This window comes from Cottoperca gobio, chromosome 17 (assembly GCF_900634415.1).
Source record: "Cottoperca gobio chromosome 17, fCotGob3.1, whole genome shotgun sequence".
NCBI classification, from domain to species: domain Eukaryota; kingdom Metazoa; phylum Chordata; class Actinopteri; order Perciformes; family Bovichtidae; genus Cottoperca; species Cottoperca gobio.
Window position 1 is genome coordinate 13,374,177 of NC_041371.1, and position 121,936 is coordinate 13,496,112.

Genomic DNA, 121,936 nt, shown 5'->3' on the forward strand with positions numbered 1-121,936 from the left:
ACCAAAAACTAAGCGTGAAACGCTCGTGATAAGTGCGTCTATTTGGTCAGTGCATCCTCTCAGAGTGCCCACCCTGAAAATGGCAGTCTGGCTGTTTTTTGCCATGTGCTGGAGGCCCAAATTCCGGGAGGAAGTCAGATGCGCACAGACTGTTTCCGAGAATTCAGGATGCGCAAATCCACGCTTGTAGTCCACTTGCACTCTTCCAATTCCGGTCTGCATTTGAAAAACACGCATGCATTATGTTCACCTTTTCACGAAACATTAAATAGTTTAATTGCAGCAGTTTGTTCTTTCTATTTTGCCTATTCATTTTCTGGATACGTTACGCACGCATCCACACAGACTGATCATACCATGAGTCACGGCTTGGCGAGAGACGGGTGGCGGCTGTGAATGATCGCTGTCTGCTTTCTGCTCTTCAGGTGTCTCACTCGGATTATTAGGGGCAGAGGGCTGCTGTAATGTCGATACAATGACAGATGGTCCGCATCAAGCCGGTGCACATTGTTCAGCTGGGAAATAATAGCCACCATTAATCAGTGTTCGCTGACTCTCGGACCCGATAGACTGTCTGGTGAGTGAAATGAATCAAAAGTTAAATTGTTTGGGAGTCTTCCACAAGGATTCCTTTACAATACACTGGCTGTTCAAACATACCCTTAAAACTTTCCAAGCAGCGGAAGCAGCATTTATCTGTACACTGTGTACCATCGATGCGTCTCGCAAAGCTCTTTGAAAAGTTCACACGTGCAGAAAAAAGGTTGCTTAAATCACACGGAGTCACACGGATGTTCTTATGAAATGACCGAAAGACACGTTTTTCTATTCGCTGGCATGTTTCTCATGCGCTCGTTTTAGAGACGTGAAGCCGTCTCATTAGTACTGAGCGCCAACCCAGACCCCACCGCACATTGTCACAGTTTCACAATTATTCCATGTGCATTTTCAGCACACTTTCTTTCAATAAATTAAAATATTAGAGAAGCTTAATTTCCTTCTAACTACAGCAGCAATTAGCACAGATTTCACTGGGTTTAACAAAAAAAACCGCCTCCCTAATTTTAGGTTATGCATTTTACATGATGGCATACTTACAAAATGTCTCTTCACCGGCTGCCTGCAAAACAGCAGGATTCACTGTCCAGTCGAGGCGGACTGATGCAAATTCTTCAAGTCTACCACAGTGGGTATTTTCACTCTCATCACTTCCGTCCGAGACCAACTCTCCACCGACTGAGCGCCTGCCTCTCTGATCCACAGATTACGTCTGTTTGAGAGGCAAGAGGGAGGGCATCCGGTTTACAGGGATCACCGGGAGGACCGGGATTGGCTCAGAGGAGATAGCTTGATAAAATGCTCGTCTGCCATTGGACGGCGGGGCACGCGGGGAGAGGAGGGGGGGGGGGGGGGCTGTCGTGTATTATTCAGGAGAAACCGGGTGGGGAGTGGAAGAGGAGGATACTCCAGTCAAAGCGGCATATGCAGACAATGCCCTGTGTCTCAGAAATTCAGATTTCATTGGTGGATTTATTCACCACAGTTTATGGCTTCCAATAGTCTCATCATATGGACTAACAGGCAAATTGGAGCACTTATGTTAACCAAACTGTATATGTGGTAGCTATTAGTATCTATAATGACCTCAGACTTTCTAATAAAGGCTCTGGGATCACTGTAAAACCCATAATGGCAATTTTATATAGGAAAAAAATGATGTGAAATAGAGGAAAACCCTAAGATTCACGACATTACAGCAGTCTATTTCTCTTTTTAGTTCTTCTTTCTATGTTTGTCCTATTTAAAGATAAGAATTAAATATGCCGGACTAACATGGTGGAAGGGAACATCTATAAATAAATCAAACAACCATTATTTTGCATCAAACATTGAACCTCAACTGTGTGTGTGTGTGTGTGTGTGTGTGTGTCTGTGTGCGTGTGTGTGTGTGTGTGTGTGCGTGCGTGTGTGTGTGTGTGTGTCTGTGTGTGTGTGTGTGCGTGTGTGTGTGTGTGTGTATGTGTGCGTGTGTGTCTGCACATGTGACTTTCTGCACGTGTGTATCTGTCCATGCATGTGTGTGTGTCTGTGTAAGAGTGTGTATGTGTGTGTTTCTGCTGTATGTAGGCTACGAGACAGCTGGAACTGCAGAATTTTCCACACAGGAGTAGGGGAGGAAATGGTGCATGGATAATTCTCTCTTCAGATCCTCTGGTACTCGCTCTGAGAGTACTCAGCTGAATCAATACTGCTCAAAGCTTTCTCATGTTCCCACTCTCACATCAGTGCTACTGTTGGGAGTCCGGGGCAGTCCATTTTAGGCGTTTTCTAGAGATGATTATTTAAATTTAAAAAGCCACCACTCCTTCTGTAGAGGGATAATTGCAATGCTAAATCACCCTTGACCTACAGGCTTCCCACACACACACACAGATTTACATCCATAACTGTGAGTTGTTAACCTGCATACTGAGCCGGTGTGTGAGCAAAAATCCTAATAGCCACAGCGGGGGCTCTTCTCTGACCGGTAGCCATGGTGATTGAACACATTTCTCCACACATCAAGAAAGGCGGTCTGTCTGCGCTGCACCACACAGGCCTTTATTAGACCCAGACCCTTGGACTGGAAGGAAGGAAGCACCAAGTATAGGATCACACCCATTTCATTGTGACTCTACAATTTTACGACAGTCAAGAGGCCGTCCTCCACAAATTAGTTCTTTTTTGGGAAGACTCTCTGCTCTTGTCTCCGTTAAACCGATAAAATAGCACGCTCAAATCTCAACAAAGAGGCACATCATCTGATTATTGTGCGGATTTGAAGGGTAATTTGCATAACTGGTGGGAATGATGCTCTCAGAAGTATAGCACCTAGATTTGTTCAGTATTCAGTCTAATTTCTAACATCCAAACGAGAGCAACAGCCTTGGCTTGATTTCCTTTAAGCTTCTAATCTTTTTCCTCTTAATTTAGCTGCAGCTTCAATCACAGCTCTTTCACAAATCTAACCGTGTGGGAGTTTATGTGTGTGACTGCTATTATGTGAAAACCTTATAATTCCATATTCGGTGAAATTCATATTTTAATTTTAATTGAACGGTCATGTAGTTCTCTATGGGTTTTAAGATTTTGGCACCACTTACTGATAAGGCAACCCTAATAACAGATCTATAAGTTCTAACTTTTATTTCAGTTATAAGCCATCAGTAAGAGCTGGTGTTTATTCTTCAATGGGCTTTCTTTTAATAATACATACAGTGGGATCCATTTATTAACCACTTATGAAACTTGATAACTTGAGACTTACTGTATTCTCAGAACCCATTGGCTATTATCTGACGATGATTAAGCTTTTTATTATCTTAAAATTAGCTGGTAAACTAGTTCCTTCTGAAACAATCCAGTCGTAGACGTCGTCTCTCCAACTCTCACACATCAAGCTGCTATCAGACTGTAAAGACTGAACAGCGCACTGAAGAGAAATATTTGCCTGAATATCTACTGGCTTCAACGGAAACTAAAAATATTGCCCCTTTCCCCAGAGGCTTATCGTCGTCAGATCAATAGAAGGAGATGGGTTCCAAGATTGATGGATTACTAACATTTATGATACATTATGAACAAACACCAGAGAACAGTTTTCACAACCTAGAAATACAAAAGTTGTTCAGGTTGTGGTTTATAACTGATCCAAAGCATTACAACAAGACTATATAACGTGTCACCCATTCAATACACTCTTACCAGACGCTAATGGTGGCTAACGTTAGCTACTGTAATGTTAGCAATCTTTAGAGCTTGTTGTGTAAGTGATATTGCTGAGTCATCTTGCTGACTTTATGACTCCTCTCTACTTGAGCAACTGTAAACACTTTTAGAATGTCGCAGATAAACATTTCAATAGTTTTACATACGTCATACAAGACTTTTGAGTTTCTACCCTTTTGCTCCCGTTTCACTCGCTCTCACTCATTTATTTTGACTCTGGTGATGATAGCTTTCAAGCATTTGAGTCAAAAGTAGGCCACCATCCTGTAATTGCCGCTTTTTTGCCAATTGCCAAATCTTCTTATAAACTTCTTGTTTTCCCCAATCTGAAAGCTCATAAAAAGTTGATATCTTACATAAGGCCTTTGTCCAGCAGTGCCTGTCTAAGCTGGACTGATGTGCGTATTTACTCTTATGTCCATATGTGTGTGTGATCCAGACACAAGCCAGCCCTGGACTCAACACAAATAGAAAGTGTCCGATGTGCTACTGTTGATTACCATGGCAACGTATTAAGGTGAGGCTTAAAACCATGGCTGTCCCATACTGAGTGACATCTCCAACTGCTTCAGTAATGAGCTGTCTAACATGCTGTCATCCTCTACAGATGGAGCACATACTGTACAGTAGGCCGCTCAACATTTATGAGAATTATCCAGACGTTTTTAAGGGATATTTTGACATTTTAGGAAATATGTTTATTACCTTTCTTGTCGAGAGTTAGACAAGAAGACTGAAACAACTCTTACGTAGGAGAGTGGTATCCATTTTCTCCTCTAAAGGCCTAACAGCCATTAAAGCCACTTCGGAACAAGTTAGATTTTTTGCGTTCTTTCCACCACCTGGTCTGAAAAAGTGATGGTAATGTTGAAGAGCTTTAAACCTGTATTCTCTGTAATGTTCAGCAGGGGGCGACTCCACTGGTTGTCTGGTTGTATAGAAGACTATGAGAAAATGTCCAGACTTCTCGCTTGATTTATTACTTCACTTAACATTTTCCTAACTGGTTTATGGTTTCATTCACTAGTTTCACATCTTCTCCAAAACAGCATGATGTTCATGTTGCAAATAATCATCTCATTTACAGTAAAATGGACGATAAAGCAGTGCAGTGCAGGGAGGGGCTACTTTGTGATACACAGGTCGCTGCCATGTTGTTGTCCGGTCTCCGTGTTATCTAAAAATGTATTTTTCAATGTTCGGTTGTACCCTCTGGTGTCACTTCTGGTGAAAACAGAGAAAACCAAGATGGCGACGGGCAAAATGTCAAACTCAAGGCTTCAAAACCGCATTCACCAAACCAATGGGTGACGACCCGATGACTACCTCCACTTCTTATATATAGTCTATAGTTTGTTTCTAATCTGTCCAAAACCTTTAGAGAGTTGTTTGACACACCATGAGCCTCCGCGCATGCAAACGTCATCCTCCAAAATGGCATCTGATTCACTTCGTCTCCCAGCACAAGCACTTTACAACCAACAAAGTAAAGAATACAGAGACGCAGAATTGTAAAATAGATTAGGGCAGGTGATTGCAGAGGAGATTGGTAAAGATCGCAAAACAAAGGATGTACGAAAGATTAGAAAGTAGTGATTGTTCTCTCGGCAACTGAACTATAGCTTAATGTCATTCATTCATTAGCCTCGTTTGGGACTAGTGCTATTCATTGCAATTGTAATTAATTAAATTTGTCACAACAAATAAAATAAAATAAATGCATTGAAATTAGTGTAACGATTTTTATGGGATGACAGACTTGGTATGCAAAGGCCTTAACTCTCAGCAAGAATGTGAAAAAAACATATTTCCCAAAATGTCAAACTATTCCTTTAAAGTTTCAGCAGCCTTAATCTACAAGTTATGTGCACATGTGCACCGTACAAGGCTTTTGTGCTTTGAGTAATTTGGGAATCCAGATATCAAGTGTTTTTCCTGAAAGAGAACAGGGGATATTATCAATACCGATCACCACCAATAGCTTTTTTTTTGCCTCCAAACGTAAGTAGCTATAAAATCAGTGTTGTCATTAGACACACACAGGTTTTGTTTACTTGATTGGTCAGAAAGTCTTCATATAGCTGTTGTCTGGTAACTGTTCTCATACAGCTAATTGCAAAACCACAGTGTGAGTCGCCTTATCTCACATCATCAACAGTATGGCACAGTCCCCGGCAACCCCGGACCACCTCCACCAACCCTGCGTACAGCTCTGCCATCATGGATGCCTCCTGTCGGGTTTCATTCTTGCGTGATGCCAGAAGCAAATTCTCCGTCTCAATTAATCACTGAGTTTCTAATGGAATGCTTCCCTTCAGGATGAGGCCCATCACAGAGGGGGCTGCAGTCAGTTCTGTCGGTGAAGCTGCTCTGATTGCCTGAATACACTCCCAGCTTTGGAGTCACTGCAGATGTCTGCTAATTGTGGTGATTATGGCGAACGGAGGGGGGTAGGAATATGTAATGAATTTCCCATTGCTTTCATGCCTCACATCCTTTGGTTATGTGCATCTGCTATACAAGCGGAGCATCCGCAGGGTTTGGAGATGGACAAAAGTGACATGGGGGATTGGGCACTGGCTTTTGGACGGACAGCTATTCTAGCGGCAAGTGCAGCCAGATTGGGTCCATTTATTCTTTTAGTTCTGTTCATTTCTGATACAATGCTGGTTTTAATTCCTCTCCTCTTCTGCTCTCTGCTCTTGTTCTGTCACTTCTTTTCTCCTCTTCTTTACAAATCTATGAATGGGTGGACGGCTTTAAAAACCTCTAGCAACTGTTCTCGCTGCCCAAAATGTTAAATCATGTCAATTTGATCTTTATAGCCCAGAATCACAGGTTTGTATTAAAGGGCTTTAAAATGTAAACAGACTATTGATTAACAGACTAGCCTGGCTCTGTCCAAAGGTAAAAAAAAAAACTTAGCAGCACCTTTAAAGTTCACTAATCAACACGGCAGAAAACTGAAGTGTAAAGATTGAGGTTTCTTTTTTTCCGGTTCCCCTTGTTTCCAGTCTTTATGCTAAGCTACGTTAACCATTACATTTAGCACAGAGAATGGTATCAATCTTCTCATCTTATGCTCAGCAAGAAAGCAAATATATGTATATATATATTATATATGTTTCCAACAATGTCAAATTATTTCTTTATGGAAATAAATGATAAATATACCGTATTAAGTAAATACTGAACATAATACCTTGAAGAATTTCAGGCAGAATGTGAACTGGTTTGAAGATGGATAAGAAAAGATGTTGAGCATCTTCCAGGAGCCACTACACATGTATTCCATTTGTATCCATGATAAAGCACTGTACCTTCAGACTCCAAAGGCAGAAATAAACAAAATCTGTTACACAGTCCTCATGTCAGAAAGACTTTGTCAGTTTTATATTTCTACAGGAGAAATAAAACTGGTGGTTGTGCATATTTAAAAGCCATATGTAAATTGCTTGTGCAGCTTAACAACCTATTAAACTGAGAGGATTATACACGCAACCTGAATTTCTGCACATTTTTCTCTTCATGGTTATCATGCCACTCTTGGACATGCTACTCTGGACGATGAACCGGAACAAATCATATTCATACATTTAGCATATTAATGAAGTTAAATATCAGACATTCTCTCTCCTCTGTTGCAAACATGCCTGATTTATTGTGGATGTGCTTTTGCAAGGCAAGAGTTAGCTAATTCCTTTGGGGCGAGTGCCCTTCCTGTCACACTGATCAAAGACTTTCTCTTGATATGAGCATAAACTGCTCCATGCCCCATCACCGTCAATGTCTGTGCATGCGTGTGAGTTTGTGCGTGTGTGTTTATGCAAGTGTATGTCTATGTGTGTGTGAGGTGGGGGTGATGTGTGTGTGTATATCCATCCCCCATCACCAGAGGCTGTATTATGCATTGTTGTTGGCATGGCCTACATGCTCACCCAAGCATGGTGCAGTGTGGTACAGTACACACGTCTTCCCATCCCCACCGCACTCCCCTGTCCTGTCCGCAGGCCCGCTTCATTTACCTTTGCTCCTGAATTAATGCTAGTTAACTGTCACATTAACTCAGATCTGTTGGCCCGCTTTGTCAACAACATTAAACTAGCCTCAGTGTGTGATAGCCAGGGTTATTTTTGCTTTGGTACACAGCACACGCACGGACTGAGTTTGCCTCAATGTATGTAGGCTACCTAAAGCTGCAACCATCCATGACACAATCTGAATAAAAAGCACTGTTACGTAAGATTTTAAAGCTACATGCTGCTTTTTCTTTTCTCAACAAAATCGCAGAGAATGCAGGAAAATGCAAAACTTCTCTGACGAGTGCAGTCGTGGCTGTAGTGCAGGTGTTTCATTCAGTGTATCAATAGAGGCCGAACCGTGGGCGTGGACGCTCAATTGAATGAGTGCATGGCCTTGTATCTGTGTATTTCTTCACATGTACATGTGTGTCGAGCATATATTTGCCTGCCAGAAGCGAGTGTGTTAAATTCTCTTAGCATGTGTGACGAATCAAGTGGCTGGGAAAAGAGCAGCGTGTTTCATGGCCTCTCTCGGCCCCTCACAAACTAAATTCTAAAGAGACTATCGATCTGTCAAGGTCTCACTTCGATGCCCTTATATCTCACTGTCTTATCTATATGGCTTTGTATCTCTTTCTCTGCATCTTCCACTGTGTCTATCTTTCTATCTTCTTTATTTCTTGCTAATTTATTTGAATAGATATCATGCAAAAGGGAGCAGAGAGATGCAGCGTGTGAGACATAAAAAAGAGAGAGCATCCCCCACTCATACGTCTTTCATCCTAATCCGTAGTCTCTGTCCAAGAAAGGGCCTCCTTTTCACTTGTCTGCCCTAAAGCCTCTTATATGTGACCCCTCTGTGTCTCCCTCAGGGCTCTCTCCCACGGCCACAAACTACACACACAAACACACAGACACACACATCTGTGCATTTTAGTTTATGGTAATAAACCATGTAAAGTTGCAGTGTGTTTAGTTTCTGTTGAAAAAACGTAACATTGCAGCAAAAAAAAACAAGCAGTGGTCAGAATGCATTTGCTCCAAACACCATTACCGAAGCTGTCCAAAGTCACGATTTGCCAAACTGACAGAGCCTCTTATATGTTTTGCCTGAAGGTGAAGGCAAATTTACCGCCAGGCTGACTAACACAGCTGCTGGGAGAGCGTGTTTCTCGTTAACAGAACTGACCTCAATAAAGATGGACGTTTGGCAGTCCGTTATGTAACTGACTGAGGATGATCCTGAGGCTGTGTGAATGTGTGTTGTTTTTTGTGCGCCAGTGCTTTCATGTTAGGGACAGATTATGTGTGCATCTGCTTGCACGTGTGTATGTGTCAAGGACGTATATCTCGGCATATATGGTGTGCGAGTGTTTATAAGTAAATTCATGTGCATATTATTGCGACCGTACGAAGGTTACTGGGGTGAAGTCTGAATCATAGGTTTCACTTTTAAAACATATATGTGTTTTCTTTGGACCCTTTCCTTAACTTAAAAAACTGCAACACCGTTCTCCCCAATATCTAATAAACAATACTGAACAGTATTGAATTGGTGCAACTTGTTTAATCGTGTACCCCAATTAAAACAGTCTTTATAACATAGCCAAAGCACCGATTACAATATTCCAGATAATGTCAAATAAAAGGAATACATGCTAATAATGTATACATTACATACTACTTACCTTGCACATAAGCTATAACAAAATATGTTATAGCTTATGTGTAAGGTAAGTAGTATGTCTGATTGAATATAGGAATGGGGTGTGAAAGCCGACTCCATTTTGGATCCACGTTTCAAGTAAAATAGATCCATTAAGCTCTCTAGCCAACGAATCCTTTATCAAATCTTTTCTTCACGGTCTCTCTTAGATAGGCTTTTTTGTCTCTTTTGTCTCTTTCTGACGCTACAGGCATCTGCAAAAACTGCCGACGTATACAAACATGTGTTAACTCAGCAACACAGTTGTTAACAAGACTAACGGGCTACATGGCACACCACCTTAAATAAAACATGTGGATACACTTCATCAAAGTCAAGAAAACAACTGCTAAATGCAATATTAGCTGTAAGGCACTTACAACAGAACAGGGGGGACAAAACCCTTCCTCAAATATATTTCTCCTGTCCATCACGTTAGTAATAGATTGTTGCATTTTTATAACCTGAGAATAACAAGTGCTGGTCGTATTCTGTGACCCATCAGATCATGTGACCTGTGGCAGAGCAACAACTACCTTCAGGTAACGTGAAGTGCATTTAGCAAAATCAGTGATTTATTTAGTTGATATTTGCTGAAAGATAAAGTAGCATTAATATAAATTCCACTGTGTTGTTTTTACTTTTGCTTCGAAGGCTTCTGCACAGCCCACCAGTGAGACGCAAACGCTGTATTCCCTCCTAGCAAAAGGAAACATGAGTCAGGACAGGGTTAGTGAATGTCACAGAGCAGTGAAAAAATATGTTATGAACGCTCCTCGCCCTTTCAGCACGGCAGAATCTCCTTGGTCGGGGTATGTATTCATTCCCCACCAGAAAAACTACCTAAAAATATTTGAGAAGGGATTCAAATTGGATTTGAATTTTATAAGCAGATTCAGAACTGGATTCAGATTCAATAAAATGCTATTGAACCACATCCCTGGTCATATAACCAATACAGTTTCAAACCCCAGTAACTATACCCCTTGTTATAAAAATGCCAATCCTCTGCTCTCCTAGAAAACTACTGTCCTTCTATCCAAACCTCTTTCTGACCCCTAATAAGTTTCATACAGTCCCTTAGTTTTTATACTGTTGGCTATAGAGTTATCTTTAAAACAACACAGCTGTGGTCAAGGTGGCATGTGCTATATAGCTCAACTAAATGCTGATACTTTAATCTTTAAAGATGCATACATAAATACAAATGCCACAATAAACATAGAAACCACGCTTCCTATGGAGTTACTGTAATCTCTCAGAAGTGGTCATACAGTAAACACATCACTCAGCCCTAACAGAGAGGCTCTCTGTCTGCACTGTATTGAGGGATTTGATGCTGGCTTGCACTCTGCCTGGTGTGACCCCACCCCTGGTAAATACAGGGTTGGAGGTTTCCTCCGTGGATAAAAATACTCTTTCCTCTCAGCAGAGAGGGGGAGAAAAGCCAGAGTTCTTTTCTCTTCTGCGCCCATTGTGCACGAAGAGCTAAAGACTTCTACACTCATAACTAGTGAGTCTTTTTGTTTTCCAATATTGTGATAAATCTAAGTATAGAACAAGTTGAGTGTCACAAAGTACATGTTATAGAAGTGAACAATTCTGGTGAATGTTTGCATTAGCGTCTTTTAAGGATGGCAAAACTTATTTGGTTTTATTTTGAGAACTATGTTTTTCCCTCTTCCTGCCTTTGCCTTTTGTCCTTCATGGGGTTCCCTACTTCACAACTTGTGACATCATCATTATGTAAAACTGTTGCAAGCTAGCAGAGGCCTACAACAGACGGTACGGCCACTGATTAACTTGTTAACAAAAGTTTGGCAAGACTCAACTGCAGTGTTCTGCGGTCGATCTCAAATGTGCAGTAAGGATTTCCTGTTTGGAGAAAATAGTTTTCTACTGGTGGGACTGAACTGGAAAAGAGACTGTGAGTGACTTCCTTATTTGAACTAGAAACACAGACTCAATTCAATTTTGTTGCTCTTGCCAGCGAGTATTGTCATCAAGTTCATGATTGTTTCAGTGTCAGTTTGATCTTCGTGGATCAAGTTTGATCTATTAAATATCATTTAGGCGCCTTATACAAACAAATGAACTACTTTTTCATTGAAAAAATGGATTAACATGCAGTCAGAACAACAAGCCCAACATGTTGTGAATATAAAAGTTGACTTCTGACGTTTGTTGATTTGATCTCTTTACAGAAACAAGAATGTCCATGAAACTGTGCACCCCTTTCTTCGACATATCAAGTTCTTGCAAAATCCCATGTGCTCCTGTCAGCTTCTGCCATAGGTTGGAGGTTAAGTAGCACGAAAAACTGAAAATGAGTCACGCAGGACAAGAAAATCAAGGGACGGGACTGAGAGACATCTTCGACATAGTAGTTAAAGCACCTCCGGATCGACTGCTAAGTCTGACATTCCAGCTGGGTGAGACTCCTGAAGATAATATCATACACGCCCTATGTCTGATCGTTCTCCAGAAAGAGGCGCGAGCCCTGAACAAACTCCAGATGCTGAAAGATAACTACCTCGCTCAACATCTAGCTGAAAAGTGGCAAATGAGTGAAAGCAAATTAGAAGATTTTGCCATTCTTTGTGGTCATTTTCAGGAGTTTACAGCAGAATCTTTGACACTGTTGGCCCGTATTTTCAAGGTTTTGTCAGAACAGAGGCTGTGTGAGCCATGTCTGAGAAATCTGGCGTATAAGAGAGCCCTTTCCAGTGGCAATCAAAAAACAAGCAATTGTGAGGATCTGGAGAATGATCATCTCAGAGAGGAAGCTAAAGTTGTCTGTGGGCCTCAGGTTTCAGAGTGGATGTACTCTTCCAAGGATCTCAAGTCAGGGTCTTACTGTGATCCTCTTAGCAGCCTGGATGAAGAAAGCCCAACTTTAAAAGTTACCCTGTCTCAGGATCAGGCAGAGAGAGCTCACAGTCTGCCCAGTCCGCTGCAGGCGACCTCTTCAATGCCCTCATATCCTACTCATCTAGAGATAAGTATAGCTACAACAGCATTATTTCAAGACGACATAGTAACTCCAGAAACATCAGATGCAGCCAAACTAAACATCCCCGTCCTCCTTGTTAGTGAATGTGAAGCAAAAGATGCACTAGGGCAATCTCACAAATCTCAGGCTCAGTCTAAATCCAGTGAACCTCCGATGTTTGGTGCAACGAAACACTCGAAGATAGAAGAAACATTAGCTACCAAGCCAACCACTAAACCAAACTTTGCACTACCCACTGCAACCAACGTTGTGCTACCCAAGATGCCTGCTCCAAAGGAAATGCATGAAAGTATAGATACAGATGTGGAGGAAGAGGAAATATTTTATGCATTTGTTATCTTCCACGCACCTGAGGATGCAGATACGGCCGAGAGCATGAGGGAAAAACTGGAAAAGGTCATTAGTAGTGAAGGTGCAACTTTTTCTGGGGACTTTACCATCCCTGGAAGGAGCACTCTGATGAGTGTAGAGGATGCTATCAACAACTCGGCTTACACTGTTCTGCTGCTTACTCGCAACTTCGACACACGCATGCAGGAGATGGAGACAGACTCTGCCCTTATCAACTCCATAAAGAAGAAACACAAGGACGGCACAGTTATCCCTCTGCTGCCACGGGAGAACCCCATGCCCAAAGAGATGCTCCCTATGGTTTTGCAGACAATAAATCCACTGGAGGAGAACAAGAGCTTTGAGAGGAAACTACAAAGGGCATTGTCTCCAGCGAAGATTAAAAAACAGAAAGAAATCTGGACTGCAGAGCAGAAAGTGAAATTGCAGAAAAAGAGACAGGAGACACTAAAGAATTTAAAACAGCACCAAAAGCAGTTGATGAGAGAGTCTGCAAGAGCCAAGCTGCTGGAGGAAGAGAACCTGATGCTAATGGCACAAAGACTTAAACTCGTCCACATTGTGCCACAAGCACCGGATGGTGGCGACGACAGGGTTCGACCACAAAATATTCACATTGAAAATGCTCAGTACATTATGATTGGTAACGACTCTCAAATGACCGTGAGTTCTGGTGGAGGTGCAGATAAAGATGATTCAATTTACAGAGAGGAGGAACAATAACCTTTAAAGATGTAGGTTTAAAAAAAGAAAAATTACATTTTCTGGAGTCAATGTATTTTTATAAAATGAAGGAAATAATCATGTTTTTTGTCTAAACACTAAAATATCAACCACTGAGAGGCGTTCACTGCAGATGGTTTCATTGTATTTAAACTTGAAAGACATTTCAATAAAGTGCCATCCTAATAATTTCAGAAGAGCCGAAATGAGAGTCTGTTTAGCAGAACAAGCGCTTCAGATGAATATTTAGCAGAGGACTGCCATCTACTGACCGATATGTGATGTACATTTCCTGATGTCAGCAGCTGTATGAGCCCACTGCGGACCCTAGGGGGCGATGTTGTTACATGCTCCTTATTGCCCTTTACTGGATCTTTGTGCAGTGTCATCCTAAAGCGCCACTGTTCTGGTATCAGCTAAAACAGATTGAATAAAATCTTAATTAAAATATTTTCCATTTTACTTCGTGTGTGTGTGTGTGTGTGTGCTGATTTTGAATCATTGTGTACAGTTTCGTTTAAGAGAAGCTGTGAAACGTTTTGGTGATCAGATCAAGTTTTAAGCACTTTTACATCACATTACAGGTCATTTAGCAGATGCTCTTATCCAGAGCCCGTTACAGTGAACTAACTACACAGGACAGTCTCCCTGGAGCAACTCAGGGTGAAGTGCCTTGCTCAGGGGCACAATGGTGGCAGCCCTGGTATTGCACTCACAACTTTCTGGTGTTTTAATTGTAAGACTAACAACTAGACCACTAGACCACCACCGTCCACAACATTGTTATCCTTGTCTGAATGTGACTTTTATATCATCTCATCTTCCTGTCTGCGATAACTCTCGTCCATGTCCGTAGTTACCGAGGACGACAGCAGAAAGCTTGTTAAGGTTGTTAACAAAATGTTGGAGACATGAACATCACTGGTTGGCAATAAATAATAAATTGAATATTAAGACATTAATGATTAGCTCAGGTTCAGTCTTAAGGGCCTTCCCACATATCTCTGACATTGTGTCTTATAAGTCAAGCTGCACCTTAACTTCCCCAGACAGGCTGCTTTTATAGTTCTGAAATTGAATACACTTAATTTTCTATATCTGATGAATTTTGCAAATATTTATGAAACCATACTATTAAAGCAGAATTCAAAGGGGAAATGTCGCTTCACACTGCTATACATCCACAGGCCATTGCAAAATGGGTGATCAGGTGTTGTTCTTTGTATTAAGCGCTATATAAATTCAATTTATTATTATTATTATTATTATTATTATTACTTGTTTATTTTTGATAGTTTCACCTTTATTTGACAGAGGACAGTGTAGAAATGGGGAGAGAGAGAGAGAGAGAGAGAGAGAGAGAGGGGTGTGACATGCAACAAAGTGGGATGTTGCCGTTATAGCATGCACTGTAACCACTCGTCAGTACAACAGTATATTTATGGAAAACTACTAAAAACTATGAATTGGCCACAAAAGAGTTAAGTTCACGTCCATCAAGTGTGAAATAGCTCCATCACACTGGGCTGTGAGGAGAGGAGGACACTGCACAGCATCTACGTATGTTATTTTATATTATGTTCTGTATGTATCTGCAGCCACTGTGAGCCGCTGTCAATCCAGAATTCTTTATGATGTAACACATTCTGTGTCGTGTTCTATAATTCTACAGGAGTACAAATACATGCAGCAGCTCCATGAAGTCTTCATTTGAGACAAAGACTTATTACAGTGTGTACGACTGTGTAAGCTATTAGTAGAGACAAGCATCTTCAGTCACAGAACTGACAATATCAGAAAATGGAGAACTTCAAGAGCCACAAGCTCAAAGTGGACACCTTCGAGTTGTGTGAGAACGACTTCAGGTTCCTTTGCAACGAGAATGATTCCCTCCTGCTGGAGAATGTGGCAATAAAGCTGCACTACACAAACAAGCTTGCAGCAGAGAGGAAGAAGAAAGCAGACCTGGGTCAAGAAATTGACCAAATGAAGAAAAAGCTTCAGAGACTTAACTCCATGAGATCGGACAAGGTGACCGGTGTGACGTTGGTCTCCTCCTCAGCCGTGGAGATCCCTGGTCAACACCTTGAGGTCAAGAGTCCTCCTGCCGCTGAGCTCCAAATGGAGAAATATAAGGGCGAAGTTCTCGCTCCAAAAATGACGGAGCTCAACCACCAGCTCCAGATAGAGAGAGACCTGAGGGCCGAGGCAGAGGCTAAAGCAAATGAGGCTGTTGACATTGCAGATGAACTGATGCAGAAACTGGAGGAGATGCATAAAATCTCAGACCAGCCCTCAGTTACACCCCAGATGCTCGATGCTGAGCTTAAAACAAAGATGAAAGGCTTACAGCATGAAACTCTGCAGCTGAACAGAATACTTCAGAAGGAAAAAGTATTAAGGGCACAGGCAGAGTTCGACAAATCGGAGGCATTCAAGGTTGCAGAGGCACATTGCAAAGACACAGAGGCTATGCAAAGGGTCCTTGAGGTGTCAAAGAGGAGCATTAGTAATGCCCTGCAGACGCTCAACACAATGGAGAAGAAAATTGAGGACACTGCCAATAAGTTTATGGCAGAGAAGAAGGATAAGGATGGTCCCAAGCAAGAAATTGCAGAGTTGCTCCAGAAGCAAAACGACCTGAGGGAACAGAAGGAGGCAGAAGACCTAAGGGACTTTGAGATCCTGGAAGCTCGTTGCCAAAAATGGGCAGAAAAGAGTCTCTCCTGCCACCAGGCTGCAAATGGAGGAAAAGAAGAGGTCTCTGCTGTGACATGTTGTGGCTCATTAAACAAAGGAGGAATTCAAAGTGTGCTGAAGGTCCCAAGAAAGTAAAGCAATGACCGTGTGGCAGTCCAACACAAGTGGCACCTAAACAGAGACCATGACAGAAGAAAAGGAGGGAAAAACAAACAGATTATAGGTAAGACAGACTCAGCCTCATAGACAGTCCAGGACCCAGCTTACTGCAAGAGACAGAACCAACTTAACAGCATGTTTGTATTCTGTCGCTGATTACCTGATTCAGTCGAGCTGTCTGAACCCCAGCAGGACCACGTGGTGACCACAACCCACAGCCACAGTCCGCTTCCAAGACAACGAAGTGATGACCTGCTAACTGACCAGACCTGAAAGGAGATCCCCTTCTTTTCTCTTGTGACTTCTTCAATAAAGAAATTTGAAATTGCAATATGAATACAAGTTTTGTATATACTTATATAATATAATGCAATATAAATGAACACCCAGCAAAGCAGGGGCAGCTGTTTGAGGTCAAATACAACAGTGGTGTTTGATCCAAGGTTATTTTTCTAAGTTGTTAAAGTAGGTTTGTTTTTCCTAAAACAAGACTAGTGCAGATAGTTTAATGGCCATGTTAACATTCATGTTTTTGTTAATACATAATAGTCTATACTTACGTTGGTTCCTATTCTCATTTGATCTATAAGGTTCTCTGCTTCAGCATATTTGGTTAGTAATTTATCAAATTCAGCCTGAAAACATGGAAAGAGACAAATCTTAGTCGTAGGTACTATACACAACATCCATATTTATTACTGTTCGAGGAAATACAAGCAAAAGGCAGCAAAAGGCAGCAAAAGGCAAAGGTAGGCACACTGTACATGGTGAATGTTTTCTACCTGCAGGTGATGCACCAGTGCTGGAGCAGTCTGTTTGTGCTCTTCTTTGAAGACATAGGGCTTCTCTGATGGCTGGACTGAATCCTCCAGGACTCTGTTGATCAAATCTAACATCCCCGGAGAGGACTGGGCTCTGTGCATGGTGCTGGGGCTCTGAGGAACAGGTCTGGCTGGTCCGCTTGGCCTTGGCCATACTTCATGTCGCTGAAGGACCTGGTGCGCACAAGTGGGCCTCTCTGAACCTGATCATCCTCTTCGGCCTTTTCCTGCCTCTCTACATCTACGGCACTTGTATCCCAACTGCTGTCCATTTCCCTTCCTGCTTCTTCCTCTAAACTTGAATTTGTTGATGCACTCTTCTCACCAGTCCTGTCGGAGCAGAAACTCTGATTCATCTCAGAATTACCAGCAAGGCTCTCTGAGTGGTGACTATTAATTATTGTGCTGTAGTGTGTTGGACGCCAGCTAAAAACAGTGTCATCCACGCTCTCCAGCAGGGACACCTCCGGCAGGGTCTCCGCCTCGATCAGCCGTCCTGGTCGCAGCAACTCCTCCTGGGAGAAGTGTCGCAGCAACAACTGGTTTATATCTGAAGGACAAGGGCATGGTGGAGCAGCCTCACTTGGCTTGGAAGAAGCAAAACGTTTGTGCCGTTCGGTGTTGGGATCTTCTTGCGACAAAGTTTCTTGTTGCTCAGCGTTACGCTCAACAGAAACCAAGCCTTCAATAATATCATCTCTATCCCTTGTATTACATTCAAACAAACCAGGAACATCAGGACTTGCCTGAACTGTGTCTCTTCCCTCAGAGCTCATATTGCCCTCAGAATTAGCTGTTTGGTTGAAATAGCGGCTTCCGAGGTCACCATCATAAGGTAACAAAACAAAAAACAAGACTGTTTTTGAAGTTCATGGAATGTTGACAGTTTCATATGTCCCACTGAAGTGTGGGTCTTACAAAATACAAATACTATATTATGTAATTGTGCTTAAAATCAACATTTTGTTCCTTTTATTGACATCATAATCATCTTAATCATATTCTAACAGAATCAATGTAAAATATCAAATAATATAAAAATGATCAGTCCTCTACCTTTGGCTCACATTTAATTTCAGAATATCTTAAAATAGAAAATAATTTTAAATAATAAATGACCAAGTAAATTGTCCAATTGAAAAAGTGCTGCAGTTTACCACTTTCAAGGAGTCTTCATAATAATAAAATACAATAAATACATATAAATTACTGAAATTTGGGATGAATTTTGATGAGCAATTTGTCTAGTCTGCCTTCTAGTAGCATATAATCAAATTCATCGTACATTTAGGAGTGGATCTTTCCCAATTTCAAGTGAAATAAAAACATTCAAAATACATAATGTACAGCTATTATGTGTCTGTAAATCAGTCAATCGTATTGTTAGGCTACAGAGTCATATTTTGTGAAAACTTACAATCTCCATTGAAACAACATCTGGGATGTAGTCAGAAAGCATCCTGCCAGTTAACTCCACCTTGGTTTGTGTTACATTGTGGTGACTCCTGTCAGCACTGAAAAGACTGGGTGGGTGTATCGCGCATGCGCAGTGCGCTCTATGCTCCTATCTGTGCCGCAGGAAAAGCGCAGAGAAGACGCCGCGGAGAGATAGAGGGAGAGAGGAAAACAGTTAGGAAAGAGAAAGAAGAGCAACATGGACACGAACAGCGTGTTTAGTTCATGTGTGTCCGCTGGTGTTGGACTGTAGCTCTGCTCCTCTGCCGCACAGCTGCTCCGTTATGTCGGACAACCTGAGGAGAATAATGCCAGGGAATGGAGGAAATCTTCGGAAATCTTCCTGCTGCTAAACTGCGCGGTGCTGTCAGGATTTAAGGATATTATAAAACTGAGGATGGTGCTCGTGTAACCGAGGAGCGCCCCTAACTCGTCGTGCTCTCCGACAACCAGGCCACGCTCAAAGTTTTTTTTTTCCATTTTTGTCAGCAGAAGGGGAAATTTTGCTGCATTGAATTCCTCTGGACGGGATGTCATCCGCAGTCAAGAGGAATTCCTCTGGCTGACTGATCCCCGGCTGCACTGTAGCGGGCTCCTGAGAGACAGAAGATGGGAGAAGCGGCAGACGACAGAGGGATGAGACGGACCTTCATCGTCCCTGCCATCAAGAGCTTCGATCACTACGACTTCACCAGGGCCAAGATATCATGCAGCCTGACGTGGCTGGTGGCCAAGGCTTTCGGCTCGGGTAGGTGGCGCCTCTCAATCGTTTTCATCTCTGGTTTGAATTAGTGGAAAACATGGTTAAAATGATCGTGTAATGTGTTATAATGTGGACTGATGTCGTGATGGACCAGGGGGACTATTGTGTAAACAACAGCCTGTAATCTGACACGCACTGTCAGACAAACCTAATTAAACTACTTAATGTTCCCTCCTTGTTATTATTAATAGAAACTGACATATTTCCCTTCTATCTTTCTATGCTGTGAAATAGCAGCACTTATAAACATAGAATGATATTAGTCCTATTTATCCATGTAGTGAGGAATGTCAAACTAAAGTAAACTATATAGTATTTTAGGCTTAATGGGTGCATTTCTGTATTTTTGTTCTCCATAAATCTGGAGTTCATAGGTCAAACCCGCTACTTCACTGCTCATGTCACAATGTAATTGATCTAACCTGTTGCTTGCCTCGTGCTAATTATTCCCCTCCACATAAGTGAGCATAAACCTATTATGTAACACTCTGACTAGAGATCTTTACTGCCAGCCTTTGCTGTTTGATGGCTGATCAACAGATGCAAGTGCTCGATGTCTGTGTTGTAACTTAAGTCAACGAAAATGTCAGAAAATTCAATTCAATTGAATGCATTTTGAGGCAAGCAAGTTTGCAAACACAATACAAAGTAACATCCATTCACCCCTATACAAAACAGCCTTAAAAAAAACAAAATATTATGATGTAAGAACTGACCAATGGTGTCCAGAACAACAAAGACACGTGTCAAAAAGTGCCGAAGCATTTGTCATACCCTGTAAACCAACTGTTTATAAATCTAATGGCTTCTGTAATAAACAACCATTTTCCTTCTTGTTGTTTTACTTGCAGCAAAGCTAAATGTTCTAAAATATCTAATCAATTTGTTGATTAATGCTCATCACACTCTCCTAAAGCCCAAGGCGACATCTTAACATTGCTTGTGTTGTCCAAAACCCAAAGACGTTCAGTTTACTTTCACATTAGAAGACAGAAAAGCAGCAAATCCTCACAATGAAGAAGCTAGAAAAAGAGGAATGTTTGGCATATGTTCTTGAAAAAATACTTAAATGGTTATCTTTGGCTCTATAAAATGTAAGAATATAGTCAATAATGCCCATCACACTTTCCTGAAGCCCAAGGTGGCGTCTTAAAATGTCTTGTTTTGTCGGACAAACTTCCAAAATCCAAAGATAATCAATTTACTATCACATAAAACAAAGACAAACATCAAATCCTCACACTTGATAAACTGGAATTAGGGAATTGTCTTTATTTGGGTTTGAAAAATGACTCCATTATCCTCTATCGATTGTAAAAGCGTTGATCAACTCATTGACTAATTGTTTAATCTCTGCTAAAGTTACTCGATTCTAAGCACAGTATAAGAGCTGCGTACAGCATAAAAGCTTACAGGCAGTCGACTGTTACGTCTCCTCCACAGTAATAACGGTATGGATATGTGTGTCAGTAATTATTCTTCATACGTGACTTGATGTATCCGAGCTCTGGCCTGTCTCCTGTCCTCAGTGTGGTCTGGCGGTCTGTCCTCATGAAGACTCCAGCCTGCACTCAGCCCAGAGGTTTACTCCAGCTCCTAATGAATGCTTTTAACAGCTGCTCCTCCTTGTACAGCACTGAGTCTCCGAGCGGTCGCCACACAGACATACAAACCTAGAAAGAGAGAGATGAAAAGACGGACTGAATCCCACCCATTGATCCAACAGTGAGCGCCAAATAGAGCTGCACGTGACTCACGGAGAGCATGAAATTGACACACAAAGTAGAGGACTCAACATGTCTAAGTTCAACAAGACCTGCGGCCTTCAGAATACTGCAGCTACTTTGTTTTTTTCCCATCCCTCTAGTGACACAGTTTCAGCTTCCAGTACCGCCCGGGAACTGTGGCCCAATTCATAACCGGTCTTCAGAGCTTTATTTGGCCTAGTTTGGACGGAAGTAACAACTTTCTCATCAGCTGTGATTTTAGAGACATGGATTTGCATAAGTGGTGCTGACCGCACAGTGTGTGCAGTGGAAAATATTCATATTCCAGTCTTTTCAAAAAACAAAGTGATTTACAGTAAGAAGAAGGGGGAGAAAGATTATTAAGTGTACGACCCCAAGAGTACGGGTTTGAAATAAAAAGAAAGACAAAGAAAACAGATGGCTTTTAAGATGCTTTATAAAGATGTGGACTGATAGTACTGAGTGGGAGTGTAATGAATGTCAGAGCACAGCTTTACCGTCTCCTCACTTTTGTCTTCATGTGTCTCCATGTTGTCATCAGATGAGCAAAGGACCAATAAAGGTCGCCTCACATTTTACCAACGGTGCGTAAGTGCTGGTCTAATGGATTCAAGTGTCGTTAAAGATCCGCACCAGACGTGTTTTAAGACATATAAAGCCACTCTGCTTTGAATCATTATCTGTCTGATTTTCCACAAAAAGTTTAATGAACTTATTAAACATTTGTAAGATTACATCTTCTCCCTCTCTCTAACTGAAACATTTATGAACATGCGAATATTCAGTTCAAAAGTTTAACTGCTGGACACAAGATGCCTCCCACTTCACTGAAAAGCCCATTCTCAGTTTGTGTGTGTGTGTGTGTCTAGTTTTAAGCTCTGAACATACAACAAGTGAATTAACAATAAGAGAAACACGTGTCTGAGTGGAGGAGGACTTAAAGAATCAATGCATTGACAGCATTGATTCTTCCAGAGTTCTCTTGGGACTAATGTAACTGGTGTCAACTGGTCACTTGTCTTACTTGGCATTTGTTCAATGTAACGGCACTCAACACCAATATGTGGTTATAGTGTGAATATTTAATCAAATCTGTGTGGTGAGTTTACACCAAGGGTTGTATCACATTATCAGCTGCTGCACAGACACCACAATGATTCCTGCTGGACTCGGCTGCAGTGATGTAACCGCCGTCACCACAGGTCACCAACACTCGCCTTTCATTCAGCGCGTTCAAAAGAGGCCGTTTGACTACATCAGTATCATTTTTTAAAAATGAGCATGTAGAGCTAAGAGACTATTCTCTCTTCAGCCATGCTTGAATGAATAAAGCTTTGCCTTTAAAGCTGATCAGTGAAATCAGATGATGGAGCGATTGGCTGGAATGAAAACATGCATCCTCTTTCACTGAAGTGAAGGGACCTTAAGGCTTTGATCAGCTAACAGCTGTGCTGTGACTTTCATGGCTTTGTGCTCTGTGTTTGATATGTTACGCTGCTTTCATAAGAGAAGCTAGCTCATGCTGTCCGCTAACTTACGTAGTAGTAAAATAAAGAAATATTGGATATCCAGTACATTTGCCACCTGCCATCATGATGTGGGCTCTTAAACATCAGATCTTTATCAACGAAAGCTGGATTGGTAAATGATTTAATATCAGATAATAAGATTGATTTATTTTGTCTCACTGAAACCTGGCTGAGACATGAAGAATATGTCAGTCTAAATGAATCCACTCCTCCTGGTCATATTAATACTCACATTCCTCGAGGTACTGGCCGAGGAGGTGGAGTTGCGGCCATATTTGACTCAAACCTCTTGATCAATCCTAAGCCTAAACTAAACTATAACTCTTTTGAAAGCCTTGTTCTTACGCTCTCAAACCCAACATGGAAAATATAATAAAGCCAGTTTTATTTGTTACTGTGTACCGCCCTCCTGGTCCGTATTCTGAATTTCTATCTGAATTCGCCGAATTTTTATCAAGTTTAGTCCTTAAAACAGATAAAGTAATTATTGTAGGTGACTTTAATATTCATGTGGATGTTGATAGTGACAGCCTTAATAATGCATTTAACTCAATATTAGATTCAATTGGGTTCAGTCAGAATGTACATGAACCAACTCACTGTTTAAACCACACTCTGGACCTTGTTCTGGGATATGGTGTTGAAATTGAAAGTTTATCAGTGTGTCCACATAATCCTCTTTTATCAGACCATTTTTTAATAACTTTTGAAGTCCTGTTACTGGAATACAAGCCAGTAGGCAAAATATCCTACGCTCGATGTTTATCTGATAGTGCTGTGACTAAATTTAAGGAAGTGATTCCATCAGCACTTAATTCAATACCAGGACTCAATATCAATATAATGGAGGATTCCAATGCTAACTTTAGTCCCTCCCAAATTAATCATCTTGTTGATAGCGCTGCAGCCTCACTGCGAATAACACTCGACTCTGTCGCTCCTCTAAAGAAGAAGATCATAAAACAGAAAAAGAAAGCTCCATGGCTTAATTTACAAATCCGCAAACTAAAACAAAAGTCAAGAAATCTTGACAAGTAAATGGCGTTCCACTAAATTGGAAGAATCTCGTTTAGTCTGGTTAGATCATCTTAAAACGTATAAGAAGGCTCTCCGTAATGCCAGAGCAGCTTATTACTCTTCCTTAATAGAAGAACATAAGAACAACCCCAGGTTTCTTTTCAGCACTGTAGCTGACAGAGAGCCACAGCATTAATTTGGCCTCGAGCACCACTGTAAGGAATCTTGGTGTTTAACTCCCACATAAAACTGCCTTCTTTCATCTACGTAACATTGCAAAAATAAGACACATCCTGTCTCAAAATGATGCAGAAAAACTAGTCCATGCATTTGTTACTTCAAGGCTGGATTACTGCAACTCATTGTTATCAGGTTGTCCCAAAAAGTCGCTTAAGGCTCTTCAGTTGATCCAAAATGCAGCGGCACGTGTATTAACAAGAACAAGGAAACGGGATCATATTACTCCTGTATTAGCTGCTCTACACTGGCTCCCGGTAAAATACAGAATAGAATTCAAAATCCTTCTCCTGACTTACAAAGCAATTAATGGTCAGGCTCCAGCATATCTTAAAGATCTCATAGTACCTTATAACCCAACTAGAGCATTGCGCTCCCAGACTGCAGGGTTACTTGTGGTTCCTAGAGTCTCTAAGAGTACAATGGGAGCCAGAGCCTTCAGCTATCAAGCTCCTCTCCAGTGGAACCAGCTTCCATTTTGTGTTCGGGAGGCAGACACACTCTCCACATTTAAGAGCGGGCTAAAGACTTTCCTTTTTGATAAAGCTTATAGTTAGGGCTGGCTCAGGTTTGCCCTGGATCAGCACCTAGTTATGCTGCTATAGGCTTAGACTGCCGGAGGACACCTCCCTGCTCTCTTCCTTCTCTTCCTCTCTCCTCCCCTCCCTCTCTCCTTCTCCCTCTCTATCTGTATGCATTTATGTAAATGTATGCTACTAACTCATCATCCGGGGTATCATCCCCGGAGTGTCTGTCTCTCATGTGGCAGGTTGCCACTGATAAAGTTTACGTCAGGATCAGGAATCGTGGCTGCGCCTGCTGCGCCTGCTGCGCCTGCTGCGCCTGCTGCCCTGGTCCTGCTGGACACTGGGAAGCCTTTTTGCCATTTTCCTGGATTCATCCAAACTTTCGCTTTTTTCAACACAACATCATTTCTGTCAAATGTTGTATTTGTACTATGTTGTTTATTCTGTACACACGACATCTATTGCACGTCTGTCCATCCTGGGAGAGGGATCCCTCCTCAGTTGCTCTCCCTGAGGTTTCTTCCATTTTTCCCCCTTTAATTGTGGGGTTTCTTTTAGGAAGTTTTTCCTTGTGCGATGCGAGGGTCTAAGGACAGAGGGTGTTGTATGCTGTACAGTCTGTAAACCACACTGAGACAAATGTATAATTTGTGATATTGGGCTATATAAGTAAATTTGATTTGATTTGATATAGCAAAATGCTAAGAGAGATCATTTGTAACCTACGTGGACATCCATCCTATAGCTCAGATGGCAGAAAAGGTACCAAATGACAGCTAGGCTTGGGTCGCAGCCAGCTGGTGAACATAGTGGAGCATTTAACACCTAAAGAGCTGGATATTTCCCTCAGGAGTTGGTAGAGACCAAAAAAGAATACTGAAAGATATGTTGTTGTGTAACTGCTGGATGCGTAAATTGGCAACTGTTTGCTAACAAGTTAGCCATATTAGCTTAAATATGTCAGTGTTGAGGTCACAGCTTGTTTCTGCTGCAACCAAATGGCTAAAAAGTCTGTTATTGCAGCAGGTTTAAAGTATTTATTTATTATCTTCTTTATCTTGTGATAATAATCTTTATAAAGTGGGAGATCAGCACTATTTCAAGTGAACATCGAGCCAACAACATGCACTAACAACAAATAAGACAAAGCTAATAAATGAATAATCCAATCTTTGCAAAAACTTCAGAAATCATTACCAGTTGGCAACCCACTCACTAACTGAATTAGTTTTTTTTTAACAAAGAGCTATTATCAATCAGAGATAAACACTGCTGACCATGACGTTGTGTATGCTGAGCTGTGATCCCGGGGGTCTTCAGGGGAGCAGTCTTCTCCGTTCCTGGACTTCCTGTGGCAGCTACTTCCTGTCTGTTTCCTCTTTGATGGCCAACACAAAGGAGAGGGGTTTTTACTAGACGAGGCAGTTTTTCACTGAACTCTACAAAAACTTGCTCCCTGTGCTATTGTAGCCTGCTGTTGGATTGTATTAACCTGGAAGCTTAAAGGACATCCAATTAAACACTTTAAACTGCCATTATCTGAAAAGAAAGCTTGTATCTTTCTGAATAATTTCTGAGTGATTTCCCTTCAAAGAGTCACTGTAACGAACCATTTCTAACAAAATAACCTTAATTACTTCACACTATTGTTGCTTTAGTCATCAAATTTATATTCTTAGAGGCTTCTTTAAGTACGGCTCAATTAATCAGCTTTATAGACATTTTGACAAAAGTTGGATCAATTTAATAGTTGGGACTAATCACAGGAGTGCTTGTTATAAAGTAGGTGTTGATGTGGTTTAACATCTGCCTGTTGCTTTAAATATCTCTTTCATCAAACGGCGCTGGGACATGGGAGGCCTGACCACAGCCACTGGAAAACGGCTGAGGTTTGATCACATGCTTAATGGATTGTGAGCTTTAAATGTTTCATTTTATGATGTTGTTTTGTTGAGCTATTTTGCCTCTACAGTGTTGTTATTTTTGGAGGATTAAAGAGCATAGAGCTGTAGCTTTAAGATAAATTCCTTTAGTGCCCTTTGTTTCCTTCAGTGGGATTCACAGACAGGCAGAGAGGAAATGACCCCACACACAAGAAATACAAACTCATACTGGAGTACGCAGTGCTATAAAAGTGTGTCACCACACACACACACACACACACACACACACACACACACACACACACACGCACACACACACACACACACACACACACACACACACACACATTCGTATACAAGGGTCTACTCAAACTAAAATGATGGGATAGAGGTGCATTGAATGACAGATTGATCACTAGTATAGTATAACTTTGAGTCGAACATGTGGTTAAAAACAACAAAGTAAGGTGAAGAAAGACGTAGTGTGTGTGTGTGTGTGCGTGCGTGTGTGTGTGTGTGTGTGTGTGTGTGCGTGTGTGTGTGTGTCCAGCTATTTTCTTGAAATCAGATTTACTGGTAACAGAATTAGAAGGTACTTCATGCTTTGTAACAAACACTTCCACCTACACACGTACTTGACACACAAGCCACTCGCACGCACACGCACACACATTGTGGCTTTGTGCTCACAAGATGTCCTGTGTGGATCTTCAGTGAGATAAGCATCAACACATATACACATGACGATGGTGGAAACGCTCTCTCTGCCTGGAAAATGGTTTTCACCTCTAACTGAACTAATGTCCCTCTATGTTTTTGTGAAAATATACTTTTCAGCGATGATGTTCTGGAGGTTTTGTGGTGCACACAATCTTTTCAGTGTGTGTGTGTGTTATTGTATGTGTGAACAAGCGTTGAGCTGATTGTAGCCACAAAGGCTCTGAGCTATAATGTAGAGGAGCCATAGCAACAACAACAGAGGCAGTAAAATATAGAAAGAATAGTAGCATTGCTTTTTTATTGCCTGCATGTATTCAGAGTTTGCCTCTCCGTGCATGGTGTCTCAGCAGCAATGGAGCTGGAGGACAGGAGTAGCTTATTGAAAAGATGCACAATATGGAATTGTTTCAACCGATACTAATAACCGATAATCATCTGCTTCTCATGGTCGACACAATCAAAGAACAATTCTGACTCTTTCAAATGTTCAGTTTCTTTCTGGTAAACTACATGAAAAAACGTATATTGCAAATTGCATTCGTGTTGTCTTCCTCTATCGGAGTGTGTAGCAGCTGTTCTAAGTCGTTCAAAGCAATTAAACTTTTTATTAACGGCGATAATTTATCGCATATAATTTCACTATGGGAATTATATATAATAATATGGATTTCCATTATCGGTTTATAATTTATTATTCCAGATATACATCATGCATCCCTGGCTCTAACCCCACTCTGTGTTTCTGTGTCCTTCTCGCTGCTCAGATGCTGTACCAGAGGAGCTGGTCGAGCCTTTATACAGGGACCAGTACAAGCAGGAGCACCTGAAGCCTCCCGTGGCCTGCCTGCTCCAGTCCGCAGAGCTCTACTGCCGGGCGGGAAGCCTTATCCTCCGCAGTGATGCTGTCAAACCTTTACTGGGACACAACGCTGTCATCCAAGCCCTGGCCCAGAAAGGCCTGTACGTCACTGACCAGGACCGACTGGTCACTGAGAGAGACCTGACCAGCACGCCGATACACATGGTGAGTGGAGAAGCACCAGAGTACATATGCTGGTTTTACATTTTACAGTTCATGTTTCTTTCTGTATAAATATTTTTTGTAAAGCACATCAATGTACATGTTCGCACTTGTTAGTAACCTTGGTGACATGATGTGTGAAATGAGATCACTGGATTTAGATCTCAATCGGTTAATTTCCAATTTTAAACATAAACTCACACATATTCAAGTTCATAAGAATATAAACCAGGACTACAACTGACGATTCATTTTTCATTAATTGAAATACGCTATCTCGATTTCCCAGCGTCCAGGATTAGGTCTTCAAATTGTTTGATTTGACTATCTAACGGTCCAAAAGCCGAATATAGAGACAGCAGAGAAAAGCAGCAGATCCAAGATAACTGGATGTTACTGTGTGCTTTGCTGTGTCTTCCCCTCATGGGGAATAAGTGAGTTATTTGATAGTGTGTATGTGATATTGTGTCAGCTCCGTGTGTCCGACTGTTAGACCATCCTCCAAGATCTGTCCTGTTGAGAGAAAAACAACCGCTAATGACGGGTTTCCTATAGCAACCCATTACTCACTGTTCGGTCTGTGTGTCATTACACATGCCTTAGAGTTATTCTGGTCGTATGCTGTCAATACTGTGTGAAGCACTGGATGGAAAAACAAAAGGAAATTTGAAAATTCATTATTATTTGATGAATGAAGTATAGATTAGTCTGTATAATATCAGAAAGTAGAGACAAATGACAAAGTAATGTATTAATAATGCTCATTTTATCCAACCAACAGTCCAAAACCCAAAGATCTTCAGTTCACAATGATATTAAACAGAGACAAGCATAACATTCTCATGTGAGTGTCTTTCAAAACTAATTCCAAGCTTTATGCTTGAGAAAAGACTCACACTTTTATCATAACTGTCGATAATTTCCTACGAATTGACTAATTAGCGCATTGTTACATCTTTAGAACATAGCACTTTTTTTTGGATCAAGTGTTTTTTAAATTCATACACATTTAGAAAAATACAATGTACAATCACAACAGATACAACACAAATTACAGAAAATACAGAAATAACAAACAATAAGAACAATCAGACAAGAGGAGAAAATAAATAATAATAATAATAATAATAATAATAATAATAATAATAATAATAATAATAATAATAATAATAATAATAATAATAATAATAATATTTTAGCTTTAGAACATAATACTGCCACTTTTTAATGCTCATGAGTAGAGTGGATTACATTCTGAGTCCCGTGAAGCGTTCTTATATGTTGTTTTTAGTGATGACAGAAGGGTGAGTCTTGTGGCAGCAGATCCAGACACACTGCTAGCACACGCATGGCTGGAGACCGGGCACTTCTGCTGACGCCGAAAGGTGTCTGCATTGCAGTGCACCCTCTCTCCCCTCCCTCTCCTGCTCTCCCTCTGTCTCTCTGTCTATCTTACTATTTCTGTCCCCAACCCTCCATGTGCCACCTTCCTCCTTCCTTCCTCCATCTCTTTCTTCTTCTCATGGTCGTTTTGATCTTTTCCTACCCCTACCTATGTCTCATCCAAACTCTTATCTATGTGGATTAAATGAGACATTGTTATCTCCCAAATATTTAATTGAAGCTTAATAATATTTCACAGAGCCCACCAGTGCCCACACATGTTTCTCTCTCTCTCGGGTTACAGCCGGTATTTCATTTGCTCTCTGCTTGTGCTCATTCTTTTTAACAGCTTGAGAGGATAATTCAAAGTCACTGGTGCACTTTTATGTTTACAGTTGATTGTGCTCACTACATCACTCATTGATTGACGATGTCATGAAGGTGGGAATGATGGACGCCGATTAGGAGCAGCTCTTAATGATCGCATGTCCTTTCTCACCTATAAAAGTGCACGTGTATGTCTGTACATCTCTCTTTGTCTCTGAGACTCTGTGTGCTTGGCAGGTGATTTAGTGTAGAGTTTTAATGATAGTGTTAAGTACACAAATGGAGCCTGTAGCCCATCGACTCTCTTTGACTATTGACCTTCATTTGGGTAACACACAGCCAGCCAATTTCGTTATTCTCCTCGTCCTTATTGTTGCTCTTTGCCCTTCTGAATTTATTTGATTGGTTCTGCAAGGCAGAGGACCTGCCTGTGTGTGTATTTGTGGACTCAGCAGGATAATTTCAGTCACGCTTAAAGTCGAGGCTTTTCAATTTTGGGTTATTGTATATCTGCAGAGAAAATGATGACCTCATGGTTTTCCAAATACTGTGCAACAGAAGAATAACTCATGTCAGGGAAGACGAGGAGGAGGAGGAGGAGGAGGAGGAGGAGGAGCGTGGCAGTCTGTCAGAGGGCGAATGGATATATAGAGAGAAAGGGGGAAAGATGGAGTTTAGTGGCTGCCATTTGGCTGCAATCCAGGAGGAAGCAGGAAAGTAGAGCAAGAGAAGAGAGGAAAGGGTGTATGTCGAAATATACAAGAGGACGATTGGAAAGGGAGAGATGGGGAAGAGCGAGAAGGAAAGATAGCGAGGGAGGGAAGGGAAGGTATTTCCTTTTTGCCGGGTGCAACGACATGCGTGTGCCAGAGAACGAGTGGAAAAGGCCCACTGTTAATATGGCCATCTGGAAAGAGGGGAGAGGAGGGGACAAAAGGGAGACGGCGAGGGGAGAAGAAGAGCCGAGTACATGGAGAGCAGGGAAGGTTTGAGGAGAGGAGGAAGGAGGAAGACGTGATGTGCACTACTGCAGCACTGTGGAGGGTGGAGTCTCACAGTGAGTCTAAGCACGTATGATGCACAAATGAGGCCCCCCCCTATAATACACACACATGCACACACACCTCCAAAGAGTTGTCAGACCCCCAGCAGTGAGAACAAGACCTGTGTGTCCTTGTCCAGCTCTACTTTCCTGTTCCTGTCTGACTTTTTTTCTGTCTCGCACATGCTGCCCTCTGAGTGTTAAAACGCTAAGACGAGAAAGTGACGGAGGAGAGGGAGTCGTAGCGGTAATTGAATTTTCCTGCAGAGGGGCGTGTACCCTCAACTAAAAGACTCCTGCCGAATAGCGCTGAGAGATTTGAAGGATTTTATGGACGTGTGTGTGTGTGTGTGTGTGTGTGAGAAAGATAGCAAGAGCGGTCATTATTTTCAGTGGCAGTTTGGACAAACACTACGCACTAACATCTCAATAGAGCCAGACATGTAGGTGTAAAGTTTAACAATAAAAACACTTGTGTTGCTCAGATGTCTGAGTGTGTACCTGCGCTGAACGGACACTTGTTATGTTTGTGGCAAAAGAGGTTTAACTTTGATTATCTGTTTGCTCAGCTGTGTTGTGCTTTCCTATAGATGCCTTTGATCAAGGGCGCGCACACACACACACACACACACACACACACACACACACACACACACACACACACATGCAGCCATTGAATATTGATGCTCCTGTTAGTGAGTGTGCATGAGAGCACTGCAGCTCCTTACAGCTCTTTATGACCAGTATCTGCCATTTTCACAGCCTTATAAGGCGTGTCTGTCACCATGAGTGGTTTAGACTTGCTTCTGTGCACACACAAACACACACACACTCACACTCACACACACCCCAGAGGTCTTTGTGAAGGGATACTAGACAGCACATGGCTTTTAAATCCATGCTTTATTTCTTTGGATGTGAGAACATTCTGTAGATATGTGTGTGGCTCCATATTCTGTCAGTCTCTCGTGCACACACCCATATGTACATACACACATGCACGTTAGATCTGAATACAACTATTAGAAACAGTGACACAGACTAACCTACACAACACAGTGAGGAACAATAACCTGGTAAAAAAAATAAAATAAGAGTCACTAAATCAAAATCTTTCACATGTATATGTAGCATGAAAGTTTCAGTTTAGATAATAATATAATTAATAATAATGGTAGCAATAACACATTTATTTTCACTTAGGGATTGTATGAAAATGATTGGGGACTGGAGTGGGGTTTGAACGTAATGTTTCACTTTTAGAAAGTGTTATTAAAGGAATAGTTTCACATTTTGGGAAATACATGTCTGTGCTTTAACTACGGAGCTAGCTTAGCTTAGCAAAAACAAAAAGGGGGGAACAGCTAGCCAAAGTTTAATATCTGCACATCTATGTAGAACCTTTTTAAGCTCTCTAATAACATGTATTATCTTGTTTGTTTTATCTGTGCATGAATAGAAATGTAAAAACAGCTGCAACTATTAAACAGTACTAGTCTTTTACTACGACAAAAAAATACATCAGCCTCCCCCTTTTTGACCCCTCTTTTCATACAGTCCCTTAGAAAATGTACAAAACATACATTTTTGTTAATTAAATGGTCCAACTTTTACAATCCACTATATAGGCATACAAACCAGTGATCCATGTTTTGTGCTTTAATGCAGATGTTAATTCTAATGAAACATTAATACAAAGGGATTTGTCATTACCATTTAAATTCATGCAGCTTCTTAGCCCACCACACCTTCACAAGCTTCTTAACAACATTAAAGATTTAGCGGTGGTTTATGCAAATTAATTCAGAAAAGCTTCAATCACAGAAAAAGCTCAGTGGGTTTTCATGAAAATGAAGTTTTCTGGATCTACAGCTCCAGTGTAAGCTGCTTGGCCTGTCTGTCTGTCTGTCTGTCTGTCCGTCTGTCTGTCTGCCTCTCTGTATGTCTGTCAGTCTGCCTCTCTGTATGTCTGTCAGTCTGCCTCTCTGTATGTCTGCCTCTCTGTATGTCTGTCAGTCTGCCTCTCTGTATGTCTGTCTGTCTGCCTCTGTATGTCTGTCAGTCTGCCTCTCTGTATGTCTGTCAGTCTGCCTCTCTGTATGTCTGTCAGTCTGCCTCTCTGTATGTCTGTCTGTCTGCCTCTGTATGTCTGTCAGTCTGCCTCTCTGTATGTCTGTCTGTCTGCCTCTGTATGTCTGTCAGTCTGCCTCTCTGTATGTCTGTCAGTCTGCCTCTCTGTATGTCTGTCTGTCTGCCTCTCTGTATGTCTGTCTGTATGTCTGTCAGTCTGTCTCTCTGTATGTCTGTCTGTCTGCCTCTCTGTATGTCTGTCAGTCTGCCTCTCTGTATGTCTGTCAGTCTGTCTGCCTCTGTATGTCTGTCAGTCTGTCTGCCTCTGTATGTCTGTCAGTCTGCCTCTCTGTATGTCTGTCAGTCTGCCTCTCTGTATGTCTGTCTGTCTGCCTCTGTATGTCTGTCAGTCTGCCTCTCTGTATGTCTGTCAGTCTGCCTCTCTGTATGTCTGTCTGTCTGCCTCTCTGTATGTCTGTCTGTATGTCTGTCAGTCTGTCTCTCTGTATGTCTGTCAGTCTGCCTCTCTGTATGTCTGTCAGTCTGCCTCTCTGTATGTCTGTCAGTCTGCCTCTCTGTATGTCTGTCTGTCTGCCTCTGTATGTCTGTCAGTCTGCCTCTCTGTATGTCTGTCAGTCTGCCTCTCTGTATGTCTGTCTGTCTGCCTCTCTGTATGTCTGTCTGTATGTCTGTCAGTCTGCCTCTCTGTATGTCTGTCAGTCTGCCTCTCTGTATGTCTGTCTGTCTGCCTCTGTATGTCTGTCAGTCTGCCTCTCTGTATGTCTGTCAGTCTGCCTCTCTGTATGTCTGTCAGTCTGCTTCTCTGTATGTCTGTCAGTCTGCCTCTCTGTATGTCTGTCAGTCTGCCTCTCTGTATGTCTGTCTGTATGTCTGTCAGTCTGCCTCTCTGTATGTCTGTCTGTCTGCCTCTCTGTATGTCTGTCTGTCTGCCTCTCTGTATGTCTGTCAGTCTGCCTCTCTGTATGTCTCTCAGTCTGTCTGTCAGTCTGCCTCTCTATATGTCTGTCAGTCTGCCTCTCTGTATGTCTGTCAGTCTGCCTCTCTGTATGTCTGTCAGTCTGCCTCTCTGTATGTCTGTCAGTCTGCCTCTCTGTATGTCTGTCACTCTGCCTCTCTGTATGTCTGTCAGTCTGTCTGTCTGCCTCTCTGTATGTCTGTCAGTCAGCCGCCGGGCTGGCTGACATCTGGACTGACTGACAGATGGACATTGCATGCATTCTCTCTGGCAGAGAATGCATGCAATGTCAAATATCTGGCAATATCCTGAAGATGCAGGAATACAAACCAATGTGTACAGATCGTTTCATAGACGGTATCAGGCTCCAATTCAAACAATCATGTTTACCCGTTTAATACACTGCAGCTGAAGCATTCAGTATCACATACTGTATGTCCACCAGCATCATTATACAGGTCAGCATCTGAGTCTACAAACAGCTGTTATAGCTATCCTCTCTATCAGATTCAATGATGTGCTGACACCAGTTTATTCATGTATCTCAGCACTTATTTCCATGAGGAGTTTGTTTTTCTTTCAGCCATATTTCCTCAGTACATGCTGTCTGTTTAGACTGGCAGATGTAAAGCAGCAGTTCAGGGTAGTAGTGCTGGATCAGTTGTTGGTTTCTTTGGGAAACACTTGGTAACCCTCGCTGTTACACCAGGCTCTGTGGTTATGAATAGACGCCTGTGTGGTACAGCCTGTACTGTCCCGGTGGGACGAGGTCTCACTGCTTGTTTGTGTCTGTTGGTTTGAGTCACCTGGATCATGGAGCACCTGACTTTAGGTGTTTGCTCAGTTAGGTTACACATACCCACACACTGAATGCAAATGTTTTTGAGTTGACCTGGTGGTGTGACAGGAAAGGGAAGGAGAGGTCTGTTGGTCTGACCGGCCTGGAATAGGATTAGAAAGGCCAGCAGAATGTCGAGCTTTGTGTGATGTGGCTGTTGATGGCTGGTAAAACCACATTAAGTAATGTGTGCACTATAAAAGAACTGACATTTAAGAGTGTGTTTCAGAGGGTTTGGACTACGGTGGCCCTGAGAGCTCAACACACTGCAAATGAAGAAAACACATACGACACAAGCAAATGAAGAAACATCTCCACCAATTTGGCAAGACATTCACAGCTTTTAGAAACAGTGCTACAAGAAGCAACAACAAAAACTGCCGGGACACGCAACGCTTGTAGATTATGAAGTTATTGCAGTCGGCTATCCGTCAGTCGTCCGTCAATGATAGCATGATACAGATATTATTGCATACATCAGCTGTTAATCTTGTGTTAGCCTTTTGTATTATTATTATAATATCTGAATGAATGTGATCACAGTCAATAGCAACAATATTGAAGCCATTTGTTTCACTTTGAGTGTCTCCTGGGAACACTTTCTAGCTGTGTTGTGAGCTTCTTTCAGGTTGGTTAAGATGTTTCCTTATTTGCAGTTCATTGAACTCTCAGGGCTACTGTTTTGGACAGATGGCTATCAGAAATATTCTCAAAATATAAACTTGATAGGATCCCATTTAGCAGACATCTCTGCAACTTCCTGGTGCCCACAAAACTGCCTCAGTTGACCTCAGACGACAAGAGTAGGTTTGAAGCATGATAAACTTACTTTGGGTACAGTAAATTAGGACTGCTACATAATACACTTTGAGCAAACAAGAGCGCATGTGGCATACATAGCAAACACTTGCACAGTGGCTTTTTTGAGCTCTGGCTGAAGTCAACAAATACAAATCCATACAAAGGAAACAAAGCCAGTGTGATTCTAATGAAAATCAATTGAGGATTTGTTTCTTTGTTACTGACGCCTGAGGTCGAGGGGTTGGACCCATAGGATGCTCATTCCCTGTCATTTACTGTCAATTAAAACTCAATTTAAAAATGTCCACTCCCAAAATATCACGGTATGGAAGAAATCTCTGACTATAGACACATTTGTATTGCCACATAGAATATATTTCTCAACTCTAATCCTTAACCACCAGTGCACCAGGAATTTGTTTTAACAGGAAACTATCTTCAATAATAGTTGTTCATTATTTTTCTTTTAGAAACCCTACTTGAAATGTATAATGCAGATGTCAGCGTCAAGTCACTGCATTTGAGTTGCACTAGGGACATCACCCTTTCACTCTCCTTTGCCTCGTTGCGTGGATTCCTTACACAATTTCAAGACATTTGTCAGGTTTCACACACTGCATCAAAGTGAGGGAGAGGATACGTGTTGGATTGTTGAAAGCTTTTTAGACAGAGGAGATGTAACATTTATCAAATTAGTGTTGTCAAATCATAATTGCTGTGCTGTAGATGCTGCTTCTTTTGGATCTTTATCCAAAGGGTTAATTATTGTACATATTTTCTCTTTCAAGAGAACAAAACAAAATATTTTGGAAAACTTTTTAGAAAACACAGAAGGTCACACAATGTGATGCACAGAGCAGCACAACATGCAAATATAATCTAATTAATTAGGCCTTTAATTGTCCGTTTGATGCTTTTGAAAGAAGTGGGAGAATAAAAGCTGATTCTTGCAACGCTCTTATATTTCTGCAGAGTTCCCATCTGGCGCTCATAGATACCCTGATGATGGCGTACACTGTGGAGATGGTGAGTGTGGAGAGGGTGATGTCCTGCATCAACAGGTACTCCTCCGCTGAACCCTCACACGGTGACGGACACGTTCAGGAGCTGCCTTATGACACCGAGGATGCAATCGCCACCTGGATCAACAAGGTACACATACACACAGGAGCCGGAACAGATCATGTGCACACAAAACCACAAGGGCACATGCTTTTTTCATTTCAGAGGATAACAACTGTACACATGCTTCAGCCTTTTACAATGTGACACAGTTCTTTGTTTGACTCCGGATATAGAAGACACAGGAGTTGCTGGAAAGTGTGTCAGCGATGGTTAAAAAAACTCATATGTTTGCACGAGAACTAGATTATAAACTGGCACCAATCACATGTAATCATGCCAGAGAGATTACCAAGAGATAACTGACTCAACCTAACTCCTCTGGTCTGCTAAAGCAGGATTGGGAGGTTAGAGTCAGACCTGGAGTTGGCTGTAAGCAGTAGTTAAGTCTCTGGGATTGCATCTTTAGTATCGTCATTTCAAGTTACTTTGACTGATCTTGCAGGAGGTTTTAAGGGAATTTTGTCTCAAATGATGTTGACCTCATTCTTCTTTGTTTGAAATAATCATACAAGCCCCAGCATGGCATGAATTAGTCAATTAAATGTACAATGATCTGACATTCCTTCCTGAAGAAGCTCATGTGCTTGCTGCTGTCTTTTCCAGTCAACAGATGCACATGCAGGATTCATTTAAATACACACACATTAAAAAAAACACACATGGGGGATTGCCTCTCTGTGAAGCAGAGACATAGCATGCCTTTGTTGGGATTGGCTGATGCAACCTTTTGCATCCTCAAGCCAAAATCTTACATCCCTTTGTATAGAAACCCTTGAAGACAGAAAAGTAGTAATCGTAAAATTACTATCATTGGAGTAATCTTTGAAGTTATTTCTACATTGTGCTTGAGTCAGAAGTCAGCTGCGTGATGTATATCAGCTTACAGCGATATTTAGCATCAGCGGCTAATGGGCAGAGGTGGTGGTGAAAAGCTTTTCTTTGATGTATGGAGTCCTCTTGTTCTCATGTTCAAGTTTCCCCACCACAGACTCACCATTCAGTCTCTCAGTGTGCACAAAATGCGTGTCTGAAATTTGACCTTGATCTCTGTCTCTGTCTGTCTGTCTGTCTGTCTGTCTGTCTGTATCTCTGTCTGTCTGTATGTCTGCCTGTCTGTCTGCCTGCCTGTCTGTCTGTCTGCCTGTCTGTCTGCCTGTCTGTCTGTATCTCTGTCTGTCTGTATGTCTGCCTGTCTGTCTGCCTGTCTGTCTGCCTGTCTGTATGTCTGTATGTCTGCCTGTCTGTCTGTCTGCCTGTCTGTCTGTCTGTATGTCTGTATATCTGTCTGTCTGTCTGCCTGTATGTCTGTCTGTCTGTCTGTCTGCCTGCCTGTATGTCTGTATCTCTGTCTGTCTGTCTGTCTGTCTGTCTGTATGTCTGTATCGCTGTCTGTCTGTCTGTCTGTCTGTATGTCTGTATCTCTGTCTGTCTGTCTGTATGTCTGTATCTCTGTCTGTATGTCTGTCTGTCTGTCTGTCTGTCTGTCTGTCTGTCTGTCTGTATCTCTGTCTGTCTGTCTGCCTGCCTGTCTGTCTGTCTGTCTGTCTGTCTGTCTCTCCAGGTGAATGAACACTTAAGGGACATCCTTGTCGAAGAGCAAAAGCTGAGAGACACTTCCTTCCAGGAGTCCAACGGAACAACACCTAAAGTAAGAAACGCACTCACGCAAACTACCATTCGTCAGTTATCTAAATAACATTTAGTTAAAAGGAATATTTCAACATTTTGTGTTTTAAGTACGGAGATAAGTTAGCTTAGCATTAAGCCAGCCTGTTTCTAGGGCTGCTTGATTATATTTATTATACCATATCATAATCACGATTATTTAAAACTATTTCTCATTGACTTTGGAAACATCATGCATTTATAAAGTTGTTGTTTTGACATTGGATTTCCTTGAACTTTAAATATAATTCTTATACTTTTAACTAAAGGGTCTTTTTCCGTCTTCTTTGCTCGAGCGGATCTAAACATGCCACAGTCTAGCTGACAGAGACTTTTAGGCTTTTAGGGAGAGGCGAAAGTGCACCGCTGTAAAGGCAATGAGTGCGCTGGATTTTATAAAACTAGACAAGACGAGAGCATCATTGCAACATTTTAACCTTGATTATCCTGTTTTCAGAATTGTTGGAAATTAAAATCATAATTGAAAATAAAACGTCATTAGATGCCCAGCCCTACCTGTTTCTGTACAAAGTTCAAAATCTCCCTTGCCCTTCTAAAGCTCACACTTAATATATCCTTTGTTTAATTTGCACATCAACCGTAAAATGTAAACATTTGTGGTTTTAGAAGGACACACATGGGAAGTCACTGCGCCCAAATGTTGCTGTTGTGTGGTTTTTGTATGAATTATAAAGAGACAAATTCAGCATTTTTATTTAGAGCTTTTGATGTGTTGGTAGGTGTATTTTTTGGATTATGTGTACACACACATACTGTAAATCAGAGGAACAGATGAGCTCAGTCTCAGACCAGCTGCAGAGAAATGTTGGCAAGACTCGCGACACCGCTGTTAGAGGAGACAAAGAAATGTGAGAGAGAGAGAGAGAGAGAGAGAGAGAGAGAGAGAGAGAGAGAGAGAGAGAGAGAGAGAGAGAGAGGGAAGAAAAGTGAGGAGGGAAAATCAGAGAGAAGGGAACGAGTGAAATGAGACCGGGGGAGACATGGAGAGAGACACTCAGGAACTTTGTCAGCTGTAGCTAAAGAGACTCAGTGACAGACAGAGGCAGTGTTGTCATCCTGCAGGCCTCATAGTTACGTAAGGTCCATGTGACACAACGCGTCAGTCTGCTGGGACAAACACACAGCAGCCAGCTACCGTCCTCTTCCACTCACTTAACCAGGAAGCCACAGCACAGTGCCTCATGAGGTCATGACCTTCGCCTCGGTTCTGTGCTCTAAAACAAAGACAAGGTTAAAAAATTGAAAAATAAATATTATCTTACTGTGAACATGTGTACACGGGCAAAATAGAACTGTGGCAAATGGGAATGGGTTTGTAAACTTCCTGCAATTCAATTCCAAGTCAAAGACGTAAACACTGATTTAAACTCTGATTCAGATAAATGTGTCAACACCATTACTGCCTGTGTGGTTTCAAAGATATCTTCAGCTAACTGATGTGCTAACCTTGTCTCGAGTAAACAAGACTAAATGTTCACAGCCATGCTAGCTGCTCTGTTAGGCTGTCCTAAAGTGCAGGGGTGCTTTAAGCTAAATGCTAATGCTAGCATGGAACATGCTCAGAGTAACAATTGTAACATGCAGATGTTTAGAAATGTAAGTTTAGCATGCTAACACAAAGTACGACTAAGGATGATGGGAATGTCATTAGTTTTGCAGGTTTTTGGAGCTAAACCAATGGTTTGCAAAAATAAGTCAGATTGTAAAGTCTATGAGAAAATGTATTACAGTAAAAAGTCTCCTAATGAGCTTATGGTCTCAATCGCTAGTTTTAAGTTTTCTTCATTACAACATAATGTTCATTTTATAAATTAGTGTCCCAATTAGGGACGATAGGCGATAAAGCAGAGTATGCTTTATGGTGTGGGCTAGCTTGTGATTGACTGGATCCTGCTACGGCTTTGTCCGCTTGTACTTTGCTCCACCCTCTCGTGTCACTTCTGGTTCCATAAAAACAAGATGGGGATCTTGAGGCTTCAAAACCGTAATGCACTAACCAGTGGGTGACGTCACGGTGACTACGTCCATGTCTTATATACAGTCTTTGACCTGAACTAACGTATTGGACAAATTGAAAATTTGATCGGATGATGGGGCTAGATGAAAAGTCAGTGGATCACTAAAGTAAGTAGGATTCATCCTCCGGGCACTGGGAATGTCTGTACAGAATTTCATGGCAAACCATCTGATGGTTGTTGAGATATTTCCATCTGGACTAAAGCGGTGGACCCGACATTGCCATCCATAAAGCCACATGGGGAGCATGTCTGAAAACACGTTATGATAGATGAACCTGTTTACATACATCAGGTTGTAAAATGCTCACATGGTGAGCGTGTCTCTGTTCCCCTTAAATAGAGCTATATTACCTTTCTCTTCAAAGACCTGCAGGATGTCACAAGTAGCTAAATCAGTTTAAAAGGAGCTTTTATCTCCTGTGGGAGTTTCTTGGCACATGTTCTCCCGCTCATTGTTTACTTCTTTTGTCGTATAGAGAGTGAGATCCCTGCCTTTAAGTGATTGCTCTGTAAGCTGATAATACACATAGGGTATGTGACCTATCCCACACTGACTCACATTGACACACTCAGGCTTTGTCAAAGGAAGCGAGTTACAACAAGGGAAGAAAAGGGTCTTTTAAAGAGTGTGAGGAATACGCTGCACACTCAGTGTCAGTCAGCTGCTTTCTTTCTGCATGCTCCATCACACAGCTCCCTCACTGCATTATCAGCTTCAACAGAAGTCTATTCACTGACTAGGAGATAATAACACACATATATGCCTGGCCACACACACACACACACACAAACACACACACACACACACACACACTAATGGATGAGCACAAGACACTTTTCAGTCTGATCGCGTCTATTCTGGGACTGTGTGAAAAATCTTTAACCGTGGTCTTATGACTAAGTGCAGCATTTGTGTGTGTGTGGATTCTGTGTGAATGTAAGCTTGTATCTTTGATTACATCTATCAAGGAGGTTACGTTTTTCATTTGTTTGCAACATATCTCAAACCTTTCAACATAGTTCTATACAATTTGGTGAAATGAGGCCATGTAATGAGTGCAGATCCACATTGTTTAAAGGGTTTAACAGTAAAATATGAAATACATCAATTACTATTAGAAAGATTGCTATGAAATGTTGTGCAGATGTTTGTGTTCCCCAAAAAGGTTCATCCCACAGGCTTTTCTCTAGCGCAATCATCAATGCCTAGTTTTTAATTTGTCCGATACTTTGTCCAATACAAAACTCCCATTCCATCAACCTCAGCTGCACATTGTGTTCAGTGCTAACAGGCTCAAAAACAAAGCTAAACAGATATAGTGTAGTAAAGTGTACAGTAATTCTACCATTAGCTATAGAACCAGTTAATTTAATGGACTCGCTGAAGAGGAAAGGCTGTGTTATGTGATTTAGATAAGGCTGAGGTCCATTTTTCCTGCTCCTTATAAGACGATTTTAGGGTTACACTATTTTTTAGAATATCCTTCAACCCCTAAATGATGATTATAGCTTGAGTTGTACCTCTTTGTTGCATATCGCCTGGGAGAATCCAAAGATCTTTGTTTGTAATGTCATATGTAATAAGTTATTGACAAATTGATTACATCAAGAGGATTGGACAGCCTTGCATGCACTGTTGGAGTTCTTACTAGAGTTAAGAGAAGGTTTATCCCCCAATCTCAGCTGTAGTAGCAACGCAATATTTTGATGTCGGCCTAACGCCTCTCCCACTCTCTCCTGTTGTCGTCCAATCATCTTCCACCATCAAGTCTCCTATCAAATGGTACTGGAGATTAGTACCTGTAAGTCCATCCATTATAAAGAACTCCTCTTCACCAACCTCCACCATCTACCTCCTCTCTGTCTAATCCAAAACCTGCAAGGATACACCCCTTCACATTGTCTCCTCCAATTTTCTTGTCAGTGCATGTGGCCCTGAGCCCCATCATGCATTGCTCAGATACCTCCCACACTATCCCACCCCAGCCCTTGTCTTCACATTCCTAGGAATCTGATTGAATGACATAGTTAACATTTTAAACTTGCATCACTCTCAGGGTCGGAAACTCTACCTGGAAGAGCAGTCCTGTAGCATGATCATATAATAAGAATTAGCCCATGTATCTTTTGTAAAACTTCTTATTTAAAAGATATCACTTCCCCGGTATTGTTAGCCATTTTCTTGTTTGATCCAGCATGTCTATTGTCTGTGCTGTGCATTGAAAACAATCACTGGAATACCTGTTTATACAAACTAAATCTAATTAAGTGGCCAACATTTTGTTCCTCCGAGCTCGATGCACAGACACAGACTGAGAGGCTGTCAGACAGTCAGAGGTGCTTGTGTGTTTATGGACAAACTGGGAGTATTGACGCCCTGAAGACACATGTAGTAGTTTTGTCTCTGTGGTTTTTCCAGGCCCGGAGAGACAGAAACAGAAGGGTGGATTCCCTAACACAAATTATTAAACTTTAAATCACACCCCCCTAAGATTTAAAATGTATTTGTTTCATACATTTAGTTCCTTTTCTCCTTCTAGAGAAATAACCGCTCCTCACAAGCGATCAAAGGGAGCAAAATGATGCTGAAGTGTTATGATTGCATCTTTTTTAACCATTTAAATATAAGAAGACTAAATGTAATTATGGATGTTGTATCTGATTACTTGCATGAGGAATTTAATCTGCATTATTTGAGTTCTAGCCTGAAGCCCACCCTATGCTTGAAATTAACACCGACTACATGATTGAGTTGTGAGTGTGTGCGTGTGTGTGTGTGTGTGTGTGTGTGTGTGTGTGCGTGTGTGCGTGTGTGTGTGTGCGTGTGTGTGTGTGTGCGTGTGTGTGTGTGTGTGCGCGTGTGTTTGTGCGCTGGTGCATGCAGATGAAAGTGTTTCTGCAGATGTTTGCACCAACAATCAGAGAGCCAGCTGTACATTTACACCCCAATGACACATATAGGTGATGTCTTTGTGCCGTTGCCATGGTTTCAGGCTCGCTACAGGCGGGAGCATGCCCAGCAGAGGAGCGCTCCATCGCTCCCCCTGGTGGAGAACCTGCTGAAGGACAACACAGACGGCTGTGCCCTGACCGCCCTGCTGCACTTCTACTGCCCACAGGCCGTCAAACTGGAAGGTGGGAACAACTCCTCGATGTGTAACCACGCCCACTTGATCTCACAAGCCTTTTATTGTGAAATTCCCAAAAAATAAACAGACAGGACTAAAGTCAGTACACTTATACAATTAGAAATCAAAAAGAAATTGCATACAATGAGCTAACCACGAAGACTTTCAGTCTGATCTTGACTGCACAAAGGACACTGTTCTCTGCTCTCGCTGCTCTGACTACAACCGTACATTTGAACTTCAAACAAAGAGCATATTTATTTTAAATTTTCCCCTTTTTTCTGAGGTCTTTTTGCCTTTTGAATATATAACAAAGTAAATTCAATGAAAACTAATAATGATAGTGTAGTAGCCTTTCGTAGGAAATGTTTTTTGTTTGTTGCTAAACTCTAATCCTAATCTCAACAACATAATCAAGAGATTAAGGAAACGTTTTGACTCTCTGTGGTTACATTTAATGATATAAATGGAGGATTTTGTGAAGGATGTTGACCCAAGAAAGACACTGTGGAGCAGAGAAGATTGAGGACAGACATGGAGAACAAAGACTTGTTTCCTCTCTACTTGTCTGCGCCCTCATTTCTAAAAATGCCCTGGGTTGGGCTGCGATTGGTCACGAGGGGTAAATGGACCGTTAGAGGAGTAGCTGGCTGCTATTTCAAAGATAAACAACTCTTGTGTCGGTGCTCTGAGGCTCTTGGGACTGAATGTGGTTCACAGGGCACTCATACACATGTGGACCAGATGTGGATGCTAGTTCATTTAGGTCTTGCTTGATTCACTCTAAGAATAGTAAAATAAAAGTACAGAATGACATCATTTCCAGATAAATCAGCTGCTGTAATGTTTTGTTGTCTGTTCCCTCTTGTCAGACATTATACACATGCAAGGGTCGTCCTTACAGAAACGTCAGGGGATAAAAATCCTGATTATTCATCCAGAGAGAGTTTTAAAACTGTGTCATCAACTGTTTTAAGGATTTACTAGTGGGGAAAGTAGGGTAATCGTATTGTTTTCTTTTAAACAAACCATTCCTTATCTTTTCCTTGTCTTCCTGCCTGGGCTTTGCTATCACCGTTCCCTTGTGTGTGCTTGTGCGTGTCTGACCCCTCCCCTGGCGGTGCAGATATCTGCCTCAAGGAGACCATGTCTTTGGCTGACAGTCTGTACAACCTCCAGCTGGTGCAGGAGTTCTGCAGGAACAACCTCAACCACTGCTGCCACTTCAGCCTGGAGGACATGCTCTACGCTCATGCATCCATAAAGGTAAGGAATGCATTCTAACATTTTGAAAAAGCAATGTATGTGGAGGATGTGGAAAGTGCTACTTTTAAAATGTTGAGTCAGTTTTAAGAAAGAGGGAAAAGAAAATTGTTTTGGTGGAATAAGGAGAGTTAGGGCGGGAAATTACAAATAGGCAAAAATGAGTCATGCAAGGAAAAGTTTAATAATGGAAGTGAGCAGGCTTGGATTTCATTGGGGTTGTTACTGCGTGGATGTGTTAGCAGGGATATAAAAATAATGTTTTGCTACAGTGAGTATTGCTTTACTGCCAAATGTAAATGAATATGACAGGCTGCGTGTGTGTGCGTTGGTGCTTTTCTAGTACAGACGACGCTGCAAGCCAAATAACCCCCCCCCCCCCCAATACACCCCCTCTCTGACAGAGGACAGATTCTGCTCCGAGGAGATTCACAGTCCTGACCCGTCTCTGCCTGCCTCTCTTGTTCTCTCCCCCTCCACATCCCCTCTGTTTTATCAAACAACTAAATGTGAACTTTAGAGAACAACTTTCTGATGAATCCAGTACATAGTATACAACTTTAAGAGCATCTCTGTGCCATCCAGACGTCAGAAGCAGCAGAGCCAGTGTGGGTAAATAGTATGCGGTGAGCGTGGGTAGAAACATTCGAATTCAAGTCACGGTCCGAACTGACTGGGACTTTCCATTCAAAACAACACAGCAGATGCTTTTCACACTTGTATTTCTCCCTTCCTTTTTCATTCAATGTGTTTTGACTGTGTTGATACTACTGTACAAGTAAGCAAAGGAGGGGAGGAGAGGGAGAAAAATGTTCCTGAAGAGCTGGCACTCTGCCCACTGAATCTTAACCAGTCTGTGTGTGTGTGTGTGTGTGTGTGTGTGTGTGTGTGTGTGTGTGTGTGTGTGTGTGTGTGTGTGCATGTCCATTTATTTAATATATTACATAAAAATAAATAATGTTTATGCCATTACGCACTTCTCTCTGCTGTGTCTAGAATGACGACCTAACCATTTTTTGTGCTGCTGGAAAGTAAATAAACTGATGTGTGTGTGTGTTAACCAAAATGTTTCCTACAGAGGAAATAACCTGTAAAGGCCCCCTAGAGGCTTTCTGTTTATAACATGAAGGCATTTATCATGGATTTGGGTTACTCACTCGCTGCTTTGTGCATCCATCTGTGCACATGTGACATATTTAAACTAAACTCCAGATGGTGTTTTTGGCCGTTTTCAAGAGGAGTGTGTGTTTGACATTAAACCAATAATATTCTACACACACACACACACACACACACACACATGAGCCTGTGTCTGTACAAATGCTGTAGGATATTGCGATTGTAGCTCATCTAGCATCTATACAGAGAAACTGGGAGAAGGAGCTGTGACTGCAAAGAGTCTAATGTTGTGCTAATTACATTAATAAATAACTATATATGACTGCAACATTAACCACAAAGGTGTGTGTGTGTGTGTGTGTGTGTGTGTGGTCTTGCAGAGTAACTACCTGGTGTTTATGGCTGAGCTTTTCTGGTGGTTTGAAGTGGTTAAACCGTCATTTGTACAGCCCAGAGTCTTCGACCCAAACGGTACAGTGCAAGGTAATAATAGTATCAGCATGCTATTGTTAACTGTGATGATGATGATGACAGTTATGCATGCTAACTGATAACTCTAATAATTAGGGTTGCGATTGAATATTGATTTGTCGCATGTTTCTCTCTGCAGCCTGTGAGCCTGTAACGTCCTGTAGAAATATGCCTCCTGTGTCCAGTCCAGTCCAACAGATCTATGCAGACAGACCTGACAGCCCTGACAACCTCCCTACACAGGGTAAAATATCTGTTATCAATTTCAATGTCCACAAATCTTTTTTCCAGGATCATGCAGACACAAAGCTAGTGTGTATTGGTAACAGTAGAAGAATGTGTGGAAGTGTTTTGAAACCAGAGGCCCTCTAGTGGCTGATTTACAGACATGCAGTAGCTGTCAGGCTATGTTTGAGTCCTGCACTTGAACATTTAGCTATTATTATTAATTATACAGTATAATTTAGGAAAAATCCAACCTAGAATAAATATCCAGCACTATCACTTATCACTGGAACTGTTATACATATGTCAAAACTAAAGTGCTCCATTTGCATGCAGCATTTGTTTGTCCTCTGGCAAAATGATGGATTTGATACGTCCAGTAAAACGCCACTGTGTGTCTGTAACAGGTATAATGAAGAGGTCTACCTCCATGTCCTACGTGGATGGCTGTGTTGGGACATGGCCCAAAGAAAAACGGTTAGTACCTGAACTCCACAGTTGCTGTACTAGAGCATATGGAATGAATTGACCTGAAAATGTGAAAAGGTCTGTTGTTTCCCTATTGAACTCACAATATATTTCCTTCCTCCCCTCAGCTCCTCCTCTCGTGGAATCTCCTTTGAGATTCCTCTGGACGGAGACCCCTGTGAAGCTCCCTCCCTCCACGGTATGACCCGCTCTGCCAGCAGTGACGGCCTTGGGTTCAAAGTTCACTATGCATCTCGAGGGGGCATGAAACGCCACCTCTCCCTCATGCCCGTCGATGTAAACGGCCAGAGCAGACACATACCGGAGGAGGATGAGGAGTTCACCTCCCAGAAACCCCTGGGGCGGAAAAACACATTCTCCATCAAGAACCAAAGCAGGTACAGAGGCGGGATGATGTTAAAATGATAGAATCCTCTATCCATTCAATTGTTATATTATCAATTTAAAGGGACAGGGGGGATTTAGCTGTTTTTCATACTACTTTTGAAAAGAAAACCTACTTTTATTTCTAACAATAAGGACTTATATTTTGCATAGGCAGGTGGAGGTTAGGTGTTTTCCCCCTTTAATTATGGGGTTTCTTTTGGGAAGTTTTTCCTTGTGCGATGCGAGGGTCTAAGGACAGAGGGTGTCATAACCTGTACAGTCTGTAAAGCACACTGAGACAAATGTGTAATTTGTGATATTGGGCTATATAAATACATTTGATTTGATTAATTATACTATATTTATAGTTATATCCGTGCAAGCGTATACTTTAGCTGCCTGTTCACTATCAGTTGCTTTTTAGGTTGTTTTTAAATCTATATGTTACTTAAGCTAAAGCTCTGCTGTTACTTTTAACAAACCACCAGTTCATTTACCCAAACCTGTCTCTAGGTACTCCAACGGAGTCCTCCCAGACAACAACCACAGCCCCAATGATCACCATGGTAACCACAGTGGCCACATCAGCCCATCCACTCCTCCGAGCATTGAGGAGGCTCTGAAGATTATCCACGACACTGAAAGGCCCCACGCTAGCCTGGGCGTGGGGGATGGAGACAATGGCTTCTTTCTCCACGGTGCGGAGCCTTCAGACCCTCACGTTCAAGGAGACGACCCGGGTTCAGCTAAGGCTCGGCTGAACGACCACGACCCCAATTCTCTGTCCACTGATGAAGTTGACACAGGCATCCACGTGGGGACAGAGGACATCCAGAGCTTGGATGAGGACTCCTCCTCTCTGAGAGACTATTCAGATATAGACCCGGACTGTGAGGCCATGACCCGGTCGTGCCCTCTGCCTGATCAGCCGGAGAGGGAGAGAAGCAGGGAAGGAGGACGTGAAGGGGTCGGAGAGGCTAACCCTGAGGGTGAGAGAGGAGACGGAGGTGACAGCCCCTGTCCCAGTTCAGTACCCACAATCCCCAGATCCCACACAGTCAGCCCCGCCTCGTCCTGCGGAGGCACTGGAGGTGGCATGGTTCGGATGACGAGCTTTGCAGAGCAGAAGTTCAGGAAGCTGGAGGGAAGGAGTAGCGGGGGAACCACTCCAGAGAGTTCAGATCTCAATGTGCCATATACACACCTGCCAAAAAGCATTTCTTCTCAGGTTTGTGTCCTATTGTGTGTCACTCATTCACTCTTTTATTTCCCTCTACTCTATAAGCATAAATGTAATTTGGGGTGATATGGGTTCTCATATCAATGATCTTTTCATTTTTCTAGATGTATACACCTCCTTTGCCAATCACATCTCCCTCTCCAGTAACGCCTTCCCCCAGAGACCCCTCCCACCTGATAGCCTCTGAGATGATTCAGCTGAGGATGAAGCTGGAGGAGAAGCGGCGAGCCATCGAAGCCCAGAAGAAGAAGGTAAACAGATATAGACAAAGACAGATGGCCTGTAGTATAGCATTAAATGTAAATGTTCACACCATGTTGCTCTCTTCACAGGTGGAAGCAGCTTTCACCCGCCATCGTCAGAGGATGGGCAGAACAGCCTTTCTGAATGTAGTGAGAAGAAAAGGAATCACAGCCCCCCTCAGCCCCAGCTCAGCGGCAGCAGAAACACCTTCACCAGAGCCGCTCACAGCCTCGAAGGAAAGGCAGGGCAGCATGGAGGGGGCAGAGAGATGCAAGCCAGATGGAGCAGCTCCTAAATCCCCCTGTGAGGATGGAGGAGGTGAGTAACCACAGTAGGGACGCTACTAGTTAGCTTTCAGAAATGTAGTAAAGTTATTGTGTGGTTTACGTTTTACTTACTTTGTTATTGAAGAACTGCTAAAATGCACAGCGGTGTTCACAAGCACACGCTGTTCTGTTTATTTTATTTTTTTATTCCTTTTCACTTTCTTTATAATCAGGAAAAATCCCCACAGTTACATCATGATTGTGTTAACCCTTTCTTTCTTGACCGCTCACATTCAGAAGATTAAATAGAATTGAATTCATACGAAAATCACAAATACACTATCACAAAGCTTGTTTATTTCACACTCAGTTCAATGAAAACGCTTTCACACCAGCTAAAAGTAACTGAATTAATTGGAAAAATATGCCAGAGTTTATTTTAACAGAAGGTTCGATAAATCAATTACTTATTTTAACTATAAAATGTCAGAAAATAGTGAAGAAAGCTCAATAATCGCCCAATTTTGAAGAATCCAAAGTTATGCCAATCGTCACAATTCAATTCCTAGCATCAGCAAATGTGTGTGATTTTGTTTTACTTCATACATGATTTAAACTATTTTCTGTTCACCAACTAATTGATAAATTGACATGATTTTAGGACTAAACTGCAAAATAAGAAAAATACAATAACAGGGCGGACGAGCCAGAAGGATGATCAAATTGGTAACTGACTGACTGACCTGTGTATGTAATGTGTAATGTATGCAGGTGTTTCTCCAGGAGAAATCGACCTTACAGAATACACACGCTCCATTGAGAGGCTGAACACGTCGTTGGGCTTCCTGCAGACAGAAATGCAGCGTTTGGCACAGCAGCAGGAGACGATCATGTCCATGAGAGAGCAACAGCAACAGTCCTGGGTCATTCCTCCTCCTGCTCCATCTCCACACAGGTATCATGATAGATATTAATCCTTTTACTGAAACAATTTGAACATCATTCTGCTAACACATACATGACCTTGTGTGTTTTCTTTCCCCACAGGCAGCTCCGTGAGTTGCGTAGCAGCAGTGTAACCGGCCGGGGATCAGGCCGAGGCTCGGTTGGGTCTTTGTCTCCCATCCTTTCTTCTTCTGGCTCTCCCCACGCTCCCAATCGTTCCCCTGCTGGCATTAAGCGGCGACCGGCCTCGTTCCATGCTAGGACACCTCGGACTCCACGACCAAATGATCTGAAGGTCACACCCTTCAGTCGAATGCTTAACACCCAAACCTCAGTGGACAGCCTACCAAGACTGAGGCGCTTCAACTCCAGCCAGAACCAGAACAGCTCGTTTTCTTACTTTGGCCACGATGAGGGGTCTCTGGAAAGCAAGAACCAAGAGGCCAAGGACAACAACGAAAACACTACAGACAAAGAAGAGGTGGATGTGAAGAAGAGTGCTGGCACTCCTACTGAAGAAGCATCCAAAGAGAAGGAAGATGAGCGACAGGAGGAAAAAAAGACTCTTCCGAAGGGTGAAGTCAAGCAAACAAAGTCGTCAGAGGTGGTGAAGGTGCCTGAGATGAAACCTCCAGGAGCACCACCCTGCGCTCAGGAGATGACGGGAGAGGGCGAAGAAGAGGGAGAGGCAGGAGGAGACGCGTATGGACAAGACCAAAAGATGTGTTGTGGATTCTTCTTCAACGTGAGCTGGAGCTACAGAATGATGTTTATTTAGGAGTATCACATTTAAAGTCACATACAATAATGTTTATGATTCTAATGTAAGGATCATCCATGTAATAGTTTCTGTAACATGAATGGAAAGTTTTGGACTGATATGTTGGCTTGGTGAGAATCACCAGTTTTTATTTTCTTCCTGTCAAAGGTCTGTCCATGTGAGCTAACCTGCTAGCATAAATCTTGCTAGCCGTGCTAGTATCAGAGCCCCTCTTGTTTCTGTATTGTTTCCGATTGAATCAGATTCATAACAAACGTTTTCACAGCACACACCTTCCACAGCTTAGAACCACTGCAGTAAAACTATAGTACCAGCTGATATAAAAAAGTTATTTAGCTTCTTAATAATATACAGTCTATACAGCCTTATGGTGCTATATGCAGGTAGCAGCGAAAGGAAGATACTGCCGGGCACAACGTGTACAGTGTTGTGCCTGTTGAGCCGTGAGCTGATCGAAGAGACATGAGTGAATCTAGGCCACAAAAACAGCCAGAACACAGATGCAGAAGCATTAGAGCTGCGATTATAGAGCAATGTCAGAGCTTTGTTGGCTGCCGGTAATTACTTTACTGCCACATTAAATACCAAATACCACCATAATTCTCAATGATTACACACTAGGGCGTTATGTGTCATAATAACTGTCATTAAGGTAATAAAGGTGCAGTGTAAATATCTCTATGTGTAATCGGACTTGTGTATTTTGTGGGTCCTTCTCCCATCAAACAGCAGGATGATGTGAAAGGGGAAGAGGACATGGCAGCAAAGAAAGCAGCTCTGCTGGAGAAGAGGCTGAGGAGGGAGAAGGAGACTCAGGAGAAGAAGCAACAGCAGGAGCTGGACCAGGAGCAGAAGAAGGAAGCTGCACGGTCAGTCGGACTTTCTTACTCTCCGTCTACTTGCCTTTGCTAACACTGTTCCCAGATCTATAGCATCGATACATAGCCTACAGTGTGTCTTTTGAACTTGAGTGAGCAGTCATACAATGAATCTTTATCGTTATCTGTTCCTGCAGGTTGAAAGCAGAGGAGGAGCAGCAGAAGAAGGATGACGAGAAGGCGCGGAGGGAATACATCAAATATGAATATTTGAGGAGGAAGCAGCTTAAGCTGATGGAGGACATGGACGAGGTCATAAAGCCCCGATCTGGAAGTCTCAAGAAGAAGCCGCGACCCAAGTCCATTCACAGGGACGTCGTGGAGACTACACCGCCAGTGAGAGCGACAGGTGGGCAACACACAAATCAAACACACACTTATCGCTGTGTGACAGCCACTGGTTGACCTGTCCTTGTGTTGCAGGGGTGCGTCCTCGAGGCTTCTCGGTATCAAGTGTTTCTTTGGCGTCTCTCAATCTGGCTGACAACGACAGAGATCTGCCAAATAACAGGAAGAACAACAGGTAAGGCCCACTCTCTGCATGGAGCGTGGATTTTAGACTAAATATTGCTATATTGCTAACAAATACTGCTAGCCTTAAAAATAAATGTTCTAAGTTGTTAAGTAGTAATGTTAAACACTACGTACCAAGATTGGATGACAAAGTTGAAGCTGGCAGTTCGTCTTAACATGTTTGCTGATTCCAATGAAGGCTCAATTAACCCAATAAGTTACAGCAAATTTGTATTTGATGAAAGATTTGTATTTTTCTGCACAGTGTGCTGCTTTGCAAACGTTTAACTCTTGTGGTGGGTTGTATCGAATCGTTTCAATCGTCATGTTCTCTGGTTGGGTCTATGCAAAAAAACAGAGATAAACTGAAGGATTCCTCAGTTCTGTCATCTTCTGCTTTCTTACCTCCATTCTCATCTCAAATCAGAGTTACTTATTAAAGTCTTATAGTACTACGAGACGACTTTACGTGCATCTCATTTTCATGCACCTTTTCGTCAAACTCCTAATAAATCTCCCAATATCACTTTAGTTATGTTTATACTAACTGCAAAAACTTATTTTAGAATTTATTCTTTTCTAATTAATTTTTCACCTTTTCAAATACTGCAATGGGTTTGTGCAGTGGACCATTCATCCATATATTACCCCCATTGTGATGCACACTCCTACAATTAAAAATTCACAGTTCCCACCCCATATATAATTTGTGTCATACCCAAATATCATATACTATGCTATGATTTTAATTTCATGGGGTGATGTTGAGGTTATTCTTCTTTCTTCTTGTTAAGTCTTGACTTTTATGAGGCTTACACTTTCGATTCTCTTGTATCCCTTCTCTCATTTCTCTATTTTGCATGCGTCCCTCAGAGGCAAAAAAGTATCTCATATCCCGTTCTTTCTAAACTCTCCCAAAGAAAGAAAGGGGAGGTTAGTAATGTGTACTGGATGTGGCTCCATGTAGAACAAGCTCCATGTAACTTTGGCCTGCATTTCATTACACATTATTTCACAGACTCACATAAAAGTAGACATGAAGTGTCAACAGTGTAATAATTTGACATTTTCCAATACTGCAGTTTTTGCTTTTGCATTAAGGTACATGAGACCTTCGTGGTTTCTGCCTCAGTTCTCCTGCTCTTTATCCTCTCTCTCTCTCTCTCTCTGCCTTTCGCAGTATTGCTCTCGGGCTGTTGTTTGCTCTCTTCTCTATGTTGGCTGCTCTGCGCTTCACCACTGTGTTTCCTCCACGAATACTCAAAGCTCATCCCTCACAGTAGCCATAAACACAGCACTGAGACTTTGCTTTGCTTGGCTGAACATGCCTCTCCGTCCCTCGCTGCACAGCTTTGGCGGAGTATGTACAGTATGATGTAATGCAAGACAACAGGCAGGGTTTGGAGAATTGTGTCACAGTGTCTGACCTTGTTTTACCACATCTCTGTGTGTGTGTGTGTCTGTGTGTGTGTTTAATGTGCGTGTGCATGTCTGTTTGTGCGATCTGTCGGCATACGCCTTCATACATGCTTATGTGTATCAACCTTTACGTGTTTGTTGTGGATTTTTGTTATGTCCGTGCGTGTCATTTGTTTGTACGTGATCGTCTCCAGGCCAGACTCTGCAGAAGGTTTTTCTTCTTGTCCTTCGACTGGTGAGAAGGATTGGGAAAATGACTCCACCACCTCATCTACTCCATCCAACAATGAGTACACAGGTACAAGACATACCTGTCCTATTTACACAGTTTCCAAACATGTCAAGACGTTTAATTCTTGCAAGCTCACACCTGTGCTTTCTTCACACAGGACCCAAACTATACAAGGAGCCGAGTGCCAAGTCCAACAAGCACATCATGCAGAACGCCCTGTCTCACTGCTGCCTGGCTGGCAAGGTCAACGAAGGGCAGAAGAACAAGATACTTGATGTATGTTTTTGCAATTATTTGTCTGTGTCTTTCTGCATTGAATATTCTGCACTAAACATCTTTTCTCTGTGGTTTTCTGCAGGAAATGGAGAAATCTGAAGCCAATAACTTCCTGGTGTTGTTCCGTGACACCGGATGCCAGTTCAGGTCTGTGTACACCTACTGCCCCGAGACGGAGGAGATCACCAAACTGGCCGGCATCGGTCCGAGGAGCATCACTACCAAGATGATCGAGGGCCTGTACAAGTACAACTCGGACAAGAAGCAATTCAGCCAGATCCCAGCCAAAACCATGTCCGCCAGCGTGGACGCCATCACCATCGCCAGCCATCTGTGGCAAACCAAGAAGCAGGGGACGCCCAAGAAACTGCACACTAAGTAGCGCCAGATGGCCGGGCAAGATTTGGACAAGCTTCTCTGGAATTTGTGGATTTTACTTTTTCATTAAAAGGACACACAGTCCCACTGTAACAAATCACAACTGGAAAGTAGAACACACGTGGGCCTCACAGACGTTTTTGTTTCAGAGTTGACTGTTACGCTCTGGACTACTTAAATGGGGCACAAGTGTGTACTTGTCAGCATGTGTGTCAATGTTCTCATGTGCCAAAAAAGAGAAGAAAACAATAGGCGGACCAATGCCTTACCTAGTTGAACCACTGAAGCACTGAATGTCACGCCTCAGAAAGAGGCAGTTTGGTTTCTATAAGTTGTGTGGCCTTATGCTTGTTTTGTGTCAAATGGATGCGCTGTGAGTGTTGGTGTCATTTTGTAAGCGCCTGTAGAAAAGGTCTATTGTCATACATTAGAGAGGTTGTGTGTACTCACGGGTCTGGGATCAGATTACCCCCCACCCCCCCTCGAGCCCAGGTTGTCAAAAGGGTGGCCTGTCTGATCTGTGATCAGCGTTTTTGAGGAGAGTTTTGCTGCTATACAGGCATCTTTTTTTAATTTTTAGTTTTTTTACATGTGACTGAAAAACGTATAAACAGTTCAAAAGTGTGTATGTGTGTGTACAGTGAAGTGCCAAGACGAGTGAGGAAAGTACCTCAGTTGGTGATTGCAATGACTTTCCAAGAGTGTGAAATGATGAGAGTATTGAGAGTGTTGAGCGTATGGAGTACCATGAAACAATTCTGGAAAGCACCTGCAATAGACTCTTAATTTATTTCATTTTGATAATGCTTTGAAGATATTTTAAAAAGGCGATTTTATTCAGAGAAACATAATATACTGTACGTATATAAGTTAAATTAGTTTGTATATGATGGCAGATCCATTCAAAATGAACGAGTCCGCTTGTAGCTTTTGAGTAGCTTTTATAATTTATCACGTGTGTATGTTGTCGTTTGGGGCCTTTAATTGTGCTACAAATGCAAAGAGCGTGATCGCTCAACAGTATCACTGATCATCGATCATCAGTAGTAGAATAGACAGAAAGCCCATCCTGTGTCATCAATTCTGTGCAATTTAAGAGTAATTTAAATAATCACCATTGACCATGTTGCAGTTGGAACTAACAAATACTGAAAAAGACACTTTATTGTGGATATTGTCGTAACTATTAGATCTTGATTACCCACAAAGTATTCCACAATTGTAAATAAATGAATTCACCTACGATAGCGATCAGACTCGTTTCCGCTTCAGGACCGTCATGCTTGTTACTTTTACTTTTACATTACTTTTACTTTTTTTAATCACAAGTTCTTCAGTATGTGTTGACACTGTACAGATATATTTTGACATATAGAAGTATTTTTTGTAATGACATTAACCTGTTGGGTGCGTACTAATGAAGCAGTACAGTTGTTGAAGGAAGTGTTGAAAGCAATTCAAGGTATTTAAAGTCTTAACGGGGCTTTATCGTGGTATTGTACGAAAACCATTAAGTATACTGAGAAAATCATAGGTTTTTTTCCAACTCTAAATTCATTTTCTTTTCAATTTACTAAATATGCTCAACTGTTCATGGATTTTTGTTGTTTTTATATTACTTTGAGCTTTATTAAAATGCCAGCTATCAACAGTTTTCATGGTGTCTCATTTAACATCCCTGTCATGATTGATTCAAGTGTAATTCTGCTAATAGCCTCATTTAACTGATAATAATGCTGTTCAAACACGCTGACATAATATCACCACTTGTTCTTATCTTTGCAAAGAGCTATGTAAATAACGTAGGTAAGTATCATACATCATAGTCATTATCTGTAGTAGTGAAGCTTTACTGTGGCAGACAGTTTAAATAAAACATAAGAATTATTCAGGAAATCTGCACTTTATCCATCATATCCTCATATTGTTCTTATATATGGATGAATAAGCTGGACCCATATATCAGCCACTATTAGGTTATTGCAGAAACACTGGTATACATGTCAGCTGATAATTAACAGACAGAAATTACAGATGTTTGTGGTAATTTAGAGAAGTGTTTCCAGTACGTCGTTTTAAATGGAGAAAGCTGTTTATTCCTATATTAGGGTTATGTTTCAACTATAAAATGTCCACTCACATACTTTCTCTACTTAATTCTAATAAATAAATTAAAGGGACAAAAATAGTTTTTGTTAAAAAATAAATACCATCTGATATAATCTTATCAATTCTGATCAAATATCGGTATTAGCTTCATAATTTGAGTATTGTTAGGTCTCGAATTGATCAGCTGCTTGATTTTTTTCAAATTGATGTTTTCTAAATGTATCACCAATGAAAGCTGCCTATTGAACTATAATGGACAAATGAGACATTCTTATAAATATCATTATAAATTCCTATATAGCATTTCAACTTATAAATGTTTCATAGATGTGATATTTGCTGTAGTTTTGCATGAACTGTGGAAATAAAGTATTTAATTATGACCAGTGTTGTGCATAAAGAAGGGGTTAAAAAACTGCCTCATCGTTGGCTGTGACAGGCTGGAGAGGCCTCAGAGGGTCAGTGCTAACTAAGACAGGACACTGCGGGCATACAGAGCACTAACAGTTTGCACACATTTCTTCCATCTCTTTGGAAGACAGTGTAAAAAATACTCTGCTAAAATCACAAGTCCCGCATTCAAAATCTAAAAAGTAAGCAGGCTACGTAAATACAAAAATCTCTGTATTATAATTAGTGATGCATTTATGTGTAAGCATCACTGATGTTACAGCTGGTGGATCAAGGTGGAAGTTTCAGCTACTTTATCCTACTGCCTGGTAGCCTAATCCATAATAATCCATTAGTTAATGTATAGTTTGCATTGATAATCTGACTCTGCGAAGTATTGTGTATTGTTGTCAAATAAAAAAAGTGGGATTATAATTGCTTTAAAAACATAGTGGGGTAAAAGTATAGAGTAGCTGAAAATAGAAATACTCAAATAAAGTAAAATTGCATCCTACTTAAGTGCAGTACCTGAGTAAATGTACTTAGTTACATTTTACCACTGTCCATACAATAAGAAGTGAGGAAAGTAAAAACAATTGCACATGAAAAGCTCTGTGCACGCCATTGTTTCTTGACAGTGTTTATAAGATGTTTTATTGCTCTGACATTTCTTATTTTCCATTTCCCTTCACAATATTAATTTTTTTAAATAATGTATTTGATTTCTTTCTTTCAAGTTGTATTGTTGCTGTGAGTGTGAGGAGGGTGGATGGAGGCGGTGCTCCTGCAGACAGCAGCAGCAGGCAGCAGGCAGGGCTGGGCAGCAGCAGACCGCAGCGGAGCGGCAGAGACAGATCCAGCAGGGAGGGGACACAGTCAGACAAGGAGGAGGGACAGCCGGGCAAGACAAACAGCACTGAAAATACCGAGCGGTACTCGCCGTGACAGCGTCTGTCAACATCGCGGAAACACCCGGGGCACTATTTTTTCACCCCATGCATTATTAGAAACAGGTGAGCGTTAAACGCAGCGCGGCAGGTTTGTGTTGTTCTCGGGGGAAGCTGTCAGTGCGCACCCCGCCCGTCCAGCTAACTAGCGGAAGATGCCTCTCTGTCCTCGGCCTGCCGAGCCCGTCAGTCTCGCCTCCAACCGCCGGTGAAATTAGCCCGCTTTGTATGAGCTCTATCGGTAACTAGCTAGTTGTTGGTTTCACTGTAATCCGGTGGTTACATGCAGAGGTTATGTAAAGCTAACGAGTAGCCTAAGCTTCTTACACTGTTTGAGTTGAGGCTTAATGCCACAGTGTTATTAGCCTACCATCCCTCATGCTAGCTTAGCAGCACTGCAGTGCTTGTGTCTTTGAGTACTTGTAATCTAGGAAACATTGCTTTCTTGCCAGTTTTATAGCAGTTCATGTGTAATTGTTGATAGATTAAGTAGAGGCTACTTACTGTGTTGAATATAATATAAGAGATTGTTCTCTGCTCTGTAAACACAACATGTGGAGGAGTTTGCGTCCTTTCATGCTCAGTCAGATACAGATGTTCCTGTCTTAAGGTTTTCAACAACCGCTGTTGTTTTTGTAACATATTATTTGTTTGTTTATCAGAGTTTTAGGTTGAATGTGATTTAAATACTAATATACTGCAGCCACTGCCTTTGTTATGCCCTGATCATCTGAGAAAGAAAAGCTGGGCTACTATTATAATAGATTAATAAGTTGTATGATGCTCAAATGCTGAGGAGCATTAAAACATCTCCTAAGCAGAGGCCCAGTCCATGTGGACTAAAGGTAAAGTTAACATGCAAATAAGAGTTTGTTGCAAATCACTGCACAGCTGTCAGGTTATACACCTTTGATCTTCAAAAGTACGTCTTCAGAGTAGGAGAAGTGCATTTTGGGTTCATGCATTGTGAGTTTCATGCATGTTTGATGACATTTGAACAAACTTTGGACTAAAATAAAAATCTTTCCATGTGCCACCATAAAGCTTTTTGTTGTTCATCTTGCAAAATGAGGCATTATTAATTTCAGATGCATATTTAAGAGCTTTCTAGTGTAATCACAGTCCTACAGTCATCTCCACTGACCAGCTTCACTTAAACATCTGCATGTTATATGCTTTCAAACTGATGTTCACTTCAAAGCAACGAACTGTGTCCCACTTTTTCTGCATTACTTGTAGATGTGTAAAACCTTAAGAACTGATTGTGTTAGGTTTTTATTGCATGTGTTTGGTTTTCATTGCCCTTGTCATTGGCAGCCCGTCGTCACCATGACAGCGGAGGAAACCATAAATGTGAAGGAGGTGGAGATCATTAAGGGGATCCTGGACTTTCTTAACTCCAGGAAGTTGCACATCAGCATGTTGGCCCTGGAGAAGGAGAGCGGCGTAATCAATGGGCTTTACTCGGACGACATGCTCTTCCTCAGGTAGATGAACTCAACAGCTACAACCGCACTATGAAGCAGAAACAACAGGCATCTGTTCCAGTCATAAAGTTTAGTGTTTCTGATAGTGTTCTCTACATTAGAATAATGTAACGCTACACCGCTGCTGAATATGTGAGTGCAATTTTGAAAGTCAGCCAACGGTGTGTTGTCTGTAATTCTACTGCCTGAGTGTTAAATACATTTTGGTATTTCAGTGTCCGTTAATAGCTTGTCTCACCTTGTCATGGTACCTTTCATTAAGAAAATACCGCATTAATTAGGGGGTCAGAGAATCTGGAAATGCATTGATCTTCAGTTCTATATTGTGGAAGTAATTTTATTTTACACATTTGTGGGATATTTAAAAATAAGGACATGATTTGTTTATGTTTCAGGCAACTGGTCCTTGACGGCCAGTGGGACGAAGTCTTGCAGTTCATTCAGCCTTTGGAGTGCATGGATAAGTTTGACAAAAAAAGGTGTGTTCACTGAGTGTCGGTTCACGTTCATGTTTCCTTTTGTTGACGCTGAGTTAGCCTCCGCAGACAAAGTTAGACACAAACAGCATCAACACGATTCACGAGTCACACTTTCTAATGTAAACTGTCATGTCTGCAGGTTTCGTTACATCATCCTCAAGCAGAAGTTTCTGGAGGCTCTGTGTGTGAATAACGCCATGTCAGCAGAAGATGAGCCACAGCATGTAAGTCACTAAACTTAGTAAATGTACTTCTTATTGATATCACTTAGGAGAACATAATATATATATATATATATATATATATATATATATATATATATATATATATATATATATATATATATATATATATATATATATATATATATATATATATATATATATATATATATATATTATGTTCTCCTAAGTGACAACACAGCCTTTGTTTAATAGCGTTTGTAACAGCGCTGCTTTGTCTTCTCACTGACTGTCACTGGTTGTCATGGCAGTAAAACAAGAAGGCTCAAAGACAAGAAGAAGCAAACTGTTGTTCTGTCGTGGAGTTTACCTAGCAAGTCACCTAAACAAACCTCACAATGAGAGAGAGAGAGAGAGAGAGAGAGAGAGAGAGAGAGAGAGAGAGAGAGAGAGAGAGAGAGAGAGAGAGAGAGAGAGAGAGAGAGAGAGAGAGAGAGAGAGAGAGAGAGAGAGAGAGAGAGAGAGAGAGAGAGAGAGAGAGAGAGAGAGAGAGAGAGAGAGAGAGAGAGAGAGAGAGAGAGAGAGAGAGAGATTTTCTGTGATGTTCCACACACACAGATGATTTGGTCGTAAGGCAAAAACAAAAGTGTGTCCATCTGCTGCCCCCTTCCTTTTTTGTCTGAGCTGTAGATTGCATTTAACACAGGGGAAACAATGGATGCCCCAATAGTAGTATTAATAGTAAGTAATGGATGCTAATATGCTTTTTCTCAAAATGTACATGCATGTAAATGTTGCTGTTAGATTGAAGATGTGGGACCAGAGGGTTTTAAAAACAATAACTGAAGAGTGAAATGCACCTGTAGAGATGCTACATGATGGAACATTTCACTTTTGTGACGAGTCGCAGAAAGGTCAACACAACAAATGCAAAAAAATCAAATATTGACATTATTGTGACATCAAGCGTTGTTTGTCAATCCTAATTGGTAATAAATGATCGAACACGTCAATACATCTGACACACACTGTTTCAATCACACGTGCAGAAACGCTCAGATTCAGAACTCATTGTTCAGCTGTATGTCTATTGTCACATGGCCGAGCTGTGGATGCAGCTTGGGACACTCGTGTCCTATTGACTGGATTAGGTCAGACTTCTTTGGACATCTGTGGGACAGTGTAATGGTGTGTTGATGGGAGTGTATTGGATGTTGTGTTATGGCATTGTTTGAATGTTGCCAATGACTTTTGAAGATGGTGCCGGACAAAACATTTTCCGTTTCATTTTATGAGTTCTTTGTTATTCTAGAAGCCGGTCTTTAGTTTCTTCAGTCTTATGACATTTAAAAGTCATCTGTGCCTCCGATCTGCTGCTGGAGATAAAGCCCTCTCTAAATGTACCATGTTTCTCTCTCTCTGCTGTTCACAGAGAAACTTCTACTCAGTCATTTGTGACCATCTGAAATGCATTTCATGTTTGTCTGTGTTTAGTTGGAGTTCACCATGCAGGAAGCAGTCAAGTGTCTCCATGCCCTGGAAGAGTTCTGTCCCTCTAAAGATGACTACAGCAAACTGTGTCTGCTCCTCACACTGCCCCGCCTCACAAACCATGCTGAGTTCAAGGCAAGATATATGAAAGTCGAAACAGAAATATGTCAGTAGTAAAGAATAAAGTATGCTTTATATACTTATTAATTAATCATTTGGTCTATAAAATGTTTGTTTTTTTAAAACAGTCCATCCCTGTTTTTCAAAGCCTAAGGTGATGTTATATGTTTTATCAGTCCAAAACCCAAAGATATTTAGTTTGATATGATATAAACAGAGAAACATTTGAGAGGGTGAAAACGGCGTTTTTCTGCTATTTTTGCAATAAAAATGACTTCATCAATTATCAAAATAGAACAACTCAATCGCAGCTCTACTGGAAGCATCCATCTATAGTCTCTTGTGCATCTCTTGTGTTAAATTGATTTCACTAATAATTAATACAGTGCTTTGTTGAAATGTATACTTCTCTGTGTTATTTGCATTTATGCTGAGTACTTATTTCTCTGCTGGCGTCCTGCAGGACTGGAACCCGAGCACGGCCAGGGTGCAGTGTTTTGACGAGGCCTGCAACATGGTAGCCGATTTCATCCCTGCGGACAGGAAGCTGAGTGAGGCTGGATTCAAGGCCAGTAGGGATCGACTCTTCCAGCTGCTCCTCAAGGGAGTCCTCTACGAGTGCTGTGTGGAGTTCTGCCAGGTTTGAACCACTAAAACCAAACATGAATAATGTGGTCTGAACTAGTTTACAGAAGTAATGTTTGCAGACCATTAAATGTACAATTTGTTGGTTTACATTTTTTTTGCACAGAGCAAGGCAACAGGCGAGGAGATCACGGAGGGCGAGGTCCTCCTGGGTGTTGACATGCTCTGCGGTAACGGCTGTGACGACCTAGACCTGTCTCTGCTCTCCTGGATGCAGAACCTCTCCCACACCGTCTTCTCCTGCGCCTTCGAACAGAAGCAACTCAACATCCACGTGGACCGCTTGGTCAAGCCCACAAAGACCGGCTACGCCGACCTCCTCACCCCGCTCATCAGCAAACTGTCTCCGTACCCCTCCTCCCCAATGCGCCGGCCCCAGTCCGCTGACACCTACATGTCCCGCTCTTTGAACCCCGCGCTGGACGGGCTGTCTTACGGGCTGTCCAGCCAGGATAAGAGAGCGAGTGGCGGGGAGACAGCGCCGGGGAAAGGAGTCTCTCCCATGTCACACTCGTTTGCCAACTTCCACTACCCCGGAGCAGGAGGGCAGAGTCTGAGCAGGAGTCTCATGATGGAGAGCTCTGACTGCCACAGCATCTTTGAGGAATCACCTGAAACGTAAGTGTTTGGACTGAACCAAGTTTTTGTCAGTCTCTGGTTTTATGCACAACCTTGTCAGAGGTCTTAGACAGGGACCCCCGCATGTACGTCCCTTGGAATCAGAATACCCATAAAACAATGCAGGTGAATCAATTCAATTAGCTGCAAGTAAATGTCGAAGGCAAATCAAGAGAAAAGGGTCATTTGAAGTGCATTTCAGAACATGCACACACACATACACACACATAAATGTCAAGAGAAATGAAGTGTTTCTCTCTAAGTGACTGAGGTTAAATAAAATGCAGATTCTGCTTACGGTATTTATTATATTATACAATTTGTTAGAGAAGAAGGCAAGTTTATTTATAGAGCACTTTTCAACAACGAGGCAATTCAAAATTCTTCACACACAAAACATTAAAAGCATTAAGACATAGTGTGAAAGAAACCAATTATAAAATGATTAATTATGAAATTAAATGATTTAAAAACAGGTCATTAAAGAGCCAATTGAACAGAAATAAAAACGAGCTCAAATAGAATTAGAATAATTATTTGATTCAATAAGAGGCAGAACAGAAACGTCTTCGGCCTTGATTTAAAAGAAGTGAGAGTTGCAGCGGACCCGCAGTTTCTTTTAGAATGTGATCTATGAACTATTTTAGATTTAAAAATGAATGTGATGGAGCCTTTCATAAAGAATGTCATTAAGAACAGGAATATTTAAATGAGTCAATCTGAAAACTTGGCAGACTGCCACGGACTTTGACAATCACTGCTTTAGATAATCTGTTGCTCTGGTGTGTTTTCTGTGTGAAGGTCCAGGACAGACACACCCGTGGACAAGATGATGAGTTCGGGCGGAGCTCAGAACCTGCGTCCTGCCTCAGCTCCGGGCGAGGACGCACCATCAGCTGACTCTGCTGACAGGAACGAGGTACAGATCCATTACTTTCGCTTTCGAACACGTTGGGCCGGTTGTTTGTCATTACTGTGACGTTTTGTGTCCCTTAAATGTCTTATTTTCTTGATGGGTGTTGCTTTAATGTCTATATATAGACCAGTTCTGATTAATCATTTGCTGTTTGGTGTGTCTGAGTCATCTGATGTCACTGTCGAGGCTGACCCGGCTGCTTGGAGTGATAGATGTTGTCCTCTGTCTGGATGAGAGACTTTATTTAAAGGAAGTTGTCCTTGTTTTGGTTTGTTTGTCTTAGTATGCTTCAATCATGTCCAGCCACTTCATGTGCACCTTAAATCTTTGTGCATGTAGGAAAAGGGCTTTTGGACGTCCGTTTACAGACACGTGGAAGTTAGTTGTTGCAGTTTTTCCTAATGATTCGTCACAACTCGTACTCCTTCTCCGAGTCATGGCTCAAATCTGAACACACAGACATGATACACACATTCTTAGATTTCTTAGAAGTCCATAAATCCGCTCTCCCTATAACTCCAGAACTAGTCCAGTGATAGTTGTTGAATGAAAAATGTATACGAATATAGGTAAAAAGAAAATGGGCTTCATGGTCTTTAGTGACAAGATGTTGAGATGAAACAAGATGAAATTGTGTTGATTTAGTCTTTGGGGACTTGCTGCATAAAGTGTTGTATTAATAATGAAAAGGTGCTACATTATTAAAAAGGTTGTGGTCCTTGAATGATTCCAGACTACAAATAATGTTTTACTTTTCATTGTGATGATCATGAGACATAATGCAGCTCTGGTTGTTTCGAGTATCCAGCCAGTAACGAGGGAAACGAAGGAAATGAAGATTTGGTTCTAGGTCAGTAGGGACACGTGAACCCGGAGGCTTAACCAAAGAGAGCAATTCCTGTCCTCATGTTGCCTGTAAACACGGTGTTAACGCAGTATTCTCATGCTTTCTATTCCGATCCCCTGTGCCGCTCAGTGTGAAGTTAGTGCTTTGCACTGCCTTCCCCGTCACCTTAGAGACACAGGAACAGAAGCAGACTTTGGGGTCTCTGTGATCCGTGGCACTCCTCCTCCCCTCTCTTTCTTGTCTTCCTCTCTGCCCTCCATCCCTTTTCAACCGCGGGCACAGTGCCAGCGTCTCTCCCCTCCACAAACATACAGTAGATCCGTTCCTATCAGATTGCCAGGAGAGGAAGCAGAGGACAGAGAGGGGAAGTGCCCTGTCCTCGGCTCTGTCTCACCCTCCTTCCTCCTATGATACCTGAACTGAAGAAATGTTGGGATCACAATGCTGCCTTTTGAATAGTGTTAATAAGAGTTGGCAGCGACTTTCTTCAGATGTTAACATGCTTCACTGTGTGGTGCGGGTGTGTGAATATTATGCTTTGTATGTGCTCTATTGTCTCAATGTGTCCTTGTGCCTTTCTACATACCAGTGTTCATCATTTCCATTCGAGCCATTTACCTTTTTTTCTTATCATCCAGAAATTGATATCCAATTCAGAATTTGGTCTAGTGCAAAGTATTTTACCACACACAAGGATTTTGCTTTAGTGTCTGGTAAACATGTGCAAATGTTCACAGTACGAAGTATAAAAGAATATGCAATTTACGGAGTTTAGTCCCAAAGATGTGTGTTAATGTAACGCATGTAGACAGATGTGAAGATATTAATGTAACGTGTGTAAACGACCAACATGACTAATTGAGTTTCTTTTTTATTCATGTTTAATCTTCAGCTTCGCGAATCAACAGAGAAGTATGAGGAGTACTATCGGCAGCGCTTTCGTGTGCAGCAGCACCTGGAGCAGAAGCAGCAGCAGAGGCAATTGTACCAGCAGATGCTGCTGGAGGGAGGCGTCCTGCTGGAGGGAGGCGTCCAGCAGGAGCCGCCGCCCAGCGACATGCAGCACAGCCTCACAGAGAAGTTCCTCAACAGGTACAGAAATGTTCCTATGTCAGACAGTGTGCATGTGTAACATACAGACACCTGTCAAGTCAGATGGCAAACAGGTTTGTCCTGGTGCAGCTTGTCTGAATTAATCTTCCTAATTACTGTATGGCTTTTAAGTTCTTTGTACAATAGAGGAACAGCTGTCAGACGAGGACAAGTGGACATTTTAAAGCCCTGAAATTGATGAGCCCCATGTGGTGTTTCTTAGTATGACACACGCACACCTCCCCCAAAACACGCCTCCAGTTCACGCTGCACCATCTGCCATCAGCTACATCTCATCCCCTGGGACCATCAGCATCATGTGTATTAGTTATACACAATATTAGACTCAAACATTTCACCCCTCTTAAACATGTACCGTGGCAACTTAAGCTTGTTCCCAAACCAGCACAAGAGCATATTTAGTTTGAGTCTATGACAAAAATGACATTGGAAATGTGATATTTTTTCTCTGTCAGCAGGACAAAGGCCCTTTGATTTGTCCCATGAGAGTTCCTCCAGTCCTCCCTTTCCCCAACCTCTCTCTGTCTGTATCCTCTGCATTATTCACAAGGGTAGCTGTGCATAATTACATCATTACTCCAGGTTGCTTTTGTCCTTTGTCCTTTTGTAGTTTAAACTAGATTCTCCTTTTCCAAATGCTCAGTACTCGGGCTGTACCGAATAGTTTGAAAGCTTCATTCTTAATTACTTAGTATTTCTGCCCAGTTGCAGATAAAGATGAGGCTGTGTGCCCTAATATTATTAGTATTATACTCTGTGTAGAGCGAGATGTCAGTGGTGGCTGCGTAGGATTGTTTCAGACTCATGTGATCGAAACTCCAGAGCGTTGTGAAGTCCAAAACCATATTTGTTGGCGTTTAGCCTTTTAAATACTATTTTCTCTCACGCTCGCCGCACACAAAGGGGAGGCAAGCATCTGTATTAACGGGGCATCCAGCAACAATCTAAATGTATTTAATGTCAACAGAAATGACGAGTTATATTCATTCAAGTTAATTTAATAACAAATTAAAAAAACTAATTTAATCCGATGAATCACTTTATTCAAATGGGGGGGGGGGGGGTTAGGATTTTATTTGGGGATTTATTTATTGTTTTTCATTCAAAAACCTCAATAGAAGCTTCAAACTTTAAAAACTGACATTCGGTACAGACGTAGTTGGTAGAAGAAGAAAACTCGTATGAAATGAGATGGTAGGAAAGACTAAAAGAAATAAGTGTGTGTGTGTGTGTGTGTGTGTGTGTGTGTGTGTGTGTGTGTGTGTGTGTGTGTGTGTGTGTGTGTGTGTGTGTGTGTGTGTGTGTGTGTGTGTGTGTGTGTGTGTGTGTGTGTGTGTGTGTGTGTGTGTGTGTGTGTGTGTGTGTGCTCCTCAGGTCCATCCAGAAGCTGGAGGAGCTCAATGTGGGGATGGAGGATTTAGGAGAGGAGGTGAAGTCTCTGGCCCAGCAGTGTAATGGCAACGGGAACACGCCCGCCTCTGAGGACAATAACAACCCTCCGCCTGTGACCCTGGAGAAGACCCAAGAAGGAGGGGTGCTCAGCAGCACTCCACAACGCACCGTGGGGGGCCGCCTGGTCCCGCCTCCAAATGAGTCCCCTGTCGTCTCCCAGAGGTGCTGCGGCTATAACTTCTTTTGTTTTTATACAAGCGTTTGTTGCAGCGTTGAATTTGATGATGACGACTGTATTTATGCGTTTTGGCAGTGAGCAGAAAGAAAAAGAAGGTCAACAAGATGACTCTCCAGGCTCCTTATCCCGAAGTAAAGAGGTAGGTCTGCACACAAGTTGTTCCTGCACCGTCTTTATCATTTACATCCTTTCGTCTCACGTTAGCCGTTCTTACAGTCGCAGATCTTTTTTTTTTTTCTGGCACTCTCTGAACTTCTCTAACTTTAAAGTTAAGCACATTCCCTTGATCCAATCCAATGATCACATCATGATTTCATGCTGGCATTGTGGATGTCATAGGTTCGACAAGATTCAAAGTAGATTATACCGCTAATCACATGTAATGTAAACATGTTTTCATATGTGAATGTTTTCTTCAGGGCGACCAGACCAAAAGCCTGTTTGTGCCGGTGCACACTCTGGAAGATACTCAGGCCATTCGAGCTGTCGCCTTTCACCCGTCTGGGTCGCTCTACGCCGCGGGATCCAACTCCAAAACTCTACGCGTCTGTGCTTATCCAGAAACATTAGACACAAGGTAACGTGGACAGTCTCCAAGTTATCGAGAGTAGCCCCATCTATTACATCATTATTGATAGGATTATTCATGTATGATGCATCCCATTCTTGTCGGGTGAAGAACATATGTGATACTGGCATTCAGAGCCAACGAGATTCTAAATAGTATCTTTCCCCTCATCTTAATAAATGTACATCCTTGTATGAATGACCTTTTGAATTACATATTTATCCATTCATAGAAAATTTGGTATTAAAATGCATTTCTCCTTCTCTGCTAAGGGGGATTTATATTTTCAACCAGGTTTTTCTTTTTTATAGTACACACACACACACACACACACACATTTTATTGGGCTTCTCATCCAAGTTGCCTTAAAAGTAGAGGATAACGTTTATTCTATAAACTGAGTTGGACTTAAACTAAACCACTTTCAGAAAAAGTATGTACACGTTTGGCTTACTACATTGTTTTAGTGTATGCCCGTTTACTCAGCTTCTCTCCTACCATTCGTCTTTCCTCTACTTTCTTTTACTCCCCTCTTCTTCACTCGTCCTCTCCTCAGTGGTTCAAGTCCACCGAAGCAGCCGGTGGTCCGCTTCAAGAGGAACAAACACCACAAAGGGTCCATCTACTGTGTGGCCTGGAGCCACTGTGGGCAGCTGCTGGCTACAGGCTCCAATGACAAATATGTCAAAGTCCTACCTTTTAGTGCAGAGACATGCAACGCCACAGGTACAGACAGTGGGATACTTCTGTGATTTAAAACTAGGCCATGGGCTTGTAAACTATCAGCATCTCACAAGCATTCTCGTATTTGCGTGTGTCTCTCTGTGCCCAGGCCCAGACCTGGAGTTCAGCATGCATGACGGCACCATAAGAGACCTCGCCTTCATGGAGGGTCCAGAAAGTGGAGGAGCCATCTTGATCAGCGCCGGAGCTGGAGACTGTAACATCTACACCACCGACTGTCAGAGAGGACAGGGTCTGCACGCCCTCAGTGGACACACAGGTACACTGTTTCATCCATTCACCTGTCGCTCCGAGTCAGAGAGAGAAAGACGGCCACAATGACGAGTGTGCCATTTCTTGTGTTGCCGTTTTAGGTCACATTCTGTCTCTGTATACGTGGGGAGGCTGGATGATCGCCTCTGGCTCGCAAGACAAGACGGTGCGTTTCTGGGACCTCAGGGTGCCCAGCTGTGTCCGAGTAGTGGGAACTGCTTTCCATGGCTCAGGTATCGTGTGTGTGTGTGTGTGTGTGTGTGTGTGTGTGTTACAAATTTCACCTACATTTTTGGATCAAATAACTCCAGCAATCCCTTTTTTAAATTGTTAATCAATGTATGACACCAGAAGTAGAACAGCCTCCATAATATGTGCTGATGCTCTCCAGAGGAGAATACTGATTCTCTCAGTAGGGGACGGGACGACATCAGTGCATCGCGATAAAAACACTCACAATAGTTTGATCGTGGTGAATATCCATCATCTCGCTCGCTATAGAGAAGTGAAACATTTTAAAATCCGTTATTCATGCGGGGGGACCTTATGATATGTGATAACCTTATTTTATTAAAGTGTGTGTCCTATCTGTGATGGAATAATGTTTCTGAAGTAAAGTAAGGTAAAGTGATTCCAGTATGTTTAACTGCCTTTTTAAGCATATGTTGATGATTATTGAGTTAATATTGTGAATCGCAATTATTTTGGCCAGGATAATCGTGACGTATTGTTTTTCGTAATGCTTATCAAATGTATTAGTTTAGCCTAATATTACACATTTCTCTCTCAGTCCAAACAGAAGGATTCTTTACTGGTAATAATGTACTGTTTTCTTTTCTTTTCTTTTTTACCGCACAGGCAGTCCTGTTGCCTCGGTAGCAGTCGATCCTAGTGGTCGTCTCCTATCGACGGGACAGGAAGACAGTGCATGCATGCTGTACGACATCCGAGGAGGACGAATCGTCCAGGTGTACCGGCCGCACTCCAGCGATGTGCGATCCGTCAGGTTCTCTCCTGGAGCGCACTACCTGCTAACTGGCTCCTACGACACAAAGGTCATAGTCAGCAACCTCCAAGGTATGTCTGCTGACATATTAATGATGCATACTGCTTTTACCCGCCATCACCTTCTGTGGGCTATCATATTTTACTGTGACCATGAATATGAAATGGGTCTTTTAGAACACCTTATGAAAGTTATTGTCATCCATACATTGTTTCAATAGTTATCTGTTTATTGTCAGTGTATCTTTGTAAAATAATTTTCTTTGGGAATTGATAGAAATGTCATAATAGTAAAGTGTGTGTGTGTGTGTGTGTGTGTGTGTGTGTGTGTGTGTGTGTGTGTGTGTGTGTGTGTGTGTGTGTGTGTGTGTGTGTGTGTGTGTGTGTGTGTGTGTGTGTGTGTGTGTGTGTGTGTGTGTGTGTGTGTCTTTCTAGGTGACCTGACAAAGCCGTTGCCTCAGACTGTGGTGGGAGAGCACGGTGACAAGGTGATTCAATGTCGATGGCACACACAAGACCTGTCCTTCCTCTCATCCTCTGCTGACCGCACTGTTACACTCTGGACACACAACCCATAACACACACACACACACACACACACACACACACACACAACCAGTTAATATCTGAAAGACACACATTCCCCCTAAAACAACACTGCTCCTCCTGCACTATGAACCCCGGCACACCTTACAGCTTGGAAAACACACACACACACACACACACACACACACACACACACACACACACACACACACACACACACACATTAACACACAAACAGGTGAATGGGCCTTTAACTTCTATCTGTAGGAAACCAAAATGGATACAAACCTGTGATACATGAAAAGCACATATTGCATGATTTTTTGTTTGTTTTTTTACATCACTCAAATTGCATTCGTCACCCCGACTGTCAGTCATCTTGAGGGGACGAAACAGCTGAGTCATTCATTATTCTCACCATCATTTCATCTCCAGCTTCACTCCTTACACACACCAGTCCGTTGCTGCATGTCCTTTTCACTGAGGAGTTGTTGAGGTTAAACGGGACAGAGTGCTTTGTTCATGATGGTGCCTTCCTTGAGTTCTCAGTTTCCATAACAAAATCGTAAAAACTAACAAACAAAAGATGATATGGTCATTTTTCAGGATCAAATTTTGTTAAGTTATCTTGAGAAGTCCTACATTCCTTCTCCTTTTGCATATCATTTTCTTACAGCTGGTGTTATGCTGCTATTGTTGGAGGAAACAAAAGTTGAATTTATGGTGTAAAAATGTTTCTCAGTGTGTCAGTGGTGAGCTTTTCCTATCAGTGGGCAGAATCTGTGGAAGTCATTCTATCTGTTGCTTCCCTGTGGGATGTGCTGATGTCTAATGTTACTGTATACACTGCTACAACTCAACATGTGTAAACTTAGCTTGTGCATTTGCTCTAAATTTGAAATCAGTGTTTTTGCGCTGAAGCTGTTACAGTGTCTTGCGATGACTTGCTTGCAATGGAAGATTATTATTATTATTATTATTATTATTATTATTATTATTATTATTATTATGTCAGCATCAAAGGGAAATACAAAGTGTAGTTGAGCATTCAAGTTGCGAGTCTTCAGAGTTCAAAAGCTTTGGTTTGTCTACTGTTACAGTATAACAGTAGGTGGCAGACTTTGCCCACAGCGAGGGTCTAACCATACGCACAATGATATCTGAATGGACGGGTGTGTTAATATTTATTTAGAACCAGTATTTGAAGCATATGCATTGTTTTATTTTCTTGTCTTTTACATGCGCACTTTTAACAGTCTTCTAATATTGATTCACTTACAAAGATGTATATTTTATGTTAATGTATAGTATATATTGTTTTAACAAATAAGGCCAAACTAAAACGTACATAGATGTATTTATTTCAGTTGAGTTTATGTATGTACAGTTAGTATGTTTTGAAATGCTAGTGGCTCTTGTATTTAGCCTTTCCAATTCTTGTTTTTAAAAGTGACTTAAATTAATTCAAGCTAACTCGACTCTGACTGCTGGTACGTTCAATAAAGTGTCTTTTACACACGCTGGATCTTTTGTGTTTAGTTGAAATAACATTGAACATTTTAAAAACGAGACGCCTACATGGACGAGGCTTTATTCCTCTGGTGCCATTGAAACATTTATTACAAACAAACATAAGAGCTGTACAAGGGTTAAATTCATTCTTTCATCAAATAGCTTAAAATACCATTTCCTTAGCCTGACCATGGTAACTCTTAACCCCCCCTCCCCCCTCCCCCCAAAACACGTTCATATAAACAGAATATATGCTGCACCTTAGTGTCCACACTGACTCAGACACCACTTTGAATAAAAGCGCATCACTACATAGTGGTAGGACGGCAGTTAACAAAATCAAAACATTCAAAAAAAGTACAATAAATGCAGATGTGGCTGCAGTTGTGTACCGACAAATACACACAGGGTGAAATGAAATTTGTACAGAAGGATAGAAAAACAACACTTGTGTCCCTGATACTACGGAGTTTGTTGGTGTTGTGCAAAACAACTCCTTGTTAATTTGAGATATCTTCCATACTGTATACTTAATATAATCCTGACAGTGCTTTGTTTTTTGTCCAAAAGGACAAAGTTAAAGATACACAAGGCTTTCTTGTGTGAGTGGCCACACACTGGTCTCCCACAGCGCTGTCCACACCTTCATGAGATGAAAACAAAAAGCATGGCTGTCCCTTTTAGTGCTTAGTTCAGTTGGAGCCAGCGCTTGGCCTGGCTGCAGCGGTTGCTGCAGAAGGCAGGGTGACGCGTTGCTCGTCCATTCTTTTGGCCTGAGAGCGCATGATGAGGCTGAAGAAGTCCTCGTCTGGTACAGTCGGCCCTCGGACCGGAGGAGGGGGAGCGGCACAGCGCTGGTCATCTAAACGGGACCCCTGGCAGAGTTCAGAAGAAGGAAGAGAACATCAGCTTGAGGTTGTTTTTTTTTATTGCTCTCGTTTCTAAAAGCACATTGTAACTTGTGGTGTATTCAGTGTGCTGTATCCTTATCATTGTGCAGGGAACAGTAGCACTGTGTATTCGGTCATATCAGGTACCTGGCACTTGACAAGCATATCGAAGAAGTCGTCGTCAGGCTCGGCATTGTCAGCGTTGGCCATCAGGTGGCTGAGCACGGCCTGGTTGCTGCTTTGATTGAGCCGGAGGCCGGGCAGGCTCCCCCCCCCCGCCGCTGCTGACGACTCCTGTAACCGCCGGCCTTGGGCGCCAGTGACGTTGGCAGACTCTGATATAGCTGCAGAGTTTGAGAGAATCAATGAAGTGCCAGAAGAGATACACGGCAGAAAGGTTTTACTTCCGTATACAAAAGTTAAGATACGCCGCGGGAATTGGATGATTTTTGACGAGGGCGATTTATTGGTAACAAATGTGGAGATTGGAGACGTGTACAGGAGTTACGATTCAATACAGGGCCATTCTGAAAAATCTCATTTAGGAAAACTGTCATAATATAAAGAACAAACCACCGTATGCATGAAATCAGAACCGTGGGATCAGCATGAGCATCTATCACAGTCCCTGTCACATCCATCATCATAGCACATCGCACATACACGGTGAATATGAAATAAAGTATTGACTTGGGTAAATGTTTGCATGTGAACTATTAATTAAAAATCGATAAAGTATCACGAAAAGATACTGTATCGATATTTCCTTACACCCCTTCTTTGGTATGAATGCATGCGCTCACATTTCCTGATGGCTCTGGGAGGCGACTCTGGACCACTGCTTAATGATAACCTGCTGCCCTTATCCTGGATTGAACAGCGTTGGTCATCCATACGGTTGCTCTGGAAACGGCTCAGCAGGTCAAAGAAGCCCTCGTCCCCGAGCATGTCAGGACTGAGTCGCTGATGAAGTACAAAAACACGACAATGAGAAAGCTAAACGGAACAGGCCTCGTTGGATCATAGCTGTCGGATACTAACAGTTCTAGGCCTGTGTGTGGTTATCCGCTGAATACAGCCTGGACTGTGTACCTTCTGTGGTCCCTGTGCGAGCGTCTGGCTGGCGTCCAGGGTGTTGCTGGTGTCCTGGAGGACCTTACTGGACCCACCAGACTTGTACTTCTTCCCACGCAGACGGTTGACAAAGAACAGCTTGGAGGAGGTCTTCGCCAAGGAGGGTTTGGACTGTTTGGTCAGGATGTCACTGTTCCACTTCTGCCCCTTCAACACACAGGGAAGGATTCGTTACCACAATGCAGAGGGAAATTAAGAGGAAGATGATAAAGCATCCAATTATCTGGGGTCAAAACTTTAAAAATAATCAGTTTTTTAGTAGCAAAGCGTAATTTAGCTGCGATAGAACATCCTGTGTGTTAGTGGACTCCTGACTTCATGTGTCAGGAGGGAGGTTCTTACATTCATCTTGTCTGGAGTGAGTTTCATCAGCTCCAGGTTCTCCATGCTGCGTCTTCTGCTCATCCTGGGCCTCGCTCCTAAAACACGTGCAACAATTACATTATTACATTACAGTTCATTTAGCTGACGCTTTTGTCCAAAGCGACGTACAAAAAGTGCAAACAATCATGGAGATACAACAATATAATCACCAGTTATGCAAACTACACTGTTAAAATGAGACGTAAGTTGGAACTCACCATGCAGGTTGTAGTCTATATCCTTATTCTCTGAAATAGTGGAGTTACTTGTGCTGTAACTCAGACCCAGCACCATCTGCAGATCAGAGACGTTCATACGAGCCGTCAGCTCCCCGGTCCTGTCTCCAGTCTAGAAGAAAAACACACACACACACACACACACATAGGGAGGTTTTCTTTACCTGTCATTGTAAAACTGCTTAGTTTATTGTTTCCACTGCTTTACTGTAAAGGAGAAGACGAGCACAGAAGACACATTTACACTGCTTTCATATACATGATTGTACCTCTTTGCAGATCTCCAGGTGTTTCTCAGCAAAGTGCATGGCTTGGTCATGGTTCCCCAGTGCAGTGTAAGCATTCCCAAGACTCCAGCATGCACGTCCCTCTCCAATCCTACATCAGAAAAACACATTTAAATACACGTATAGGGGCCGTAGTTCAAATGTCCGGAATTCTTCCTATAGTGAATGTGTGCGTACCTGTCATTGAGGTCCTGGGCTATGATGAGGTGTTTGAGGTGGTAGTCTATGGCTCTCTCATAATCCTGGAGAAGTGTGTATGTGTTGCCCAGACTGTAGCAGGCCTGGGCCTCCACAGCTCGATCCTTCAGCTGCCTCGCCAGCTGCAGTGTCCTCCTGACAAACACACAGATGAGCTGGTTCAAAACACTGCAGAGAGGCCTCGATAGTTCCCTGTGGCGTCTTACAGCACAGGTTTACTTTCTCTCCCAAAGTTCCCACAGCCTGGGAAAATATCATATCCTGTCATACACGAAGGGAAGTCATCGGAGAGACTGTTTTTAAAGATGCTCATTGGTAATCTAAAGCTTCATTTATGCGTAAAGACGCAACATACAGGCGCAAAGTGGTCTTTCAACAGAGATATTTCACACCACACCCAACATTTATATCTTGGTGGCAGTATGTTGGAAGAGAAAGTGGAGTGTTTGCTCTAGTTAACCCCCCCTCTACCCTGCAGTAGCTTCAATCAAGAATGAGCAAAGAAATACATTTTAAAATACAGCTTTACATCCGTCTAAAGAAGTTATCTATTCAGCCACCATTGTTTAAGGAAGCAGTACACTCTGCAATATAAGATGTTACTATCACACTTTTATATAGAGAAAATGTTTTTATAAGATGAACGTGTAGGCTGTGGCTTACTTGTAATGCTCAGCTGCCACTTCAAATTCTCCCAAAAAGATGTAGGCGTTCCCCAGGTTGCAGTAAGCCCGCCTCTCCGCCGAGCGGTCACCAAACTCCTTAGCTATGCGCAAGCGCTGTTTAAAGACAGAGAAACATATTTATCATTTCTATACGAATAACTATAATTACAGAAGTAGGGTTTTAGCTGAGTCACATTATTTAGCTTGATGATGGAGTGTTTAGACTTTGCAAATATGCTTTGCTAGTGAAGGGGTTTCCAGGGTTACACCACACCTGTTCGTGAGAAACTACCGCTTGGCGAAAGTTTCCCAACAAGTAGTACGTGTTGCCGAGGTTGCCATAGGTTCGACCCTGAGCGGCGCGATCCCCAAGCTCCTTCACTATTGCCAAGTTTGCCCTGAAAATACACACAAAGTCAAACGCAATGATGGGAAAATAGCAGAAAGGCATTGCATCATTCAAATATTCACTAGCACCATACTGTACAGCCACTCACTCATAGTACTCAGCTGCCTTCCCCAGTGCCGTCATGACCTCCTCGGGGAAATCTCCGGGCTCAGCTCCACTCCAACAGATACTTTTGCCTTTGGCATGGTAAACATTCCCAAAGTTGTACAGAGCTCGCGCCTGACCCACCTAACACAAATCCAGGTAAAAACATGTCAGTCTGAATCCTCCCATACACATCCCTAATGCTCTGGGATATTCTGCTGTCTCACCTTGTCATTAATGTCTCTGGCTATGTCCAAGTGCCTCTGACAGCAAACCACAGCCTCGTCAAACCGCCCCAGGACCTTTAATGTGTTCCCAAGGTTTCCACTGGCTTTAGCTTCTCCAAGCAGGTCACCAATTGTCCTATTGAACACACATAATGTTAGTGATGATAAATGTAGCAATGATCCGTTGTGGGGGGTTCTTGTGTAGGTCGAACCTGGTCAAGGTGAGGTCATGCCGGTGGAACTCCAGGGCCTTGGCGTGGTCATGCAGGTGGAAGTAGGCATTGCCCAGCTGGCTGTAGATGGCGCTGAGTACCTGCAGGTCCTCTGTGCCCACCTGGATGGCGGCTTCAAAAAAAGAGACACCTGCTCTGTAGTCACCCACCTTACAGAGCCGCTCACCCTCCAACGCCAGCTCCAGGCAGGACACCTCCATCCTACAGCAGAAAGAATGAGTCGGTCTGTCAGGGCTCTAACAAAGATCTGGCCTGCTGTTTGAACTGGTTTCTAACTGAGCAGCACCAAAGTATCTAGAATCCAAAGACAATAATAAAAAGGGGAAAAAATGAAGAAGATAGATCTTCTCTGGCTGAAACCTACAGCCAACTGACCGGACTACACTCACAGCCAGGGAACAAAGCTCGCAGCCTTTGCTTACAAAGAGGACTTTAAGCTACTTCCTTCCACCTACAGAGAACAATGGCTCACACTGGGCTCTGTTTGTTTACAGTATGGGACATCTCACATCCTTTTGAAATGCCTCGGAAAGTGAAGTGGGTTCATTTTACAGTCAAATGAGGCAAAGAGCGAGTAGAAATGCTGAAGTGTACCGATGTTCACCATCCCCGTGTTCATAAGCTTTGCTTTAGAATTTGAAATAATTTAGAGCTAGGGTGGGTGATGCATTTTAGAAACATTTTTCTAATATTTGTTGAAATACTCTTTATATCTCGACAGCAATCAGTAAATGAAATGCTCTGACAAAAACATACAAGTACAAAAAAAATCTAGTTTACTCTTGCTGGCTTCTCCAATGTTACCCACCGAAGTTTAATTTGGGTTGTGCCTTAGAAGATCTACATTAGGTAGTGTAGGGAATCAATATGAAAACGTTGGATAAACGTAGGGGACAGCTTTCATACCCAAGCCTCGTGGAGTAACAAATGAGGTTGGGCTCCGGCGTTTGAAGGCCAGATGAAAGAAGTGTCACAACAATGGCTGGTGGCGTATCTGCACATGAATTATTTTTAGACTAAGCAGCAACGAGTGCAAAGCAAACGCTTGTAGTCTGCCAACTTTTGTTTTTCAGGAAACTTAGTTGCTGGGAAGTGATCGGCTTCACACATTATTTTCAGTTTGTTTATCTCAAGCTTTCCTCATGTACCAACCCAAGGTTTTCCCACTGGGTCTTGTGTAGGGTTCCTCATGTGAAGTAATAGTCTATGGTGTCTCAATCAGCATTTCCTTAGCTAATCTGCTCGTCTTTAAAGCGCTCTCCTCTGACCGGGTCACACGAGATAACGGCTGTAGTGCGCACCCGACAGATTACATCTCAGGCGAGTGTTAAGTAGATTTATTAGACGTGTCAGGAACAAGCAGACTCTTTAGTGAAGTTTAATGGACTCAAGTCCTTAACGTGAACCTTCCTGACAGTAGCATCCACTGGAAAAACATCTCCTCCCAACAAGCAGAAGCCTACTCTATCCAAACAAATTGGACACACGTGTGACAAAAAAGCAGTGATGAATTTTTCAGCGCTTATCAAATATTGAAGCCTGCTGGAGCAGGTCACACCTGCTGCCAGAGCTGTTCACCTGGATATGTAGAGACAGCTGGCTGACGCCTTTTTTTGGGAAACTGGCCTGCCTTTAGTCAACAAACTAACAGAAAGCACTGTGACACCTTCCTCTCACTCTATAATTCATCTAAGGCCTCAATTTTTAATTCCATATTACACATAATACCATCCCTTCCTCAACAAGGTCATAACAAATACCTGACTCTGTAACCTGACACCGACACATCGTATATAACAAGCATTCATATAATACAAAATGTCTTCTCTTAACTACCCACCAATACTTTCATCTTTAGTCGCTTTCTAAAATTAACGAGGGAAAGCAAAATGTTAAAAATGACTCTACAACCTGAGTTGAGAGAAGAGAGATTCCTACCTGTAGCGGACATGAAAGGACTGCTCCTCAGTTCCCATGCTAACCACTGAGCCACTGGTATCCATTGATGTGCATAATATGAGGGAAAATCCCAGTTTCGTTCCCAAAAAATGGTTGCAAAGAAAAACTTTGGTCAAACGGAGGTAGGCAAGAAGAGGTCAACCAAACAAAATGTCACGAAATGTGGTCAAGTCTGTGGTAGTCCGTCCCTTTGCTGAATGTTGACAGGGAAAGGTAACCCCTGCGAGTGTCAGACAGAGCTGCAGAGTCCTGAGCGTCAGTCCACACGGCTGCGTTCGTCTACTGTGTGTTTTGCGTCACTGCACCTCATCGGCCCTCTGTGAAGAGAACACAAGATGCTGTATGTGAAGCCTCATTCTGGCCATACGGTGCCATGGCAACACCAACCAAACAGCCGCGTGCGCGAGTGGGGCAGGCAGAAAGTGAGAGAGCACGGCGGGAATGAATGGATGGGTGTCAACACAGGCAAGCTGTCAATCTAAGACGGTGACTCAATTCATCCAGGCTTGGAGATGTGCATGTGTGCTCTAAAGTTGCTACGAGGCGGGCAAGCTATGAACGCCACAGAATGCAACCTATGCAGGCAGAGATGGCAGGAAAATCATATCATTTCCAGAGTGTGTAAATGCAAATAAGAAGTAGAAAAGAAAGAGAAACCAGCAGCCGGTTGCATGATTAATCAAGAAAAAGATCACTAAATTAAAACTGAAGCTCTGGAAAAAAAAGGACAGAAGAACCTGCTGTGCGTATGCAGCTTCCACCAGAGGAAAGGAAAGTGATAAGCAAGCTACATGGATAAGATAGACTGCAACAAGTAAAGACCAGAGCCAACCATTGCCTCATTTCTCCATGAGGTCATATTAGCCACACCCATTTGTCCCCCAAATTTAACCCATCAGCCCCTCCCATCACACCACACACAAAATGGAAAATGGGGCAGACCCGTTATTTGCAAACTGGGTTAATTCTTTATGCTAAATAACAGTTAAAAGACAACAAAGACATGGCAAACAAGCATTGTGTATATTTGAAAACCTTCCAGAGGCTGTTAACACATATGTTACTGACACATAAATGGCATTGCATTTAATAGATTGGGCATTGTAAATGACAGTGTTCTTTTTCCAGCAATCTAAATATGTTCAGCCCTGTGTATGCCACTCTTTCTTTGAATATTACTTAAAAGTCAAAAGTCTTGTCAGATATGTACTGTATCTGTCAATCCAGGCCCAGTGCTACATACTGTACATTAAAAAGGAGGCCAGTGTTCATAAAGTACCTTAGATTAGGTCCTTTGAACTACAATATGCTTGGTTAGCGGTTCCTAGTATTAGATCAGCACTGAGCTCATACTGCAAGAGCACAAATCTTAAAAAACAGATGACAACCAAAACAGTTTTGACAAATTGCAACTACTCAATCGTGCCTTGTTGATGTCAGAATGTCTTGTTGTGCTGATAAATGTCCCTCTATAAAAAGACTCAGCACAGTGCGAGTGGTAGTAGACATTTAACACTAAACTTAGAACTAAGGGGGCCTCTACAAGGGCCCGTTTGAAGATACATAGAGAAGGCCTTGTTTGTGACAAACAACTGTGAATATAAGAGTAACTTTGTTGAGGCTGAATGCTGATATTGCAAACTTCTAAAGAAGAGTATTGTATCTTACTACCCATGCAATAAATAAACAAAAACAGCCTTTGGCAATTCATAGTCCATATATATTGAGTAACTGTGTGTAAATCAACCTTTAAATCAACAGTTAAAAAAAAGAAAAAGCTACAAGAAAAATAATCAACTCTTTGCCCAGCCTGTTCTTCCTGTTGTTGCACGAGTGTGAAATGTTATATTGCAAGGACTTAGAGCTTTGGTGCAGTACATGTTCCTGCACATTATTATAATCACCAATTGATGTGTGCCAGTGTTGGTGCAGCCTTTTCCACCTTTGTATGCCAACTGGGTGTGTTTAAGAGAGACCTGCCCTGCTCAGAAAGCTACATGAACAAGTGTGTAACAGGAAGAAACGATCCATGGCTAAAAGGAACATCAAAGGAAACAGGAGGCTGTTTTTTTAATGACAGCTTCATGGCAGGTAATCAGTGTCTCCTGAGTCACAAACAGGACATGATTTCATCTTAAAACACACACAGCAGATGTGATCTATTTTCATTGTGCTTACAGCACATCGATGCACTAAAATTACTACTGCCACAGAGCAAAATCTAAATATGGAAACACCACTCAGCATTACACCATGAGCCAGCAGAAGCCTGCACCAAAACAATGAAACAACTACATAAGTACTGTGATACTGACCGGTAAGTCTTCCACACAGGAACAGGAAATCTGGGAAGCCTGCAAGGAAAAGTGTTGTGACCATGAATAACTTTACAGCTAAAAATACTTGTGTTGCAGTACTTTGTTACCTAAGTGTGTGTATTAACATTTGAGTATTTTCCTTACATGATTATTGACACTATGATACAGGTTTAACACTACACGATTGGGAATTTGGAAACTCCAGATGATATACACACTCAGGTTCCAGATTATTGGGTACTTAAACCAGGTATACCTAATAAATAACACTCAAAGAGGGAATGCTGAATGGAAGAAACACACCCCAGTATAATGCAATATATTTCAACAGCACTACAAAAACACACAAACTACAGCATCCAAATTGACCATAAATGTGAATCAACACCTTTCTGTCATAAACAAAAACGAAACAAGTTCATATTCCTTGTAGGGCTGTTGCATTTGTTTTAGCTAAGTCTATCTAATAAACTGGCAAATATGCCAAATACTAAAGGTCTGGGTGATGCGAGTGTCTGAATTTATGTATAACTGTGTATTAAAAATATGATAGATACATTAAATAAGTATAATGTGACATGACATCTGCATGAAAGTGGCCATCATCATGCAAGACAAATACAGTTAAACAATTAATACTTTTAACTATATTCATATAGTATGGTTTTAAAAATAGTACAAGATATGTTTGTGATTCACATTTCATATGGCCGTAAACAAACATTATTGATTATCCGAATTCCGTTATTATTAATGTCTAGTGGACACAGTAAACTCACTTAGTATGAGCACCATTCACACAGGTTTTTAGCGTTACTTTTCAATGAGGTTTGAGTTTGAAAGAGAGGATTGTGAACACCACACGTTCATGGTGTATTATGCTATTGTCATAAGTTTCCCACTAGCTCAAAGCCACAACCTCGGGCTGTGAATTCACCCCTCTCTGGTTACAGTTTCACCCCCAGCTAAAGATTAGCAATTTAGCATGTTAGCTGCTAAACTTACGTTAGGCGATCCAGTTCGAACAATGGTGAATTGTCCTCTTCTTTTCTTTACTTTCACACAAAAATAAAAACAAAGGGTCGATAAAAAATAAAAACCCGGACGTCTGTAATGTAGGGACACACTGTACTATAACTAGCGTTACACTACATTGTCCTTTAACTTTTGTAAAACTTCGATTTAACTTCACTGAGAAAGAAGAAAAACCTTGTGGCTGTACTAACCCTGTGTGTTTTTGCCGTGTAGCCAATCAGCGGGCGAGATTCAAAGGTAGCCACGCCCCGAACAACTGTCATTGGACCAATAGATTTGAATAGAAAAGAGATGACGCTTGTCATTATGGCTGTCAGTACGGGACAATCAGACTTTATCCATCATGTATTTATTTTTGACACCCTTTTGCTTTCAAAGTATGGACTTAGGACCACCTGGCCGCTGTGGTTAAGGGGGTGAGGGTGTACTCAGACCTCATAAAATACTCTCAATAAATACTAAGGTTGTTTCTAAACGGTATTTACTTGCTAGCGCTGACAAACTGCTTTAGTCTTTTTGGTGGAGGTTTCACCATCGTTGCCTAGCAACCCGCCTCCGCTTGTACGTTGCCAGCCCGGCTCCAGACGTTCAGCGCTGCTGATGCTGCATTATTAATGATGCCACAGACACTAAACCTGTCCGAGAAACCATATATCAAGAAAGAAAGAGACAGAAATACTGCAGCTAGTTGCAAGATGATGCCAAGATCACTGGCTGTGGATCGGATCAACTTTAAACTAATGTCGCACTGCTGAAGGACCAGTTCAAAACCCGAGTAAGTTGCCACAGCATCACAATATGAGACTGAACTGTTTAACATAGCAGTACAGACACTGCAATGTGAAATTGTCTTTTTGACAGTCTGACTGCATTGTTAGTGTAATGATAAGCTTTATTTGTATAGCCTGTGTAATGACCTATTTCTTGTAATGCCACACTCACCAGTGGTAGAAAGCAGTGAGGGAAAGTAACAAAGTAATTTACTCAAGTACCGGTAGTCTACAATTTTGAGGTAGGCTATTTGTTTTTTACTTGAGCATATCCTTTTTCTGCTACTTTATACTTCTACTCCACTCCAATTCAGAAGTAAATATTGTACCTTTTACTCCACGACTATTATAGTTATAGTTATAGTTCATTATTCAGATTAATAGTACAAAATGTAATCAACAAATCAATGTATTGTAGGTTGAAATGAGTGGGATCGGGTGCAATACTCAGTATCTTAAGTACTCAGAATGTAAAACTAGAGACATCTTTACCAGCTGCAACATTAACATAATGTACAAATGAATACATCAATATTATAATCCAATATATTTTTATGCTAATACATTTGCACTTTTACTTACTTACTTGTAAGATTTTGAATGCAGGACTTTTATTTCTGGTATCGCTTTACTTAAGTAGAAGATCTGAGTAATTCTTTCACCACTGGTAGAAAGTTAGTTAGTTTACTTAAGAAGGCTACTGTACTTTAATAGTTTTGATATACTTAATATACTACTTTAATAAACCAAATAGTGTACTTTTTACTTAATTAAATGTACATGACATATAGTTAATATACTTAAAGATTGTTCCTTTACATATTGATATGTAATCTTATAAAATATGACTCATTACCCAACAGAATATTAATAACTCCCTCGGCCATATACAACATTAAAATATGATAATATAACTCTGACAAGGGTCATTGTTAAAATAACTTATTCTGCAGTATAATGCAGAATGAGTACTTTTACTTTTGATCGATACTGAGAAAACACTTTTGACTAAGATTTAAAATCCAGGACTTTTCTTGCAATTGAATATTTTTATAATTTTCCCACACACACTTTCACCCATAAACATCATTGACACAAACACCTTATATGTCATGCAAACCTCTGACCACACAATGCATTGATTGTTGAATAATTGACGGCTTAGCACATTTTGATCCAATGTTGTCAGCTCAAAAGTTGCGTTGCTAAGTGATGAACAGGTGCTCCAGCCTCCTTTCTTACCCCCTGTCTTGACACAGGCGAAGACAAAGTGTCCATGGAGGGGGAACCTGAGGATTCAGATGAGGATGTTCAGGGAGATGAAAAGCCCACAGTGTTCTGGGAGAAGAGCATTCAGCAGAGCATCTTTGTTGACCTGAGTGAGGATGAAAGTCTGCACCTCAGTGATTTGGAGAGTTCTTTAGCCTTTCACCTGTCCCAGGCCGAGTCTGCTGCCTCCGAGGCCAGCATACATCTCAGTGGTGAGTCCTGGAGTCATCGCCGTTTATTTTGTCTACCAAGTTTTTTTGTTGTATGTAAACTGGCTTGTTTTATCTGTCCTGGACTATACATCACACTGTCTGAATACTTCTATGTAGTTTTATAACACACATGTAGCAAAGTTTGAATTTAAGAACAAGCTCCAGTTTTTGTCACAGATTCATGACAGATTATTGGTGGTGATTTTAGGTTAGGACATCAAATTGAATTCCAACAATGGAAAATACTTTGTGGTAGTTAACATGCGACAACAGTGATGAGAGAATTATAGTTCTATTAATATATATTTCTATTGGAGCTATCGTTCTATTTTGGTGACGTATAATGACATATGTTATAACCATTGTTAATGGTAAAGTAAATGTAAAGACTGAGGCTTAGATGAATCGATGCAACCTTCTATTTTGGTATTTATTTTGTTGCCGCTCTTTAATTTGCAGGGAGCGCTGAACTGTTAGCCTTTGATGTCACCTCCTCAGAGTCCAGTGTTATCAGCAGTCAGAGTGAGAAGGTGGTAGAGAGCAAGACCAAGAGCAGCATATTGCATGTGTCTGCCCAAAGACCAAACACCATGCAAGATGAGCATACCTTAAAGCATGAGGGCCCAGGGCAAGATACCAGTGACGAGGATCAGGAGGACTTACCTTATGATGGTGACCTCGTAAGCCGCTATTTCAACCAAACAGCTAACTCTGAAGGCAATATGAGCTCTGAGGGCAATATGAGCTCTGAGGGAAGAGACACAGCTCAGGCAAGTCCTGATGTTCCTGGTTTGTTTGAATGTAATACAAGGGATAGAGATGATATTATTGAAGGATTGGTTTCTGTTGAGCGTAACGCTGAGCAACAAGAAACTTTGTCGCAAGAAGATCCCGACACCGAACGGCACAAACGTTTTGCTTCTTCCAAGCCAAGTGAGGCTGCTCCACCATGCCCTTGTCCTTCAGATATAAACCAGTTGTTGCTGCGACACTTCTCCCAGGAGGAGTTGCTGCGACCAGGACGGCTGATCGAGGCGGAGACCCTGCCGGAGGTGTCCCTGCTGGAGAGCGTGGATGACACTGTTTTTAGCTGGCGTCCAACACACTACAGCACAATAATTAATAGTCACCACTCAGAGAGCCTTGCTGGTAATTCTGAGATGAATCAGAGTTTCTGCTCCGACAGGACTGGTGAGAAGAGTGCATCAACAAATTCAAGTTTAGAGGAAGAAGCAGGAAGGGAAATGGACAGCAGTTGGGATACAAGTGCCGTAGATGTAGAGAGGCAGGAAAAGGCCGAAGAGGATGATCAGGTTCAGAGAGGCCCACTTGTGCGCACCAGGTCCTTCAGCGACATTAAGTATGGCCAAGGCCAAGTCCACTACCCACTCCCTGACTTCTCCAAGGTTGCCCCCAAGGTGAAAATCCCTAAAGCTCCAAGCGGACCAGCCAGACCTGTTCCTCAGAGCCCCAGCACCATGCACAGAGCCCAGTCCTCTCCGGGGATGTTAGATTTGATCAACAGAGTCCTGGAGGATTCAGTCCAGCCATCAGAGAAGCCCTATGTCTTCAAAGAAGAGCACAAACAGACTGCTCCAGCACTGGTGCATCACCTGCAGGTAGAAAACATTCACCATGTACAGTGTGCCTACCTCCGCCTTTTGCTGCCTTTTGCTGCCTTTTGCTTGTATTTCCTCGAACAGTAATAAATATGGATGTTGTGTATAGTACCTACGACTAAGATTTGTCTCTTTCCATGTTTTCAGGCTGAATATGATAAATTACTAACCAAATATGCTGAAGCAGAGAACCTTATAGATCAAATGAGAATAGGAGCCAACGTAAGTATAAAAAGAAAGTTGTTACATTTTTGACTGACCGTATGGAAGCATGCGATAAATCAATTACAATTTCGGAGTCCTATTTCCAATGCAAGTTACACGTTGATGGATCTGTTTTCACAGGCGCAGCCCTCCTCAGAACTGATGCTGTTTTTACAGTGTGAGGATGATCATCTGGGAAGTTTAGTTGAGGGAAGCCATCTTGGATCCGTGGCTCCTCCCCTTCCCCCGTCAGGTACGTCTCTGTATCAGACATCTGATATTATGACAGGTCAACGCTTTGCTTCGCTACCTGCAGATTACGCAGTGAAGTGTGCAGCTGGTTTCCATAGAGACGAATGGGGTCAGATGACACTATTCTAGTTATTCAAACATATTTTCTTTGCTTTTGGAGCACTTTAATCAAGTGGGCAACAATGGCTGTAGACTGCACAACCTAAGCACAAAATATTTCACTTTTGATATCTATGTCATATTTTTACCTCACAAGATCACCGGTACCGTAACATGTATGCATCATGTCCAATTTTTAACAGTTCATAAGACAAAAAGTAACACATTATTTGCATGTATACACTGAAAGTACACAATATTAGCTTACTTTCTTCATCAAGTACACTCATGAGGTAAAACATAATAATTAGATTTCACTTATCTGTACCAAATCAATAGATACGATCAGAGACTCGATATCTGGGACATGCTAGATAGATAGACATAGAGGAACTTTATTTTCCCAGAGGGGAAATTTGTCTTTGGCACATTGCTTCGTAAAAAACATCACAAAAACCACATGAACACATCTTAAAACATAAAGACGTTTGACATTGGCAGCTTAACAAAGAACCTCCAAGAATAAAAGTGCAAAAGTTATATATATTACGTACGTTCAGCGTGTATCAATCCAGTCCTGCTTTGTTTTCAGCAAACTTTAGTGAGAAAAGAGAAACAACCCCCCACAACAACATTAAGGAGGGGAACACAACTCCCTCCAGCCAGCCTGAGGAGGGTCCCAGTGATGGGGAAAGAATGACTGCTGAGCTGAGAGACATCATCAGCCATTTCATGCAGAAGGTAAGTTTGAAGATGTCAGGATATTACTAAGCCGCCATTAAATGCACAAAATCATTTATGAACCGTCTTGTATTCAGGTGGAAGAATTAAAATTGAGCGTGAGCAACATGTCAGCGAGCACATCAGAACATCAAATGGTAAGTTCACTTCCTATATATATTTATTTACGTAATGCACTGAATAACGGAATTACGGAATTATTTTTTTTCAAATGTGTCCATTGTCAGATGTTGAGGAGCATTATGGAGGCTCAGGACCAACTGGAGAGAAAATACATCAGTAAGAAGGAGGAGCACAGAGCTCTGGAGATGCAAAACTACATGGGCCTGTGCAGGAACACTGGCACCTTTGACCCAAACAGGTAAAAGACACGTTATCACACCCGTGTGAATGTGTCAGCATCATGTTAATGCATCCATTCACGTGTACGTTTGTGCAGGCTAGTGGAGGGAGACATATTCAGGATAGGGATGCACCTTGAGGACATAAAGGAGATGATAGACAAAAACGTGTGTGAGCAGATTTCTCCACCCCACTCATCCTCCACTCCCACGCACATGAAAGAGATGCTGCATGTGAAGCCCAGTCCTCTCTGCATGCCCACACCCTCACCTCCACCATCCCTGCATGAGGTAACCAACTCACAGACGCACTCATCGCCTTACCAACACTCACATTCATTTCTTCTTCAATAGACATTTTTGGCTTTGTGTGAAATGTCTCAACAAGAGTCGGATGTATGTAAGGTCCACACCACTAGTTTCACAGGGGTAAACTTTGGTCGATAATGCTGAGGCAGTGTGTGTTTTCACCTTTGCACTGGCACGCACCACTGAGCAGGTGAATGTTCTACTCAGACTGGCAACCACATGTGTATTATTACAAACTAATGCAACAGTTGGATAAAGTTCCAAATAATTTTCTTTAAACTATTACATTTAAACAAAAACATGAATGTTACATTACATTACAGTTCATTTAGCTGACGCTTTTGTCCAAAGCGACAATAAGTGCAAACAATCATGAGGATACAACTCCGAACAGCAAGAATCTTCTAAGTATCTAAGTACATTAGCTTCAAATGGTTACAATCCTTTAAGTGCAGAGTAGCTTCAAATAAGCCAAACAAAAGTGAACATGGCTATATCAGAAATCTTATAGGAATATATACAGGGCTTATATAAATAAAGTAAGTATAGTAAGTATACTGATACTGAGTTCGTCGTTTAGTAGCCACAACATAACTTATGTTACTTTATGACAAATTAAAAGAAAGAAATGTGAATAAATCACAAGCTATAAATACAACGTTGATCAAGGAGAAATATCATATGAATATATATATATATTATATATTATATATTACACTAGAATCCAGGTCATTTAATCTCACTGAAATGTACTTAACCCTATCAGGGATGTTCTAATTGGCCGTTACACATTTATTATTTTAGTATTAGAGACCAGCTCATACTGCCATTAAACTATCTGCACTAGTCTTGCTTTAGGAAAAACAAACCTACTTTAACAACATAGAAAAATAACCTTGGATCAAACACCACTGTTGTATTTGACCTCAAACAGCTGCCCCTGCTTTGCTGGGTGTTCACTTATATTGCATTATATTATATAAGTATATACAAAACTTGTATTCATATTGCAATTTCAAATTTCTTTATTGAAGAAGTCCCAAGAGAAAAGAAGGGGATCTCCTTTCAGGTCTGGTCAGTTAGCAGGTCATCACTTCACTGTCTTGGAAGCGGACTGCGGCTGTGGGTTGTGGTCACCACGTGGTCCTGCTGGGGTTCAGACAGCTCGACTGAATCAGGTAATCAGCGACAGAATACAAACACGCTGTTAAGTTGGTTCTGTCTCTTGCAGTAAGCTGGGTCCTGGACTGTCCATGAGAGCGGCTCACAGCCATACAACCCTAAACACGCCCGATCTCGGCCGATCTTGGAAGCTCAGCAGAGTGGGAGCAATTGTGTAGAACTGCCTGAAAAGGCTGAGTCTGTTTTACCTATAAATTGTTTGTTTTTCCCTCCTCTCCTTTAGTCATGGTCCCCGTTTAGGTGCCACTTGTGTAGGACTCCTTTCCACAATTTTTTGTTGTTGTTTTTTAACCTGGCTATGGACAAGAGTCTTCTACAAGTGGTGCCTGAACATGGAGCATGACAGAAGGAGAGGAGGGATGGGAAAAACAAACAGTTTATTGTTAAACAGACTCAGCCTTTTGCAGGTACTTCGGCCGGGCCCACTCTGCTGAGCTTCCATGCTGCTCTCATTGCCCCACCAGGAGCCAGCCTACTGCAAGAGACAGAACCTGGTTTCCAGCATGCTTATGTTGTGTCAGGATTAACCGATTCTTTCCAGCTGTCTGTTCCCCAGCTGAGCCACTCCTGACTCTCCGCAGCAGGTGGCGCCGTGACAAGACCCCACTGCCACACGGTCATTGCTTTACTTTCTTGGGACCTTCAGCACACTTTGAATTCCTCCATTTTTTGAATGAGCCACAACATGTCGCGGCAGAGACCTCTTCTCCATTGTGTTGAGTGTCTGCAGGGCATTACTAATGCTCCTCTTTGACACCTCAAGGACCCTTTGCATATCCTCTGTGTCTTTGCAACGTGCCTCTGCAACCTTGACTTCTTGACTTTTGATCTACGTAGCTCCACCAGCAAGTTCAATGTTTCAATTATCCAGTGAAATATGTCCACATCTACTTCATGGACTGGCATCACATTTTGTTCAGACATTCATGGTTTCCAGTCCATAAACACTAAAAACTTAAATGATCCCCGACTCCAGCCTTCTCTGTGTTGAACAGTAGAAGCTCATTTGTAGCATTCACACCCTGCACCGTAGTTTGTGATTTGTGAAATGGGTCTTTTAGAACACCTTATGAAAGTTATTGTCATCCATACATTGTTTCAATAGTTATCTGTTTATTGTCAGTGTATCTTTGTAAAATAATTTTCTTTGGGAATTGAAAGAAATGTCATGAAAAAAAGTCATAGTATGTCTTAAAAATGTTTTTTTAAAGTGTGTGTGTGTGTGTGTGTGCGCGTGTGTGTGTGTGTGTGTGTGTGTGTGTGTGTGTGTGTGTGTGTGTGTGTGTGTGTGTGTGTGTGTGTGCGCGTGTGTGTGTGTGTGTGTTTACCTCGAGTTAGATTTCTCTAACTGCAAATTATCTGACTGGGTCTCATGTTTTAGAGGCCAAGTGCAGATTTTTCCACTTTGGCTTACAAGATGGAGGCACAGAAAGAGGAAGAAGAAGAGGAGGAAGTGGAGGAGGCCAGTGATGTCCATGAAGATGAAGCATTACAGCAAAGCAGTGAACTCATAACAACTCACTCTTTACTGAAAAATACTGAACACAGCTCCTGCCATAAAAGGTGCTTATATAATACATCACTGCTGTGCATGTTTCTCTGTCACTATTGTGTCTTGTTAGTGATGTATTGAGCGGTGCTTGCATCTGTGTTTGTGCTCAAATAATAGGCACGTTCTCAGCCTTCCCTGGGCAGATAGAGTTTCAGGTGCAGTGTTGGTGTTGGGTTCCACCGAGTGTTTGAGTCTCTGTGCACAAGTTTACTTCTCTGTCCTGTATCAGGAGCTCACTGGGCTCTCTGGAGGGACTGGAAATCCAGACAGCTGAAGCTGAAGAAGAGAGGAGCTGTGTCTCCTCAGAGGCGAGAGATCACAGTAACATCTTAGCACACCTGAGTGGAAGCATCTCGTCCTCAAGACTGAAGCAGTGGACACCCGACAGGTTAGTGATGTGATATTAAAGTCTACCTGACCGAACGAGAGAGCTAACTGTGACCCTCTGCAAGTAATCCATCTTGTAATCCTGTCACAGTGTAAGTGAGCTACCCCTTCATACTGTATGTATTGTCCTTTTTTTTTTTTTTAAACAAAACCCTCACCCTTCCCCAAATCCCCTCATCTCAACTCCACAGACTCTAAATATCTCACTTGTTGTTGCAGTTGCAGCACCCCGGATAGTGTCTTGCACCCAGCTGATGAATGTGATCTTGGTGAGAATGTGAGTCTGGCTGTGGAGGTCTCCTCTTCCTCTGATGCACCCAGACACTCAGAGCCTCCTCTCAACACCTCATCTGTATCACAGGTCAGTCACAGTTTTAGCCTAATGTGTTTAGTGCAACATATTTCCAGGGATGCTCTTTAAGTTGCAGTGGTGTGGAGGATGCACAGGTTGATTTATTTGAACTGATGTTGGGTTTTCTGGGGTGCAGAGGATTGTTAGCCCAGAGACAGACAGTGGATTTGGGAGCTCATACTTGAATCAATCAGCCTCCGGACCGTTTCAACCAAATCTGCTCACAGAGAGGTACTAAAATGTATACACAGCAACAATAAAATACTCATTGAAATATTTAATAGAATGATCTACGGTCAACTCTCTACATAACAATATGAGAATAACTGAGGTTTGATCCTCCCATCTACAGTGTGCAGTCTCAGAATGATGGTTTGAGTAGCTCAGACAGCGAGGGCTCCAACCTGCAGACAGCCATTCACCCGGCCACCCAGCGGTGGGCCAGTCCCCACCCATCTGTCCAAACACAGTGTCTTATAGCAGTGGCTGTGGAGCGCTGGGTGGAGAGCACCACTAAAGAGCCTTCAGTCAGGCTGCAGGGTGAGCAAATCTTAGCATAAAGAAGTTCTATTTTAATTTCATTTTATGTGGTCAATACGGATATGATGACCTTTTCCAAACCCCTGAATCTGAATGAACAGGATCTGAACACAGCCTGCCTGCCCTGCTCCATCACCACGCATCTGAACCCGCTCTCAGCATCACCATGGATACAGAAGAGAGAGGAAGCCCACTGGACTCCTGCTCTTGTAATAGGTCAGTATATGCTTAGGATTAGGGGTGTTGCAATATACTGACGATAACCGTGTTGATTAATTACTGATCATGTTAATACACATATATTGATAATATTGTGTAAATAATCCGGCTCCTTTTAAACCATTTCTGTTTCTTTCCGTTCTCGCTGTCGGTTCATCTGGTTGCCTTTTTACTATCCATTAGTGAAATTGTAATTTTCTTACGCTTTTGTAAAGTTATGGCTACAGACTCTCCGCCTCCCTACACTCCTATTGTTACTGAAGTTCATTTGCCAAAACAAAGACACAAAACGCACAACAAACAAAGTTAATCGTGAAGATCTGATATTCTACAGTCCTAATCTGCGCGTTGTCTATTTACACAGTGAACATCTGTATATCTGAGTGTGTTTTCACGTGTGTGTTTAGTGAGGCGATCCTGGCCTTGCAGTCCGAGGTATCCCGGCTGAAGAAGGACCTGGAGGAAGGCTTGGTCCAGCTGCCTCACCTAGCACAGAAGATGGACTATCTCTCCTCCAAATACAGGCAGAATCGTCAGGAGCGCAAGTCTAAAACCAGACCCCAGACCCACCACAGACCAGCCTGCAACAGGTGGGGAGCTCATCCTGTAGGCTGGTATTAGTGGAGGAACACAATGAGAATGGGCATTGTTGGGGTGTACTGATCATTTGTTTGGTATTTACTTTTATTGATTATTGGTTAACAACCAGATAACCGCACATAAAAAGCCTCCAGCCTCCCATACAGATACTGAATATCAGAGGATTTTATTCATTATAATGACGTTGTTATTATCACCCTTTTTATTCTCCTCTCTAGTGTGTGGAAGCCTTCAAGTAGCACACACAATTTGAGCGATCTCAGTTCCAGTCAGAAGAGGATAGAGGACTGGATCTCTTCAGACATGGACCCCAGCAAGAGCAAAGGTACTCCATCACCACAACACACTAATAAGAAAATGGCAGCAAAACACTCCATGTCTCCAAGTGTGTCTCTGTATATTTCTTCCATCGTCTGCTATGGTTCAGATACAGACACTGGTGACACAGCTGGCTCTGAGATTGTGTTGCAGTGCCACAATTCACTAGTAGGGAGCAGGAGAGGCAGCTGTAATGTGCACTCTGCACCTGAGTTTCAATATAAACTTCATGAGGCGCTGCAATCCAACAGAGGTCAGAGCCACAGCTGTTTCTCACAGTTCAGGACATACCGTGATTGTTTCTGAATATCATTTACACAGGAATATTGTATCCAATATTGTGTTTTGCTCTGTCAGGGTCAGAGGGAAATGGGAAGGCTTCTGACAGCCATGCCAAGCAAAGACCACAAAGTAAGTTATTTTTATTATGTAATGATAATAACGTCAACATGTTGGCGTCATTGCGATTGATCAAATTATGTCCTTCTTTGTAACTTCAAAACAAAAACCATACATATGTGCAGTTTTGCGTTTTATTGGTATACATACTGTAGTGCTTCTCATGTTTCCGCGGTCAGCAGCCATCATGGAGAGTTTTCACTCGAAGGAGAGGTGGTCTCTTCTCTCCTCTCCGTCTCTTCAGAAGCCCCTTCTCCAGGTCAGCTACGGCTCCTCCTGCAGCCTGCCTGCAAGGTAAACACATGACACAAACGCATCACTTACTGAAAGCAGACACATATTTATCCGAGGTTTCCCACATAAAGTTATTCAATTAAATAGGTATGTTAAAGTGGAATCATTCTTTCTTGCTATCTGTCCTCAAATCCAGCTACAAAGTGAGGGAGCCACCGCTGCACACCATGTCCCATCACAGAAAGCGCTCCACCCAGTCAGACACGGCACTCCTGCCCAGTAATGTGTACTTCCAGCGGACACCGTCCCCAGCATCAGTGCCGCCAAAGACTGGCAGCAGGACAGGCAGACGCAGAAGGAGCAAGGTGAGACGTCTCACCTCTTCACATGCGAGTCTGCTGACTATTCTGACACGTTAGAGATCCTCCCTTTATACATGAACACCTGCTGTGTTTCTCAACAACAAAAAAGCCAACTATTTGTCGTTGTTGTTAGTTTTTTTTGTTCATTCTCAACTCATTGGAGAGTTTGCTCCTGTTTTCTAGGAGGAAGAAATGAATAGAACTCTAGAGCAGGCTATTGAGGTGGCCCGCAGCATGAAGAGGACCACCGACAGAATGGCCATGAGACTGTCAGCTGACCTGGCTGAGGCTCATCTCCACAGGAAACTGCGCAGCCAGCAGCCAGCAGGGGGCAGGAAACACCATCATAACAAGCAGAGTACAGATCAGTTCACGCTGTAATCATCAATCTGCACTATGACACCTGATGTAGAATATATCTTTGTTGGATTATAAATTATTTAAGGACCTGTTTGTGTTAAGATATTGTTTTTTTCTACATGGTTGTATGTTTGTGTATTTATACATAGAAACGTTTGAAATCACACTGCAAAAATAAAAGAATAACAATACTAACCTTTTTAAATTGTAAGATTGTTTTGTTGATGATCAGCATGTTGTATTGAGTGTATTTACACTGGTAGCTATCCAGTACACACAAGCAGTCACAGGGTAAAGAGCAGAAGTAAAATCACATTAAAAGTAGGTCAGATTTGTTATATTACATTTCAGGAAAATCCCTCTCTGCCTTTAGTTTGAATGAGTATCAACTTTTGTCCAGCTAATATGCTGATTTGACACCTGTAATGTGCATCCCTGCTGGCCTGTAGGTGCAGGCGACAAAGTGTCTCCTTACTGAGTTTCTGTTGGAGAGCTTTGTTGCTGTCACTGCCTGCTGGGGCCGGCCTGTGTTCAGTTTTTGTTTGTGGGGTGTCTCGTTTCCCTGCTGTTGGGAAGAAGATCTGTCCAAACAACATTCCTGATCTGCTCCCTCTGATTGTTTAAAGGTTCAATGTGTAATTCTGAGCCACCTGCTCCAAAGAAATAGGGGGCAGTATTTCACCTCTAAACTGGGTCCATACGATCTCTAATGTTTATATTTTAGTTGTAGTAGTTTGGCTTATTTATTGTATTCTAATTCATTCTTTATATAGTGTATTGCATGTACTCCTGTGTAATGCTCTACACTCGGTAAAACAGCCTGACAGCTGTGAAGACGAAGCGAGGTGGTGCGGTTGTTTTCCCGTTTCTGCCACTTTGAATGTAATCCAATAAACAAACCATAAAACAGACAGAACATGGCTGTGATATTTATAAGTGAGTCAGGCAGCTTCTTCTCCCTCTGTACTGAGGGCAGACTGGAGCTACAGTAACTCACTATCACCTCTAGAGGAACAAGTGGTATTACAAGACTGGACGGAGCAGAACTGCCCTCTAACACAGAGCCTGGACCCACCTGTGGCCCCCCCTACGAACGAAGATTGTACAATAATAAAAAGTAGGCTACTGATTCTTTTTTTATGACGATATGGCGCTGACGCAAAAGGCGGAACAAATGTGATATAACGTTATTTATATTTTGGGTTCCTTAAGTGTTATGTGTTATGTGTTCCTCTCCATTATTTGTTGTCCATAGTTCAACATGAAGAGAAGAAATAACATTATGTCCTACTTCTGCCCCCAAAAGAAAAACAAAAATGATGAGGCAGACAATGAGACAGAGCCAGATGATCCAGGTGTTGAAAAAGCTGAGGAGAAACATCCAGAAGTTGAGAGCGCTACAGAAAGAGCCAGAGGATTTGATCTTTGAAGAGATTGGTTTCCAAAGTGAGGGCACAGAGCAGGGAAGAAAGACAGATGAAGATCCAGAGAGTGAGGCTGAGGGTGACATACAAGCAGAGTGTGAGACGCAGACAGAGGATCCATGTGCATCTACAAGCATTGGACCATCAGGTTTGTGAGGTTGAAAAAACATTTGGCTGCTTCTAAGCAGTGTAATTATACATTATATGGTATGTCCTTGTAGAAGTGTGTAGTAATAATACACATATAATGTCAGAGTGCTATTGTGAGGGTGTTCTAAAATATTATTTCAGTTGTGATGTCCGTGTTCTAGACTTTGGGGGTATGTATGGACAGACGCCTACAGAACAGACACCTGACATGTCCCTCTTTATGTAAGATATATATTTTGGTTTGTCTTTCTCCACAGATATCAGCAAATGTAAAGAAGACCCACCGATGCAGCCAAATCTGAAACTGTTTCCACGGACCTTCATGGGGGACAGAAGAAGGAGTTTCGAGGCGGCCTGGTACAACATTCACCCCTGGCTTGAGTATTCTAAACTGTCGGACTCTGCGTATTGTTACGCCTGAAGACATTTTAGTCCCCCTAATTGCACAGAGACTGTATTTGACTCACAATTGGGATTAAAAAACTGGAAGAAGGCAAATTACAAAGAGGGGGGGGTTGCAAAACATGCCAGGTCTAAGCGGCACAAACAAGCAATGGTTACTTTGAGGGATTATCAGAGAGCTGCAGCAACTAATACAACACTGTTAAATGTCCTAAACAAGGAACATAACAGACAGGTTCGAGAAAATAGGGAATATATAAAAGCAATAGCGGAAGTGCTGCTACTAACTGCCACACAAAACATGGCTCAAAGAGGTCACAATGAGTCTGCAGACTCGGATAATAAAGGGAACTTCAAGGCAATTTTAGAGACAATTGCTGACCACGACAAAGCTGTTAAAGAAAGGTTGACCTCCTGTCATAATGCAAAGTACACAAGCAAAATCATTCAGAATGAAGTTCTGGATTGTTTGGCACACATGGTTCGAACAGAAATTACAGAAGAAGTGAAAAACAGTGAAGTCTTCAGCATCATGGCAGATGAAACAATATTTATAAAGTTGAGCTAAAGTCAACAATATTGCTTTATATTATTTTCATTTTCAGTATTGTAATATAAGAAAATTGTAAATGTAGCATACTGAAAGAAATGTCTGTAACTGGAATACTGTTGCTGTAACCTACCAATCATGGTATTGTTTTTGTTGTGCGCTATTATTTATACTTCCTGTAACTAAAAATATTTAATGCTTGAACACTGCTTCGTCTCTTTTGTCCCGGGTTGAATGTAGCTCGGGTTGAATGTACCAGGGCAGTTGATCTCTCACATTTAAACACAGATACAGAATCAGCCTCACAGACCAGGCAGTTTCTGAGGCAGCACAGGGTCACGATCTGGAGCTAAGCATTTCAGTGCACACAGGTGTGAAACAGAAGCATGTGTGTGCATGGGAAAAACGCGTACCAAATTCTGATCTACGGTTTCATCCCCCTTTATTAGACAACACTAATGGCTTCCCCACATAGAAATAAACATGATTAGGAAAGAGAGCTCAGTTATTCCATTCCCAACAGGTGCAGGAAAAAGACCCATGTCAAACTGTTGGTATCTCTCCTCTGTATGATGATCAGACCATCTTTATATATCTTTATGATATTCATGTCCTCATGCGAAACAAGAGTCAAAGCACTTGACTTGGATTATAACGTTAACATAGAGAAGAACAATACAGAAAAGGCATCTTGCCATTAGCACTGCCACCTCTTAGAGCTGCAGGGGGTTTCTCTTTGTTGTCTTTTATGGATTTTATTGGCCTTTTTTCTTTGTCTGCTTTAGGGGTTGTCATCATGTTATTCAAAGTGGGCCTTCAGAGTGCTGCCCCTGTTGCTAAATATCTTTTGGGAATGAGAAACACATTGAAGTTTTTTATTTTTGAGGCAGACCACCCAACTGAAATTCTTGCTAGTGCTTAGAGGAGCTCACAGTCTCATCTGAGCCGCTGAGCAGCTCCACTGAAGTCGTGGCGGGTTAAGGGCATGTCAGTGGTGCGTGCCCTTGAAAGTTTAGAGGGAAGTTTAGCAGACTCCAAAGGTAAACGATCGGTGAAGTATTATTACTAAACTATATGTTCGCTGAGCCAAATACTCCTTTAAAATGCCCAATAGAGAGATAATCCAGATGACAGATGCGTGATCTAATTAGATTAGTTTTCATTATTTCAAACTAATTATATTAATGTTGTTTAAGTGAAGAACAGATCATATCAGTGTGGATACCTTGAAAGAATAAGTTCACATTGTTTCAAGTCTGTCTTAAAACAATACTCACATACTGTATGTACATTGAATCAGTGAATAAATGGGGGAGGAAATCCACAGTTTTGTACTAAAGTCTTTGGAAGATACCCACTTAGTCTCAAATGAACTTCAGTTAAGCATTTGAGTATATTTTTGCACTGGATGAGGACAGTGGATTTAGTCTTCCATCACTTCTATTGGATCCACATTAAAAAGTAATATCTTAATGTCCAGAAGGAGAAATTATGACAGTAAAAAAAAACGTTTAATGTACATGTGGAAATGTATTGTTTTGAGACACACTTGAAAAAACTAATCTTTCTTGCAGAAGGATCTACTCGTGCATCTGCTCATGACAGCGCAAGATGTAAATATTAATGGCGTCATCCTCGGCTGAGCTGTAACGTTAGCTAGCTTAGGGGCGCTCATCCATGAGTACTTGCACGCTTCCTTCTGTGCACTGATACAGCAGAAAGAAAATAGTTCCTACATGAAACTGCTCACAACAAGGTCTGTGGATTCTCTTGAGTAACAGGGTCATGATTTCTGTAAAGAGATATTGCTGTTGAGATTTTAGAATTTACTTTTTTGGCACTTGGTCGTGGAATTCAGCCGATACAAACTAAACCAAAGGGTTGTGAGAAGTGAATCTATTATACTGAAATAAAGATTCTTGGTTAAAGAAGTGAGCTCTTTATTCTTACAAGAATGGAACAACAAACAACAGAGTGTCAAGCAGTCTGCAGTGAAGTTCAACGAACAGAGAATACAATTGGACTATATAGTCACCAACTGGGTGACAATGTTTACAGACAATCGGCTGTTCAACATCGCACAACTAGCTGGGTACAAGAGATACAAGCTGACACATCTAGAGATACAAGAATACAAGCTGACATGACCAGAGTGTGCTCTGGTCCTCATCGCTGTAAGTAGGACAAACATAAGATGAGCATATGAAGAATAGGACAGTACAAGACAAGATAGATATTACCATTACACACTTTGAGCACCACAAGCCGAGAGCCATCTAGTTCCATTATACTCAAGAGAAGACAGACGTCTTCACGGCCGATATCTCCAACACACGGAAACTCACACCAAAACAATCTAGATCGAAGAGATTCAGAGAATATGTATTTTTGATTGTTCCTTTAATAACTCGAAACAATTATTTGTATCATTTACCACAAAGTTGGAGCATTATATACAAAGCAGTTAGACTTAGGAAGTCTGACAACGTTACCTTTTGTTCTGTGAACTCTTTAAAAGCGGTGATTATATCATTTGTGTGGAGTTGAATTTGCTTCATCCTTTTGACCTTTATGCACAAAAGAGTTTATCTAGGCTGCTCCCAGCACATCTTCATAATACACACCTGACGCAGATACTCAGTCACCAAGGGAAAGAAAAGCTTTTATAATAACCTCACCTCGCCTCAAACTGTGTCACCTAAGCTGGAACTATTTGCACACACAGTACTGTACATAAAGTAATTATATGTACGGTAAAGTTAGCTGTATAGCACAATGCATGAAGTTACAGTTATCTAGATCCACACGTGTTTCCTTTGGTTTGATTTGTCAGTTATGTGGTTAAAGTGACAATTGACCTCAGTTGACTGAAACAGATGAAGTATCTATATCACAGTATATAAATAAGTGTATTGTATACATACAAGGGCACCTAAACAACTGTTTTCTGTCTTCAAATGCTATATTTTAATGACATATCTTTATTTCTTTAATAATGAATTGCTCAAAAAGAGGTTTCATCTATCACAAGATATCATGGAGAGATCATATTTTGTGGATGAAATGTAATAATACATATTTCGCAACTGGATAGTTTTTTTTGATGATTGCAAAATATTTCAGACTACAAGACCGGAATCAATTTGTACCATTAATGCATTTTAAAGATATGGTTCTTTAAAACAAAAAGTTTACGACCCAGTTTATTTATCTACATCCTCATCTAACAAAGATGAGCGTACCTCTCTCGCTCTGATAGGCCACCCAACACCCCTGTGGGGAGGAGTTATCCTTCGGTATTTGCTGAAACAATAAAAGACCTGTCGTTTCATCTGAGAGGGAGGGAGGGAGAACAAAAAAAAAAGTCAAATTTAAGCCTGAGCTTCTTTCCTGAAGTCATTTTGAGAAACATGCATCACATATCTCGCCTCAAGGCAGTGGCTCAGCAGGAAAAAAACCCAAAGTCATGGAAACAACACGACTTAAAATGTTGAAACTTTTGCTTTTATTGACCTTCACAGAGGTAAGAGACTATCATTTTCTCATTGTACACTGATTTTCTCCTAAATGTTTTAACAGAAATATAGTACAAAGAACATTTTTAACAACATTCATGTGAGTTTGCATGTTTTCCTATCTTTGATAAAGTGCATATTTTATACATCCAGATGAATAACAGTGCAGAGGAGACTTTTGAAACATATGAACACAGGCTCTTTTGAGTGTCACTGCTTTCAACAAGTGCATGTGGCATGCCCAACCTTAGCTCAATAGACAAATTCATTCAGACCTGAAAGAAATACCTGCACCTTCCAGTCCTGAAATCTGTGTTGAGTGAAGGTAATGTGCAGCCTGCTGCCTCTCATGCGCCGAGAATATGATACAGGCATTATATCCTGGGGCATAATTTGCCCCAGGATATAATATGAAATACCAATAGCTGGCTAGCCCTTGGTATTACGTCCTTGTTTTGAAAAATAATGTGTTTCCTGTCATTTATCATCAGGTTTATTCCTTGTTTCATTCATTCACCTGTTTGATCATTTTCAGATGTGTGCTGCTCAAAACGGTAAATGGTCTTCTTTTAAATTTGCCCCAAATTCAAACAATGTACAACATCCCTCAACTTGAAATGCAAATGACCTTGAAAAGTCTCCCAAAAAAAGATTGATATTCTTTCAGAAACAACCCAAATATACATATTTTATTAGCAATCTTTCTACGCACAAATATAAAAACATCCCTCACAGATCTTTTTGTATGCACCCCATCATTGTTGTCTTCTCTATCTCCGTCAGACATCACTCTGTCAGTGTTTACGGTCACATCTAAGAGTATGACAGTGCAGTGGAGCGGCTACACTGGGGCCAGCTCCTACAAGATCACAGCAACACCCAGAAGATCCCCAGAACTACCCGTCTTCGCTCACTTCAGTGGCAACGTCGTGATGGGCTCAATCATCTCCCTGTCACCAAACACAATGTACACCGTGCAGATAGAAGCCATAGACAATGCTCTCAATGTCCTGAGCAGTGCCGAGTCAGAGGCTCTAACAGGTTGGTAAAGGTCAGAGGTAAAGATACTTACCATAAAGACAGACTTCATGTATCTCACTACAGTGGTGAGGAAGTCCTCAGACTCTGCACTTACTCAATGCATCATATTTTAGAGCTAAAATTATAAATGTATCAACAGAAAACTAATTATAATCATTATAAACTGAATATCTTTGGGTCGGTCAGACATTGGACATCACCTCGGGCTCCGGGAAGCTGTTATAGACATTTTTCATTATTTCTTGAAGTTTTATTGTCCAAACAATTAATCGACAAGGAAAACATTGTTCGTTGCAGCTCTAATTTTAAAATCTTTTTATGTTTTGCATATACAGTGTAAACTAGTAGCCATAGCTTTCAGATAAATTTAGTGGAGTGAAAAGTACAAATATCTTTCTTAAATGTGGTGCAGTAGAAGTATAAAGCATAAGAAGTTAAAAGTACATACTTCCAAACTGTACTTAAGTAGTAAGTGAGTTAGTTACATTTCACCACTGTATTTAAAACATATTTTTATATATAAGAAAACACATTGTACTTTCTATCATTTGTTCTCCAGCTCCTGAAGTGCCGAGCATTGAACAGGCCTACTCCAAACACAGCGACAGCATCACTGTGGAGTTCACAGAGGTTTCCGGGGCAACCAGCTACATCCTGAGGGCACAGTCGGAGACCGGTGATTTCTTCTCTCAGACCGTGGTGAGCGGCTCCCCGGGCACCGTGGTGCAGCTCCAGCCGTACACAGACTACAGGCTGAGTGTCATGTCCGTCAACTCTGGGGGGCCGAGCCAGTCCTCGTACCCCATCAAGGCCAGGACAGGTACGGACTAAAAGTCACTCACGAGTCCTGAAAACACTTCACACTGTGGCTCGAGCATTCAAAGAAGTGATAGAAGATTGAAAAAACGATCAAATCTTAGATAACGACATTTAACGTATATTAATATTTTCACCATTAAGACAAATAATACCATAAAATTGAATAACAATTACCTTTTCCAGACACCACATATTATAAGCTTTACTCAAGATGGTAATCAGTGTATGAAGGGTGAAATGTACCTGTTGTCCCTGTACGACAATAGTTTGTTTGCTCACTCCGCCGGCAATAGAAGCGTGTCATTTCACTGCCTATTGTCACAGTCTCTTCTCTTTGCAGCCAACGCATGAGGGTGGAAACTGTATCTGTGCCTTTGCACTATACTATTCTCATAATATGAAAAGCAAAACCTTGAGAACTGGGTTGTCTCCCCTCTCGAAGGAGTCACGTAACATAATCACGCAGGATGTTGTTTTCGTTTCCCACTACTTACAATAACATTGTCAGGAGAGTAGAAGTAGGAAATCTGTGGCCAGGTTTCCATCTAAATGTATTGGACATTTTAAAAAGAACTTCAAGAAGATTTTGGCAAAAGGAAATGCGAATAAATGATTGTTTCCATCCACTACCGTTATAAGATGCGAGGAGTTGGTTCAGCAGTAGGTGGCGGCGTAAAATGAAAGAGCGCAATTTAAACCTCAAACGGTGAAAGACAACGTAGATAACTCGATGGAAATATGACAATAATGATCAGACAGAAGCTTCAGTAGACGTTGAAGTCCCACGCTTCATGTACCTCATAATGTATTCACTAAGTCTGTTTCCATTGCATCGTTAAACCAACTTTTCCACCTCAGCCAAACATAAAAACTTTTTTGGGATGTTTCAAGATATTTTCGCATTTTCTGCGTTTTTTTCTTCACAAATTGAAAATGCGCATCAAAACAAGTGGATGGAAAAGCACCTTGTGTGTTTGTCAAGGTCAAGTTTTTTTTATCACCATCCCTTATTCCTCTCTACTTGAACCTGTCTGTAGTGGTAATGGCGCCCAAGTTGAACACCACCTCTCCGGACAACAGCACCATCCTTGTGACTTGGACCCCGGTGGAGAACGCCGTCATCTACATGCTCTGCATCATACGAGAGGGCTCCAGCTCCCGCGTCAAACTGAACACCACTGACACCATGGTGACTTTTGACGACCTTGAAGCAGGGATCACCTACTGTATCAAGGGCACAGCCTGGGACTCTGAGGGTCGAGCTGGAGAAGACCTCACTGTCTGTCAGATCACACGTAAGACGCATGATGAGAACATGTAGAACAGGAATGTAGCAGATCTTGTTACTCATTTCCTTCTGGTTTCACTTTCAGGTCCTCGAAGCCCAGATGGGGCTTTCGTCCAGGTGATGCTGGGACGGTCTCCTAGTATCGTTGTGTACTGGGTGTCAGTGCAGGGAGCTGAAAGCTACTTGGCCTGGACCACTAATGGCCAAAACTGTACTTCATTAGCCAATAGTTACTGTTTTATCACACCTATGGAGTGTGGCCAGAACAACTCCGTCTCTGTCACAGCCTATAACAATGCTGGTCCCAGCAGCCCCTCGCAACCAACAGACTACATTACATGTGGGTACATCACACACAGCCACATGCACTACAACATACTTGTATGCATTTAGAATATCTGTTAGGAAATCCTACATGTTTAAAATAATAGTTTGGCATTTTGTTTTTTTATGAACCCCTACCTCTCTTTTTCTGACAGATCCATGTCCCCCAGAGAACATCTGGGTGGAGGAGCCCGAAGCAGGCAACTGCACGGTGGTGTGGGATGAAGTGCCACTGGTGGAGTTCTACATAGCTTTCATAAAGAGTGACGACGGTTCTGAGACGTTGTGTAACACCACTCAAACCACCTGCCAATTGTCCTGCAAGTGTGGCTACACCTACCTCACCACCGTCTTCCCCTACAACCAGGCCGGATCCAGCCCTTACACACGTGTCCGCAACTACACCACCAGTAGGACCCACCCACATGTAGTGTCACCACAAATACATTTTGTTATCAAGTAAAAGGGCCACACTAGTGGTTTACTTTCCATTACAACAACAAATATTCCAAAGTATGCCATTGCCTTTTTTATTAGCAGTAATTTTCACCTCAAAATGTAACCTGTGGCTGCTTAACAGCACCTTTTAAGAAACGTCCAAATCCACATTGTCCTTTGTCATGATCCTCTAGTTTTTGTTTGTCTTTGGGATTTGATGTTTTAACATCATAGCTAACGGAAAGGAGTAAGGGCACAGAAGTAATGCAATGTACTGCTGTACACGGGGGCAGCAGCAAAACGTATTTAAGCCACACAAAATGGGCAGTTGAAGGGTACACTATATTTAAAAATATTTATTCATAATACCTTAATGGACAAGTACCTGATACAATCCCACTTCAAACAATCCTATCTATCCCTTCAAAGGTTCAATGTGTAAGATATGCCAGAATTTGAACTTAAATAATAATTACATTTAACTCACATTACCAACAGAATGTAAATAGTAAGTAAGTAACATTTTGTCAAAGACGTCTAAGTGTTGTGTTGCAGAGATACAGTATCTACTACATTTAGCAGTCTAACTGACTAGCTGTGCACCGTCCAGTGTTGTAATACCACTTGGTCCCCTAGAGGCGATAGTGAGTCTCTGTAGCGCCAGTCTGCCCCCGTCCACAGCAGTACATTGCTTTACTTCTGTACAGAAGGAGAAGTAAAGCAAAATATACAGTAAAAGATACAGTAAATATATGAACACGAGAAGAGAGAAATGTATAGCTGTAGAATACAATACACAATATAAAGAATATATTAGAATACTCTAAAATGTAGAATACAATAAATAAGCCAAACTGCAACTAAAATCTAAGCATAGGATTACAAACTATAGTGTTTTTTTAAATAACTGATGATATTGATGATTGATGAATTTAGATCGTATGGACCCAGGAGTAGAGGGGGAATACTGCCCCCTATACATTAGGAGCAGGTGGCTCAGAACTACACATTGAACCTTTAAGCACACTGGCATGTCTTTGTAGGACACATGAAACGGAGCCCATGTTATTAGTTAAATCTGCACTTTTCTGATATGACAAGTCAAAATGTTTGCTATTAAAAGTAGGAAGATACAGTTAAAAAGCAGTGTGATGAGTTTTACATACAGGTTTAAGCAATGGCTGCCTAAAAGGGGAAACATAATTTTTGATCATCTAAAATCATCAGTATGTTGATTAATGTTCTCATATATTTTTATTTTTATCCTCCCCGCCTCTCCCCCAGTTCCTTGTTGCCCACAGGGTGTTACCATACAGCTAGTTTCTACAGAGACCCTGGAGATCATGTGGACGCCGGTCAAAGGGGCCGAGCTGTACGAGACAACGGCGGCACAGACTAATGATGTCATCCACTGTAACGACACAGCACCGGTGTGTGCGCTGTCAGATTTGAGGTGCAACACAGGTTATTCTGTGACCGTCACACCTTGCAGCGATTTACGAGGGTGCAACCGCACCTGCACACCACACACACATGAGACAGGTATTAATGGGGCTCTTCAGAGTAACATCTCACCTCATAAATACACATACAAGAGAGGGAACTCCAGGAATACTTTGAGAAAGGCTGTTAAACCTAAAATATCGAACAGCTAAGACATAACACAGTACTGCTGGTTCGACTTTTCGTGAAATACGACATGTCTACACAATAAATATGAAGCTACAGCCAGCTGCCAGTTAGCTTAGCTTAGCACAAAGACTGGTAACAGAGGGAAACAGCTAGCCTGCCTCTGTCCAAATCATCCATCCATCCATCCATCGTCTACCGCTTATCCGGGATCGGGTCGCGGGGGCAGCAGCTCCAGTAAGGAACCCCAATCTTCCCTTCTCCGGGCCACATCCTCCAGCTCCGACTGGGGGATCCTGAGGCGTTCCCAGGCCAGTGAGGAGATATAATCTCTCCACTGAGTCCTGGGTCTTCCCCGGGGTCTCCTCCCAGCTGGACGTGCCTGGAACACCTCCCTAGGGAGGCGCCCAGGTGGCATCCTTACTAGATGCCCGAACCACCTCAACTGGCTCCTTTCAACGTAAAGGAGCCAGATCATGGATATATATAAAGAGAACTGGATACAAGAACAGGTGACATAGTGGCCAAACCGTGGAATAATAACTTCTGGATCCGTCTGTAAATCAGCAGATACATTTTTTTTCTCCTACCCATCAATTTCCTAGTAAAGAAAACTTAAATAGCCTTAAATTAAATAATTATGTCCTACAAGTTGTAAAATAGCTGAATCCATAGTTGTTTATCTCAGCATAATGAACTGTTGTTTATGTGAACGAGCCCAAGTCCAAGTGTTTCTGCGGGGTTAAAGGAAACGCTAGTGTGCTTGCTCTATGGGACCCACAGTTGGGAAAGATCCAGGTACATGTTATACCACAAACACGTTGTTTTGACTTTCATAGGAATGAATGGGGCCCCGCCTCCAACACTGTATCCAGCTCTCTTTATGATGAGACATAATATGTCCATCAATGAGTTTTAGAGGTGTTGGTATGTGGACTTTGTTACCTTTGGACTGAGCCAGGCTGGCTGTTTCCAGTCTTTGTGCTATGCTAAGCTAACGTTAAGCTAACCAGTTGCTGAGGGTAGCTTCATATTTAACGTACAGAGTGGTATCAATCATCTCATGGCAAGAAAGTAAATCATCATACTTCCCAAAATGTCAATCTACTTCTTTAAAGTAATCTCTCACTCTGCTGCATTAACATAATGTGTTTTTGATATGAAAACAGCTCCTTGCGCTCCAGAAATCCTGAATTTGACACAGACCAACAACTCCTCATACAGAGTCCACTTCACAACCCCAAACACCCCCAACACAAATTATACCATCAAAGTCATCGGACGTCATGACACACACACCTGCCAGTCAAGAAACGGCTCCTGTGAGCTCACACTGCTGCCCTGTGGTTCAACATACGAGGTCATGGCAGTGGCCACCACAACTGTGGGGAGAAGTCTTCCTGGATACAGTAAAACTTTGGAAACAGGTATGATGGGATATCACTACGTTTGAATGTCAAGTCAAATGGATTCTTTTAATAAGAATATAAGGTGAAATAGTTAGTGTTGGGGAGTAACTAGTTATATGTAACAGTTAGCTAATTAAATTACAAAATAAATGACTTACAGTCACTGAGAAATAGTATGTTACAATACATTCACTCCAGTATTGACTGTTTTTCTGTAATTCACTCCCCAAGGTCCTTGCTGCCCCATGTATGTGAATGTGACCCAGGTCACCCAGGCTATGACCAACGTCACCTGGTCACCTGGCAGCGGAGCTCGCTCCTACATCACCTCCCTTACGTCCTCACGCGGCTATGCAAAGTGCCACACCCTCGACACCCACTGCCTGATGGGATGCATCACCTGTGGCACCAACTACAGCGTCAACTTGGAATCAGTCAGCAGCACAGGACACAAGTCAGAGTGCAAATATCGTGGATTCTCATCCAGTGAGGGCAAAACCATACATGTACACATTTTAAATATACATACAGAGTATTAGTAGTAATGTAGTTAACAGGCTAAAACATACACATCAACCAGTAGGTCTTTGACATGAACACCACCACAAACTCAACTTCTCAAAACTCATTCTTGTAGGTGCCTGTTGTCCGACAAGCATGAAGCTCTATCGCACGGCCAACCACTCCCTCAGGGTGTCCTGGCACTCTCTGGGCCCTCATACGCAGAACCACACTGTAGAGCTGTACGGGACGGGAGCCAACTACACCTGCACCGCAGCTGCCGGCAGCAAGTACTGTGATATCCGGGAGAAAACGTGTGGGGACGTCTACAAAGTAGTGGCGGCACCAATGGGACAGAATGGGATCAAAGTCAGCTTCTGTCAACCCAGGAGATACTCCAGTGAGTCATGAAGTGAACAAGATATATATGACACATCTGTTCTTATCATTTGTAGTAACAAGCTTCATTAATGTCTTAATTTTCATCATATTCTCAGTTCCCTGCCCAGGAAGTAATGCTGGCATGGGTAAGTAACCTCTAGACTTTAACGCATTTAAAAACAAAAATGTAAAAGGAATAGTTTTTTCCTTTAGTCTTTTTGCTTCTGGCTAAGAGTTAGATGAGAAGATTGATACCCCTCTTACTGTTCCAGTCTTTATGCTAAGCTAAGCTAATAAGGGGCTGGCTGTGGATTCATATTTAGCGTACAGACATGCGAGGTATCAATCTTCTGATCCAAATCTCAGCAAGAAAGGGAATTATCGGCTTTATCAAAATGTCAAAACTATTATTTTAAACTTTTATAAAGTTATAAAAACTGCTACTGCACTGAAACCTCATCTCTCTCTTTCTCAAGTGATCTCTCGGAGAAGACGAAGTGTGGAATGATTTGCGGTAAGTTTATCGTTACTCAACTCCCTCCAGGTAAGAACACACCGTCTTCAGATCTCTTGCAGTTGTGTAACAACACGAGACAAACAACTTGCTTTCGTTGACGTGACAGTGAAATGAGATTGTGAACATGTGTGGAAGAAATGTATGAAAGCTGCTTTCACAGGACACATCCATTGTGTTACTTTACAGCTTTAAGGGTATCTTGTGACAGCATCACAAACATCCATACATTGACTGTACCTATAGTATGCTTGTATAACAATGTTTGCTTAGAACATAAAGCATATAGACATCAGATCTCTATCTGTCTTTTCTCTCTGGGACTTCTGGGATATAACATGGGAAGAAGAATGACTCAGGTGAATAAAGATGGAGAGCTGCTGCAGGAACATGACAAGGGCATCTTATTGTGTGATGATGATAACATGAGGGATATTTAACAGAGAGCTGTATTCTGCTTATTGAGTTTGATCAATCAGTACTGAAGCTATGAGATATTTGCAATAATCTCTTGATTATTGATAATTTCTCTCCCTTTCATCTTTCTTGTCCAACAGTGAACACTGCCCCACCCTACCCCCACCCCAATTACCACCAACACCCTAACATGGACAGAAGACTGTGTTTACACCAGCGACAACTGTAAAAATCCAATATTTCCAGATGAAATGTCCCTCTTGTTTAGGAAGATCACTGTTTTGTTGTTACTGCTGTTATTGGAAGAAAAGCTGTATAGACTCTAACAAACCGCTGAATAAATATGAAAAACTCAAGTTTAAACATTGAATTAAAACAATAAAATATATAAAAGATGGCTTTTAATTAAATAACTGTGGCCATTTATCCAATGTATTTGAATACATATATATATATATATATATATATATATATTCTCCATATTGCTACTTTTTATAATAGGCTGCATGTTATCTTACCTTCTGCTCCGCCTCGTGTGTAATTAATGCAGCTTCCCTTCATAATGAGACTTGATGTAACGTCAACATATGAATAAAAGAAGCAGAAATTGAAACTTAACAGTGAACTTCCAACATAAATGTTTCGGTCATTCAAAGACTAAATTAATTAAAAAATAAGAATTTAGGACTTCTCCAAGTAGAGGACCTCCACACGGCGGCCGTGTGACATGTCTCTGGGCTGTAGAGCAAGTTGGTGACCCAGAAGAGGGTCGGTAAAAGGCGGGACAGCTGGTATGATCTCATTAGCCTGGAGTCATGCACGCCATGTCCTGTGGATGATACGTCTGATCAGATTGCTGGAGATAGATTCAGTGTTCACCTCTGCTTTCATTGGATTTGTTTTCTCTCCTTTGACAGACGACAACAATAAAGCACATTGTTTCTGCATTACAACACTGTGTGCTGTCAATCATTTTGTGTTCTTTAGTGGAAGATGTTTTGTTCAGGTGTGTGGGGTTGGATACATGAGCTATATTCAATAAAATAATCCAGAAACAAATCCATCAGAGAAACTTTCTGAAAAAGTTCCTACTTGTTCAGGAGTCGGAGCAAAATAGAAAAATATTAAACAGGCGTCATATTATTGAATTGTATAAAATACCAATTAATTATTTATTTGCTTAAATGTTGTTCATTCTCAGGCTTTAAAGTTCAGTTGCACACTATAATAAATACACGTAGAAAAATGAACTGAATATAAACGTGATTTTATATGAGGCTAACTCTCAGAAAATTGAGGTTGAGGAGAATTATACTTCTTGGAGTCGAAGTAAAGTTATATTCCTAATGTAACTAATTGTACATTTGGTAGTTGTGGGTTATGCAAACATTAAAATACTAAATACAATTCTTTAATCACTGCTACAAAATCTAATTCTAAGGGTTTTATTAGCATGAGCATATTCAGATACAGTATTAACAGAGCAGTGTGAAAATGTACATACATCTAAACATTGTTTAAAAAATAAACATGTATTTATGTATTGTTTAACAATTCGGAGTACTCACACAGGATTAGTTATTAATTATTGTGCACGTTATCCCATCTTACTCAGCTGTGTTTTTGTCTTTGCATAATGTTGTTGTTATGGTTTTTATAGATTTTAGGGCAATACAATCTTTGTTGTTTTTCCAGTTTTGATTATTTATATACTGTACAAAATTCAGCACTATATATCTTTATGTCTTCCTGTGTGCATTCAAAATATTTCCCAAACAAACGAGCAGGATGGCTAGAAATCCCAGATATGGACTTTAAAAAACAAAAACAATTACTTGGCTGAATTCACAAACGTGCACGTGTTCTCAAGAACGCTTCTTTCCCGCAGACACGAGCTACTCGACACTCGGGTGGATACATTTCACCGTAATAATTTGCATGTTCACAACGGGACGTATAGCGCTGAAGAAAAGATGTGTGAACCTATTGTCCACAGCAGTGTATGTTACACCCTGCAACAAGTTATCACATTCATTTACGTAACACCCTAAGACCAACACAATGAGCTTCAAATTGGGACACTGTACATATTATGAACAGGAAATCCCCGTAGCCTTACATGTTAGCTGGTTATAAAAGGTCCATTATGGTTTGTAGTTTCTATACAATTTGTCACAAAACATTTCTTATTTAAACCAATCAAGCTCTATTGATTAATAACATTTTAATTAAAAAGTCAAAAATCAGAAATTTTGTTTAGAAATATACTTTATCACGAGTTTGTTTTGTATATCGCCCATATGTTGTATTTACAGCAGAGGAGAGGAAACCAGCAGAATACAATTTACAAGAGATCAAAACAACCAGTAAAAGACTAAATAAAGCTCAAAAGCTTTTTTTTAAATATAGAAATGTTAATATTCATAAAAGATGCACTGAATTAGCAGCTCTGTGGAACTGAAGACAATGTGCTCTTATTCCTCTTTTATAACAAGGACCATCAGGATTACAGGATACAGTACACCACAAAAGCGTAATTCAGAGGAAATAGTTCTGTTAATAAATCTCCAGTAAATCTTCAGACCTGAAAACTAAACATTATGTCATGTGGCTGCTGACATCAACATGTACAGTGGCACCCGAGTATGTCTTCTCTTTATTTCCATCTTTCCCATTTCTTCATCCTGTAAAGCACGTTGCAGCATATGCTTTAGAAAGTGCTTTAGAAATAAAGTTTGCTTGCTTGCTGATTAGTCATTCATTGTTTGGTGGCTTTGTAGGATGTATGATCTTTTATATGATTCTTATTGGTGATTTTACATTGGATTTTCTAAATATCTGATATTTTTATAGCCGATCTTTTTACTTTTATTGTGTGCTGTGTCTGAAAACAAAAGTGTTGCATACACAGGTTTAATTTTGAATTCAATACAAAAACAACCAGGAAATAAAATACAAAAACAAAATATTAACAGAATAACCACAGGACATATTGAATAATAAGAGAAATATGACATCAATCCAGGAAGAATTTAGCTTGTCTCAATGAACTTTTCAGTGACTCAGTATGCCGTACAAAGAAGATCATATTACTTCATGTTCAATATACCAGGAAGTCAGCTTTGTTAAAGAAATATAGTTAGAAAATAATCCCTTCTTTTGCCAAGTGTTGCAGCTTATGTTTTTACCTCCCAGCTGATTGAAGTTGATCCAGTGCAGAAATAAATAAAATATTCCAGTAACATGGAGGAAGTGCAGTTTGGGCATAATGGGGTGGGGGATTGAAAGCCCCCCCACCTACACCTAGCAGGCCACATACTGTGTTTCCTCCTCATGATGACAGTGAGCCCAGAGGGATTTACCTGTCCTCATTCAGGACGTTCTGATTGGTTCCCATGAAGTTGATCTATGGTGCTCAGCCGGTAAAGATTTCAGATGAGCTGCTGAGTGAACAACTCATATTTGAATGTAACGCACTGAATGTCTTACAATTACAATGGATAAGATGTGGATGTTTTATTCATCAATCCTTTTGTCTGTCATACAGGTAATTATGCTTTATATATATATATATATATATATATATATATATATATATATATCAGTTTCTTTTTTTTGTTTTAATGGTTATTGTTATATTTGATCATATTTTAATAGTGTCTAATTTCTAAACTAAACTAATTTATTTTTATTTTTTAGACACAGCAGGTTTTGGCTACAGGTAAGTGTTTTGTGTTCTTGCTGATACTATTTATATGAGGAGACACACGGACAGATGCTTACATTGAATTTGTTTGTCCAGTTTTTTTTAAAGCTAAACTCTATCACTGACATGTAGACAGATATATATACAGAGATACTGATATGAATGATTGTATTTAATAGGTTTCTTATTTAAGAGATCCAAACATTAGTGCAGTGAATCTTCAGATAGTTCATCTTTACTTTTCTATATTGAATAATGGTAAATGGACTGCATTTTGTGAACACTCAAAGGATGCCGGCTCATCAGTACGACCACTACACCTCCTGAGCCACAGCCGCCCTGAATATGTATAACTTATGTGAGCTGGGTTTGATCAGAACCATCTTAGAATTAAAAAAAAAATCAAATTCATCAAAATACACTAAGAATATGGACCCTATTGTATATGTTGCTGTCTGAGGTCCGTGCGACCGAGTGGGGGGGTGCGCGGCGAGGTTTTATTTTTAGTTCTCTCCTCTCCTTTCCTCCGCTCTGTCTCTGACTGTAGGTGTGTGTGTGTGTGTGTGTGTGTGTGTGTGTGTGTGTGTGTGTGTGTGTGTGTGTGTGTGTCGGGAGCAAAGCCCCGCCCTTTGCAAAACAGAGCGGATGAAAGAATGTGAATGTGCAAAGTAGATAGTAGACACTGAAACATGCACATAAATTAGATAAATAACATAAGCGTCTCCTTTATTTAATGGAAGAGCACCTGTTCAATGTGAAAAGTGAGTTGTGAATATAAGGTGGGGCACGGGGGTTCAGTTGTGTTAATTAGTGCTACAACCTTTTAAACATGTTTCTTTCTTTTTCCAAAACAACCAACTTGATGATACTAAAGTTAGTCTATGGAATTATATTTGTGCCTCAATTCTGAGCATGCAGTGGGACATTTCAGCACAGAAAAATATATTTTGCAAGCACATGTGTTATATTGTGTATGTTATTATCACACAAAAATAATATTTTAATTCACAACATGATAATAATTTACTCAAAATGTTCCTCAGAATTGAGAATATAATTAGTCTGGAATTTTTCCACTTCACTAATTATCATTATAATGAAATCCGACTAAAAATCACATGTTAAGTGTTCAGTATTAACCGTGTTTGACCCTTTTTATCTCAAAACATATGAAAATTATATTCCTAGACAAATACTATTCTTCTTCTTTTTCAGGATGCAATATTGTGTCAGCGACTTCTCAATCAGCATCAACACTGAATGTGATATGGAGCAGCTACACCGGAGCTTCGATTTCTACTCGATATTTACTGGACTTGAGAGTCGTGAACTCCACCAACATCGCTCCGCTGTTGGTGGTGATTCAGACTGCACAAAGCACTCAAAGGCTGATTCAGGGGTTAAGACCCGGACATGTCTATAAAGTCACACTGAAGGCCTTTGAGTTTTACACTATGCTGTGCACAGACATTGTCATAACCAAGACGGGTAAAGACACAATTTTAAAAAGTTGCCAGTTAAATATAACAGAAGAATGCCTTTGTTGAATACTGTTGAATTGTTTATCTTACATTCCCACAGTGCCTGCCACATCTCAGATCACCTTTTCCAAAGTGATTTCCAGTACATCCATAAAATTTGAGTGGTCCAGCGTGATAGGGGCAGACAGCTACATCTTGTTTGTGACGGAGTTGTTAAGTTCTCCCGTAATACAATTCAACCAGACCTTCACAACCCTGGGTGGACAGGTGGACGGGCTAACTCCTTCTACAATATACAGCTTTTACATTTACTCATCAAACAGTGCCGGAAGAGGTGCCAGAAGTAATATAAAGACCATCCTGACTTGTAAGTGCACATGACATGCTGGTTTTGTTGATTTGTATTCAGAGGGCTTCATTTATGTAAGGCAGAATTAAAAGCTTGATACCTCAGAAAACTACGTAACAGCAAGTTAAGTGTGAGCCAATCCTTTTCACTTAAGGATATATGAAAACATGAATGAGGATTTGTAAATGCGTGAGATTAAACACCTGCAGTTTCTCTTGGAAGTGATGCAGCCACCAACTGGTGTGGCTCTCGCATCGACGGGAAGGAGCACAGCCCGGGTGACGTGGAACATTGTAAGGAACGTCTTGCTTTATCAAGTGGCTGTGAGTGACAACGACAACCCCAGCAACGCCCCGGTCATCAGAAACACTTCAAACCTAGCCATGGACATCAGTAATCTGGAGCCCTGCTCCACCTACACAGTGGGAGTATCATCAATCAACGGCTTCTTATTTCCCGGGGAGGCCTCTAATGTTACATACACTACCTCTAGTGAGTATTTTAGCAACAGAACGGACACACTCTCACTTTTTGTGTTGTGTTGACATTGGACTTACTTCCTCCATGTTTGGGGTCCCAAAGACCCCCACTACTGCATGTGTGAAAATCATAACATAAATGCTAAATCAACAAATGTATAGAAAAGTATTGATGGGATAATTCTTCCCTTTGCCATAAAATGAGCTTGCATGTTAACGAAGGTGAAGGTGAATGGAAATGACCATAAAGTATGACAACTCATGACTCATGTTTATATGTTCCATGGGCTATACATAAACAAACAATAATTGTGTTGGCCTTAAAAGTCATTCACATGGTGAAGTTACTTATGTTTGAGGTCAATCTGATGCCAGAAAGATCTAAAGACCAGCAAGACCTCTTATGAATAAACACAAATCCAATTTAACGTATTTGAGAAAGTGCTGCTTAAAACATATGAAGCATACCAAAATGTGTAATCATACCATATTTAACAACTGAGGTCTCTGAGGAATGAAGACAGTTTTGAAAATGTGTATCAAGTATCAGTATTAAACCTAAAAAATGGTTTTATCCATGTTTTCAGAATATTAGGATTAAGCTGAAGAAATATTCTGAACATCTGAATCATCTATTCACACATTTGTTCTTCAGATATTAACCCGGTGAAGACGGTCTCTGTGGACTACAGCTGCTCGGGCGGCATGGTGACAGTAAACTGGGATTTGGTATTTGGGGCCAACATTTACAGAGCCACAGCAGTCGATGGTACCGGCACGCCCCTTAACTGTACATCAGCCTCCACCAGCTGCCAGATCACAATGCTTAAATGTGGTGAGAAGTACGCAGTCCATGTGACAGCCAGCTCTGATGACTGTGAGAGCAACTCCAACGTCACTTCCTCGTTCGAGACAGGTGAGCGGCGCTCCTGCTCATGTGTAAAATACAAAACTGGCTTGTATTTGTCCATCATTCCCGTTTTAATGCATGTATTGTCTCCCCCTTTCCCCGTTCCTCATTACATGTCTGTATACATTTCCCACGTGCATATACACACCTTCTCATTTTACCTCTCTGTGTCACACGCTCACACTTCAGGACATACTCTTTATCACAAACCTTCCCCATAAGTCCATCCTGTGGGAAGCCGTTTAGGTTCCTTCCATTGTGTCCTGTGATATTTTCTCATGCCGAGGGGGTGAAACATACCCTCTCCTTAGACACCAAGACCTGCCATCAAACACCAGCCAGTCTAAAGCTCTTTACAGTCTATTAAGTCAGGGAGTTATCTCAAAGGAAAGTAAAAAGGTGAAGTAGACAAACGCATATACAGTTCGCCCAGGGAAATGTCCAGCACACACACACCCAGCACAAAGGCCTGTTTACTCCAATGAAGTGAATGCTGCAAAGATGTCATTTACAAAAGGAGTCAAGTCAGCTTCTATTTGAGGACTTTCAAACACTTGGAGGTAAATTGCTGGCCTGTGAATCTGCTGTAATACCTCCTTTTTAAACCAATAGTGCGTCACAAAATTCAATGATCAACATAAACTCCACTCCTCTCTGCGTAACTGTTTTTCACCCACATTCAGCCAGATTTGAACTTTTTACACCCTTTTATTTCCTCCCTATCAATTGTGCTTTATTGTCTAATTTCACCCCCCCCCCCCCCCCCCCCCCCCCCCAGTCCCCTGTGCTCCAGCTGATACTAAGACCACCCACGATTGCTCCAGCAATGTGATCGTCTTTAGCTGGGAGCACACCAACAACACCCTCTACTATGTGGCAACGGCTCTGGACAGCACTGGCAAAGTGACCGAGTGCAGGAATGTAGACAATGAGTGTGTATTCACTAATACGGGCTGTGGTCAGTCCTACACCTACACTGTGTACTCCATCAGCCAAGGATGCAACAGCGAAGTCAGCCTTCCTGAGTTTGTCCGGACCTGTAAGTAGGATTTGATTTGTTTTGTTTTTATATTAAATCTAAAAATATTAATGAAGCCAACAATTAGACTTACTACAGAACTGGCTCTCACATGACACTTGGTTGGTATTAGGACTGAACCATTTTGAAATAAAATATCTAATTGTGAATATTTTTGACTGATATTGCAACTGTGATATGATTTACGTCATCATTATTTTCATTTAATATTTAATATGAGGTCATATTAAAAAGATCATAGTGTCATTTTTTGCGAGGATGTACACCAGAAAAAAGTTTTAAGTCTGTAGGATACGGTTTGTAGAGCAGGACATCTCTGCAGCACCACAATGTTTAATACAGAATGGTATGTTGACACAAATATTGCTCCTAATGCGATTTGGATATTACACAAGTCCATAGTAATTGCCCTAGATTGTGAATTCAAATCAGTTGAAATAACTTCTGGAAAATTTTAGTTTTAAATTTTTGAAATTAATGTTGTATCTTTCCAATATCTACCTGTGGGAAAACAAAGGCAGAGAAAGTAAATAAGTCTTTATTTATTTCTCTCCTTGCCGGCAGCCCCTTGTCTACCAACGAATGTTAAGACAGGAGCTGGTTGTCACTCTGACATGTTGATCACAACCTGGGACTCTGCTGATGGAGCTCTTTCCTACACTGTAGAAGCACAGGGGAACACTGCAGAAACCTACAACTGCAGCTCCTCCTCCAAAAGCTGTGCGGTGACCGGGGTGCCGTGTGGCGAACACCTCAGTGTGTGGATCACCGCCTCCAATGACAACTGCACCACTAACAGGATATTAGGAGACGTTGCTCAGACTGGTATGTACTGGGAGCTCTTACTAACATATGATATCATTGATGCTCTGTTATTCTGACTTGTCTGACTGTATTTGCCTTAACACAGACTTCTCTCTCCAGTTCCCTGCAGCCCCATCAATATCTCGGCATCAGTCGACTGCAGCCAAGACTCTGCGAGAGTTAACTGGACAACGAGCATCGGTGTTATATTCTACATTGCCATTGCTGAGGATGAAAACAGGAATGTGCACAGTTGCAATTCAATGGGCACCAACTGCTTGATCGAAGGCCTGAGATGTGGAAAGAATTACACTGCCAACGTCGTCGGCAGCAATCTGAAGTGCAACAGCAGCGCCAGCGAGGAGGTCACCTTCATGACAGGTAGGTCAGAGGGTTGGATTACATTCAAATTTGATTTATAATATTGATTTCATGATTGTATTATCAGGAAGAAAACTTTCCAACACAAGATATGTACCAACTGGAAATTCTAGTTATTCATCAGCTTCTTTCAAATGTGCCAACGTAGAAGGCACTGTGCATCTGAATCGACTAAATCCTCTGCCTCTCCATCAGCTCCTTGTCCTCCATCTTACATTGAGGCATTCAGAGACTGTAAGCCAACCATGCTCTGATAGTCTGGCAGAACCATCAGCCCACTGGCCTCTACACAGCAACCATAAAGGATCAAAGCGGAGCTCAGCTAAACTGCACCAGCAACACGCTCAACAACTGTAAAATCACTTCTCTGCTCTGTGGAAAGAGATACAACGTCACCGTCACCTACTATGATGGAAACTGTCGGTCCACCTCGACACCCATCAAAATGGACTCAGGTAGTAAATTAAGAGGGGTGAACGGTTTCGGTTTCTATTACAAATGATTAATGATGTCTTCTCCCCCTTTCTTTTAGTGCCATGTGGTCCTGAAGATGTGATGGCCAGTGTGGCCTGTGTGACCGGGGAGCTGGCGGTCACCTGGAACATCTCAGTTCCTACAGATAACTACACCACCTTCATCTCCAGAGGAATGGGTCAGCCCCTATACTGTAACTCTACAGAGACACAGTGCACCACTGAAGAGTTGATGTGTGGAAGCACCTACGTGGTGACCGTTTTCTCTGTCACCGGGACATGCTTCAGTCTGCCGAGTGCAGAGGTCACAGTGCAAACATGTGAGAAACGCAGATTTATCCTCTTTAAAAGGATGTAGAAAGAGTAGCGGGACTTTCAAATGCAGTCTCAAACTTCTCCTTCATCTTTATTTCCCTTCAGTGCCGTGTCCTCCCACCAACATCACAGCCGAGCACACATGTGCTCCGTATCCTGTACCTGTGTCATGGGTGGCCAGTGACAGCGCCAAATACTACACTGCTGCCGCGGTGAGCGACGAAGGTCACAGGTCAGAGTGCACGACCAATAAAACTTCCTGCAGCCTCCCTGGACTCCAGTGTGGGGAGGTTTACACCATCGGTGTGTCAGGAGCTGATGACAACTGTACAGGTCAACTGAGTGACACAGTCTCTTTGAACACAGGTAACACATCACTGACCAACAGAAAGACTTAAATAGTGGTGTTTTAATCCTAATAAATAGTGCACAACTGTCATTCATAAAGACTTATCCAAGTCTGATTTGTTTCCCTCTCCAGAGCCATGTTCACCCTCTAATGTATCCAGCCAGCTGATGTGCAGTAATTCCACTGCGCTGGTGTCCTGGCCCCCCAGTGTGAATGCAGTGAGCTATACCATGAACGCCACCAGCAGCAAACAGAACCTCACCTGCAGCAGCTCCAGCCACAACTGCACGTTGAGTAACCTGGTCTGTGGCCAGGCGTACGACATCCTTGTGACTGCCACTGATGGCACCTGTGTGAGCAACGTCAGCGCCCCCTTCAGACAAGACCCAGGTATTGAGAGAGAAGTCGGGCCACGTTTGCTCAGACCTACCACACATCTTCTATGACTGGCACTAACTCATGCGGACAAGCCACAATTTTTTAATCCAAATAAACACTTGTGGATTATTTGAAATCACTTCTACCCAGGCTAACTGCGTTTTCTTTTATACATTTTGAAGTACTTTTGGTGATCAGCTCCATCTCATATCAGTCATATCCATCTTCTCATCTAACTCTTGTCAAGAAAGTAAAAAAGCTTATTTCCCAAAATGTGAAACAAATGATTTAACTGCTGAACCTGAGTGTAAGTGTAAGTTGACTCAGTGTACGTTTCTTTTTCACTCCCCAGTCCCGTGTGCCCCGCAGAATGTTAGCGCCACACTGGTCTGTTTCAATCGCTCAGCCCTGGTCTCGTGGGTAGGAAGCCCCAGTGCTGTGGGATACAATGGGACTGTGACGGGGCAGGATGGACACACACACCACTGCCACACCAACACTACCAGCTGTCAGCTACCTGACTTCCAATGCGGCAAAACATACAACATCACGGTCACACCGTACTCTAAGGCATGCACAGGACACCAAAGTGCAGTTTACAGCTTTATAGCAGGTGCAGAAAGTCTTGGAAGTTAGATATCTATATTGTACCTCTTAAATATCCTTACATTTCAGCTCAGAGAGACAACATCAGACATTTGTTTTATCTTCTCTCTAGGTCTTTGTGCTCCCAGTAACGTCACTGTGTCTCCCACCTGCGAGGACAGCACTGTCTCTTGGTCTCATGTAACAGGGGCCAAGATGTACATAGCAACAGCAACTGCAGATGACAGACACAATCACACTTGCAGCTCAAACTATTCCAGCTCATGCAATTTCACTAGCCTCCACTGTGGGGAAACCTATACTGTTACTGTTGTAACTGTAGACAGGGGCTGCTGGAGCGAACCAAGCTCAGCCGTGGAGCTGAGAACAGGTGAGAGGAAACTGTGACATTTTTTAAAACATAGATGCAGTAATTGTACACTTTTCTTATCACTTTCCCTCCGTATTATCCTAGCTTTTTGTCCACCTACTAACTTGACGGGGCAAGTCAGTTGCAATGATAACACACTGACCCTCACATGGGACCAGAGTCCAGTGTCCGGGGCAAACTACACTTTAAAAACTGAGAGGATAGGCGCACCCCCTCCTTCAGCGCACACTACCTCTAATGCCTCACACACGTTGGCCAACCTGCTTTGTGGACAGAGATATGCTTTCCGCATCGCAGCACAGGATGGGAATTGCCACAGCAGCTACAGCCTGCCCATAGAAATAAGTACAGGTAGGGTGTGTTGGTAGATGGCAACATCTGCAAGAGTTTGACCTGCAGTGAAAAATGATCATAATCTAAAATCAGTTTTCCTTCTTTCAGCCCCTTGTCAGCCAACCAACTTGACTGCTCATGTGGACTGTGGGAAAAACAAAGGGAATTTCTCCTGGTCTGGGAGCAGTGGAGCAACTTTCTACACTGTTGAGGTGACAGGAGAGCACGGCCACGTAGCATCCTGCTCCTCCAGTGACACCTCCTGCGCTGTAAAACTTCACTGTGGCCAGTCATACTCGGCTACGCTGGTGGCTTCTACAGAAAGCTGCAACAGCAGCAAACATGCTGACATCAATTTTGAAGCTGGTAAGTTATAAGGACCGGACCTTTTCCCAGACATTTCTAATAAAGGGACATTTAAAATGTGTCAAAAATGACAACTACGATTATACATTATTAAGATAAATCAACATAGTCCCTTATAGATCATGTTGAAGAGGACTAAACGTGTCCTGGGGAACATTCTGTCGCTAAGCGGTCA

The 121,936-nt window shown here is 41.8% G+C and overlaps 6 protein-coding genes across 17 annotated transcripts; 5 read left to right on the forward strand and 1 right to left on the reverse strand.

Moving 5' to 3' along the window:
* The first annotated feature begins 11,247 nt into the window (after window positions 1-11,247).
* Window positions 11,248-14,460, forward strand: ticam1 (TIR domain containing adaptor molecule 1). Its single transcript, XM_029452690.1, has 2 exons — window positions 11,248-11,422; window positions 11,700-14,460. The coding sequence occupies exon 2, from the start codon at window positions 11,822-11,824 to the stop codon at window positions 13,580-13,582; it is 1,761 nt and encodes a 586-aa protein (XP_029308550.1). The 5' UTR covers window positions 11,248-11,422; window positions 11,700-11,821; the 3' UTR covers window positions 13,583-14,460.
* A 4,382-nt stretch (window positions 14,461-18,842) lies between these two features.
* On the forward strand, window positions 18,843-56,314 carry camsap2b (calmodulin regulated spectrin-associated protein family, member 2b). 9 transcript variants are annotated; one of them, XM_029453718.1, is made up of 22 exons: window positions 18,843-19,465; window positions 27,906-28,165; window positions 36,572-36,751; window positions 38,286-38,372; window positions 43,422-43,563; window positions 44,683-44,822; window positions 46,319-46,421; window positions 46,549-46,653; window positions 47,042-47,111; window positions 47,231-47,500; window positions 48,003-48,717; window positions 48,834-48,980; window positions 49,062-49,290; window positions 50,010-50,193; window positions 50,286-50,928; window positions 51,694-51,833; window positions 51,980-52,191; window positions 52,266-52,365; window positions 53,229-53,288; window positions 53,969-54,072; window positions 54,164-54,282; window positions 54,365-56,314. In XM_029453718.1, the coding sequence occupies exons 1-22, from the start codon at window positions 19,327-19,329 to the stop codon at window positions 54,662-54,664; spliced, it is 4,449 nt and encodes a 1,482-aa protein (XP_029309578.1). In that variant the 5' UTR covers window positions 18,843-19,326; the 3' UTR covers window positions 54,665-56,314. The 9 variants fall into 9 exon arrangements, with proteins under 9 accessions (XP_029309578.1, XP_029309581.1, XP_029309583.1 ...); XM_029453721.1 differs by having other exon boundaries at window positions 50,022-50,193; XM_029453723.1 differs by having other exon boundaries at window positions 50,022-50,193; window positions 51,697-51,833.
* A 1,677-nt stretch (window positions 56,315-57,991) lies between these two features.
* wdr47a (WD repeat domain 47a) lies at window positions 57,992-72,269 on the forward strand. 2 transcript variants are annotated; one of them, XM_029453728.1, is made up of 17 exons: window positions 57,992-58,172; window positions 59,424-59,593; window positions 59,989-60,072; window positions 60,212-60,296; window positions 61,749-61,880; window positions 62,329-62,505; window positions 62,617-63,128; window positions 63,930-64,047; window positions 65,784-65,983; window positions 67,379-67,618; window positions 67,710-67,773; window positions 68,054-68,211; window positions 68,759-68,928; window positions 69,035-69,205; window positions 69,300-69,431; window positions 70,057-70,275; window positions 70,639-72,269. In XM_029453728.1, the coding sequence occupies exons 2-17, from the start codon at window positions 59,436-59,438 to the stop codon at window positions 70,779-70,781; spliced, it is 2,763 nt and encodes a 920-aa protein (XP_029309588.1). In that variant the 5' UTR covers window positions 57,992-58,172; window positions 59,424-59,435; the 3' UTR covers window positions 70,782-72,269. The 2 variants fall into 2 exon arrangements, with proteins under 2 accessions (XP_029309588.1, XP_029309589.1); XM_029453729.1 differs by lacking the exon at window positions 57,992-58,172 and adding an exon at window positions 58,206-58,347.
* gpsm2 (G protein signaling modulator 2) lies at window positions 71,839-82,479 on the reverse strand. Of its 3 annotated transcripts, XM_029453730.1 has the most exons (16): window positions 82,270-82,479; window positions 81,262-81,300; window positions 78,926-79,263; window positions 76,967-77,188; window positions 76,755-76,890; window positions 76,532-76,671; window positions 76,309-76,432; window positions 76,033-76,148; window positions 75,349-75,504; window positions 75,154-75,262; window positions 74,867-74,996; window positions 74,628-74,704; window positions 74,244-74,432; window positions 73,955-74,114; window positions 73,299-73,495; window positions 72,954-73,136 (listed from the first exon to the last, which is right to left on the reverse strand). In XM_029453730.1, the coding sequence occupies exons 3-16, from the start codon at window positions 78,988-78,990 to the stop codon at window positions 72,954-72,956; spliced, it is 2,004 nt and encodes a 667-aa protein (XP_029309590.1). In that variant the 5' UTR covers window positions 78,991-79,263; window positions 81,262-81,300; window positions 82,270-82,479. The 3 variants fall into 3 exon arrangements, with proteins under 3 accessions (XP_029309592.1, XP_029309591.1, XP_029309590.1); XM_029453732.1 differs by lacking the exon at window positions 78,926-79,263 and having other exon boundaries at window positions 71,839-73,136; XM_029453731.1 differs by lacking the exons at window positions 81,262-81,300; window positions 82,270-82,479 and having other exon boundaries at window positions 71,839-73,136; window positions 78,926-78,990.
* A 340-nt stretch (window positions 82,480-82,819) lies between these two features.
* Window positions 82,820-94,779, forward strand: aknad1 (AKNA domain containing 1). The gene is made up of 22 exons (XM_029453873.1): window positions 82,820-83,074; window positions 84,329-84,550; window positions 85,010-86,169; window positions 86,317-86,391; window positions 86,515-86,626; window positions 87,317-87,465; window positions 87,543-87,602; window positions 87,693-87,826; window positions 87,905-88,097; window positions 90,679-90,860; window positions 91,079-91,237; window positions 91,456-91,597; window positions 91,725-91,819; window positions 91,941-92,128; window positions 92,230-92,344; window positions 92,755-92,937; window positions 93,166-93,272; window positions 93,375-93,518; window positions 93,623-93,676; window positions 93,820-93,958; window positions 94,095-94,263; window positions 94,444-94,779. Exons 2-22 carry the CDS (start codon window positions 84,346-84,348, stop codon window positions 94,639-94,641), a joined length of 3,963 nt encoding a protein of 1,320 aa, XP_029309733.1. The 5' UTR covers window positions 82,820-83,074; window positions 84,329-84,345; the 3' UTR covers window positions 94,642-94,779.
* Window positions 94,780-100,564: 5,785 nt separating this feature from the next.
* fndc7a (fibronectin type III domain containing 7a) lies at window positions 100,565-110,360 on the forward strand. Its single transcript, XM_029453771.1, has 14 exons — window positions 100,565-100,669; window positions 101,197-101,215; window positions 101,445-101,702; window positions 102,262-102,522; window positions 103,559-103,816; window positions 103,895-104,149; window positions 104,289-104,543; window positions 105,856-106,113; window positions 107,370-107,627; window positions 107,841-108,095; window positions 108,247-108,510; window positions 108,608-108,637; window positions 108,968-109,005; window positions 109,563-110,360. The coding sequence occupies exons 1-13, from the start codon at window positions 100,613-100,615 to the stop codon at window positions 108,997-108,999; spliced, it is 2,460 nt and encodes an 819-aa protein (XP_029309631.1). The 5' UTR covers window positions 100,565-100,612; the 3' UTR covers window positions 109,000-109,005; window positions 109,563-110,360.
* The last annotated feature ends 11,576 nt before the right edge of the window (window positions 110,361-121,936 follow it).

Bases quoted from the DNA above. Each gene is read 5' to 3' on its own strand.
- fndc7a (XM_029453771.1), top strand. From the start codon at position 100,613: ATGGAAACAACACGACTTAAAATGTTGAAACTTTTGCTTTTATTGACC. The intron at 101,703-102,261 runs GTTGGTAAAGGT...TTTGTTCTCCAG, and splicing joins CGAGTCAGAGGCTCTAACAG to CTCCTGAAGTGCCGAGCATT. The intron at 108,096-108,246 runs GTGAGGGCAAAA...TCATTCTTGTAG, and splicing joins ATATCGTGGATTCTCATCCA to GTGCCTGTTGTCCGACAAGC.
- camsap2b (XM_029453718.1), top strand. From the start codon at position 19,327: ATGGGAGAAGCGGCAGACGACAGAGGGATGAGACGGACCTTCATCGTC. The intron at 36,752-38,285 runs GTACACATACAC...CTGTCTCTCCAG, and splicing joins TCGCCACCTGGATCAACAAG to GTGAATGAACACTTAAGGGA. The intron at 44,823-46,318 runs GTAAGGAATGCA...GTGGTCTTGCAG, and splicing joins ACGCTCATGCATCCATAAAG to AGTAACTACCTGGTGTTTAT.
- aknad1 (XM_029453873.1), top strand. From the start codon at position 84,346: ATGGAGGGGGAACCTGAGGATTCAGATGAGGATGTTCAGGGAGATGAA. The intron at 86,627-87,316 runs GTACGTCTCTGT...CTTTGTTTTCAG, and splicing joins TCCTCCCCTTCCCCCGTCAG to CAAACTTTAGTGAGAAAAGA. The intron at 92,345-92,754 runs GTCAGTATATGC...GTGTGTGTTTAG, and splicing joins GACTCCTGCTCTTGTAATAG to TGAGGCGATCCTGGCCTTGC.
- wdr47a (XM_029453728.1), top strand. From the start codon at position 59,436: ATGACAGCGGAGGAAACCATAAATGTGAAGGAGGTGGAGATCATTAAG. The intron at 65,984-67,378 runs GTACAGAAATGT...TGTGCTCCTCAG, and splicing joins ACAGAGAAGTTCCTCAACAG to GTCCATCCAGAAGCTGGAGG. The intron at 67,774-68,053 runs GTAGGTCTGCAC...TGTTTTCTTCAG, and splicing joins CCTTATCCCGAAGTAAAGAG to GGCGACCAGACCAAAAGCCT.
- ticam1 (XM_029452690.1), top strand. From the start codon at position 11,822: ATGAGTCACGCAGGACAAGAAAATCAAGGGACGGGACTGAGAGACATC.
- gpsm2 (XM_029453731.1), bottom strand. From the start codon at position 78,990: ATGGATACCAGTGGCTCAGTGGTTAGCATGGGAACTGAGGAGCAGTCC. The intron at 76,149-76,308 runs GTGTGGTGTAAC...GTCTTTAAACAG, and splicing joins CGGTAGTTTCTCACGAACAG to CGCTTGCGCATAGCTAAGGA. The intron at 74,997-75,153 runs GTACAATCATGT...TTTTTCTTCTAG, and splicing joins ACCTGGAGATCTGCAAAGAG to ACTGGAGACAGGACCGGGGA.